At 47.7% G+C, this 108,674-nt stretch overlaps 5 protein-coding genes across 14 annotated transcripts in view; 3 read left to right on the top strand and 2 right to left on the bottom strand.

The window, feature by feature from the left end:
* The window catches only part of runx2b (RUNX family transcription factor 2b), a 36,573-nt gene extending 9,093 nt beyond the window's left edge, over positions 1-27,480 (top strand). Inside the window, exons 2-8 of one of the 6 annotated variants that reach the window (XM_068576790.1) lie at positions 9,277-9,569; positions 10,798-10,954; positions 12,966-13,070; positions 21,718-21,885; positions 24,171-24,332; positions 26,963-27,349; positions 27,389-27,480. In XM_068576790.1, the coding sequence (XP_068432891.1) occupies positions 9,277-9,569; positions 10,798-10,954; positions 12,966-13,070; positions 21,718-21,885; positions 24,171-24,332; positions 26,963-27,349; positions 27,389-27,480 (1,364 nt within the window). Of the gene's footprint in view, positions 1-9,260; positions 9,570-10,797; positions 10,955-12,965; positions 13,071-21,717; positions 21,886-24,170; positions 24,333-26,962 lie in introns of those variants that run through there. The other 5 variants (XM_068576789.1, XM_068576791.1, XM_068576792.1 and 2 more) reach the window with 5 other exon arrangements.
* Positions 27,481-37,707: 10,227 nt separating this feature from the next.
* clic5b (chloride intracellular channel 5b) lies at positions 37,708-50,850 on the bottom strand. Of its 3 annotated transcripts, none has more exons than XM_068576852.1 (7): positions 50,815-50,850; positions 47,100-47,345; positions 41,087-41,196; positions 40,257-40,382; positions 39,501-39,607; positions 38,906-39,087; positions 37,708-37,872 (listed from the first exon to the last, which is right to left on the bottom strand). In XM_068576852.1, the coding sequence occupies exons 1-7, from the start codon at positions 50,848-50,850 to the stop codon at positions 37,708-37,710; spliced, it is 972 nt and encodes a 323-aa protein (XP_068432953.1). The 3 variants fall into 3 exon arrangements, with proteins under 3 accessions (XP_068432953.1, XP_068432956.1, XP_068432955.1); XM_068576855.1 differs by lacking the exons at positions 47,100-47,345; positions 50,815-50,850 and adding exons at positions 43,995-44,026; positions 44,742-44,757; XM_068576854.1 differs by lacking the exons at positions 47,100-47,345; positions 50,815-50,850 and adding an exon at positions 43,995-44,045.
* enpp5 (ectonucleotide pyrophosphatase/phosphodiesterase 5) lies at positions 48,909-56,117 on the bottom strand. Its single transcript, XM_068576851.1, has 4 exons — positions 55,904-56,117; positions 53,003-53,923; positions 52,718-52,894; positions 48,909-51,480 (listed from the first exon to the last, which is right to left on the bottom strand). Exons 2-4 carry the CDS (start codon positions 53,898-53,900, stop codon positions 51,029-51,031), a joined length of 1,527 nt encoding a protein of 508 aa, XP_068432952.1. The 5' UTR covers positions 53,901-53,923; positions 55,904-56,117; the 3' UTR covers positions 48,909-51,028.
* Positions 56,118-60,104: 3,987 nt separating this feature from the next.
* On the top strand, positions 60,105-67,118 carry hmgn3 (high mobility group nucleosomal binding domain 3). Of its 3 annotated transcripts, XM_068577660.1 has the most exons (7): positions 60,105-60,292; positions 63,070-63,123; positions 63,399-63,428; positions 64,727-64,792; positions 64,976-65,077; positions 65,643-65,721; positions 66,264-67,118. In XM_068577660.1, the coding sequence occupies exons 1-7, from the start codon at positions 60,278-60,280 to the stop codon at positions 66,269-66,271; spliced, it is 354 nt and encodes a 117-aa protein (XP_068433761.1). In that variant the 5' UTR covers positions 60,105-60,277; the 3' UTR covers positions 66,272-67,118. The 3 variants fall into 3 exon arrangements, with proteins under 3 accessions (XP_068433761.1, XP_068433765.1, XP_068433764.1); XM_068577664.1 differs by lacking the exon at positions 63,399-63,428; XM_068577663.1 differs by lacking the exon at positions 65,643-65,721.
* A 3,237-nt stretch (positions 67,119-70,355) lies between these two features.
* On the top strand, positions 70,356-95,716 carry phip (pleckstrin homology domain interacting protein). The gene is made up of 40 exons (XM_068576683.1): positions 70,356-70,754; positions 70,891-70,949; positions 71,037-71,066; positions 71,224-71,283; positions 74,342-74,492; positions 74,623-74,721; positions 74,831-74,991; positions 77,640-77,861; positions 78,863-78,963; positions 79,239-79,309; positions 80,812-80,912; positions 81,039-81,079; positions 81,665-81,763; positions 82,492-82,648; positions 83,697-83,831; positions 84,685-84,813; positions 84,931-85,156; positions 85,248-85,376; positions 85,817-86,000; positions 86,090-86,192; positions 86,272-86,412; positions 86,534-86,631; positions 86,745-86,955; positions 87,276-87,380; positions 87,787-87,894; positions 88,881-89,005; positions 90,032-90,114; positions 90,267-90,378; positions 90,464-90,525; positions 90,630-90,785; positions 91,246-91,366; positions 91,442-91,567; positions 91,726-91,801; positions 91,980-92,039; positions 92,166-92,321; positions 92,597-92,749; positions 92,852-93,069; positions 93,157-93,401; positions 93,695-93,841; positions 93,937-95,716. Exons 1-40 carry the CDS (start codon positions 70,715-70,717, stop codon positions 94,779-94,781), a joined length of 5,646 nt encoding a protein of 1,881 aa, XP_068432784.1. The 5' UTR covers positions 70,356-70,714; the 3' UTR covers positions 94,782-95,716.
* Positions 95,717-108,674: the final 12,958 nt, after the last annotated feature.

The raw sequence follows: 108,674 nt of genomic DNA, 5'->3' as shown, positions 1-108,674 counted from the left end.
AATATGTATATTTGTTTTCCTTTTCTGGGCACTATCATAAACCAATATTCCAGTACCACATATATGAACTTATTATCTATGTTCCCAAAGGTTTTCTGTGTATTTTACCTTTTTAGAGTATTGAAATAGGCCGTGTGCTTGAGGAGATAACAGGAGTTCAGTACGAGTGTGTCAACCATTCGGATTTTTGGAAAGAAAGCAGGGCTTCATGCCATGAGGTTAATCGTCTGTAAATGAGTTCTGCAACTACCGGGGACGGCGTTCTGTCTCTCCACACACACACACACACACACACACACACACACACACACACACACACACACACACACACACACACACACACACACACACACATCAGAGTGATCTACGGTGCCATAAAATCCAGTTAAAACATGTTAAAGATGATCAGCGCTCGTTAAATTACGCCCCGCCGGCCGTAAATCATCGCGCCGCCGGAGCGGGCGGCGTTCATCCCGAGCGGACGGTTTAACTGTCAGGCGGAGGCCGAGCGGCGTCCCAGCGGCCGCCGGTGCCAAAGAAGAGCTTCTTTTCTTTCCTTTCTGTCCTTTCTTTTATGCGCGTGACGCTCAAATCCTCCGCTCCGCTGCGACGCGACACCGCGCAGCGGATTGCGTTTGAAGGACGCCGTCTATGCGCGTTTTTTTTTCGGGACGCGAAGCCGCCGCCGAAGGCCCCGCCGTCCTGGAATAACCGGCATCTTCTGAGGTCAAGGGTCACAGAATCACACAATAGCCGTTTATCTTGTGCGGTATCGTGTGTTGACCCCTCCCCCTCACAACATTTTGTTTCCTTTCATTGAACCCGTTTTCCCCGAAGACGACTGGAACTGATTTGGTTTTTTTCGAGGTCTGAAAGTGAACTCCATCCACCCTTCCTTTCCTTCCCTCTCCTTCCCTTTCCTTCCCTCCTCCCCTCTCTACGCCCCCACCTCGGTGTGAGTCACTCCTGACCAGTGGCTTAATGGGCTCAGCGTAATTACAGGCTGCGCTTTCTTCTCGGCATCTCTGCGTGTGCTGCATCAGCGGTGACACTCTGCGCTTCATCCGTTAACTCCTTCAGAGCATCAGACGCCACCAGCGAGGCCTCTGAGGAGATGTCCACGGGGGCACCGGGCCTTTTTTCTTCTTCTTCTTCTTCTTCCTCTCTCTCGCTCCCTGGGGGCCGCTTCCTATACGTCTCAACGGTTTTGGGAATCCGAGCCGGTATGTATGGATGTTCACATACGGCTCCGGGTCGCAGAGTTCATGCTCAGCGGGGTTTTTTTGGAGCGGCTCCCGAGCTGGACGGTGATCAGGAAGAGATCGGCACAGAAGAAGAAGAAGAAGAAGAAGAAGAAGAAGAAAATAGTGAGCCGCGGCTGCCCAGCGCCGCTTTCATTTCCTGTTTATCTGATTGGCTGTCGTGTCAGCAGCGCTTGACATGCTGACTGACAGTCCTGACATTGATTAACCCCGCCCCCCCCAACACACCACCCTCCAAAAAGAAGAAGCAAAGCCAGGACTTTGGCTTTTTTTTCTCGCTTTGGCCTCACTGACCGTTCCAAGCAAAACAGATTGTATATTTAACACATTTAAAAACGCTCCGGGACAAGAAAATGCACACGGTACATTTGAAGGCGTGGGCTCACGCCGTCTATGTTTATGTCTGTGGGCAATTGAGCGTCTATTGCAGACCCCCCCGCCCCTTCCTCCTCCTCTTCCTCCTCCTCTTCCATCTGGCATCGCCTTTTATCGATTTGCACCCATTGCAATATATATATATATATATATATATATATATATATATATATATATATATATATATATATATATATATATATATATATATATAGCCTTTACAGTCTGTACACATGACATCCCTGTCCCAGGACCGCACATCGGATCAGGAAAAAACAAATAAAGATAGTTAAAAAAAACCTTTCACAGGGATCAAAAAGGGAAGAAGCTGAGGGATGGACAGCAGCAGCAGATGTCATGTGACAAGGATGAAATAAACCTGACGGAGTCACAGCGCATGAAACTATTCACATGAGTAGTGTACGCATGGCTCACGACCCAAATAGCCGCAATCCACGTCGGCATTCACACATCCTTACCTCCTTGTCTCCTTCCCCTCCCTCCTTGTCTCTTCCTGCTCGCCGGTAGCCGCGGTGGGAACCGGGCGCTAGCCGACGGGCCGCTCTGCGACGGCGAGTCTCGGCCTCGCCGGTCACTCTATCTCTCTCGCCGGGGCGTCCTCGCCTCTCATAAATCATCCTCAGTCGCGCTAAACCCGGACAGGAAAAGGGGGGACGGGTGGGGGGGGGGGCTGAGAGAAATCTGCCCCCTCTTTTTCTTTTATTTTATAAATCTGGTATTAGTTTTCCCTCGCATAATGAACACGGGGGCTAAACGGTCCTGGATACATGAGAACAGCATGTCTCGCAGATGTACTATAAATATTTTGATACTAGCCGGCTAGTTTGCAGGAGGGGAAGTAGACTAGTGAAATACACAGAGGAAAGACGGGAGGGGGAAAAAAAGAAGTGTAAAGTGGAATGTTGGCCCGGCCCCGAGTGTCTGTATTGTCTTTAGCACCTACAGAGGGTCTCGCTCCAAGAAAAACGCTCTTTACAGGGTTCCTGTTCCCCCGGCCTCGCGGCCCGGTACCACTCATGGATACGCTGCGTTTCCTCCAAGCCTCCGAGGACGAGGGATGGAGGGATGGAGGGAGGAGAGAGGAGGGAGGAGGAGGGAGGAGGAGGGCGGGGTCATGGTTTGATTAATAGCGATCAGACCTGATGGAGTGATAGATGCTGTGAGGAGGAGGAGGAGGAGGAGGAGGAGGAGGAGGAGGAGGAGGAGGAGGAGGAGGAGTGAGAAACCCGGACCGGGGTCAGCGAGTGAATTAAAAGCTAACGGCTAATATTAGCGTCCGCGAGTGACACGGCGGCCAAATGTGCCTGATCACTTAGCGGATATTTTGTTGCCGCCATGTAAAGACAAACTGTAACACACACACACACACACACACACACACACACACACACACACACACACACACTCGCAGGCATAAGTGGAAAAACTGAAATCCTTTTTTTTTGGTGTCATATTTCTGGCCTCGGCCCCGGGCGCTGTCACTCCGCCCCCCCCCCCCCCCCATCCTCACACACACACACACACACACACACACACACACACTTGCGTTTGTGTGTAGCGCTGTGACAGCAGGTGACATCTAAAGGGTTAACCAGAGCCCCTCGGAGGCTCAGATCTCTCACTGGGACTCTTTAATGGCCGCCCTTCGTCACATATTACTCGCTTTATTTTCTCCTCTCCGTCTTCCAGCCCGCAGAAGTTCCTTTTTTTGGTTCCTATTTTTAAGTACAAGTGATCTCAATTAGGGACCTCCATGAAGGCGGCAGGCGGCAGACAGTCAGTGCAATAAGAGCAGAGAGGAAATTGTCTTCATACCCCTCCCTCCCTCCTTCCCTACCTCCTTTTCCCTCCCTCCTTCCTCCACCCTCTTGCCACAAGCAGGGAGCAGCCGAGTCTCCATCTCTTTCCTCTCTGCCGTGTTTCAGGACCGGAGAGGAATATCAGACCAACTCTTTTCTGGATCTTCACAACACAAAAGTCGTGTCCACACACACACACAGTTACACACACACACACACGCTCACGTCCTCGTCCCAACGGTTCACGGTGATGTCACGGGCTCGGTGACAAACAGCCATTAAGGGCTCAGAGCTCCTGATCCTGGAGGATCAGCGCGTGAATGTGAGTCGCTGAGGTCGAGCAGGATGAGGTCACGAGAGAGAGAGAGAGAGAGAGAGAGAGAGAGAGAGAGAGAGAGAGAGAGAGAGAGAGAGAGAGAGAGAGAGCAAAAGCTTCGGCCCGAACGTCCTCGTCATCCTCCTCCTCCTCCCCCCTCTCGACGGCTCGCCCCGGCTTCACTAATCGACCGCTCGTGTTGGCCGCCGACCAGCCCGAGTCCGGCTAAGTGGGCGACTAAGCTTTGTGGCTCTCTCTCTCTCTCTCTCTCTCTCTCTCTCTCTCTCTCTCGCTCTCTCTCTCTCGCTCTCTCTCTCGGGTTGACGGGCTAATAGACGGGAGGAATCGTTGGCCGCCCCGCGTGCCGCCGAGCCCGGTGGGCTCGCTGATTGGTTCGCTGGCAGGCAGGCCCGGCTGCTCTGGCGCAGAGGCCGCCGCCGCCGCCGCCAAACATGGAAACATCCCCGTTTAGGAGCCCGGGTCCTCGTCACTGCCCTCCTCCTCCTCCTCCTCCTCCTCCTCCTCCTCCTCTTCCTCCAGAACGCTATAATTAAGTGTCTTGAAAAATGCAGCGCTGTGAAATGGAGCCTTTATCCACGAACGTCTTAAGTGGCTGTACTTTTCCTCCTGAGCGATGAGAGTATTATGCGCCGGTGAAGAAGAGGAGGAGTAGGACGGCGGAGGAAGAGCGGCGTTCAGTCAAAACTCAAAAAGTGCACAAACCCACGACGACTGATCCACTTTCTTTCTTTTTTTTTAAGCTCTCTTTTGTCCTCCTTTTCCAAATGAGGTGCAGGTCAGACGGGCCTCTGAGTGTGTGTTTGTTTGTGTGAGGGATGTGAAGATGTTACAGAGGACACCACTAAAGATGGCGTGTGTGTGTGTGTGTGTGTGTGTGTGTGTGTGTGCGTCCATGTTAGCGGTTTACGAGGCCTCTGTCGTTCCAAAGTGGGCTCCAGAACAGAAACTTCTCGTCTGCACGCTCGATATCTCGACAGGGAAAAATCAAGCCAGAGAGAGAGAGAACGTGTGTGTGTGTGTGTGTGTCTCTGTGTGTGTGTGTGTGTGTCTCTGTGTGTGTGTGTGTGTGTCAGTGTGTGTGTGTGTGTGTGTGTGTCTGTGTGTGTGGGTCAGCTGAGTTTGATTTTTATTGGAAACAAATCATTGAAACTGAGCGGCAGAAACACAATATTACCATAAATCACGAAAAAAAATGGAATGAAAAGAGAGAAAGCGCTCGTCCTGCTCCCTGCTCGTCCTGCTCGTCCTGCTCGCGGCGCTGTGGTTCGTCGCTGCTCGCGACTTCTCCTACTGTGCAACGAGCCGGTGTAACACAGTAGATGAATAACACCAGAGAGCCGAGAGAGAGAGAGAGAGAGAGAGAGAGAGAGAGAGAGAGACGAGCCAGCTGTGCAGCAGGCGAGCGGGCGAGCGAGCAGCCGCGTTGAATGAGCGGCTTTACGCTTGATTCATGACTGCACCGAGTTACGCTGGCTAACGCTAAAAAGGAAAAGTGCAACTATTTTAATCAGGAGCTTAACTTCTGGACGTGAGGGTTTTTTTTGTGTTCTTCCTCGTATCCTGACACGTTGACGCCTTCCTCCTCCCCTCGCTTCAAACGACAGATCCCCACACACACACACACTAAAAAAAGAGGTGGCCTCCGCACGCCTCCTGAATGACAGCGAAGGCCTCGTCCCGCATCCTGTCGGGAGCTGCAAGACAGATGCTGGACGTGCGGCGGAGACGCAAAGCGGAGTCAGATGGGAAGCAACGGCTCTTTGATGAGCCGAGCTCGTCGGGGGCTTAAAGTCACGACTGGAGGAGGAGGAGGAGGAGGAGGAGGAGGAGATGGAGGCCTCTCCCTGCTCGATGTCTCTGACGGGACAATAACAAGGGGTGCGGGAAGAAAAAATCACCAAATTTAAGACCCAAAATTGAGCTGGCCTGGAAAGAGAGTGAGGAAATGTGACATTCGACTATTAGGGAGAAATAAAAACACAAAAAGATTGAACTCCAGTTTCAGTTCAAATAAACGTTCAAACACATCTGCATTATTTATAATTACGGCTGATTAAACTGAAGGCATGAGTTTGACTCGTAGGGGTTGTTTTTCTTTCTTTCCCCCCTCCCTCCCTCCTCGACATTTCCTAAATTCAATTCCACGACAACGTTCAGGATGTTTTCCACATTACGCCAAACGCATTCAGCGGTGAAAAGAAACGATATTATCGCAGCCGAAACTCAACCCTGTCGGAAACAAACGGGCTCCACGGTTTCGGCGAGCTCGTGTTTATCGCTCCGACAGATTTAATTACCGCCGTTCACGTTCATCCACCCATGAATAGTTAGCCGACGGTTCATAATGTCGGACAATGTGAACCATATTTCTGGTGTTTGGGGCACGCGGAGGGGAAGTGTAACTCAATCACTCGCTTTTTTCTTCTTCTTCTTTTTCTCTTGCACATGACGAGGTGCCAGATGCATGTCAATGCTTTCAGACTTTATATATATCCCTCCCACATCCTCACACACACACACACACACACACACGGTCGCTAACAGACATGTGTGCATGTGCACAACCGCGTACATACATTCTTATGAAACACAAGAAGTCAAGTTATTTCAAGTTGCTCGCAGTCCTTCGGGCTCTTTCTTTCTTTTTTCTTTCTCTCAACACAGAAAGACTTATTATGAGAACTTTGTCCAAAGTTAACGGCGTAAAAACAAACTGACGGGACGCAAATAACCTGACAGCTGTGCCTTTTCTTCATCAAAGGCCTTTGTCTTAAAGAGTCTCTGCGTTATATATTAAAAAAAAAAAGCCTGTGTGGGAAGCGACGGAAGGAAAGGAACACAGAGTGGCAAACACACACGCCGCTGTGTGATGTGGCACTCGGGGAAAAGAGGAAAAAAAAGAGAGAGACTGATGGGCGATCACGGCCGAGTGTGTGTGTGTGTGTGTGTGTGTGTGTGTGTGTGTGTGTGTGTGGGCTGAGATACGGAGCCTCGCGGAGGGTAATGATGCCCTCTACAGTACGCGTGGAAGGCCTCCACAGCAGCATCCGCACGTTGCAGCCGTGCAGCGACATTAAATGTTATTTTTAAATATTTCTTACCGTACAAATGGAACGTTGTAATTACGTGTGGTTGTCAAGGTGCCGTTTGTGTTTTTGTTTTATTTAAATTAAACAAAACACGTGGAGGGGTGGGGGTTGTGTTCGGCCTCAGTTTGCAAGTTAAATATTTTTGCATTATTCATTTTTTTGCAGCGCTGGAATAAAAGCAGCAATAACACGCGGGGAAAGTCTTCACTTGAAAATGTAATATTATTTAACAAAAATACTTTACTTTACTCATGAGGCAGTAAAAATGTGTATTTGAGGGTTATACTAAATATATACGTGAAGTATTTGAGTTTGTACTCACTTATTGTACGTCTCTTTGGATAAAAGCTTCAGCTAAATGAAATGTAAGTATTTTTCATGATGTATTCTGTTGAGGAGCCGCTCAATAAATCAACCTGCCGGGTGCTTTAATTCAAAGCAATGCGTTAATTTTTTATAAATATGTAAAAAATGTGTTTTAAAATACCATATTTTTTACTTAAATGTAGTGGAAGTTACACACCATGGGTACAAGTACCTCAAATTAAGAGTACTTTGCACCACTGTCATTTTGAAATAAGCCGTAGTGCCGGATACTTCACGTGTCATTGTAAATATCAGTTTGTGGAGTCAAACCGGACTCTCTCTCTCTCTCTCTCTCTCTCTCTCTCTCTCTCTCTCTCTCTCTCTCTCTCTCTCTCTCCAGTAGCCGAGCACGTGTCTGGATGAACTACACGTTGTGAGTGCGTGTAGCGGAATACCTGCACACACCTGCACACCAGCTCTGCCACTGAAACTCTACTCCCTGACTCACCTCTCTCCGGTGACTCACTCGCTCCTCTCTCTCTCTCTCTCTCTCTCTCTCTCTCTCTCTCTCTCTCTCTCTCCCTCCCTCCATCCCTCCTCCCTCCCTCTCTCCTCTACCTTACGGAGTGTAACTGTCCTCTCCCCCGGTGCTCTCACCTCTCTGAAAGAAAAAACGCACCTTCCGCGCGCGCCGCACGTCGCCGGGACTTTTTTTTAAAATTATTTTTTAGTGGCAACACTGTAGCAACTTGTTGCGCCGACGACCGATTCCAAACCCCCCAAAAAATGAGCGTCCTCGGAGTTCGGAGCGGTAACATGTGGGTATGTACAGCGAGATGTGTGTGTGTGTGTGTGTGTGTGTGTGTGTGTGTGTGTGTGTGTGTGTGTGTGGAGGGGAGGGGGGGGGCACTGTTTATCAGAGAGTAACGACAGAGCAAGATACATAAAGTCGTGAAGCGGCGTCTTCGCGCGGCGTTTCATCAGGTAGAGAGAGAGAGAGAGAGAGAGAGAGAGAGAGAGAGAGAGAGAGAGAGAGAGAGAGAGAGAGAGAGAGAGGCTGCTCTGAGACCTGTCCGGTTGGCTCGTGTTGAAGGCGTGATAGATCACGGCGGAGGGGATGGATCGGACTCCAGACACCACGTGTTGGAGTCGCATCAGCGTAATAATTGCTGCGCGCGGCGAGCTATATAAACCACAAAGAGCGCGAGCCCGGGAAACCCCGGCCCCCCCAAAAAAAGACCAAAAAAAAACGCTAAACCACATTTCACGGCTTCAGAAAACGGGATTCTCTACTTTCCGCCAACCTTCATCACACCGGCGATGATTCTCAGTTGTTGTTGTTGTTTTTAAATTATTTTTTTGTTTTAAAAAACCTGTCGAGCGACTTTAACCTGGAAAGAAAGTGCACAATTTGCGGGCTGCGCGGGGGTTTAAATTGCTCTTTTGAGTATTGTTAAAGCGTATTCCTTTGACTTTGAACGCTTGTGTGTGTGTGCGTGTGCGTGTGCGTGTCCTCGAGTGTGTGTTTGTGTGTACATCGCCTGCGGGCGCCTCAAAGATCCTTTCAGTTTGGCACAAAGACTTCAATGACGCACCTGGAGCAGCGCTTTGACTTTGCACTAAAGGAAGACAGACAAAAACTTTTTTTAACATCTGGGTCCACCGTTTCATTGTTGTGTTTTGTTGTGTTTTTTTTCCTGCGTGGGTGTAATCGTTTAGCTCCATTACGCACTCGGACATTTATTTGATGTTATTTATATCCTCACACGAGCGTTGTGGCGCATGGACGCGTCCCCTCCACAAGTTTGAAAGAAGAAGAAAAAAATAGCGGCGCTTGTCATTTTTTTTAAAAACATCATCACGTTTTCAAGTGTTTCTCTTTGTCCGGAAAAGTATATTATATTTTGTTGAGTGGAGAGGCTTTTTTTCTCACATTTTTCCGTTGGCACGCGCGCTAAAGTTCCGCGAGCGAGCGGCAGAAGGAAAGGAAAGGAAAGGAAAGGAAAAAAGAAAGAAGGAGAGGAGCTGTAGAGAGTCCCCCCGGCGGGTGTCTCTAATCCACGCTGTTGTGATGCGCATTCCCGTAGATCCCAGCGCCAGTCGGAGGTTCAGTCCGCCGTCCAACAGCCTCCACCAGCCGGTCCCGGGCAAGATGAACGACGTGAGCTCCCCCGCCGCCGCCGCCGCCGCCGCCGCCGCCGCCGGGCAGCCGGACGCGGCGGCCGCGGTGCCGAGGCTGCGGCCCCACGAGAACCGCAGCATGGCCGAGATCATCGCCGACCACCCGGCGGAGCTGGTCCGCACCGACAGCCCCAACTTCCTCTGCTCGGTGCTGCCCTCCCACTGGCGGTGCAACAAGACGCTGCCGGTCGCCTTCAAGGTGAGCCCCGCGGCCCCGTGACGGGCTCCCTGCGCTTTAAGCCCCGCACACACGTTTTAAAATACCTTTAAAGCAACAACATCTGTGATACTGCTACCCATCATTTAGTGGTTTTATTCATCTGTTTGCATCGGTTAAGCATGAGCCGTTTGATTGTCTGGAATATATTTTTCTCAAACTAAAAATATGTATTTAAATAAAATGAATTACTAAATACTCAAGCATGAAGGAAACTTGGTGTTTAAAGGGCTTTAAATAAAATAGAAGGAAAGGAATCACATGTTTATATTGTTTTCTCTTTTCATTCTGTAAACAAACAACACATATGTATTTTAATGTATTAATAATCAGTAAACCGTAATCATAGCTCGCTTAATAAACATGCTCCACATTTAATTATTACACAGTCAAAGCTTTGTTTCCATAGTGGCTAATTATATGTACTAATTATACAATACAAGCCTGGTCTAATTTTTTGGGCAAATATAAAAAATATTTATTAAAAAAAGAAAAAGGTGTTATACTAATATTGCTATAACCACATCAAGGTCTGTTATAACCGTCATTAATAAATATACTAAATGACTCATCGGTCTTCACATGTTGTTGAACTTTCAACACACACAGAGAAGATTTATTCATTTTAATTTTATTTTGAAGCTCTGACAATTTATTTTCTCCCAAAAAAATGTGCTTCAGGAAAAGGCCCAATTAATGACTTGACAGATATAATTCACAGGATCAAAAGACGCATCACGGTGGGGAAAAAGTTGCAGCCGTTGCCTCTGGATCCAAATCAAATGTGACACGTCGTTTTAAATATACATACGCGATATTTAAACTGCTTTTATTGCGGCGTCTCTGTAATTACTCGCTCTGCTCCGCTGGGGCCTTTTATCTGCATCCAAAGAGTCTGAAAGATAACACGAGGCCTCCACGCCGCCAAATCCCAAGCCTTTTTCTTTTTTTTTTAAACGAGGCAGAATTAAATCCAATTCGTCAACGCGATACGACAGAAGACGGAGAGGTGTAGAAAAAGTCTGTCGCCCTGTGAGTTACCGGACTCAGTTTTGATTTCACTTTTAAACCGGAGCAAATATATAATTTTTTATTTTTTCCCTGGCATCAGCTTCCTGGTTTCTCTTTCAGCACAAACAAAGGAAGAGAATAAAATCTGAGTCGCTGAATTTCTGACCTTTGACCTTTCTCCCTCCCCCCTCCCCTACAGGTTGTCGCCCTGGGTGACATCACCGACGGCACCGTCGTCACCGTCATGGCGGGCAACGACGAGAACTACTCGGCCGAGCTGCGGAATGCCTCGGGCGTGATGAAGAACCAGGTGGCGCGCTTCAACGACCTCCGCTTCGTGGGCCGCAGTGGCAGAGGTGAGCGGCACACTGCGACGAGAGGGGGGGGCGTTAGCATTAGCGTTAGCGTTAGCTCCAGCGGTCACATAAACCCCCCCGACCGTGTCGAACCACACGACGATCTCTAACACTTCCGGGCCTCAAATCCCATCGCCCCGACGTCGCGTATCGCTTTGAGAGGGCGAGTGGTCGCCCTGACACCGCGATGTCGACGGTTCGATTCCCCACTGTTTGCATGTCGACCCCTTAGTTGCATGCATATCTGCCACACTATGACAATAGCCGAAGTTTCTTCTTTAAAACAGGGCTTTAAAAAAACATCTTTTAACTCGGGTGAGACAGAAAATCTTCTGTTTCCCGCTTTGGAGCTCCGTCCTTTCAGTTTAAGAAGCAAAACATAAGACGTGTGTTCAGATTCGGCTGCGTGAAAACATCGTCCGTCCCATTTATTCTGTTATTTCCTCCTCCTGTCCTCGTTCACCTGGCGTGACCCGGGGCTCTTGAACGCGTTGGGTGGCGCCGCAGCCCTCACAGCTGATCCCTCTGCACACACCCCTCAGGCAGAGGCGCACTCTTTTCATGTCCAATGGCGTCCCTCGAACAATTAGCGATCGCGAGCAATATTTACTGTCTCGCCAAATCGTCTGATCGGCGCCGGGGACGCGACGTCTCGCCCTCTCCAAACCTCGCCCCCCTTCCCTCCTCTTCCTCCTTTAGAGACTCGTCTTTTTTCCGCGGCGGCGACACGAGCCGTCGGCCTCTCCATTTCCTCCCCCTCGCTGCGAGCTGTCAATCAATCAAGGTGGAAGGAGGCGGAGCCGGGTCGAGAGAGGTCAGAGGGGTGGCGGAGGAGGGGGGAGGGGGGGTGACCGAGTGCAGAAAGCGGAGTAGGCTGAAGGGAACCTCGCGTGTCCGACCCAGCAGATGTGACACCGAGAATCTAGTCACAGGAAGTGACATCGGATCCGACGGGGGGCGGATCGGACTACGAGGCGTCTGAAATGAACACCGCCGCCAACTGATGAGGATGTCAGATAGCTAAAAGTCGCGAGAGCTAACGGAGCGACAGTGGGGGTAAAGGGTGGAGGAGGGGGGGTGGGGTCACGTTAAGAGAGTCACCCGATACCCGTGATGTCATCGTTAAGAGTTAATAGTCATAGTGCCTTTGACGTGTTGAGGCCTCAGGTTAGATCACAGGTAAACAAGATGACGATACAAGCAGAGCGGCGTTTCTCTCTCTCTCACTCCCCCCCCGCGTGCACGGTGCACGTCGTCGGCCCAGGTATGTGGAACACCTGTTGCGTGTGCGCGGCGCTAATCTGCTAATCCGCCCGGCGACATCTCATCACCGCTTTTGAAAAAAAAAAGGCATTATTACAAGGGAGCTGCTGTACGGGTTAAAGGGGGGGGGAGATGCAGGAGACCGGACAGCTGCTCCCTCCAATGAGCGGCTGCAACAACCCCCCCCCCCCCCCAACGCACACACACTTCCTGTTTCCTGTAGTCATGGCTACGTGATGCGTCTGCATACCTCAGACGTGAGCGGCGCTGCTGACTCGGCTGTTGTTGCCCCTCTGATTCATAACCGTTCCTCAAGTGTGCACATGGGAGCGCACGCACATGCACACACTCCCCCCCCACACACACACACACACACGCACACACACACACACACACACACCCCCTTGAGGCAGCAACTGCTGGGGATTATTATCGGGAAAGGAAGTGACTATTAAAATGCCTCTCGCCCACTCACACTGCGTTAGACAGAGAGAGAGAGAGAGTCGGGATAACAAGATGCTACATGGCTCCTCCAGTCGAGCCCCGCCAAAATAAAAGCCTCCCCCCCACCAAATAAATAGACCCTCCCGAATAACCGATGTTGTCCGTCGATAAAATAAAGCTTCCTTAAAGGCGCCGTTACGTGATCACCACCCCACTTGTGACTTAGGGATGGCTCGGCGATGAATGCGGGTCCTTTGTGTGCGCGCATGTGCGTGTCATTTGATGTTGTTTGATGTCACCGCAGGCAAGAGCTTCACGCTGACAATCACCGTATTCAGCAACCCGCCGCAAGTGGCCACTTACCACCGAGCCATAAAGGTCACCGTGGACGGACCGCGTGAGCCCAGGAGTGAGTACAAAGGCACGCACATACAAATACAGTATGGGAATATGTTTACACACACACACACACACACACACAGACACAACATACTTTCATTTGCCTGTAAACTGGTCCAGTGATTCAGTTTTGTACTTTTTCACGAGAAGCAGTGAATCCCACATTTCCAGTTCAATCACTCGCTCTCTGCTGCTACGTCGTCCCGTTGGCTCTCTTTCCGGAGCCAACGGGACGGCGTTTGACCGGGAACTGTTTCCCCCAAAACGACGAGCGCCGCCGCCGAAACTTTAATCGGTGGACTGCCCCTTTAAGTGAGCTGTGGGTGTGGCCGCACTGAGCCAATGGCAAGGGGGAACATTCCCGGCTAAAAGCGGCGACGGTATAAAAAAAAAAGTTAATTAACAGACTAAAAAAAAAGAAGTTTTTACTGGAAAAGGTTGCGATGGGGTTTAATTAGCAATCAGCAGACGTTTAATTAAGTCGACGTCTCAGAAAGGAGCCTCGAACGTGACGCTTTGAGAGGAATAAAAAGAGAGGCAGCGTATCCCCGAGCGGGTACGCTGGGTAGCAGAACGCTAGCATCAGCTCCTTTTAATGGGCCATATAAAAACAACTGAGGAGGGGGGAAAAGAAAGAAAAAACTTTACTATAGCCGTCAGTGCCAACTGGTCTGGCATGCAGCTGTTTCCCTCCCAGAACCCTCCTCCCTATTCATAAAAAAAAGAAAGGAAAAAAAACATATTCTCATCTCATGGCGTCTCCAACGAACAATATCGCAAACAAACCCGCCGCTCGGCCCCCGTCGTCGCACCAGAGACACCGAGGAGCCGGCAGACGGGGTGGGATTAAGCCTCGCCGCCGGGAGGAAAGAAATAGCCTCGAACGCCCCGACGTCCAGCCCCCTCGAAAACAAAGGGCCGCATGCTCCTGGTGGAGCGCCGCCACGCCCACTTCCTACCCCTCCGTCCCACTCCTCGCCATCTCGTTTGATCGCAAGCATTTCCTGCGCATCTGTTGTCCCCCGTCAGACGACTTTCAAACAAGTAGTCGGTGGCGAGCAGATGGGAGTGGGAGTCAGAGTTTATTTAAGGGAGGAGGTGGGGGGGGGAGGAAAAGTCTAGAAAGCCTCGCCGGTCATATTGGGAAGAGAAACCGGCTCAGACGGCGGCGGCGGCGGTATCGCCGGTGAGAGGAAGGAAGCTTTGGCAGTTTAAAAAAGAGACTTTACACTTTTTTTTCCAGGGCCGATGTTCTTCCCTTTCTACTTGCGGTTGTAACACTCTGCACCCTTTTTTTTTTCTCTTTCCAGTCTCAGGACGGTAATTTAAGCAATAAAGAGTATGTCATCACACGTAACCCCTGAACTTCTTTACTTTGCTGTTAAGTGGTCAGGATTGCAGCGGTGTAATTTACCCAGAAACTACAGCCAGGACACGTCTCCCTCTCAGGGGTCATTAAGCCGAGGTCGGAGGGTGGCAAAACACACATGTGCCCCCTTCAAACCGCACCGCCCCTCCTCCGGTGGTGCTTTTCAGCACTGAGAGAGCGAGCTACCCGGCTGAGGAGCGCCGGCTGTCCCCACGGCTGCAGATTTCTATCAGTGAACGCTTCATTGACACACGCGGACCCCCCCCCCGCTTTTGTCGGCCATTACAGCTCTATTTTGTGTTAAATGATTGGGTCATTAGGGGCCCTCGCAGGGAGGGGAAGGGTGGTTGGGGGCCCGACGTGGACACACACTGGCACTCTGTGGTCCGTCCCCGTGTGTTGTTTCTCGGGGAGAATATCCGGCAACGACGCTTGATTTTCAACCGCGTAGCTCGTCTCGAAATAGCTAAATGTCGGGGTCCGTCCTCGCTGTTGTCGGCAGTTTTTCTCCGATGTGTGTGTCCTACGCGGACACACACTGGCACTCTGCGGTCCGGCCCCGTGTGTTGTTTCTCGTGGAGAAAGCTGACAACAACGCTAGATTTTCAACCGCGCAGCTCGTCTCGAAATAGCTAAATGTCGGGGTCGGTTCTCGCTGTTGTCTGCAGTTTTTTTTTTCTTCTTCGAACGGCTCGTCTGGTCGCCGGTGTCTCCTTCGGGGAAGGACATTTTGTGTTTGATGAGCCTCATGGCAGCCATATGAGCCTTTTCTCTGAAGTTCCTCGTCTCATATCAGTGGGCGGATAAAGTAGGACCACCCACGAAATGAAAAAACGGGGCTCACACCTCCCGAGCCGTGGCGCTGAGCTCCGGCTAATTAATTGCGCGGTCAGAGTGGCGAATATCAGCGAGAGGGCCTAGCTTAAAAGATCTGTGGTCGGATTTGGTTACTGTGTGTGTGTGTGTGTGTGTGTACATTAAGTGGTTAGTCAAGTCCTTTTGGCCACTGTTATTAGCGGGAGGCTAACTCGGTTTCTGCGGCTCGCATTGTGCTTAATCGCTTGACGGCTCCTGGGTACCCTGTGGTTTGCCACTGCACCGACAACTCAGCGAGTGTGTGCACACGCATGTGTCTCCGCGTACGTGTGTGTGTGTGTGTGTTCGTTCAAACGTACTGTACAGGCATATACAGGCGTGTCTGTTTGCACATGTAAATATGAGTGCAAATGCGTGTATAACTGTCCCCTGGCGCCTGCATTTGCATGCGTGGACCCACATGACACACTCTGCAGCGAGGGAGCGCGTGTGTGGGTGTGTGTTTGTGTGCGCGAGTGTGTTTCTGCGTGTCATTAGTCTTGTGTAGCCGCTGCGCTGATTCGGGGCAGAGCTAATAGGCCTCATTAAATGTCATTTTGAGCTAATAGACAGGGAGTGGTTGTTTTAAACCAATATGCTTTTATAGGTGCTGCTGTCTCCCGTTCAGCTGCTGCTCCTGACGGGGGCTGCGGTCGGCCGAGACAAACTTCCTCGGTGAAAATAACACAATATACTCGGCTTTCTGTCCAAACCCGACTGTTCCCATTACACTTAATTGATGACAGACAAACATGGGAGGTGACAAAACACATACGGCGTCACAAGGACTGTGTCTCGCTGCGGCATATTGCAGCAGTTACTGTGTGTGACTGAGAGCTAGCGCTGTGTGTGTGTGTGTGTGTGTGTGTGTGTGTGTCAGCGGTGGAGGTTGGCGGTCAGGCCCGTCTCTGGTGGGTCCAGGGGAGGAGGGAGGGGGGGGTTTGGGGCTTGGGGACAGGGTCGTGTTTTGGTTCGACTTTGGTCAGGGTGTTAACAAGTCATTGGTTACTTAAAGGCCTGCAGACAATATTAGCGGTTCAGGAGACCCGTCGTGCCAAGCCGAGCTCTTCCCACGACTCACAACACACACACATATGCTACACAATACTTCTGTATGTATTCACAATGCTAGCATTAATAATAATGGAACCTAAGATAAGATAATACTCGAATAAATATAAAGAAAGCAACAATTAAAGAATGTAAAATGAAGTTGAACTTCCATTTACTGACATTTTGGGTCAAGAGTGTTGCCTTTTTTTTACGGCCAGGTGTTATTGACGCGTACATCTGGATGTCATCTGCATAAAACGGCATCTTAATATTGCGCTCGTGACTAATTTCCCTCCCCCCGAAAGGAACCCCGCAAACGGAAAACAAAAGTGGGCCTCAGATTGAGCCTTGTGGCACACCGCAAGTGAGACGGGGGCAGCGGAGGACGACGCACGGGTTCACTGTGTAAAATTAAAAGTAAAGCGCCCGTACTTACCCGCGCAAGCTCACACACACACACACACACACACACACACACACACACACACACACACACACACACACCTTTGCGACCTCATGGGAGCGGCGTGGAGCCGACGCCCCGTTAAAACTCAGCACCTTGAGTTGCTGCCGGGCTGAAAACAGTATGAGTAAGTGAGTGCGTTTCATTAACACGTCTGTCATGACGACACCACGAGGCCTCCGAAACGATGTCATCACACACACACACACACATTATACACAGATACACACACACACATGCCGTGACTTGCGCTCATAGGGTGTTATTACCTGCTGAAAAGGCCTGGGCTTTGTTTCTGACAACAGCCGTTTATGCTCCGTGCTAAATGCTAAGATCCTCTTCACAACATGCTAATTGCACAGTGCCGCCGCGCCATTTCGATTATGTCAGCCTCTTTTTGGAATTATGCGCAGGAATATGCAGGCCTGTGTGTGTGTTTCTGGATTATCGTGCCTTGTCGGCGGCGGCCTCGAGCGGCCCGTGTGTGTGTGTGTGTTTTTTTTTACAGCATCCCGGCACTTAAAGAGGATTTTTCTTTTTTTTTAGGAGACTCAAATGCTCTTTTTCTCCCTCACAGACAGTTACACGCCCACAACTATCTGCTGCTGCCTTTACTCGAAACAGCTTTTAACAATGGGAGCCGGACAAATAAAACTCACCCAAAAACATCAGGAGGAAAAGGAATGAAAAGAGGGAGGGAGGGAGGGAGAGAGAGAGAGAGAGAGAAAAAGAGACTGCAGGCTTTTCCAGAGGCAGTCAGTCAGTTGAATGTCTTATGAAGTTCCTTGAAGAGGTGCCAAGGCCTTTACAACGCGAAACACAAAATCATTCAGTGGGAGGGAGAGACAGAGAGGGAGAGAGAGAGAGAGAGAGAGAGAGAGAGAGAGGGAGGCAGAAAGAGAATAATAAAAAGAGATAATGATTATGAAAGAGGGTCTGGAGTTGGTTGGCCACCGAGCTGCAGTGAAAAAAAAAAAATCTCGGAGGGATTTGAATCAAAGCACTTTAATGTGAGCAGAGAGGTGCAGAGGCCAAAACTGTGTGTGTGTGTGTGTGTGTGTGTGTGTGTGTGTGTGTGTGTGTGTGTGTGTGTGTGTGTGTGTGTGTTATACTTTGTACAATATCGCACAAGTGTGTCTATAAAGTCTTTTTGTGTTCAATAAATGTTTCGCCTTTGGGAATTGTTGCGTGGGGCTGTGTGTGTGTGTGTATGTGTGTGTGTGTGTGTGTGTGTGTGTGTGTGCCCTTCCCTTGCCTGGCTTGCTTCCTCCAGGCTGGAACGCATGGACCACACAGACGGCTGGCAGCGCTCCACGACAGCCTGGCTCCCTCCTTTTTTCTCTCCGTCTCCTTCTCTCCTTCGCTCGCTGCCTCGTCTCCTTTTTCACTTCTTCCTCTTTCTTTTTTTTCCATTTTGTATTTGTGTTGTCTCTCTCTCTCCCTCATCTCCTCCCTCTCCCTTTATATACCTAAGACCCCCCCATGGTTGTTTCTGACCGCACACAAACACAACATGGCCACTGGGAGAGCTCCAAATATATATATATATATATATTTAAAAAAAAAAGTGAATTATGGAGCCAGTGTATTCATTCATCGGCTTTACTGGCGAGATGACTGACACACACACACACACACACACACACACAGACTGGCTGATTCAACCCAGGCTCCATGAGCGTTGGGTTTTTTTTTTCTCTTCTGAATCTGCCCCAAAGATACATTCATCCGAGCTCACCCAGTGATCATAAACCAGCCCGAGGGGCTCGGAGGGCATGACGCGACACCAAACATTTTATAAATTATCCCATTTATCCGGAATTTGGGGGCGAAAGAATGTGCAAAGGGACGTTTCCAGCAGCGATAGCTGAAACTTTAATGGATGAACTGACGTGTAACCAACAAATGGAGCAAAAATCAACCTTTTTTTCTGCTTTTTTTTAGCCCTACGCAGCACATTGGCACCCTTGTCATGAAAAAAAAAACCTCCCTCCCTCGCTGAAAGAAAGTGAGGTATTTAAAGGAACACTTTCAGCCGGCTCACTATTCGACAAAGATCCCTCAGATCCAATCTAAAGCCTCCATTAATTACACAGGACTTACAGTCTGTTTGCCTACTTGCTCTCGCTAACTGCTATCGGATCAGCGGGGGCGAGTTGGATCCAGACTCATGCGTCTCAGCTGGAACAACACTATCCCGGGATCAGCGTGCGCCCGTGTGTTATCTCGTCTTTATTGTGCGTCCACGAGGACGCATGTGCACGATGCATGTGTGCAAACTGTGCGCGATCGCATGCGCAGACGTGTGTTTGCATACGTCCGTTCTTGCATATGTGCGTCCGGCCGTGTGTGTGTGTGTGTGTGTGTGTGGAAGCTGCTCACATCTGGTCTGAATCTGTCCGTGTTTCCGGCCGCTGGCTGGGCAGGGATGTGGCAGGCGCTATCGAAAAAAAAAAAAAAAAATCTCCGCTGTTTTCGCAGGGATGATGGGAATCTCAGGGACTTTCCCCCCACGGCGGTGAAATCACCCGCCTTTTTTCTCCCCCCCCCCCGCTCCTTTAAATACCCCCGGCTCCCTCGCTCCTCCGCCCTGCTAGGGTTCCGATAAAACAGCTGAGACGTCTTGTGTTTGGCAACAGTCGACGTCTAAAAGGTGCAATTAGCTCGCCGGGAAGAAAAAAAAACTGTATTTACTGTCAAGGCACGGCTAAACTAATGGACTTGAGGTCGCTCTTGTTTGGAGTGTAAATTGGACCTTAATGTGGTTGAAGGAGGGGGGGAGGTGCTGCGAGAACTAAACACGTTGGTAAACTGGGTCGCATCCATACGTCCAGAGCCGACAAGAGCCCTCAGACGTGTCTTTACCTCCTTAAATATCGTTTATCTGTCCCTCGTTCTGTTATCTTCCTCACAGATGTGGAAGCCCTAAACCTCCTCTAACTGTTCCACCAGCGCTCTGCGCTCGGCCCGCCGTCCCCCGGCTGGTTTCGGGTCCATCCAGTGCTCTTAATTTACTGGTCATCGGGGTCTCTTCCTCTCCCTCCCTCCCTCTCTCCCTCCCTCTGTCTCCCCTCATCTCCCTCGGCCTCCCATTGCTATTTATTCCCATCACTAGGAGACGGCGGCCGCGCACAAAGCCCGCTCTGTGTCCCGAGGCTTTTTTAGAATAGAAACTTTTTTTTGGGTCCGTTGAAAATGGAAACGCTGCGATTGACTGGGCACAGCGAGCCGAGAGAGAGAGAGAGAGAGAGAGAGAGAGAGAGAGAGAGAGAGGCACAAATGATCCGCAGGAACGATGTTATTAATGAAATGTGGCCGTGAGTTATGTTGCAAAGCGGAAACCCTCCGATTGGAGCGTCGGAGGAGGCGACCGCGTGAAGACGAGGAGATGACGAAGGTTGTTTTATTTTCGAACCCGGACGCCGGCGCTCCGGTCACGTCAGCCGTCGTAAAAAAAAAGAGTCCGGTGACTGTCGCCGGATGCCAAAATAATAATGGAGTCAGATGGTTTTATGAATGCTTTTTTCTGTGGCTCACAGCGGAGACACGACGCACACGATGAGGTGCTCACACAAATAATATACCTGTTTGTGTTTTGAGTCGGCTCTTATTTGATGCTGAAAGTGAAACAACAGACAGAGAGACACAGAGAGAGAGAGAGAGAGAGAGAGAGAGAGAGAGAGAGAGATCGGTCTGTTTGAGGGCGCGGCCATGATTCAATCATATGAATTCCTCATTGTTCAATCTTCAATCTGCGTCAACCTTCGTCTTCACGCGGCAACTGATCTGATCGTGAAGCTCTGACGTCCACGAATAAAATGCTCTTAAGTGTTTCATTAAAAAGTGCACGTTCATGCGCAGACTATTTAAATCATTGAATTAGCAGAAGACGTGGACCTATATCTCCGGACAGAGTGTGTTTGCCGTGTCGCGCAGCCAGAGGAACCCAGAGGAACCCAGAGGAACCCAGAGGAACCCAGAGGAACCCAGGGGAGGTGTGTGTTCGCGCCCATGTTGGACGATGAAGTCGACAAAGGAACCGCTGAACTCCCTGCGCTCTTCCATCTCTTCTGAACATCTTCACTCGGTCCTGGCTCGGTGTCGTGCCGGGCCTTTGTTCCCCGGTTCTGGCGGCGGCGGCGGTCGGAAGCGGCAGGTTGGGCCGGATTCTGATGTCGAGCTCGTTGTTTTCTGCAGCTGGAGCTCGGCCAACCACGTCAGGAGTTCCTCCTCCTCTTGTTTGATGTTTGCTTTCCCGCCTTTGCAGGACAGTTAGTGCGAGACCAGACACACGCACTGACACGGACCTGACAGGGATGTAAAGGAAAGAAAGAAGGACTGCATGTGTGTGTGTGTGTGCGTGTGTGTGTGTGCAGGCCTCCACCTTAGCTAAACTCCAGTCCGCGCCTCCTCCCCCACGAGGCAGGTTTCGCTGTATTTCACTCTCCCGGCATGCTCCATGTGCAGCTTTGGCACCACCTGGAGAGCTTTTTTGACGCCGGGGACACAAAAGGCTTCACAGGTGTTGGCAGGTGAAAAAGTGAGTTATGTTTTTGGCATACGTCGCCACACCTGCGGGGATAATTGTGCCCGATGGCGTGAGAGCGCGGGAGGGCCCTCGGGTTGGAAAACAAAAGCAAATATGCGACTTCTCACACTCTCGGCGTCGCCGCCTGGTGCGTGGACGTGAACACAGATAATTGCCCCGAGCCTTTTGTTCACGAGCAGGATCCAGCGTCCCATTAGCCAGATTAAAAAAAAACAAACGCTTCATCTTCTCGGTTGTTTACCGAGCGGGCTGAGTCCCTGACTCACACCACGGGAAATAACTGACGGAGTTCAAGTTTAGGATCGCACCTTGGTGAATATTTACATATATTTATATATTTAATATCCCGTGTTTTTGTATGTCCGCAGGACATCGTCAGAAACTTGAGGACCCTCCCAAAGCGGGTCTCTTCTCAGACCGCCTTAGTGAGCTCGAGAGGATGAGGGTGAGGGTGGCCATCCCCGCTCAGGGGCCCCGGCCGGCGCTCAACACGGGGCCCAACTCCTTCAACCCGCAGGGACAGACGCAGATCACAGGTGAGCCGCCGCCTCCTTCACCTGGGGGGCAGAAGAGACTATTGTTAGAACCCGTAACAGCCGGCCTGAGGTGTCACAGAGCAGGGTCTTGACCTTTAACCTTCATGTGAGGTGTCACAGAGCAGGGTCTTGACCTTTAACCTCCATGTGAGGTGTCACAGAGCAGGGTCTTGACCTTTAACCATGTGAGGTGTCACAGAGCAGGGTCTTGACCTTTAACCCCCATGTGAGGTGTCACAGAGCAGGGTCTTGACCTTTAACCCCCATGTGAGGTGTCACAGAGCAGGGTCTTGACCTTTACCCTTCATGTGAGGTGTCACAGAGCAGGGTCTTGACCTTTAACCTCCATGTGAGGTGTCACAGAGCAGGGTCTTGACCTTTAACCATGTGAGGTGTCACAGAGCAGGGTCTTGACCTTTAACCCCCATGTGAGGTGTCACAGAGCAGGGTCTTGACCTTTAACCCCCATGTGAGGTGTCACAGAGCAGGGTCTTGACCTTTAACCCCCATGTGAGGTGTCACAGAGCAGGGTCTTGACCTTTAACCCTTCATGTGAGGTGTCACAGAGCAGGGTCTTGACCTTTAACCTTCATGTGAGGTGTCACAGAGCAGGGTCTTGACCTTTAACCCCCATGTGAGGTGTCACAGAGCAGGGTCTTGACCTTTAACCCCTTTCCCCCCTAATGAGAATAACTTCTTGATCAGGCGTCGACCGTGTTGTTAAAATAAGATTTAAATGCTTTAAAAAAATCAAATAAATGAGTATAACTTGCATCAGGTGTGTATTTTAAGTTGTGTGTCATCTCTCAGAGGTGTCATACTCGTTAAATATGATACCAAATAACTAAAAACTAAAGCTAGGACATCATAACATGAATCATCTTTGTCTCTTAAAGTGTTTCGATGCGTCATTTGTGTTATTTACGCGTCGTGAAGAGGAAGGAACACACACTGCGTCGCTCTGAGCAGCAACTTTATTATTTTCAAACGTAATTATTGACTCGCCATTTTTAGCTCAGACTGCTGGTGTCTGGATTCTCACGAGATCAGTATGTGTGTGTGTGTGTGTGTGTGTGTGTGTGTGGCGTCACAGAGAAACCACAAGGCTTTTTTCGAGGCTTTTTTTTGCTTTTTTGTTGTTGTTTTTTTGCTCTTTGCAACTGTTTGACTTGAAAGCACAGCTTCTGAGTTTTTTATACATTTTGTTCGACGAAGACATTCGTCGGTTACCCCCTCACCGCGTGAATTTACATTTTTTTAGGAGTTTGCCAGGAAGTGTCCGCCTTGACGGCACACATTTTGAGTTTGTTGTTCTGCGATTATCCAAAAAAAACGATTAAAAAATCCCGTCGTCTTTCTTTCGGTCGAGGGAACCATCATTTTCTAAAATATAACGTCGCACTTTGCACCGGAACCGCCAACAAAATCCAAATCCAGCGTCGAAAGCATCCACAAGGTTCTGCACAGCGCCCCCTGGAGGGCATCGGGGGGCGTGGCTACTTCCTGATGGCGGACACGCCTCCTGGAGGCTCGAGGCCCTCTCATGGTTTTTAAATCGATGCCGTTGAAGAAGCAGGAAGTGGACGTTCATGTGTTTACATGGATGACTTTCTCTATGGGGTCAACCACTTATGCATCAGTACTTTTCTGTAACTTTTTAACTGTTTATTCATCATTTTTATCTAGTTTTGTGTGCTACTTTTGTCTTTTTTCCAAGCGTTCAAGACTCACAACTAACCCAACATTATTATATTTATATTGAATTAACTCAACAAAGACTTCCACTGATTTAGAGACGATTTCATCACGACACATGAGAGTAAAACTCGCCATATGTACCGGAAGACCTTCACATCCTCCACGTAGTCGTGTTGCAACACACACACACACACACAGATAGTAGTGTGTCTGCGGGCGTGTTTACTTCCTGGTCGTGTGCCAGCGAGGCTTTCTGTGCCTCAGCTGCTGTCGCTCCATGTTTTATTAAAGGCAAACAGGAAGGTCTTCTCTCGGAAGGTAAACAAGAGATGTTGCTGAACTGAAGCTTCACCTCTCAAAAAAAAAAACCCTCCAGAGGAACAAGAGGCACCAATAATGTCCACAGTTGTTGTGTTTGTTGTCGTCAATTTGGTCCCCAAACAAAAAAGAAATCCAGCATTTTGAACCAGCTGATGAGGAACCGCTAACATCTTTCATTTCCTGTGGGTTTTTTCTCTCTCTCTCCTTGTTCCTCTCCTCCTCTTCCTCCTCCTCCTCCTCCTTCTTCCTCTCCTTCTCCCCATCAGACCCTCGGCAGTCCCAGTCCTCTCCTCCCTGGTCGTACGAGCAGACGTACCCGTCCTACCTGAGTCCCATGGCGTCCCCCTCGGTGCACTCCACCGCCCCGCTCTCCTCCAGCCGGGGCACCGGCCTGCCCGCCATCAGCGACGTGCCGCGACGACTGACAGGTAGAGAAGGAGCGCCGCGACCACGCCGAACGGGTTGGGAGGGGGAGGGGCGAGAGGGGGAGGGGCGAGAGGAGCCGGGGGGGGGGGGGGGGGGATGCACACGAGCTCACAGTCCAAACAAAACGACAAAAAAAACTTTTCCTGGTGTTAGTCAGAGTCTGAGTGTTTCTCCAGAGATGGATGTGACAGTGGAGGAGTGTGTGTGTGTGTGTGTGTGTGTGTGGGGGGGGGGGGGGGGGGGGGTATTGTTTCCCTTTTTGCCCCCCCCCCCTCCTCAAAGCCTTTGATCCCAGAGGGCCGTGGGGTAATAACAGGCCCGGGGATAATAACAGGCTCGTGGCGGTATGAATAAAGTGTCTTTATGGCAATACTCTTCCCTCACAGGTGCATTCTGGGTAATTGCCTCGGCCTCAGTTGGTTTCTGCTGCGAGCCGCCGGACGGGTTTCTCCCCGTACACCTGTTTGACTCTCTGCCATGTTCCTCTTCTTTCTCTCTGTTCTCATGAGAGAGAGAGAGTGTGTGTGTGTGTGTGTGTGTGTGTGTGCGTGTGTGTGTGTGTGTGTGTGTGTGTGTGTGTGTGTTTGTGTGTGTGTACATTACAGGTTTCATATCCAGCTGCCTTGTCAGCTTTGATTAGTTTTCTCTTTTTTCCTTCCAGCTTTCATCTCGCGAGCGTCAAGGCTTTGTTCTCACGTGCGCGTGCACGTGCACATTGACCTCCCCCCCCCCCCCCCACACCCCCCTCTTGCACACCTCCAGCGCTTAACGCCCCCTAAGTGATGTGACTAAGACTCTCAGATCTCTGGAGATCATGTTGACACCTCTCAGCCTCTGTAACAGGATCCAGCTCACGACGTACCGACGAGCAGAAGCCGATATGGACGCCCCCCGACACACACACACACACACACACACACACACACACACACACACACACACACACACATTTCGCGCATCCCAGTTGCTAAGAAAGCGTCTGCGAAAGTTAACGCACCTAATTTCGGAAGTGATCCTTAAAACAAAAACAACAAAAAAAAAGAACAACCCTTCCACATATTTGGCCGCCGCTCCGCTCTGGTTCCATTTAAACTAATAAAAAGTTTCGATCTGGCTCCTCATCACAGGGACCGCCAGAAGAAGAAAATAGGTCCAAATGTTAAAAGCAGGAGTTTTATTGAACAGCGCCGGTCATGTCTGAGATCACGCGGCGGAGAGACAATCACCTCCTATTGCTGTTAGCATCAAACGGCTCTCTGGGAAAAGAAGAGAGGAAGTTTAAAAAAAAAAAAGGGCCCTAATTGGCAGCATATGCTATCCGGCGCTATACAGCTAGCGCAACCCGGCTACACGAGTACATAAACACCCCTCCCCTCCCTCCCCCCCTGTCCTCTCACAGCAGACATGGTGACACAGAAGACGCCTGGTGATTTATGATAAGAGCGCCATGGCTGGACGGGGGGGAGGGAGGGAGGGAAGGAGAGAGGGAAGGAGGGGAGGAGGGAGGACCTCCTATTCTCCTTAAACTCTGAGCCCGGCGCGAAGCTCGCCACAGCCAGTTAGTGGTTTTTCGGGTATTTTTTAAGGGATGAAGCGAAGAGAGGAACGAAGGGTGAGATGGAGCAGCTCCCTCTCTCTCTCTCTCTCTCTCTCTCCCCCTCTTTTCCTCCTTCCCTCCCTCCCTCCCTCGCTGGAGCCGATGGGAGGCGAGGAGAGGAGCCACATCAGAGCTCAGCGCTGCCTCATTATGGATCTCATGGAAACTGTTTCTGCTCAAAGTGTTTCCACATGTGCAGCTCCTGATTCATCCCAACTGCTTTTTTTTGTTTTATGTGCATACAGTATTCACACACACACACACACACACACACATACACAGACACACATTTGCATGCATAAACAGTTACACAGACACACATGCGCCAACACACACACACAGGAACATAAATATGCAGAGGCGTAAACATATTAAGGCGCTTTGCTCCTCTGATGTGTTTGTGAACTTTATCAAAACTTGTGTGTTGACAGGGGGGAGAACACACACACACACACACACACACACACACACACACACACGGTGAAGTTGATGAATTTCACAATATTTGTACATGAATGCTTTTCCCCCCCACAAACTCCCATTAGCCGCATTCAGCCAATACACATATTTGGCTGAAATATTTGATGGCGCATAATTAAGTTTCCTTCTGTTTCACCCCTCGAGGGACTTATTTGTTCAATTCAATTACTCGACGAGACCGAAGCACTAAATAGTTTAAGACTCCAAAGCCACATTTCTTTGTTAAAAACTAACAAACTGGTGGAGGAAGAAGTCTTCCTGCTTTGCGTGAAAGTCCTTCCTTCCTGCTGCCGTCAGGCTGCACAACAAGATGAGCTCACAATAGACTAAATATAATACATTTAAGTACTTTTATGCACTTTTTTGTTCCAGTTTGTATATTTAATATTGCTTCTTTACTGTTTTTACTTGATTTTTATGTTCACTATGTGTCTTGTGTGTGCTTTAATCCTGCACTTACCCCACTGCCAACCGCACTAATAAAGCATTATCTTATCTGATCTGATGACATCAGTCCTAAACAATGTCTTCCTGCCCCCCCCCCCCTCCCTCCAGGTTCCTCCGACCTGAGCCCGTTCCCCGGTCAGTTCGAGCGTCAGTTCCCGGGCCTGCCGCCGCTCGCGGAGACCCGCTTCACCAGCCCCCGGATGCACTACCCGGGCACCTTCACCTACACGCCGCCCGTCACCTCCGCCATGTCGCTGGGCAGCGCCCACTACCACACCTACCTTCCGCCGCCGTACCCGGGCTCCACCCAGAGCCAGAGCGGGCCCTTCCAGACCAGCAGCACGCCCTATCTCTACTACGGCGCCTCGTCCGGCTCGTACCAGTTTAGCATGGTCCCCGGCGGCGACCGCTCGCCCTCCCGGATGATCCCGCCTTGCACTAGCGCCTCCACGGGCACCTCCCTGGTGAACCCCAACCTGCCCAGCCAGACGGAGGGTGGTGGCGGAGGAGGAGGAGGAGGAGGAGGAGGAGGAGGGGTGGACGGCGACGGGAGCCACAGCAACTCCCCGACCGTCCTCAACCCCGGCGGCGGCCGCATGGACGAAGCCGTCTGGAGGCCGTATTGAAGGAGAAACCCAACGAGTGGTCGGAGACGGGAAGTCAGCTGATGTCGTGGTTTGAAAGCACAAAACCTTCTTTTTTTTCTTGAAAAAGGGGATTTTTGAGCTATCTCTGCTTTTTACATGGAAATTAAGGTTGAGATTTTTTTTTTTTTGAACAGACTCGTATGGACTCGTCTTCCTGGAATGTGTTTTCACCCGAAAGCGCCACAAAGGGAGTCGTTCTCACAGCAATAATGAGAGAGACATTTATTTTATTTTCAAGTGGATGAGACTCTATTTCCGTTTTATTATAATCCACAAGCTAAGGGATGCTTCAATCAATATTTGTAAAAAGAGAAAAGAAAAAAAAACTGCCTCTTTTGTATAGTGTTTGTATTTCAATAAGGCTTTTTTTTGCAGAGCATGTTTTTGTACTACGACAATATCAAGATGCAAGTTAGGCACTGAGTAGCAAGTGATGAGCGTAACACTTATGTTGCCCTTCAGTGGGATGGACAGTCAGTTTGCTTTAAAACAATTAATTTAACTTGTACATTGTGGGTGAAACGTTGATGTAGATTTGAGGCGTTTTTTGTTTTTTTTCTTCTTAGTTTTAACTTATAAAGCCATAAATTATGTATTGTATTTGAAACTTCAGTCAAAAGAAGTGTAATCTGAAATGTTTGATGCATATATGACTTAAGTTAAAATGTTTTTTTTTTGATTGGTAATTTAAGAGAGTGAGAGGTTTAATTTCATATTTTTTTTGTAGTACCCAAAGATTTAAAATCGTTTCGAATATGAAATGTAATTTTCCAAAGAGTATTGCAGCATGTTTCTTCTGGTGTAACACACATTTGGCCTGGAATCAAACCTGCATTGGTACTTATTGAGCAATAACTGTCATCAGGGTCCTGGCAGCAAAGTGAAACAGAGCTTTAATAGGAGAAAGAAATATTATTATTATTATTTGGGGAAATTCTGCTGGATTTCTTTGGTTCGTCACACAGATACATGATGTATTTTATTCTCTAAATAAGGTGCATTCATACACCAACATGACGCGTAGCCCAAAGATGAATCTGCCATGCTCACAGTCGGACTTTCAGCTCCTCTCATTTCACGGTACATGAACTCCTCAGGACTCGACGCCCTCAGATCACCTCTTTTATTTTTCTGTCTTTCTTCCACGTCCAATATTTCTGAATCGAAAGATTATCGGGGAAAACGCGCCAATATCACGTGCAAAGAGACGGCTTTGTAAAAGTTCGTCTCGGTGTGTGTGTGACACACACACACACACGCACGGGTTCTTTCTTTCGTTTTGTGTCTCCGCTTCGTTTCCCTTCGTTCGGCCTCTGAGGCCGCGGAGGAAACTCATCACAGCTCAGAGACGAGAGCGACTGACTTTCCTCCTGACAATTATTTATTTCCCGCCTTTTTTCTTTTTGTATTATATTCGTTTGCTTTTTTGTCGACAGGGTTTTCCTAACAGGTCAGCATCCTCCACACGAACCAGTACGACAATCAAAACACGCAAAAAAAACTGCACCCGTGTGAAAAGGAGGTCTGATATTTAACACTTTTAAATTACTACGTGTTCTTTTTTTTGAAGAGTTGAAGTTAAAAGTGCAGAAAACAAGGTGATTGGATGCAGCTGCTGGCAGCAAACCGGGTACCAAAAAAAAAAAAAAATGGGAGACTTGTGTATGTTTGTTTCATGAAGCACTTATTTCTTGTTATATTTCTAGCAGCACTTGCGGCAGGCTGCCAGCAGGGCCCGAGGGTTTGGTACCTCGGTGCAGATATAACGCCACTGGAGTCACACACACACACACACACACACTTACACACACACACTCGCACTCAGAATGGATAACACTTGGCCAAACAAGCCATTTCTTTTTGTTTTTTCTTACATTGGGAGTTGAATCTGATCTCACAAGGCAGTTGGTATTTGTTTAAAGAAAAGAAAGATGAAGAAAGATTATTTTTTTCATACAGGATGATATTCAGTGCATGAAGGTAACACAAGAACCCAATTTTTGGAAAAGCTGAGAAAAACACGGCCGTGTCCGAGGATCAGACTTCAAGACTTTTTAGTTTTTTCCTTGAAGGTTTGCTCGCGGTGCCTCTGGTCCGGTCTCCAAGACGATGTTCTGAACTCGTGTCGCTCTACATTTTCCCCCAAACGGCTTCAAAACACAAACAAGAAGTTTAAAAAAAAAAAAAAAAAAATTGATTTTTTTTTCTGTTACAGTGTGACATATGGAAGAAAAAATGTCCGTATGTCACAGTGCAACGTAAGAAAGCATCAAACTTTTTTTTTTTTTTTTTTGTGATTTTTATATTTTTTTCTTCTTCCTCCCTTTTACAAATGTCTATGCAGATCTGTTGGAATTTATTTAATCTGCTTTTTTTTTTCCTCCTCAAAAGTTTGAACAGGAAATGGTCTTTTGAAAACTGTTTACACATGAACGCAGCACTGACATCCCAGTTTGTCCTCATCTGCTTTTGTTTGTGTGTGTGTGTTTTTTCTTCTTTTTCAGTAAACAAAAGGTTCATCCCTTCCTTTTTCTTTCCTTTCGGTTAAATGTCGCGTACAAAGCTTGTATTATTTAATGATCAACATGTATGATATCCAGGAAGCGTAGCTTTCCCCGCTCTTATGTAAAGTTTACTCCTCGTGTCTTTTGTTGTGCTTCTTCTCTCATGAACTGTCAGGAAACTAAAGGAGACTCCGTTTCATAAAGATCATCTTTTCTTTTCTTTTCTTTTTTTTAAAGGGACAAACAGACCTGACAACAGTGAGTGAAATTGGCATTGTGATTGTACATTTTGTTTATTTTAAGAATAAAATAGGAATTTTGTAACTTAATTCTTCTTCTCCAGCTTCCTCTTTTCCCACTGAAACGTGTCTTTGTTGTACAGGAACCTACAGTGAGATAAAACTGCTTTATTATTCCTTTTTTTTTAGCCAAATCTTAAAATTGTCCGATACGGTGTGACGAGTATAAAGAAAAGCTAAATACATCAGGCAAAAAACTATTTAAAACGAATAAAAATACTTTGTTTTTGTCCTCCAGTGCGACACAATCACCTGATTTTGAATCGGGCAAATCCATGGCCGACTTTATTTATTCATATTCATAGTTTTTTACTTTTTAAACTTGGAGAAGAGCTTTCATTTAACGTTTCTCGAGCTCATCAGCCATATTTTCTGGATATCTGGATCAGCTTCCCCGTTTAGATAGAAATGGCGACGACTGAGCGCACGACTCTGAATCCTCCAGGACGGTTTTAAAGAGCACACATCGCGACAAAACATTTGTGTATCTGGAGCTCCTACCAAGCCACAAAAAAAAAAAATGAAATAAAACCCAGTTAGCTTTTTTTTGTGGGCTCAGAAAACATGTGACTCAACAAGCCAATCAGATGTGGATCTGAGTAGCTCCTCCCACTAATTGAGAAGTACATTTCGCAAAGGTGCACCACGACCTTTGATCGGAGCTAATTAGAGACACAGACACCAAAACAGCATTTCAGACAGACAATACAAAACAAATAAAGCATTATGAACATGTTTCTCTCATAGAAACCTGAAATACACGCACATGAAGTGCAGAGTGAGCGTGAAGCGTCTCCTTTAACCTTCTCTGTAACAAATGTGATGCGCTGAAGCTCGTTTAGTGTCATCATCTCTGATGAGCCGCTCCGTCTGCACCAACATTGTCTTTGGACGTTGGGGCCGAGGCGGTGCCGGGGCCCCGAAAACCGGGCCGGCGGGGGCCCTCGGCACGCTCAGCCAGACGACGACGACTACTGCCGCCGCCGCCGCCGCCGCCGCCGCCGCCGCCGCCGCCGCCATGGCTTCATTTCAAAGGTACGCTGGGAAAGCAGAGACACGGAGACGGGAACAGACGCGGGGAAGCTGTTTTACATTATTCCAAGACATAATAGAGCCAATCGAAGTGTGGACGCTGAAATAGAGACGAGGGAAAGAGAGCTGCACCGTCCCGACGTATGCGTGCGTGCGTGTGTGTGTGTTTTCTTTATTTATTTATTTTTTTTGTATAAGTTTCAGATCGGGAACGTTCTCAGGATTTCCCTGCATATGAATTGCGTGGAGAGAGAAGAAACGCTGCGGCACGGTCTCGGGTTCACATTCGCAGCATTCCCCGCCATGTCTAGCAATTATAATAATGAACCCGGGAGGAGCGACGGGGACCCAGACACCCGGAGAAATTAGCATAATGTCCCAGCCGAGACGCAGGAAGACGGCTTTTCTGCCCCCTCCCTCCCTGAAATGGGCCAGTTGCATCTTTAATAGCAGCTTGCATGTAGCACTCTCTTGTATGTTACGCAATCAACAGAGAAGAACACAAGCAGGAGACAGACCCACTTCAATCTGACGACACACACACACACACAGCTGATAGCTCGTACACAAACTGTTTACTTGACCTTCTACAAAGGTTTCAGAGGAACAGCTCAGGCGGGAAGTGATCCTCAAGGGTCCTGTATAGCACTCACAGGACTGTATATCTCTGCCCATGTTTCCGTCTCCACTAACAGGGCTGCGTGTGTGTGTGTGTGTGTGTGTGTGTGTGTGTGTGTCTGCAGGAATCCCTGCATCTTGATTTCTCATCTAGGCCTCCAGATAAACTCCGGGGCGAGGAACTCTCCCGCTTGGACTGATGAATCAGCGTGAGGCGCTGACCTCCACCAACCCTTTTTTTCTTAATCTGATGATGTCATCTGATCGGAAAACCGGTGGCCACGAGCCACCCGAGTGTCTCGGAGTAGGGAGCGTCCCGCTGGAGCTCAGACCGATGGCCGCCATGAAACACACAGAATTGATCTTAATTTGATGGGATCGTAATTGAGCTCCACCCTCCTCCAGCTTCAGGAGGACTTAAGACTCAGTCAACAATAACTGTGTACTTTGGCGCACTCTAGTGGTTTACGTTTCTTCTTCTTTTTTTTTTTATTTTTATTTAACCTTAGGGACCAGGGGGAGGAGCCCACACACTGTGTGTTCGACCGTACGGCGCTCCACACAGCCGAAGCCGGCCTGGATTTGGCCAAACTCGGTCCAGCACCTCACGTTTCAGCTGAACGTCAGATGGAAAAGAGCCTCGCCTCACTTGTCCCTCACGTAATAAAAGAAGTGATCAATCGGCGGCGTCTTGCGTCCATGGCGGCGTCCCAAAACCCCTCGCAGACATGGCGTCCATTCACCGCCAGATTAAAGCGTGTCTTTCGTGCCTTTTTTTTTTTTAGCTTTTGGAAACATTTTGATTCCACGAAAGTTGATTATTTGCTGAGTGAAAGAGGAAAGTGCAACCCGTGAAACATTTTTTTTAAAAAAGCCAACATTTAAATAATCTCTGCCAGCTCAGATTATGTCTTCTGATACGCGGCCACGGCGCCCGAAAAGAAATACGATTTAAAATAAAAAAGGAATTACTGTGAAAACGCGAGTGTCAGGACCATGGACAGCGACCAAACACGCCGAACAAAAGGCCTCTTTGTCCGAGGCCTCCGCTTCATGTCAGTGTTTCAAATTATACACCATCTCAACTGTCAAAAAAAAAAAAAATGGCAGCACGACCGAGTGTACAGAACATAAGACAGGATAAAAAATAAAAAAAACCTCCGCTTGGTGCCAAAAACAGGCCTTTTTTCCATATAGGTTCTTCCGCCAGGCAATAAAATGTCAAAAATGTTCGGGCAGGGGTCCGATCTTTCACTGAAAGTCAAGCGTGAAGGAGCGCTGTGTGTTCTTCCTGTCACATGAAGGGCTCGTTCAAATTTAATCGGGCGAGTGTTAATTGAGAGCTAATGGGCTGGTAATTCAGAGTTCACCGACACACTCGACCCCGCTGACGCTTAGAGCATCGTTGGGTTAAGCCCCGCACCGCCGTCGCCATCATGCCAGGCTGAAGACTGTCAGGAGGGGAGGGGATGCCCGACATCGCGTCTGGTTCTGCTTTAGACATCCCCTCCCCCCCACCCGTCCCTCCCTCCCTCGTCTCCAAGGATCATAACTCGTGTTAGAGGCAGGTTTTATGGTTTATGACTGGAAAATAAAATGCCGCGTGTATCCTGCAGGCGAAGCGGTGATTTACAACCACGAATGATAAACTGAGAGCGGGGCCCCGCAGGATGTGCGAGCGCTGCTGCCGAAGGATCCAGACGCGTCCGACATGTGGACGCGAGTCGCGGTCGTATGAGCCGAGTGCGGTCGCCGCGCTGCGGTTGTTGTACGTTGGAACGCGGCTGAAAGGTTCTGGCTCACTTAAAGGTACCAATACCTGACATCATCATCTCACATAATTAGCACGGTGTCCACATCCTTCTCCAGTGGCCATGGGTTATTTCATGTGGTCCAACAACTTGGAACCGAAAACCCCCGAACCAGTAAATCTAACCAACAGCGTAAATACCCCCGAGGCTCCGCCGTCTGCAGACAGCGTTACTCTTTTTTTAAAAATTTTAACTGCTCCTCTCCACGCGAAAATAAAAAGCCAATCAGGATGTGTTTAATGTCGTCTTCTGCCTGATTATTTCAAGTGCGCAGAAGGAGAAGAAAAAAAAGCGTTCGCGGGCCACGCCGCGGGGACAGGCCCGCCCCGCCGCCGCTGATCTGAGACAGGGTTCCCCGGCGTTCGCCAAGAACTCTTTCTCTTCCTCTCTCTCTCTCTCTCTGGTGAGGTCGTCAAGTCTTACGCCCAAACCGCAGGCGCGCGCCGGGCAGATCAATAATCCACATCGAGCCCCACCACAAGTCACTCAAGCCTCCAAAAGGGCAGGCGAGCGGAGCCGGGTTGTGGGCGGGGGAGGAAGGGCCCGCCGAGAACCCGATACTCTCTCGGATGCTCTCCGTCTCCGAGCGGGAAGAAGACACGAGGACTTGTCTTCTGCGCTTTGGAACGCCATCTCCTGTTTTGACATGCTTCCTGGCGTCGGCGGCCGCGCGCTGATCAGACGCTTCCCCTCTCGGGGGCCCCGTCACCTTCTTCGGGGAGGTCGACGCCGATGTTACGTGTCAGCCGTTAGCTAGCAGCTTTAGCTAGCAGCGTTGGCGAGCAGCTTTACCAGACGCTACTTTTAAAAACGCAGCCGCTTTAAAAAAAGCCTTGGCAAAAACGAGCCTGCGTGCGCAACCGGGTGACGCTGATGAGCTGTGCCATGCGCTTAAAAGTTGAGAATATTTTCACTTTCATGCGCGCCTAAAAAGCGCAAAAATAAAGTGACGCGCTGTATTTAAAAGGCGCGCATGGAAGGTGCACCAAAGGAAAACAATGGTTTTGCTAGCGACGCATTTTTGAGAGTTGCATCTAGTGTGATCGGCCCCTTAGGCAGCAGCGTTAGCTAGCAGCGTAAGCTAGCAGTGGGAGTGAGCAGCATTAGCTATCAGCGGGCGTTAGCTAGCAGCGGGCGGGAGCTAACGATTGGACGACATAGCAAAATTAAGTTGAGTCACCGCTCCGGTTATCTGTGCCTCTCGTTTGCTAACTTTACATTCAGTTGAATCGTCGTTTTATCGCTTTGTACGACGCAATAAAAAATTTAAAAATACAACATCAATTTTGAGAGTTATAGCTGATGAGAAAGTTGTGACATTTTTGTGCACGTCATATAAATTGAGCGACGTCGTAAGTCGTTTTTACGGCCACCATCTTTGTTTCTATGATGAAAAAGAAGGGAAACGTGCAAAAAAAAATCATCATATTTTGTCATCCAGATGATTAGAAGACTCTTTGAAGCGAATCAGATAATACTAGCGACGCTACGTGTTGCTAAACAACTTTCAGACGCATTCATTCAGAAAAAAAAGACGGCTAGCGAACATATAGCGGTGACACAGGAGGGGCACAAACCCTTCTTAAACAGGATGTTGCATCTTCTGTCCTCTCTCTCGCCCCCTGCAGGTAACGGACAGAACTGCGTTCACGACAGGCAGACGGGTTGGAAGCAAAAGCCAAACTCCACCTCGCGTCCGTCTCCCGGGTGCAGTTCGCAGTGTTTCTTTAACTACGGTTCTGGCCCTTAATTGGATCACAGGTCTGCTTCTGGTGGGTCCTCCCGCCGCCAAACGCACGACCAGTTTGTTTTAATCACCTCTGGGTCTCAGAAAGCGAGGCTCAATTTAGATAATTTATGCCCGAGCGCGCGCAAAAAAAAAAAAAGAAAAAAGCCAGGTTTACAAAAAAACCTGGCTATAAAAGTGTGCCGTGTGTGTGTCGGCCGTATGTGTGTCGGCCGTGTGTGTGTCGGCCGTGCTACGGCGGCCAAAGCCAAGGCCACGCAGCGACTGGTAGCTCCACTGGGAGTGTAACAGCAGATTAATGTGGCGTGCCAGGCCCCCGCGACCAGACGTGTTTGACGTTAATGCCCCGACTGTATATTATCCAGCTCGCGGCCATGCTGGATGTGAGCGATGGGATCCAAGGACAGGGATGTTTAGGTACTAATTACCAAACGGCGAGGCACAAGTCTCGCTCCATATTTCCTTACTCCTGTGGAAACACTAGGCAGGCTCCATTTATTTTGCTTTCGACTGTTGTTCCTGGCAGGGCCGCGTCTCGGTAAACACCGCTTCGCCCACCATTGTAAATCCGACAGGCGCAGATCTTTCAAGTTAGAGACTCCTTTGAGGGGGGAAAAAAAAAAAAAAAATGGAGACGGATCGGATGGCGGCGCTCGGGTTTTCCGTCTTAATGAGAGAGTGGAGAAGAGGGATGGCGTTTGATCCCTGGCATTGGAAGCCTCTATTTAAGCCTGTCAACGGTCATCACTCTCTCTCTCTCTCTTCCTCTATCCTTCCTTCTCTCCAGCATGGATGGAGAAGCAGACCTGCACCACTGGATTTGATCAACTCAGTCAGGACACACTTTATTAACCCCTTTTCCAGCTCCGCTATCGCCCCTCCTCTCTCTTCATGGCGGCCTTGCAAGAACTACCTGATTGATCACCGAGCTGGAAACGCTGTAAAAAATAAAAAAAAAGAAGAAGAAGAAAAAAGGCAGAAGCAGATCTTGTGAAAATATTATTTTATTTGTGGAGCTTCGCAATGAGCAAGGGCTCTCAGTCATCATGCTCCGATTTCACATCGTATGTTTTGTCCAAAACCACACAAGGGTTTTTTTTTGTTTTTTTTCTTTCTTCGAGGAAGTCTCGCTGCGAGTTCGCAGCCCCGACGCCGGGCCAAAGACGATAAGCCCCACGGACAAATTTCCATCCGCCGCGGCGCGGACAAACGGGACTTTTTGGGGGCGCTTTAAGGATGTCGATGTCGGATGAAACGTCTCCGCGATGAAGGGCGAAGCTCCTGACCGTCGTCGACCCGGCAAACTGGAAGACGCTGTTCATCGCAGCGGCACTAATGGATCTATATAATCAGGCCTGATTGGGGCCGCTGAATAAATACTCTCTCCGCTCATAATATCATGAGTAACTTTAGACAAAATCAATACCCGCGCTGAACACTAATAGCTAGAGGCAGAAGAAATGTCTCCGCTCTGGCTGCAATACTTTCTTTTTTCCTTTCTTTTTAAAACATATTTTATCAGTCCATCAGTGACATTGGCAGGGATTTTTAGATTTTTCCAAATAAAGGCACATTAGTTGAGGTTTTCTTTTTTCATGTGTGGAAAAAAAAAAGAGGCTCTGAAATATTACAATTTTAAAAACAGATTCATGCACGCAAGCGAATCAGAAACAAGCTGTCAGTATTTATAAATCATCAAAGCGTTTCAACTTCACCTATTTAAAAAAAAAAACAATCTTTCCTTTAAATCTTTGGGGAAGCAGGAGAGAATTTCGAGATTGGAAAACAACAAATGCGAACGACATCCGACAGTCGTGATGCTAAAAAAAAAAAAAGAAAATCGTCGGAATCGCAACGAGCACAATCAGCGAAAAACAATCAGCGGCGATAATTAAATCGCTCGGTGGATTGAGGCGTCTCCCCCGGGAGTCAAGACTAGACTTCTACGGGTGTCGGGAAAAAATAAATAAAGAGAACGACCCTGACAACAAGCAGCTCGCGCAAACGTTTCGCTAATTACGTTAGCCGTAAAGACCCGAAAACGTCTGACACGACCCCACCCCCAAAAAATCCATTCCATGTTCCTGAAAACGGCATAAAAGAAGACTCAGAAGGTACAGTCACATGTGTGTGTGTATATTTGTTGCGTAGCCGTGTCGCTAGTTTATCTTCGATGCTCGGCGCGGCGCGGCGAGCTACTTGGCCAGCCTCCTCGCCACGTCCTTGTAGGCGGTCTCGATCTCGCCGTCGGCGGCGCAGGTGTTGGTGAACTCGTCGCGCGTGTAGGCGTTCTTCAGATACCGCCACACGCCCGACATGTCGGAGGGGATGTCGTAGTTGCGGTACTTCTTAGCGACGACCTGCGAGAGAGGAGGGACAAACAGGGACAAACTGGAATGTCAGGGTTTTTTTCTTGTCAGACGATTAAAATCCTTCAGTTTTATAACCAGATTGTGTGCAATGCTGAATGGCGAGTAAATTTAAACCCACTTTCAACACCCTAACAATTTTTATGGTGCTGATAATGCTCAAGAAAGAGAAGCCGGTGGGAGCTTTAGGTAGTTAGCATGCAACCATTAGCACCAAACACAAAGTGCAGCTAGCTGATGGGAATGATGGGAATAGTTGAGCAGGTGTCTGGTTGTAAACCTGCAGGTGGCGCTGAAGCAGGGGTGTCAAACATATGGCCCGTGGGCCGGATCCGGCCCCCGCCAGGGGTCCTGTTAAAATGCCTTTTTTTTAAAAAAAATTATTTAGTTTTTTTACATTTAAATTTTTTTTTTTTAGTTTACATTTATTTATGTTTTTAGTTTAAATTTTAACAATTTTTTTTAAAAACTTTTTAAAACTTTTTTTTTTAGTTGAAATATATTTATGTTTTAATATTTTAACAAAAAGGAAAAAAAATTTTTTTTAGTTTAAATATATTTCTGTTTTGAAATTTTAACTAAAAATTTTTTTTTTAAATTTTTTCATTAATTACAAAAAATAAAAAATTTCAGGCATGCTAACCACTGAGCCACGGTGACAATTGATAGGAGCGCTGATATTACTATTTGTTACTGCTCAACTGGCCACATTCATTCGTGGTGTTGATGATATTTATAATAACTTAATATATAACTTTTGGCCTCTTAACTAAAATGAGTTTGACTCCCCTGCGCTAGAGGTATAGAGGGATCACCCTTCAATAGATATTTCAACAATTCACTTCCTGGATGGCTAAAGAAACTGGAAGCTGGTGAATTATTATAATTATTATATGTATACTGTGGTACTATTTAGTTTTTGCTTTATTCTAACTATCAAGTATTAGGAATGCCGTGTTTGAATTTGTTGCTTTCAAATAGCCTCAAACATAATCACTTTTGTAAGATAATCTGCCGTCTCTACCTTGACGATGTGCAGTTTGGGCAGCAGGTTGCAGTCAGCGAGGGTGAGCTCGCCTCCGTCCAGGAAGCTCCGGTTGGAGCCCTTCTCCTCCTCCATGCTGTCGGCGTCGATCTCATCCGGCAAGGTGCTGTTCAGGTAGTCGTCCAGCTTCCTCAAGGCCTTGGTCAAGCCTTTCTCCAGGACTGAGCACACAAGTCACACACATCAAACATGTACATGTATATATGCGGGTGTACATGTGTATGTGCGTATATGCAATATGTATGTATACCCTTGTGTATTTACTTTATTTGTATGATTATGTGCATGTATATCTTTATGTACATGTATTGTGCACATCTTTTCGTTATATACATATGTAGAAAATCAATAAAAAGGTGATCACAAAAAAAAGCACAATACTGCTGCAAGGTGAAAGTGTCTCACTAGGTGGCAGCACAGCAAAATAAAGCAAGTCTCAAACACTGGACTCTGCTACTACCTAGTGGAGGAACTTAATAACAGCTGTCATACATATATATATGTGTGTATATATTCCTTTTTTTCTGTTGCGTGTGACTATGTGAGTGTGAATGGCACAAAACGAGCGGCCCACCGGCGTTGCCCTCTGGTTTGGTGTTCTTGATGTAGGCTGAGAACTTGGCGAAGATGTCGTTTCCAGCTGTGTTCGACTCCCTCTGCTTGGCGGCTAGTTTGGGATACCTGAGCAGACGGAGAGAGGGGGGGTGATGGGGGGGGGGGGGGGGCAGTGTCAGAGACGCAGGCAGACCCAAACCATCTGGATGGCATTAACACCTGGACTCAGACTATAAGCATGTTACACACTCACACCGAGTTGGCCGGCCGCCCCTCAAGCGCTCTCACACTCGGCTCCATTTATAATGCAAGAAACTTTACAGGCAGTAAAAGAAAGATTAAGTTGATCTGACGTTTTTCTCAGGCAACTTACTGGCTCGGATTTTTTTTTTTCTCTTTTTACTTTTCTTCATGGGAATGAAAATACCGTACATAAATAACTCTGGATTTAAAAAAAAAAAACTGACATACAATAACTGCAACACAGTAAATCGTATACAGTTACAAGTGTGTGTGCCTAAGACACACGCACACACACATACACACACTCATTCACAATAGATTTACAGCGGCCATAAACAACAAACAGCCGTATCATTTGACGCTTTGCCGCGGCAAACGCGGCGCAAATCTCGCTTTTATTGACCGTAAAGCGTTTCCTGTCCTTTCAACGGTGTCGCTGAGGTGAAATAAAAGCAGCGTGTGTGCAGGTCGGCGATACCGTTAAAAGAAAAAGAAAAAGCTATGTGCTGTTAAAACCTTCCGGCTGAATTACTTTGGAGGACAGAGCGTTTCCTCCAGGAACTCCTCGATCTTGTTGATGTCGGTCTTCACTTCTCCGTCGAAGGTCAGGAAAGGAGGGTGTGTCCCCGGGGCCAGGTTGTGCAGATCTGCCGGCTTCCTGCAGAGAGAGACACGGAGGTAGAAGAAGAAAGGGATTTTGGGTATTGGGGTGTTGGGGGTTGTTGAGTATGGGGGTTATGGGTTTGTGGGTTTGGTTTAGGTGTGTTGGGTTTGAGGGTGTTGGGTTGGGGGGTGTTGGGTTTGGGGGTGTTGGGTGGTGTCGGGTTTGGGAGTGTTAGGTTTAGGGTGTTGGGTTGGCGGTGTTGGGTTTGGGGTTGTTGGGTTTGGGGGTGTTTGTTTTTGGGGTGTTGGGTTTGGCGGTGTTGGGTTGGGGGTGTTGGGTTTGGAGGTGTTTGGTTTGGGAGTGTTGGGTATGGGGGTGTTGGGTTTGGGAGTGTTGGGTTTAGGGTGTTGGGTTGGGGGTGTTGGGTGGTGTTGGGTTTGGGAGTGTTGGATTTGGGGTGTTGGGTTTGGGAGTGTTGGGTTTGGGGATGTTGGATTGGGAGTGTTGGGTATGGGGGTGTTGGGTTCGGAGGTGTTTGGTTTGGGGGTGTTGGGTTTGGGGTGTTGGATTTGGGAGGTGTTGGGTTGGGGGTTGTTTGGTTTAGGGGTGTTGGGTTTGGGGTTGTTGGGTTTGGGGGTGTTTGTTTTTGGGGTGTTGGGTTTGGCGGTGTTGGGTTGGGAGGTGTTGGGTTGGGGGGTATTAGATTTGGGGGTGTTGGGTTAGGGGGTGTCTCCAATGCGTCTCTGAACCCTGCTGACCTTTTGAGGTCCACGGTGGTGACGTTGAAGACCACTCCTTTGAGCCAGAGGATCATGAAGAGGCGCTGAGAGAAGGGACAGTTGCCGATGCTTTCCCCGTCGTTGCCGGCCTGCAAGGAGAAAACACAGAAGAAGAAAACACGTCAGACGAGTCACGCAGAGTGGAAACACGGACAAAGAGCTGAGTCGGCACATTTCGGACATTGGAGCTGCGTTGATTTTGGTGACTAATCGGTTGGAAAAATAAACTATCTAAAGGTGCCGGGCTCTAAAATGTGCTTTGTATCGTAGAAAATATATTCTCTTTGGTTTTAGGGGTGTTGGCCGGACAAAACAAGACATCTGATCACAAGGAAATTAATGTAATCTGGAAACTTCCCCCAACTTTCAAGGCTCAAGGTTGACAACCTTGCTGCTAGCTATTAAATACACATTGCACTTAGCTGACTGTTATCTTTCCTCTCTTATTTGACCAGTAAGGTCGTTCCTGGAAAACACGACGCAAACACACATCAACACGTCACCCTGACGCCGGTTGTTTCACGTGCACGATGTGGCGGGTAGACAGATGTAGTACTTGAGATCTGTCTTGGTTTCGGATCACTTATTGAAGGTCTCGGACTTCAACCCGGTAATCTCAAGTATCATGTGGGACTCTCACCGGTCTAGCCCTAATCTAGGTCTTGCCTCGGTCTCTACCCGCCCTAATCTAGGTCTTGCCTCGGTCTCCACCTGCCCTAATCTAGGTCTTGCCTTGGTCTCTACCCGCCCTAATCTAGGTCTTGCCTCGGTCTCTACCTGCCCTAATCTAGGTCTTGCCTCGGTCTCTACCTGCCCTAATCTAGGTCTTGACTTGGTCTCACCCTGTCTTGGTCTAGGTCCTGACTCTGTCTCACCCTGTCCTAATCTAGGTCTTGCCTTGGTCTCTACCTGCCCTAATTTAGGTCTTGACTCGGTCTCACCCTGCTCTACATGTGCAGACATGCAGCAGGGCGGCAGCCTGACACCTGACCCACATGAACCAGCTGAATTATACATAGTGGTTCCATCAGCTGGTTCACTGGCCGGCGGGTCACAACCTGCAGGGTCAGACCTTGAGGCCCTGCAGGCACCGTGGGGTCCACAACACGCTGCATAAATAAGTGCAATGACCTCAAGGTCAAACGGAGACCTTCGTTTAATACCATCAATGATTCGTAAACTAAACATTTGCCACTTATGTACGTGCAGAGCTGTAAATTCCATATTTGAGATGGTAAAATAACACAAATGCCAATAAATGATTGACTCGGTTGCAGCGCCAAGCGATGCAAGACAAACAACAGGGAACGACCGCTCCTCGCAAACACCAGAAAAGCACAGCCGTCGGCCTAAAAGTAGCTGAGCCGACTGTATGTGCAGCGGCCATTGATGCGCCGCCGGGCAGCCGAGCGCACGGGACGCTCCCGCCCGTGCATTGTTACGGCTCGGCCCACCGGTAACACAATACACGGGCCGCTGATAATGGCCAATCAACATCTAGAACACGGGGGACAAAAGCTGACACACACACACACACACACACACACACACACACACACAACACTGGGTCTGTGGGCAACCTGTGCACTGTACATGTATACTTCACTGGACCTGGGTTAGGGTGCTAGAGCATCTTGTCTTTTCTCAGGTGCTTTATGAAAGCTATTGATTAAAGTAGCATGCTTTAAACAGGATGGCACTGCAGAAATATGAGTGTTTTTACGGTATTTCGATATTTTACTTCCTCAAGGTTTTGGAGACTGAAAAGAGACAAAGTAGAATGAGGAAAGGTCAACATGGTGGCAGCAGAGGACGAGGTACACCCCGGCTATTGGTCACGATCCCATGATGCAACCAATCCTCCCTCATTGGATAACCCAGATATCTTGTGTCGTGATGTGTTGGTACAGTGAAAGTTTACATTGAAGGTAATTTAAGGAGGTGCAGCCATGTCGGACAGCTCTCTGCAGCATGAGGTCTGTGCATCAGACTCTGGAGGCCAGCACACCTCACACATAGAGCCGAGCACGAGTCAATATCAGTCTAATACAATGTTAGAAGGATGCAAATAAAGTTCTGTATGTGCAAAACAACAACTAATATCAGGCACTAATAAACAGCTTATTGTTACTGCAATTAACCTGTTTTGCACTGAATATCTTTTCAAGGTGATAACAACAACGTGCAGACGTGTGTGAGCCGTTGTACCCACAGTTTGAGAAGAGTGGCGACTTTTCATTGTTGCCTAAATGCAAAAACAACCCAACCTACGGCGTTTTAGGAGCGCGGTGAAACAACATCGTTAACGGCAAAGCGAGCCGAGTGCCGGTCGGCTTCCGGTTACCCGGCCGACCGCGTTCCCGGGAGGAGGATCGGCGGAGAGCGGCCTCCGACGCCAGCTACATAATTGGGTCAGTGCATCCAGGCGGCAAGCTCCTCCACCTGCTTCCCTTCCTCCTCCTCCTCCTCCTCCTCCTCTTCGTCCTCCTCACCTGCCTCAGGTATAGTTTTCACATCTGTGCCTCTAACATTTCCCACCGGGCCTCAAGTGCATCTTGTTGTGGAGGATTACACAACTCTGTCAGCAGATAATCTGGAGCGTCTTTTGATTAAACAATTAAACATCGGGGATACTTGAATACACAATATTTGATTGTGAGTCGTGCGCTTGCCTTGTTTTTCAAAGGTCTGATTGCCTTTTAATGTGCGAGCAGCTTCAGTATCACTGTCACAACAGCGCCGGGTCAACATGGAGCAGTGTGCCGCTGTAACTCTACCTCCACTATTGAGTTACACCAGCTTTTCCACCACACGCTGCGCTGCTCGTGGACTATCTCTCCATCTATATCTGAAACTTCCCGTAGCCACCGGTGAGTCTCCGTCTTACCTTCACAAACAGCTCGATATCCGGCTCTCTGTCTTGACTGTTTGTGGACATGGCGTCCTGCTTTCGGCTCTCTCCTTGAGCCTTTTTTATTGTATTTGAACTACTGTCCCTTTGCTTATCATTGATAAGGTCTACATTCTCCAGAAAAATAGATAGAGGGAGGGAAAAAAAACAAGATATCTTCTGTGAGATTATCTCCGCTGTGGATCCCGTGTGAAGACGTGCTCGTTTCCTGTCGACCCTGATTGGATGACCTCCACCCTTTTTTTGGGAGGGAGGGAGGGGGGGGGGGGGGGGGTCCGGCGAGGGTCGTCTTCCTGGTCGGTGTGTCCGGGTCCAGGTGGCAGGTGGAGCCCCGCGCTCTGATTTAGAGACACAGATGGAGAGCAGAGCGACTGCTCACTGACACACAGTGGAGAACAGGTGTCAGTCTATAGCACCGGGGGGGCGGAGCCCCATCCCTCTCTTCCCACCGCTGCAACCAAACTCCCCTCTAACACACACACACACACACACACACACACACACACACACACACACACACACACGTCCGTCTCGTCTCTCCTGACCTGGTCGCCTTTCTCATTTACCTTTAGCATCTTCAGCTTCTTTGACCTTCTTCTATCTCAAACTAATAAAATATAACATTTTCACTTCCTTCATATTAAATGTGTGTTTACCGGCAGGTTGTATTTGAGCAGCAGCAGCATGACACCCGGAGAGGATTCCTCTGTGAATTATTGACGCCAGTCTTTGGTTTTAAGGCCAGACTTGGTGTCCGTTTTTTTACGCCAAAAAAAAGGGTCAAAGTAGAGCAACAAAGATAAATAAAGCTAAAGTCTTCATGGGTGTTTACGAGAGATTTACCCAGAAACAAAATCTCTCATCATCTGCACATTTGAAAGAATAGAAAGAGAGAGAGAGAGAGGGTTTGTCTTTTATTCTATTTATAGAGCAGCCCCCTCTCCTGGCTGATGTGCCGACATGCAGCACAAACCCATCACTGAGCCGCGAGGAGGAGTTCATTATCAGTTTGTGTTGGGTACTTTCTAAATGTGTCACTTGAAGAGGTCTTAATCAAAGTGAATGCACAGCTGCAGCTAGCATCCAATTAGCTTAGCTTAGCATAATGACAGTGGAAAAAGCTAACAGCTAACCTGGCACTGTCCAAAGGCCAAGAAAAAAGTGTGGCACATACTTTTTTTGGTCCCATGTTTCTGAACTCTACACACAGACACGAAGCAAACCTTTGATTTGTTTTAACAGAAAGAAAAAAAAATAATTTAAACATCAAATGAACGGTGAGACATTGCTGTCGGTTTGATGTGAAGGTCGCTCACCCTCATATTAATGACTATCAATGGGTTAATTATTGAGCTTTTCGAGTTGCTTTTGGAGCATTTTTTGTTAACAGCGCTAGCAGTTTCCCCCTGTTACCAGTGTTTGTGCTAAGCTAACACGGCTGTACACTCACCATACAGATACGACAGCGATAGCAACTCAAGCGTGTGAACCAAAATGTCTAAAACCGTGACGATCATGAAACCACAAACTTTTAAGAAAGCTTTTTTGTGTCCTTTTGTGAGACAAAAGGAAGCTCAATCACTGACTGGTCGGGCTAATCATTCACCTGAACATCAAACAGTAACTAGCGAGTTGTATTTCTCCAGAGCCGAGGTGGAGGGGAGTGTTTGAACGCTCACTTTGTCTTAATAGCGACGGCGAACCCCCAGGAACACGATGAAACTTTAAATGGCCGCTCCAGCGTCTTCCAGGGTGGCGTTATCTCGAGTGGAGCCGTTATCGCACCGTATCAGAATATTACAAAGATTAAGAAACGCTCATAAGTAGCGATAGCCTCCTCTTTTTAGCATCGACAGACCCCTCCCTGTTTTTATAGCGCAGTTCGGTTGGGGTTTATGGCGACTGCCGGAGATTAAACTGTTGGGAAATGCGCCAACGGGTTAGCCAGGGTGGAGGTTGGGGAAGGGTTGTCACCTCCTCGGTGAACTATGGTCCGTTTTATCGTAATCGTCATGTAATGACATCCAGATAGCACACCCTCTAATGTCCAAGAACGCCACCGATTTGTTTCTCGAGGTCGTTTTCCTCTTACGAGGCCTCTCGTCCAGCTCCTTTGTTAAGCCCCGCCCACTGACCCTCCATCTTTTGTTGCCCAATCAGCAAGGTGACCCCTGCTGGGTGCTGATAGGAGCCCACAGCTCCCAGACCGGCTCTATCAGAGAGCCAGCGAAAGCACACAGTGGGATTTGCGCAGACTTGGAGTTCACCTCCTGGTTTCTGTACAGTAAAGGAGTTAATTATTACAGCAGGTTGCTGCCCGCGGGTTAAAGTCACCGACAAAGCTTCTGACACAACAGATCACTGCTTCTGATATCTCTCACTGAAAAAACATACAATATACTTATATTTAATACTAGAATTATTGTTTCCCTACATGTGTTTCTCATAAAAACGTTTGATTTAATAACCTCTAAAGTCAGTTCGGGTTGCTGCATATGATGTCACCCATACGTCATTCATTGGTTTGTAGAGACCTGTCAATCACCTTGTAGCCCCGCCCCTAAAGCATCCCCTGCTTTGTGGTCTGTTTGACTCTAACAGACCATAATGTACTGAATAAACATCACGCTGTATAGAAGAAGACTTGTAACTAGAGATTGAGACATAAACTCATGTTTACAATGTTTACATCAAGAGAGAAGTAGAGTCACTTATATAGACTTCTATACAACCAGAGGAGTCCCCCCCCTGGTGGTCAGGAGAAAGAATGCAGCTTCAACACATGAAGCATAGACTTCTATACAACCAGAGGAGTCAATTCTGATTTATTATTATAGGCCAAGATAAAACTTTATTGATCACAAGCAGCACGAAGTAATTAAAAGGATCTCCACCTCGTACACAGTGATGATCCATTACTTTTACTTTTGGGACCATAGCACTAAATAATCCATCAGGAGCCGTTCAAGAGGATAAAACATTATAGATTCACGCCCGTGGAGCTTTTTGGACAAATAGGACACATAGAGCTGAGTTCATCAGGTGGGGAAACTAACTTCCTGCATGCGCGTGCTGTCTTACCTTGACGAACAGGGAGATCTCCGGCTGCTCCGCGGCCTCCGGCTCCGCGCTGCTCTCCTCCAGCGTGACGCTCTCCAGAGTCTTCAGGCTGTAGTCGACGGACTCCTCCTCGCTGCTTTCCTTCTCATCCTCCTCCTCTTCCTCCCGCAGCCTCGGCTGGATCGGCGGGTCGTCGCACGGGTCTCCTGCCGCGGAGGACGCAGAGGAGGAAGACGAGGAGGAGCGCCTGGACCCACCGCGCGCATCCTCCACCTCGAAGCTCACCTCGGACACTTCCTCTGCTTTAACCTCTTCCACTACTTTAACCGCTTCCTCTACTTTAACCACTACTTCAACCACTTCCTCTACTTTAACCACTACTTCAACCACTTCCTCTGCTTTAACCGCTTCCTCTGCTTTAACCACTTCCTCTACTTTAACCACTTCCTCTGCTTTAACCACTTCCTCTGCTTTGGCCTCCTCGTCGCTGGATGAGGAGGAAGAGGAACCGCTCCATTTGCCCCGCTCCCGGTCCCGGTCCCCGTCCCCGGTGTCCATGTAGTCCGGCGGCGCGCTGCGCGCTCCCTCCGCCGCGCGGTGCACCTGCACCTCGCTGTACAGCGGCTCCTTCACCTCACCGGAGAGCTCGTGCTCGTTCGCGGGCGCGCGGTCGGGGCTGCCCGCTGCATCGCGTCCCTCAACCACCGCGTCGTAGATGTTGTCCATGTTGTTGTTGTTGTTGTTGTTGTTGTTGTTGTTGTTGTTGTTGTTGTTGTTGTTGTTTTTTGGGGCTTTGAGGAAGTTTTTTCTTCTTCTTCTGGCGGACCTGGAGGCTTGAACGTGCTGAGGTGCTCCTGCCTCTCCCCTCTCTCTCTCTCTCTCTCTCTCTCTCTCTCTCTCTCCCTCTCTCTCTCTCTCTCTCTCTCTCTCTCTCTATCTCTCTCTCTCTCTCCCTCTCTCTCTCTCTCTCTCTCTCTCTCTGGGCAAATTCCAGCGATAACTATCACGGTGACCTTTGACCTCTGCGAGTTAACGAGTGATTCATGGACTAGCTGAGGCCTTCAAGGGCACATTGGCAGTGAAGACACCTCCAATAAACACCTCCTGAGTACAAGGGACACCTTTAGATATGTTTTACTCTTATTCTACTCCAAATTGTCACAATTTATAATTGATTCAATTCAGTAAGTACTTTTATACACTTTTTTATTCCATCTGCATATTTAATATGGCTACATATTTAATATGGTCTTTATTACTGATTATTTATATTACTTGATGTTTTATTGTGTCTCTTTTGAGCACTGCTGCTGTAATCCTGTAATCTCTGCTGGATTAATAAAGGTTTATTTTTTATCTTATACTTCCAGCTACCAGAAGTTTCTTAATGAATGTGTAATTAATCACAGAAAGATTTTAAAGGACTAGTTCACTTTAGTGGAAAAGAGACGAGATTGATTCAACTTAAATTGAACCAAATTTTAAATGTTAATTTTTCTAAATGGACTTCACGTAAATCAATAGAGGGTCAGAATATAGTTAAAGGTTATTTTGTATTCTTGCTGATGGGAGGATGGTGGCATGCATTGTTTTATATTTTTACGACAAGTTTAGATTGAATTTATATATATATGCCGTTTATTAATTTATAAATACCCATTTAATAAGTGATTAGTTTAACAGACGACTGCTATATTCAGCTTTATGTTAAAAGTCCACTTCTCATGTAATCCTTTTCTCAAACTGAGGAAAGACATGAAAACATAAACGGTCACTAGGAAAATGTGTGACACACAAACACGCAGACACAAACATTAAAACACACACTGCTCAGTTTCACACAGGTCTTTATTTGCATCAACATGGCAAAGATAGTTAATTTGTATATCATTTTAATTTGAAAGTTAATAATCAACTGAGATGAACCAGATCTAACATTTTGCTCCTTTGTAACATTTCAAATGAATTATTTAAATATACTCTGGTTACATTTAAATCAACAAGTCGGGGAATAAGAAAGAAAATTCCACATAAATACTTTCAATTTCTGGATTTAAATGTTGTAAACAGTCGATATCACAGTGATTTCTGTCTTTTTTTGGGGGGGGGGCACAAGTTTTAATCAACGCATCTAAACGCACAAAAGCAGAAGAAAAAAAATCTATTTCTGAACAAAATATTAGAAGAATTGATTTGCAGATGTGGATTCAAATTAACTTTCTATTAATATACTGATTCAAAAAAAGCTCTTTGGCAAGAGGCACCTCATGTTATACTTTTCATAATTTCAAATAGCAACTACACAAACAAGAAGTGCAAGTTAAACACGACCTCGTCCGCTCGCCGCCCCGTCACGTCGACCCCGTAGTGCAAATCACGCCGGAAAAATATCCTCCTGGACCGAGTTCAACGACTTGAAAACCCTTGAAATTCGTGACGAAATACTGAGCGACGAGCAATTGCACTTCACATTTCACTAACGATGACGTATGAACAGGAGGAGGAGGGTCGAGCACAGACTTGACACACAAACGATTGCACATTTAGAGCACGGCTCAGTCAGGTTAAAAAAAAAGGCAAATGGCGACCCGCGACTGAAAGGGCAAAGGTCGTGACGCGACTAACGGGACTAAACCTACGCCTGTGAGCGGCTGCCCGGCAAACTGAAGGAGTCTCTAGTGGGACACCAGCTTCCATGGAACATTCAAATGTAACACACAGACATACACAACCACACACACACAGACACACACCAGTCGACCGCCTGACACTTCATTTAAAATACTTTTTTTCCCGATTAATCACAGCATTTTTATATATATATTTCAAAGTGATTTCTAATTCAGTGCTCGGACCACAAGTAGAAGAAAGAAACATATAAATTTACACATTTTAAAAATCAGAGAAGGCCCCGTTCCTTCGTTCCCTTTATGACACGCAAATCTGGATTTTAAAAAAGCCAAATAAACGTAAACTACCGCTTCATTCTGCCGGGAGAGCAAAAGGTGTCGATATGCTTCACACAGTGTTTGCTTCATAGCGTCTGTGAGGCACTTTGTATACGTCCCTTTTGGAAAAGTGCTATTTTTAAATTAATGTTCATTCCCCCTCTCCCGACTCGACAATAATTTCCCCAAAAAAACGAACACAAGTCGCGTTCCTCTGTAACGCCACCGAGGAAAGACCCTCAATCACTTTCGGCGGTCATAAAACTCACAAAAGAAGAAAAAACGGGAGCAAATACAACTTCTACAGATCTCTTATCGCGCTATTTTTGCCAATCATTGATGATCCGTATTGGCAGCTACAGATCCCTTTGTTGTTTCGTTCTAGCAGCATTTTTTAACGACTCTGAAGTCAGAGAGCAGAGCCTGAACGCACCGCAACGCACCGGGACGTACCCTTCGTTCATTGGCGACATCACCGGCTCTCCTTCTGTCGATTAAAAAAAACACAAACTGGTTGTTTACGATGCGCATAAGGGGAGATCTGCATCTTTCACCTTCAGACGGACGAGTTTGTCTCGAGCACACAGACGCCTCCATTTTATTCAAGTCCCAGCTTCTCGACCAACAAGAAATCACAGGCCTACACATCCTAACGCTTACTGATAAAGTGACTATGACACCGACGAGATGATATTAGGTAAAATTAAGGTACAATCAAAGCAAAGCCACTATAAAGCCCATGTAAAAGTGTTTTTTATATCTTGATGAAGCCTGAACCAGAAGCAAACCCCAGACATTTCCCCCCACAAATGCCAGAAGCACATCTTCACACTGGATCGCCTTCATCTCCAGCAGCACATTTAGTCGTGTAAGGGCTGCGTTTGGGGCGAGTGCTTCTGGACAGAGTGGACTACCTTGGGGGAGCGATACCTCCTTTTCTTCTTCTTCTTCTTCTTCTTTTACGTCTTCCATCGGTTCCCCTCTCTTTCCCTCTCTCTCCGCCTACAGGTGCAGGTCCTCCTGCAGCAAGGGCTGCGACATCTCCCTGCTCCTGTGCTTCAGCGAGGGCAGCTGCTTGAGGGTCACCTGCTTGATGTAGACCACCAGGAAGCCCAGCACCATCACCACGCCCAGCAAGGAGCCCACGACGGGCGCGTAGGAGTGGACGTTGCCCCGGGGCGGGACGTCGAGCCTGGGCGCGGCGGCGCTGCTGCTGTCTCCGGGAGGCGCGCCGGGCGTGGACGACGGCGGCGGCTCCTGGGACAGCATGTCCTGCACGGCGGAGAGGGAGCCGTTGTTGGGCAGCGGGTCGACGGACAGGATGTGGCACATGAGGGGGTAGAGGTCAACGGAGCGCATGGAGGCCTTGACGTAGTTCTGCCGAAAGGCCGGCCCACGGGCCACGAACACGGGCTGCATGGAGCGCAAGGAGTTGTCGAAGCCGTGGTTCCCAACTGGAGAGAGAAGAGGCAAGAAACCGTTGAAATGTTTTGATGATTATTATTGCGTTGCATAATTTATAGATTTCCAGTTTCCACATCCACCAATCGAAAGCCGGCGGCAGAATCTCGCTCCGTCGCCCTCTGAGATGATTTATTGTGTTAAAGCTGCATTCTCTCTCCTGACCACCAGGGGGCGACTCCTCTGCTTGTATAGAAGTCTATGCTTCATGTGTTAAAGCTGCATTCTCTCTCCTGACCACCAGGGGGCGGCTCCTCTGCTTGTATAGAAGTCTATGCTTCATGTGTTAAAGCTGCATTCTCTCTCCTGACCACCAGGGGGCGACTCCTCTGCTTGTATAGAAGTCTATGCTTCATGTGGTAAAGCTGCATTCTCTCTAATGACCACTAGGGGGCGGCTCCTCTGGTTGTATAGAAGTCTATGCTTCATATGTTAAAGCGTCATTCTCTCTCCTGACCACCAGGGGGCGACTCCTCTGGTTATATAGAAGTCTCCCTGCTCCTGTGCATTCTCTCTCCTGACCAGCAAAAATTGCTTTTGCAAATGTTTTACGAGGAAGGAAATGCATTCAACATGTTGACTGGACCTCAAAAAGATACTGCATAACGTTCTGCGGTCTTCAAATAGACAATAAACGGGGGAGAAAGTGATTATTCGCAGGGCGCACCTGAAACGGTGCAACCAGGAAGTGCCGGTCCAGTAAACAAACACCGATAACAATCATTAATGAGTGAGCGTTCATGCACACCGGGTCCTATGCACCAGTATACTAAAGTGTCTTCACTGTAAAGCACTGGAGCAGCGGACGGCAACCGCTAATAGTCTCATTATCCATATTATTGATCTCTCATGAATCAAACTGCTACACAGCGGAAACTGTTCTTGTTGACAGGTGGTCTTTACTCAGCTGCAGACTCCGCCCATCATTTCACTAATTAACAAGCCTTCAGCGAGAGAGAGAAAGAGAGAGAGAGAGCAGGAACACGAGATGGCGGCGAAAAAACTCAAAAAGACAGTTTGAGATCTCTAATCTGAAGAGGACAAAAACAGCACTCGGTGACGGCTGAAGACAAACTTGCTACCGTTTCAAAGTGAAAACTCTCTTTGTTAATCACCGCTTGTGGACTACATGAGCTCCTGGGAAGCTATTAATAGAGCAAACTGCATCTGCTGTTTGAAACAACACACACACACACACACACAACAAAAGAAAACCCTATAACCACGCACGCATGAAGGGCCCGGTCCTGTTCTGCATGATGGTCCAGCCCTCCTTGGACTCGATGATGATGGGCATGATCCGGACGTTGTGCTGATAGTGGAAGCGCTCGGGGATGTCCTCCTTCTTGTACACTTCCATGTTCGGGTTGGCGTCCACCAGCTTGCCGAAGACCTCGTCCAGCTTCCCTGCGAGACGGAGCAGAAGATAAACCGCACGGCGCGTTAGCTAGCGAGACCGGAGACGGCGGATTTCGTAGAAGACGTAGAGACTTTGGTTTTAAAAAAGCGGCATACCTTCTTTGGGCAGTATCCCCACCACCGGGCTCTTGCCCACCCAGGTGTACAGGTCCCTGCTCACGTACACGTCCAGCTCGATGATCTTTTCCCGGGACAGCTGCGCCATGCCGTGGTCGCTGGTCACCACCAGGTTCACCTCCTCGTACAGCCCCGCCTTCTTCAGCTCGTCGATGAGGAAGCCGAGCTTCTCGTCGATGTTGGCGATGACCCGGTCCATGAGGTTGCTCTGAGGCCCGAACAGGTGTCCGCTCTCGTCCGGCTCCTCCCAGTACAGGACTCCGAAATCCACCGCCGCCGCCTGCCCCTCCTCCTCGGGGGCGGAGAACCACTCGACGATGCGCTCCACCCTGGCTTCGAAGGACACCGAGGCGTTGTACGGGAGGTACCGATCGGGCAACGCGCCGTGGATCTTCACGTCGGACCCCGGCCACATGGCGCCGGCGCTCCGCCCTCCGGCTTTCTGGACGGTCACCCAGAGGGGCTCCGCCTCCTCCCACCACAGGGACTCGTACACGCTGTCCGTCTCCATGGAGAAGGAGCGGTTGGTGGCGGGGTCGTACATCTCGTTGGCCACGATGCCGTGCGTCTCGGCGTACAGCCCCGTCACCAGGCTGTAGTGGTTGGGGAAGGTCTTGGTGATGTACACGTTCTCCACGTGGCTCACCGTCACGCCGCCGTCCATGAGGCTGTGGAAGTTGGGCGTCGGGACCCGGTCGACGTAGTCCCAGCGGAAGCCGTCGAAGGACAGGAGCAGCAGCTTGGGTCGGTCCCGCTCGCCGGGGACGCTGCCGCTGCTCCCGCGTTGGCTCAAGCGGCGGAGGGAGACCAGAGGCAGCGCCAGGGCCCACAGGAGGACCAGAGGGCCGCAGCCTCCTCGCAGCAAGCGGCCCAGCATCGTGCGGCGTGTGGCGGGGAAACCTGCAAGCACAGGGAGGCGGAGTTAACGAGTATATGGACACACTAGGAGGCAACCGTCTCTCTACTAACCACCAGGGGGCGAGTCCTCTGGTTGTATAGAAGTCTATGCTTCATGTGTTAAAGCTGCATTCTCTCCACTGACCACCAGGGGGCGACTCCTCTGGTTGTATAGAAGTCTATGCTTCATGTGTTAAAGCTGCATTCTCTCTCCTGACCACCAGGGGGCGACTCCTCTGGTTGTATAGAAGTCTATGCTTCATGTGTTAAAGCTGCATTCTGTCTCCTGACCACCAGGGGGCGACTCTTCTGGTTGTATAGAAGTCTATGCTTCATGTGTTAAAGCTGCATTCTCTCTCCTGACCACCAGGGGGCGACTCTTCTGGTTGTATAGAAGTCTATGCTTCATGTGTTAAAGCTGCATTCTGTCTCCTGACCACCAGGGGGCGACTCCTCTGGTTGTATAGAAGTCTATGCTCCATGTGTTAAAGCTGCATTCTCTCTCCTGACCACCAGGGGGCGACTCCTCTGGTTGTACAGAAGTCTATATAAATGACTACTTCTCTCTTGATGTATTCCCTCAGTAAACATTGTAAACATGAGTTTATGTCTCAATCTCTAGTTTCAAGTCTTCTTCTATACAGCATGATGTTCATTTAGTAAATTATGGTCATTTAGGGTCAAACAGACCATAAAGCAGGTGACGCTTTAGGGGCGGGGCTTACTGTGACAGACAGGTCGAGTGAGGTCACGATGACTCTGTTCACTTCCTATGCACACAGTCTGGGACACACCGGCTCACACTACTGGACAATCAGGTTTTGGGGCCCTTTGACGAGAAAATCAGGTTTTGGGGCCCTTTGTTCTAGTTAAGGGAAAATCATGAAACGCATCAATTGATTATTTCCTTGATAAATCGTTCGTATATCAAACTTGACATCTCCAAACGTCGCCTTTTATCTGACCCACAGCCCGAAAACACTGAGACTTTCGCCGTCATGTGATTACAAAGAAAATACGCCACGTCGTCTCCGGACCTCGACCGACTCATTGATTCTTCAATCAGCAGGACTTCTGACTTTGTGAGGACAGATTAGAGGGAATCTGTGTCGCAACCCCCACCTCCACATTAAAACCTATAGTTTTTAAATGAGATGCAACATTCAGGGGCCCACATACCTTTTGGTAATTTCGTGTACTTCCTCGTCAACGTCCCCTCGCTGTGCCAAACAGAGAAGTCTTTGCAATGTTGATTAAAACATTAAGCCATTAATGCCTTCTCAAATCAAGTTATATTCTTCTAGAAATAATAGATTAGTTGCTCAGTAGAACAGTCATGTACACTAATTTATAATAAATGACATATTTAGTGACAATAAATGAAAAGAATTTGGCTTGTTCCAGCTACTCAAATATAACAAAAACAAACTAGCAGCTGCATTGTATTTCACATTTGAATATCTTTGAGGTTTGAGCTGCACGAAACTATTTAAAGAGGACACACTGGGAACATTTCAGGGGTTTAATTATTCATCACTTCCTCAGAAGACTAATGGACTCAGTGAAAACCAGTTTGACCCTTTAGTGTCTGAAGTTAGTCGAGACAATTCAGAGCAACAGCTCTTTTTTTTTAAAATAAAGCTCCATCCGGATATATAACATGCATATTGCTGTCGTGTTGCTTTTACACAGCGCGGTGAATAGGCACGCTCAGGTGGAGCAGTGACGTCATTGAGCCTGTTGACAAGACGAGGACAAACCAGGACTGCAATGCATCTTCCAGGGGCCACGGCCCCGCGGACGTCTTGCCCGACTGCCCCCCTGCTGAGAGCGCGAGCTAACGGCTACAAACACGCAGCTGCGCGTGCAACAGGAAGGAGACGGGCGCGCGCGCAGCGGCGGCGGCGACACTTTAAAATACATAGCATAACTCATTAAATACATGTATATATATAAATATATATGCGCTGTCAACGAGCTTACCTTGTTATCCGATCGTGCACAGACTCGCCTCCCCGCTGCAAGGCTGCACACCGAGATAAACAGCCGGAAGGAAGTCCCGCCTCTTAAGCTGGCTGTGTTTTTTTGTTTTTTTACGTGTGTGTGTGTGTGCGTTGCATTTATTTACAGATAATAAAGCGAGCCAGGTCATTTGAAGACAATGGAAAGAGAAATGTCTCCCGCATGTGCACGCTGCTGTTCATGATGCATCTTCCTCCTCCTCCTCCTCCAAAATATATATATATATATAATTAACTGCGAATGTACCGGTATCGATGACGTAATGCACAGGGGCAGGGAGGAGGGATCCGGTGTTATAAATAGACATCTTGGTGTCATTCAGGTTGCATAAAGCATTGTTACGCTTTAAGGTTGAACTATAATATGAATGCAGTGGAATATGGAAAAAATTAAAAAAAATTAAAAAAAAGTGAACGGCTTTATGTTGAAATGTGTAAAAGCAAATAATAAAATAAAATGCACTCATGCATAATTCTCCAGACTGAAAATAGTCACCTTCAGAGACATGTGTTGCCCTCTACCTTCCGGTCAGGAAACATTAATGTTGCTGAAAGTGCGTTGCAGCTGTTTTCCTGCAACGGGCGATGCCGACCGCGTCCACCAGGTGGCGGTCACGTGCTGCCGAAGAGCTCAGAAATAAAGATGGCGTCTCCATTATTATGATTGTTTCTGACCTGCTGAGGAGCTCCTCTGTGTCTGTGCTGAGATGCTCAGAGCTCCATTGCACTATTTTTTTTTTTAAATCGCTTTTAATTTTCTATTAAATGCAATTAAACACAGTGTCCCTTCTTTTCTTCATGATTTTGATCTTGGTGATTATGATTGACAGCTCCTGGAGTAGTAGATAAATGTTTCCAAGGTCAAGAATTAACTTAAAAACTCCAAATGTTTTTATTTATTGTATTTTATTTTTGTAAATCAGAGTTTCAAGTGTGCTCTGTTATGATATTTGGGTTCATAGGTTTTATTTCTAAAGCTCATATCGATGCAGAATAATAATAAGAGTGTTCTCTAGTTTGAGTTATAACAACGTCTTCTTAAACTCTTTTCAGTTGGCCGATCAAAAGGGCATTTACGTTCAAGTAAACATTGATTGATCCAACATTGATTGAAATCCAGAGTGACACCTCAGGGCTTAAAGCGAGGACCCGGCTCATTGTTTACTCTGTAAGAAATCTGTTAGCCGGCAATAATTTAGACGTTTTTCAGGCATTTGGCCAATATTGAGTGAAATGTGTGACATCACTGCAACAAACAACAAGCGTGCTGTTGTGTTTATGAGTGAAGAATGATTCAGGACACTCTGTTTTTAGCAATTTTATTTCAATGAAAGAACAAAACAAAACAAATTGAACAGCTAACTTCCCATTTACGTTTATTCTCACAAAGGTTGTTTCTTAAAGGAACAGTGTAAAGCAATTCAGGGGATGTACTGGCAGAAATAAAACAATACAGTTTTATTTAGTGGACTTTAACCTGAAAATAAGAAGCGGTCTGTGTTAGATAGATAGATAATTACTTTATTGATCCCCAAAGGGAAATTCAAGGTCCAAGTAGCTTGACACATCACACAACGTAATATATACATACACACACTATTACAAAAGATTTACAACAGATTGTCCAAGAGAAAAATTACAAAAAAACAAGAAAAAATTAAGTGTGTTCGTCACCTTAGAAAGAGCATTTATATATCTACAAACTTCCTGTTCCTACGGTAGCCCAGAAAGGACAAACCACCGGCTCTAGAGGCGCCTTTTGCATTTTTACGCTTTGCCGTTGGACAACATAGTTCCTCCACACATTTGGCAGAGGAAACGTCAACCTCACCTTCCCTCTGCCGCCTCAGTTCCAGCGTTCCTACATTCATTGTTTTTGTGAAAGCTTTATGTGTGAAGAAAATCAAACACAATGTTCAAGCTGTCATTGAGCCGCTGTGCATGGTTTTTTGTTTTTTTTTGGTGCTTAAAAACATTTAAGAACTCTCTGCACACGCTTTTCAAGACTCAACGTTTTAAATAGGAATATATATATACATATATATATATATATATATATATATATATATATATATATATATATATATATATATATATATATATATATATATATATATATATCAGAAGAAAAAGGACAACTGATGGGTAGAAGAGCAAATGTACAAACAGATCAGGTAACGTGAGAATAAAGAAGAGTGAATAAAACATTTAAACCGACATTCTGGGGACCGTTTCTCTTCAGTGTGGATTCCCTTTTGTGTCTTTCTTTTATGTATGCATGTGTCGTACATGTTCCTCATTGTGTGTGTGTGTGTGTGTGTGTGTGTGTGTGTGTGTGTGCGTGTGTGTGTGTGTCCTCCATTTAGCTGACAGTGTGGATCTGTGAGGGAACAGCGGCCATCGAGCTACCTGCTCCTGTGTTCTGGGTTGACTTCTAACATGAAGGCTTTTTGTTTGTTTGGGCAGGAAAGCTCTGTCTATTGTGAGGTTTGTGTGTGTGTGTGTGTGCGTGTGTGTGTGTGTGTCTATTGTGATGCTACACAAGAATGTCGAGGCTGCTATTGTAGATTTCTTTGTAGAATGTTTTGTGGCCTTCTGTGTTTAAAACGAGGCAGGAGACAATGTTTTATAGACGAGGTTCTTATGCCTTTTAGATAGAAAACAACGGCGTGATGAAAAGAAATGAAGTCAATTCATTGATTAGTGAATCGACAGAAAAAGTATCTGCAACTGTATAGAGGACTGATTGAGACATAATTGTTCAAATTAAACATGCAAAACATTCCTTGGCTTCTTAACAGTGAAGTATTCATTCGTTACATACATGTTAAACTGCTCCATTGGCTGGACGAGTGATTTAAAGGGACAGTTCACATTAAATCCCCCAAATGCACATTTTCCCACTCACCTGTCGTGCTGTGTATTAACGTGTTTGATGGATTGTTTTGGTGTGAGTCGCCCGGCGTTGGGAAACTGGATGGGACTCAACTTGTAGGGCTCAAAGCACCGAAAAAGAATCAGAAAAACTCAACACTGGTTAGCTTAGCGTAGCAACAGTTGTGCCGTCTGCATGTATCTGCATGTGTATGTACATTTTGGACGATATCTGGCCCTTTAAGGGGCTCAAGGGTTTTATGATTTCGTCTCGTAACTTTAAGTTACTCCTCTGGTTGTATAGAAGTCTATGCTTCATGTGTTAAAGCTGCATTCTCTCTCCTGACCTCCAGAGGGCGACTCCTCTGGTTGTATAGAAGTCTATGCTTCATGTGTTAAAGCTGCATTCTCTCTCCTGACCTCCAGAGGGCGACTCCTCTGGTTGTATAGAAGTCTATGCTTCATGTGTTAAAGCTGCATTCTCTCTCCTGACCTCCAGAGGGCGACTCCTCTGGTTGTATAGAAGTCTGCTTCTTGACACAATTTAAGAAAATGTTTATTTGTTTATTTATGTGTTATTTACTTGTTATGAGTTCCAGACACAGTATAAACTCTGTGTCATGTCTCAGTCTAAGAGCTTTGACTCTTTTATGGTGTGTTTTCGAATTATTTGGTGCATTTCTTTCTGACTTTGCAGGATAATTCTAGTCTGAGTGGAGCGATCAACACAAATAATTCAAATGTACAGTTAAGCCTTCCACATATGTAAAGTACACCCATAATGAAGTAAATTACCCAGCAGCCCATGCAATAATGCATTTATATCCGTATTTAAAGTCATGTTTTACTGTATGACAATGCCCCCTGCAGGGTCATGATGCTGTGTGTTGTGCAGAATGAGGTGCATGTTGTGTCTCCGCTTCTTTGCAGCACTGGAAACCAAACAAGACACAAAAGCTCGCCAGATGTTCTGGAGCTCCTCTGTGGCCCACATTGAGCCATTGTGCCGGTTCTTTCTGCTCCTTTGTGTTTTATTTACTGCATTCTCTCTCTCGCTCTCGCGCGTCCTCATCCTACATTACCCAGATCCACCTAGACTCGACCCCCCGCCTCCCCCCTCTCCTCTCAGCCAGCCGCCGCTCTGGTGGCATCTAGAGCGCTCAGCCAATCACAGGCGACCATCGGAAACCCCTTTGGCCAATGGGCGCGAGCCTCTTATTTACATGGAGACGGGTCGAGCCAATCAGGAGTCAGCGCAGGAGCGGAGTTGGACTCCTCTGGCCAATGGCAGGCTGGAGGTCGGCCCGGAGAGTTTTGGGGAGTGCATATAATCAACATATTATCGAAGGTGCCGAGATATTGATCCCGTATTCCAAAGGTACTTCAGATTTGCCTCTTCTGGACCTTCCGGTTTGACCCTCGACTCGTCGCGCGCTCCCTGGAGAATAAAATCACGCGTAAAATGCCGAAGAGAAAGGTGAGTGTCGCCCGCGCCATTCCAGCTCACTTCACTGTAGTTCTTTTTTTTCATTTATTTATTTATTTTCCCTCTTTTTTTCTTCTCTCTCTCTCTTCTCCTGCTTTTTGCGCGTGAGGGTGATTGCGCTGCGCGGTTTCTGTCCGTGGCGCCGCCGTCGAGGAGCGCGCAGGTGAGGTGGATGCCAAAGTTTTGGAGAACGCGCATTTCCGCCCCGCTGCCTCTGTTTTCTCTTTTTCCTCCGAGGGAGGATTTTATATTTCACAAGTGCGAGATATCTTATTGCAACATACATGTTTCTCTTCTTTTTTTTTACGCTCTCAAACGTCTCCCCTCCCTCCCTTCCTCCCCCTCCGCTCCAACCCCCCCAGCGTCCAATTTCAATGGCCGTTCCCGTGCTCGTTCTCTCTTCCTTGTCCGCCGCGCGCAATGTCACGACGGACCCGCGGCCGGATGGATGGATGCGTAAAAATGTCGCTGCGCGGCGCAAAGATTGTGCATAAACATGTCATGTAAGAGTTATAAAAACAAACAAACACACGCATCCCTTCCTCTTCCTCCTCCTCTTCCTCCTCCATGGCTCAGGCTGGTGATGAATGTCAAAAGCGCACGAGCCGACGGGGACACGAACCCCCCTAAAATGCACATGGAGAGAAAGGGAGGAGAAAGAAAGGGGATCAGGGACAATCGCCGCGGCGTTAAAAGAGGCCGTGACATCATCCACAGCAGCGCTGCTCGACGAGCTGCAGCTTTGTGGACGTTGGAAATAGTCTTTTCTGCCATTTAAAAACATGCTATTGTCTGCGCAGGACAGAGGGTGAGGGGCTGAGGGGGTGATGAGGGGGTGAGGGGGTGATGAGGGGGTGAGGGGGCCTCCAGGGGCGCGCATGCAAATGATGCGATGACTGCCAACCTGCAGGGCTCAACCAACCTTCTTTATTTTGTAGTGTGACATGGTGGAGAGGGGGGTGAGGGGGGTGAGGGGGGGGGGGGCTCACCTGCCTGCAGCCTCCTGACTGTCCACCTGACGGTCTGAATGTCGGCTGCCAGCGTGTGTTCTCCTCCTCCAGGTCCATGTTTACACTCTGGGGTCTCGCCATGTGAGCCGGATGAACCCGTTAAAGTGTTCCTCTCCACAGAGAGATAACACATCATCACATCATCACATCATCACATCGTGACATCATCACATTATCACATCATGACATCATCACATCGTCACATCGTCACCACGCAGAGAGCCTCAGATGATGTTGCGGTCGGGACGAATACGCAAGACGGCCCAAAGTTTGGATTCAAATTCAGGTTTAATTTGGTGAAACAACGGTTTGTTTCTCGTATTTGAAGAAGGAAACAATAAGTTGGATACTGAATGACAATTTAATAGGCGACATTAATACTTCATATTGTGCAAAAAAGTCCTTAAAGGATGAATAATTTGTTCCAATTGGCTGCCACGTGTGAGGAAATCAAAAAACTTTGTCACTAAGTTTTCCGTTTCCTTATTTTTTAAAATTATTCCGTCCTTTTTTTTTCTTCGATTAATCAACATTCCATAAAATTTTCAGCGAAAAATGAAAAATAATTCCCAAAGCTGAAATTGATGTCTTCAAGTTTCTTCTTCAAAAACCCACATTTTCAATACTTTCATTAAAAGACGAAGAACTAAGAAGAAGATCGCCACAGCCGGTCATTTCTGGGTAATTTCGCCAAATTTATGAATTATTAAAATAGTTGCACATCTTTTTCTGTTGCCGCTCCCCAGCAGCTGCTGCATGTTCATGACGTCAGTGGGATTTCTGTTCAAGAAGTAAGGCCTTTCTTAATAGATGTCAGTTTGTAACCTTTTGACCTTTTCTCTCTCTGCTCAACGAGCTGCAATATTGTGCTTCAATAACTCCTCTTCGTGATTTAAGACGTCAAATGTATCGACGGTGACAGGTGAAAACAACCAGAAAACTAAATTCACTTTAACTTTAGAGTCACAGCCGTTTGAAACCTGACGTCACCGCGTGTGACGACCTCTCGTGACCTCTTGTGACCTCTGCGGCCTCGTGAGGCCTTTACAACCGTAACCCAGAGGCCGAGGCGTTCAGAGGCCGCAGGATGTTTCTCTGGGTTTATGAACAGCGAAGAGGTTTCTGAGCAGCGACCACGAGAAACCAAGAGGAGCCCAACAGGCCGGCTCGCTCTCGTGAGATCGACTGGAAAGATTGTTGATGTGGTGTTTGCTGTCAGATCTGCGAGCCAAACAGCTCTCTGGCGCCAGGCGCTTCCCATCATGCACTGGGTCACGCAGACAGTGGAGGGCTACTGCGGCCGGCTCGCTCTCGTGAGATTATCGTAAATAGATAGATTACCATTTTTAATGTAGATCTTTTTGACCTTTTGGTCATTTTAAAAGTAGCTAGAAAAGTCTGGGCTCCTCCGCCCCAAAACTCTAAACGTAGAAACCTCCAAATGTCAAAAGTTGTTGACTCAAGTTGTTTTTTGGTGGTCTTAGCGTCCGTGTCGACTTCTGGGACTCGAGTGGGCGTCACATACTTCCATCACAACGCTCTTAAGTCCTCATGAACCCCACCGTGTGTTTGAGTAATGAATCCATTCTGATTCCTGACTACACACCACACTGCTGGCACTCAAAGCAATCTACAGCTTCCCGTCTTTCAGATGATGTTCACCAACATCCACGTGGACTGTTGACCCGCTAACGCCCCGATAAAGACCCCCAAACCGCTCTGCGTGGTCCTCTATTAACCTTGTTGTGTTCCCTTCAGTCTCCAGAGGTCCCCGAGGGCAAGGAGACCTCCTCCAAAGTCACAAAGCAAGAGGTAAACGTTCATCAACAAGTGTGTGTGTGTGTGTGTGTGTGTGTGTGTGCAGTGTTTGTGTGTGGGCGTGCTGTGTATTTTTTTTGTGCTGCGAAAGTGTGTGTGTGAGTGCGAGAATAACCGCATGACCGGTTAATAATTAGGACACTTGTAGCAGTCACCAAGCTCTGAAGAGCCGCCTGCAAAGGTACAACTGATATCTGTCTCTCTCTGTCGCTGTCTCTCTCTCTCTCTCCCTCTCTGTCTCTCTCATTCATCATCCCTCGCTCCGGTAGACCCCCAGAAGGTCAGAGAGATTGTCAGCGGTAAGTGTCGTTCCCCCCCTTCCTGTCCTCACCTCTCTCCTTCTCTTGTGGGACGGGACGGTGTCGTAGCATCGAGGCTCAGAGCAAAAAAAAAACAAAGCGTCCTCACCGAGGTTTATGGATCACATCCGGTTGTTTTTTTTAATACAAAAACTCCATAAACGTGCTCCCTGAGGACGGCGTCTGGCTCGGTACGCTCGTCTCTTTTCTCTGTCGTCCTCGTCTTCTCCGTCTGGTCTGTTGGCGTTCCGGCTGCATGACTCGACGCTAACGTCGAAGGTTCAAATCCCACACTGAAGTAAATTTAAAAAGACTTTAGTAAGTTACATTTGCATTCAAATTGCTCAAATTGTTCCCCCAAATCCTGGTATGGATCATAACTATAATGTTGTTATCCGGCTAATGCAGGATGCTATCTTCTACGTTAGCATGCAGCTCCGCCTTCAAGCCCGTGTGTTTCTATCTGTGTTGTACTTTGCATGTTGAACCCGTCTGTTCTGAGTCTTTGCATGTGCACATTGACGCCGCGGTTTGACATTTTTGGGAAATACGCTCACTCTGCAGATAGCACCTAGTTAGCTTAGCATTACAGGAGGAGGCTGCTAGTTACGTATCATTATTATGTCTCTCTGTTTTTTGGATCTACGCAACGTGTAAAACCGACAAATTGCTGTTTTACACTATATGCTAAGCTAAGCTAACCTTCCCTGCAGACATGAGAGTGTAAGAAGATGAAAATGTTTATTTCCCAAATGATCAAACTTCTCCTGTCAGCGTTTGACTATCCAAACATGCAAACTGTGATTATTTGTATTTATTTTGCATGTTTCCTGATATTTCCATGTCTTTGATCGCCTTCGGCGGCCATCTTATCTCATGAGCTAGCATGTTTTATACAGGCTGCTATGCATGTAGCATGTAGCTTGTGTTTTCCCCACATCGCTACATCGCGGGGTATTTCCTAAATGAAATTGTAAATGTTAAACCCGGCTTCCCCCTCGGCGTCAGACGTATCCGTGTCTCTTGTTTCAGAGATTTCTCAAGAAAAACTGAGTTATTCTGAGAAGGAATCACATGATTTAATCGAGTCACAGCAGAGTTACTGTAGCTCGTAGCTTCAGGGGAACATGGCGGCCTGGAGGGTTCTCCCTCTGAGTGGTCAGATGTTTACAACTACTCAGAAACACAGTACAAGTACTTCACTGCTGCTGTGAATAATACAGATAATAGACGGATAATATTCCTCCAATAACTTCACACTGTTCAGTCGTCCTCACTGACTTCTGCTCAATTTGCAGAAACCTGCTGCTGCCGCTGCTGCTCCACCCAAACCTGAGACCAAGCCCAAGAAGGCCATCGTCAAGGTACACACAAAGTTAAATTGTTAAAATATATTCTGATCGTCTTTGAAGTCCTGCAAGGATGATGATATATGTACCCTTCTTCTTCTTCTTCTTCTTCTTCTTCTTCTTCTTCTTCTTCTTCTTCTTCTTCTTCTTCTTCTTCTTCTTCTCCTCCTCCTCTTCTTCCTCGTCCTCCTCCTGCAGAAGGTAGCAGACGATAAGGTGCCGGCGAAGGCAAAGAAAAGCGCCGCTAAGGGCAAGAAGGACGACGGCCCCGCCCACAACGGAGAGACCAAGACCAATGAGGTACGAGGAGGGAAAATTGAAAATAAGAAGAAAAAAAAAAAAAGTCAGTCACAGACAGACGAGAAAATAACTTTTATTCCCTTCATTTGTGTAAACACACGACATACACACCGATAATCCTTCACCGCACAACCTCCCTGCTTCCTATCACTAACGCACACGCACACACACACACACACACACACACACACACACACAGATCTACGTGTCTCGTCCGTCTGTCAGTGTGTCCTCCAGCAGAAGCTCGACTCCCTCCTTGATGTCCGTGAGAGGGCAGAGCGAGACGGTCAGAGTTAAGGGTACGATCGAGTGCTTCTAACCCGGCTGCAGAGTGCGTGTTTCAACACTAACGTTAACGCAAAAACATTAACGCAAAAACATTTACGACAACGGTGTGCTGTGGCGTGTTTTAAAAGACAAAGAGGCGACGGCGTGATGTCGCCGTGTGCGGTGGTGGAGTGGGCCAAGGCAAACGATTTCTTTTTTCTGGAGCGGTTTGTGAGACGTGACGTGTGACGTGTGACGTGTGACATGTGACATGTGACATGTGATTGGCTGTTCGTAGACGTCCGGCTCCACCGGCGGTCAGTTCAGAGGAGAGAAAGAGATGATTCCTGCCGCTACTAGAGGAGTTACGAGTTTCAGTGAGTAGCTTTCCAGAGCAAATGAAGTACAACAAATAAATATATATATCATAATATATATCATAATCTCACAATAATACACATAAGTCGATGAGGAAACGTTCATTCGGCCAATCAGCTTGAAGCCGGACCGATCGTCAAATTATGGTGAGTGAAAGTTCTGGATTTATTCACTGAGATTCCCAATAAGATGGAGGTGTCACAATATTAAAAAACAAAACATATTTGAAACCTTCAAGTTGCTTTTCAAGATCTTCGGATCTCGCCGTGAAAAAAAAAAGGTCGTTGTCGGAACTACTTCCCGCCGGGGAAATAGTCCCGACGGCTGTGAAAAGAGCGTTATAAAAACCGAAATCAAGTGGACTCATGTTTCCGGTCTTTATGCTAAGCTATGCTAACCACCTCCTGGCTCACCTTTCCAAAAAAACTACAACAAGCCAAGCAAAAGCTGCTGTCCACCTTTTAGGGCTCTTTCACAACCCATCTGTGGCGAGACAGACGGGTGAAATGTGTCACTAACTTCCACTCTTCTTTCCTTCCAGGTAACTGAGGCGGCGGAGGAGGAGGCGGCGGCAGCGGAGGAGGAGGAGGAGGAGAAGGCGTAAAGACCCGGGGCGCGTCCACCTCCACCCATCCCCCCACCCTCCACCCCGTCTGACACCGTGGCAGCGAAGCATCTTTTTTTACTGACGATTTTTGTACCATGCCAAATTTTTTTTAGACTTGTGATAGTAGAGACGGACAACCAGCAGCCCCCCCCCCCCCATCCCATACGTACACGCCCTTCTTTCACCCGCACTATGCTTTTTTTCTTCTTTATTTTTCGCTCTACCCCTCCCTCTCCTCCCTCCATTCTGCATCGCGATTCCCACGCCTCTTGGAAAACAGAAAAAGTCGGAAAAGGGACGTTTTCATCGGCCGCGGATGTTCCTCATCTCGCCTGCAGGGGGCGGTGAACAACGACTGTTACGATCTCTCTAAACCAGCTCGGCCGATATTTGTCGTCCCTACAAAGGATCATTTTCCATCACTGGCACTCGTGAAAACCATCAAAGTCGCCATCGAAGAACATCTGCAGCTTTCTTTCCTTTTTTAAAACAACGGTAGTTTTTAGAATCACCGCCTCTGTGTTTTCACATCGCTCCTTTTTGTATGTGCGTGCTGGAGCGAGTGTGTTTGTGGGTCCCAGTGTTCGACTCCTTCCCCGCACTTTTATTTCTCCTTTTTTTCCTTCCCCGCTCCCCTCCTGACCGCCTTGTCCCGCAGCAGAGTGACATAGCAATAATGAGTGGTGCTTCTGTTCTAGACGCCTCTACTGGCTTTGGACCCTCTGGGCTTCTCTTGAGTTTCATCCTGTTGGGAGAATATTTTGAAAATAAAAGAAAAAGTTGATGTCACATGACGGGTTTTTTGGTGTGTTTTTTTTCTCCCGCGTGTCTCCTCTCTTATCGGTGTGTAAAACCACCGCGTGCAGAACGCCGATGCCAACCGGTTGCTGCCGCTATTTGTCACCTCGACGCTTATTTCCTTCGGGCAACAGGTGTAGCATCAGCTATTCAGCGACGTGTCGGAGAGCTCCTTTTTCACTGTGTTCGTGTTCAGAATGAGTTTTTAAACCAACACAAAGCCGGCACTGTGTGTCCTGTATATCTTTGTGTGTGTGTGTGTGCGTGTGTGTGTGTGTGAGGTCGCCAGGGGCACGTGGCTGTGTTAAATACAACTGCTGTGTCAGGAAGTGAAAGGTCAGCATTTTGCCGAGATAGCGGTGGGACCGATGAGGCCGAGCGTTCCTCTTCATTTCGGGGAAAAACTTGTCACACACTCTCACGGACCAACGATGTGGACCGTTTGTTCTACTCAAGCACGAGGAGCGAGGAAGTCTGAATGCCACGGACACTGAGAGGCCGATTTAAAACAAATAAAAACGCTCAGAAGCCCCTGGGGTCAACAATATGAAGCTTAATCGAACGGACGGCAGCAGCAGGAATGTGTTGCAACCGCTGAATACGTACAAATGTCAATTTTTGACTGGTTTGTTTTCCGGATGATCTGACCTTTTGACCCCAACCTGCTGAATCCAGAGCGAAGCTGGACCCTCAACGAACATGAACACGTGATAATTAAACCGTTTAGACCACGCAAATGTCCATTAGAAAAAGTTTTTCCATTTGAAAAAAAATGCCATAACTCACGATGCGAACTGATCGGCCTCCTGGATTAATTAGTTCGTTGCCGTCCTAAAAAAACTTCTGGAAGTGATTATGTAAAAGGGTTTGGTCGAGAATAATTAAACTCACGGTTTCAAAATTTAAAAATGCACTAGTTGTTTGTGGAAGTCACAGAACCACGGTGTCCATCACAGACTATTTACAGGCCACAGTTCGTCACCTTTGACTCCTCCGTTGCCCCCCTTGTGCACTAACTCCTGCTGCGAGATGAGGTCGCCTCCTTGTGGCCGCGTCGGCCGGCACAACCCCAACACTGCAGAGGGGGTCAGGGACCCGGCAGGGCTTCAAACCAATCCCTTCACTATCCCGGTACGGCGTTGGTTTTATTTGCCCACGAGTGCTGAGCAAAGCCAACGAAAAAACTATGGCGTTCGCACGCGGCGGTTCACACGTGACACTGCTTCTCTTTGGCACTGCGGATAGATGCACTCCACATTTCGTTGTCGCAGTGATTGTACTGTGTGCATTGACAATACCGTTGAATCTGAATCTGATACGACGATGCAACACAGCGTTGTGGTCCAGACCGTCTGAACCCAGACCACGTCATGACCAAGACCAGATTGTCTTAAACCAGAGACTTCAGAAATTTAAGGCCAAGAACCAGTGAGAGTCCCACACACTTCAGATAAAATGTAGAACTTTCCAAACCAGAAGCAGTCCTCAAAGACATTCTAATAAAAACATATGATGTATATATATATATAGAAACATATGATATCCATGCAGTTAGGGCCCTGAAAAAAGGTCCTGAGTTCTCTCAGTTTTAGGTCAAAACCTACAAAAAGGGGTCTCGATACCAAGACCCTCTCCAGTCCCACACAGCACCGCCATATTTATAATATGTATATGTCACATATTCATTTGATTATTAACGCCTCATTAGGAAAACTGATTCAACTGATTCTATTTTAAAACTTATAATTATAGTTTTCAGTAATTAACAAGAGGCCGAGATTTAGTCAGTCATCTGTCCAAGTTTTCACAAACCCGTCTGTTCCCTGTTGTCTCTGCCGGAGGTTTTTAAGTCAGAAAAGCTCATAATAAATACAAGAGTGGTTGCTATACTCGCGTTATATATACGCTTTTATTTATAACGCCATCGGATCAAACCTAGTGCTAGGAACTCATTATTTACACAGATTACACCATACAGGCACTTTGTACGCTGGGTTTTATTATACTGGAATGATATAATAATAGGGATGTAAATGTGTGAATGAAGACCTTTTTTAACACAGTCTCTGGTTCCTCTTGGGTTGCGTAAATATCTCCGGGTGGATTCGAGGTCGCGGACTCTCTGGATCGCTGTAACGAAACACAACGTTGACCCGACGAAGGGAAGTGACTTGTTGTTTGCGGTTTGATAAAAGTGGGCTCTGGGATCTTTATCAACAGAATGCAGAAAGACTGTGGTATAATTAGAGAAGAGTGGTCGTTAACGCCGTGTGCTCTCATCGATGTCTTACTTCAAATAACAGAAAGTACAAAGTTCAAAAGGTCAGGGAGAGATTGGGAGCTTGCGTTCTTTCCATTTTCGGGGCCAACTGCGGCAAAACACACATTTATATACATTGAATAAATGTATAAAACACACCCTTTACGTTAATAATAGCTTATGATTTACTGTAGGAAACAAGTGTTGTTCTCTTTCACAACTTTCTAGTGAACCAGAGGAAGTATGACCGTGGTGCATTTCCATTTCCTTGTTAATGTTACTTGATTATCTATCTTGCGTAAATGTCTCAGTGGCATTAAAATTCCTGTAACTCATGAGGTTTCATTTATTAAGCTGCATTCCCCTGCTTTTTTCTTCTTCTTCAACCCTTCCCCCATTTTACTGCCTGGCTGTATTTGTTAGAGAAATGGACGACTTCCCCACCAAACGGCTCGCAGAGAGAGAGAGAGAGAGAGGGGGGGGGAGAAGGAGGGAGAGAGAGTGGGTGTGTTAGCCGGACATCTTGTTACACAACAACGACATAATAATCACAAGCGAAGTCGACAACAACACACACAGAATAAGACAGCTGGGTGTGTTATTTAATATTAAAAAAAACGATCTGAAACGGTCAGGTCGGCTGTAAATCCCCTTCAAACACGGCCGCCATGTTCTACATCCGCAGCTGCAAATACATGGAGGAAGAAAAAAAATAGGACAGGACTTGCGTTGTGTTAATCCGCCACACATTCTAAACTACGGATGTATATGCCTGTAGTTACACCAAAAAATAAAAAAATAAAAAAGTGATAAATGTTGTTTAGCAACGAGGTAACGGCCATTCTGCAGCAATGTGTCCTCTCCTACAGCAGGCTGCCATTTCTACCTCCCCTCTACATGCGCGGAGACGAGACACACCACATGTATACCTCCGCGGAAGGGAGGGAAAGGAGGGGGGGGATTTCAAACAAACATGCCTCCACAAGCGACCAACCGCCGCTGAAATTCACCCCCCTTAAACGGGCAGTCAGCACCGTGTTACCCAGGCTGCTGTAGTTTTTTATTTTACTTAAGAAACACGCTTGTTTTTCAGGGGAGATATAGCGTAAAGGAGGGTAAAAGAAGAAGGAGAAGAAGAAAAAAAAGAAACGGCCGCGCACACCAGCGCACTAGCTTCGCGGAGCGATACACGACGCAGCCGGGACTCTGTGCGGAGCGGAGCTGAATGGAGGCAGCCTCTTCCTGGTGGATAAACAGTGACAGCTACAGGGCAGCCACTTAGACCCGCCACACAGGCTCTGCCGCTGCCCTGGCAAACAACACCAAAATGGCTTCAGACAGTACACTCCTCGCGCAGTTGACTTCTGGTGAGTAAAGGAGATCGGAAAAAATATGTCATGGTTGTTGTAACAATCCCCCACCTCCTCCTCCTCCTCCCCCCCACCTCCTCGGTGCCCTCTTCTAACGCAGCTCCTCTTCTCTTCCCCCCTCCAACCGCACCAGAACTCTACTTCCTAATAGCCCGATTTCTAGAAGCCGGACCGTGTCAGAAAGCAGCCGAGGTTGGTGTTTTTTACCTTTCGGGATGGTTCGCAATGTGTCCGAAATTGTCACGGGGTGTAATCTTGCTATTTTTATCCCGATTTCAGACCCTGATAAGGGAGGTGGAGGAGAAGGAGGTAAGCGAAGGAGAGATGCTTCTCTCCCGCACTGCACTTCGAAAGCGATGGTTCTTTTTTTTAAACATCTGATTTAGCTATTTTCATACTGTTTTTCCCCACATTTACAAATCGCTTAATCACAGTAGACATATTTCCCTCTTTTCCCCGACCTCAGCTGCTCCCCATACGGCTGGACTGGACCGGGCAGGAGCACCCCGGGACCTACCAGGACCTGGTAAGGCAGCTGTATAACTGAGGGAAAAGTTTGTGGAGAGCGAAATAAAAAATTGAATTTCCCGCAATTTTTAAAAAAATCAGGTGGTAAAGAAATACCCCCCTCAGTAACCCCCCCCCCAAAAAACTTGGCTGCAAGTTTCTTTTGGAGGGGGGGTGCACCAAAAGAGTGGTTGGGGGGGTTTGGTGCCATGCATGTCAGAAAAGGGTTTTAATAGTCGCTGAAAGGGGTGTGTGTGTGAGTGTGTGTGTGTGTGAAATGTTGGTACGTCATGAGTGTTGTGGTGTAGGAGCGCCAGGATCCGGAGGAGGGACTCCCTGCACCACGAGCCGGACTGGAGATGGAGGCTCTCCAGTCCTGCAAAGAGCCCAGAAACCTGGTGTGCATGTTAGTGGGGTGCAGGCGGATGTAAACAGTTTATATTAGAGGAGGTTAAACAAGAAGTGCCCATTTGAGGATGAGGCTCGGAGTCATTTTGGAGAGCAGTTCGCGCGTCGTTGTGTATGTGTGTGTGTGTGTGTGTGTGTATGTTTTTGGGGGGTGTTATGGAAGACGGAGACATCAGTGTGTGTGTGGAGCTCGTGTCCTTCAGTGGCCGCGCTAATTGTGCATGTAAACAAACGGGTTGAATGCGCCGTTTACGCATGGGGGCGTGGAGAGAATGCATCATCCATACATACCCCCCCCCCCCCACTACACACACACACACGCACACAAATACACGCTCACTCACACACACACCCACATACACGTTGTCTCCATTTCATCTGATTGAAGTCTTATTTTAAGCTTAATATAGATATAGTAAGGGACCTATTTTAATCATCCGCATGCATGTTTGTGTCCTCGCTCGCGCACTCGGACACCCCGAGGCGAGGTCGCGTGCAGTGGAGATTCAGTAGGACGTATTGATATTAATATTAATATTGTTATTATTATGTTTTAACACGTTTAAAGATTGGCTGCCGGTGTTCTTCGGCCTGCGTCGTCTCTCTCTCTCTCTCTCTTCCTGCTTCTCTCGCTCGGTTTCTCCTCCCTTTCCCAGCCTGCCTCGCGTCCATTGTGCATAATTTTCTGCCATTAGAAAAAAAAATAATACTAATACTGCGGTTGGCTTTTAATTATTAGGACAAATATGACCGCGTGTTTTGGAGGCAGGGGCGCTGGTTGGCGGTGTGTTCCGCGGGGAGAGCTTGATGTCTGGGCCGCTACGGGAAGAGAGAGGGGTCAACGTGGACTTCAATGATATTGTGTTGTCATTAACGTTATTAATTATGGGTAATTAATTAAGGCGGATTAATTAGGTTTATCTTTTTTTTAAATTTGCATATGGATTTCATCAGGAACATGACGTCAACAAAGATGTGGCCTTTAAAAAAAACATCTAATCAGAACAGCAGTCTCATGTTATCGTTATTATCGTCATTTTTTAATAATTACATTTTTACTATGTAATTATTACATTGTTTAATTTTTTTTCTCCAATTGTTAGAGCTGCATGGACATATATTGACGGGAATACTCATCTTGGAATGAAATTTATTGGTTTTATTTATTGAAATGTGAGGTGCACATGGGGGGAGTCCTGCCTATAGGGGGCCACGTGCTGCTAGGGGGAGGAGAGGGTTGTGACGTAGGAGGGGAGGAGGGGGGCAACCATTACCCTTAAGAAGCCAGTAGAAATGGAGCAAATTAGTGTGTGTGTGTGTGTGTGTGTGTGTGTGTGTGTGTGTGTGTGTGTGTGTGTGTGTGTGTGTGTGTGTGTGTGTGTGTGTGTGTGTGCACCTGAGAGGGGCTCGCTTTGCTGATATGTGCTCGGAAACACTGATCACGTCTCTGAACCAGCAGCAGTGTTGAAAGCAATTAAGGGGTCATTAAGTGTGTGTGTGTGCGTGCATGTGTGTGTGTGTCACAGAGAATAAGTGTTACTGTCAGTGTTCAGATAAAGGAATGGAAGGTATAAAATAATTATGTGTGTGTGTGGAGTAATTGTTTAATTTCAGGCTTGTTTGACCCCGTTTGGCTATTTAAATGAGACGTGTGCGTGCGTGTGCGTGTGCGTGCGTGTGTGTGTGTGTGTGTGTGAAACTAAAAGCTGATTACCGCACGTCTGATTTTATTTTATTTTTCAAACGAATGCATTTAAAGTCTCCCCGCGTCCTGAAAAATCCTAACGCAGTGCTGCATGTTGCGTGTTTTAGCTCACAGTGTGTGTGTGTGTGTGTGTGTGTGTGTGTGTGTGTGTGTGTGTTCAGGCGTATCGGCCGTGCAGGAGTGTGTGAGACACACTTTGTTCGTAACAATGTGTGTGTGTGTGTCCCTCTCCTCTCTCTCTTTACTGGATTCATTTAAAAAAACAACAACAACCTTTTAACTGAATTTCAGCATCAATTTATTTGCAGGTGCCATTTGCGTGAGAGATATTTAATAATTAATAATTAATCATCGTGGGCTCGCCGTCTATTTGAAACAAGAGTGAATGTCACGCAGTTAAAAAATAAATAAAAAAGGGTCATTTTGTTTATTTCGTCCCCGTTCGCTGCACTCTGTTTATTTCTGTTCAAAAGCAGAACGTAATTCATTTAATTATTATAATTATTTTTCTTAAAAGGCCACTTTTTTTTTTACCAACAGGCATTCAGGGAAGTGACCTTGTCCTTCTCCTTATTTGGCTGAAAAGAGTTTTGTGTGTGTGTGTGTGTGTGTGTGTGTGTGTGTGTGTGTGTGTGTGTGTGTGTGTGTGTGTGTGTGTGTGTGCATGCGCGTTAAGAGTTTGAAACTAATAGAAACCGAAGTCAGAGGAGGAATCTGCTCGTTCCTAATTATTCCCATTTGTATTTTACAGCTGGTTTTGTTTTTTGGGTTTTTAATAGAATGAAACTGCACATGTTTGTTTTTATGTATTAATATTTGTTTTGCATTTAATGACGTAGAACCACGTTTTCTTCTGGCTGCAAAAGAAAATGTACAAATGGCACAGACTTGATGTTTGTCAAATAAAGTGAGCTAAGCACGTGTGTGTGTATGTGTGTGTGTCTCTCTGTGTGTGTGTGTTTAGGTGAAGCTCCACCGGCACATCAGTCCGGACCACCTGCTGCAGGTGTGCTCCAGAGTGTGCCCCCTGCTGGAGACGGAGGTGCCCGCCAGCGTCCCGGGACTCAGCAGCCTGCTGGGGGCCGGCCGGCAGAACCTCCTGCGCACCAGCAAGAGTGAGCGCGCACACACACACACACACACACACACACACACACACACACACACACACACACACACACAAGCAGCAGTCTCTCTCTCTCTCTGCATGCAATCTGTGTGACGTGTGCGTCCCGTGTCCTGCAGGCTGTAAGCATGTCGTGTGGAAGGGCTCGGCGTTGGCCGCGCTGCACTGCGGACGCCCGCCGGAGCCGCCGGTCATCTACGGGAGCCCGCCGAGCATCGGTAACGACGGGATTTTAAAAAGCGAGCGGGTCGGTCATTGGTTTGGTTTCACTTCTTGCGTAACGTCTCCCCTCCTCCCCCTCCCCCCCTCCTCCCGTCCCCCTCCCAGTGGAGACGAGCTTCGGCCGCCGGCTCAACGGCTCGTACCGCCTCCGGCAGCTGGTGCCCACCGTGGTGTACCTGCACATGAAGATGCACAAGAGGATCCTGGGACACCTGTCGTCCGTCTACTGCGTCACCTTCGACCGGACGGGACGCCGCATCTTCACGGTGAGCCCGGCGGCCTGTGTGTGTGTGTGTGTGGTATTTCTGTGTGTGTGTGTGTGTGTGTTGTTGTGGTTGACCGCTCGCGGTCCAAGCGGTCTCTCCGTGAGTCGGCTGCTTGTGTGTCTGACGGTCTGGTGTTTTCCTCGTTGTAGCCGTTGTGCTCGGAGGTAATTACTGTTTATCTCTTCCTTTCCGTGTGTGTGTGTGTGTGTGTGTGTGTGTGTGTGTGTGTGTGTGTGTGTGTGTGTGTGTGTGTGAGATTGTGTGCATGTTCACTGACTCGCAGCTGGAGCCGAAATGGGCTCGCGCCGTCTTTATTGTGATGCATATTTATGATAGTTTTTAAGAAAGTGTGTGTGTGTGTGGGGGGGGGTTCCCCCAGGCCGTTGACCTTTGACCTTTGACCTCTCTGTGTACACACACACGCACTGCTTCCTCGTGTTTGTCGACGCCAGAAACCGAGATCAACGTAACGTCGGTTTAACGTCGGCGTGGATCCTGGAGTCTTCAGGCCGCCGGCTGCTTTTCACCGTCTTCAGCTTTCACTTTTTAAATCTCTAAAAATGGCTGCTGAGGGGGGGAGGGGAGGGAGAGGTGGGAGTGTGAGGGGGAGGGGGGAAGAGGAGGGAGCGAGGAGGGGAAGGAGAGGGAGGGGGGGAGATAGATTGACTCCTTCTGTCTGTTATCTCTCTTTCAGTTCTTACTCCCTTTTCTCTCTCTCTCTCCCTTTTCTCTCCCACGTCTCTTATCCTGCGCTGCCCCTCCTTTGTTCCTCTCTCTCCCTCCCTCTCTCCCTCTCTCCTTCCCTCCCTCCTTCCCTCCCTTCTTCTTCTTCTTCTTCTTCTTGCTATTTCTCATCATAACTGGAGAAAATGTTTCCTCTGAGGCGCTGGCTAAGTGCCAGAATTAAAATTCGTTCTTGGTCTCCCTCACTTTCCTCCTTTTTCCTCCCTCCCTTTCTCTCTCTCTCTCTCTCTCTCTCTCTCTCTCGCGCTGTCTCCTTTCATCGCAAGATCATTTTTATTTATATATTTTCTTATTTTCGTGTCTCTTCAGGTTTCTTTTTTTTCACTCTCACTTTGCTGCAGAGGAAGACGGATTGATTGATTCTGCTTGTTTTTCTTCTTCATTTCTTTTGGGGGTTATTGAGCCTAAACATTCACTGTGATCACTCTGGGATCGACACACACACACACACACACACACACACACACACACACACACACACACCGGGTTTACTCAAACAATCGATCGGCAAACGGCATTGACCCGTGTGACAAACACAGCTGTAGAAGGGGCTGCATCATCATCATCATCATCATCATCAACTTCATACGGAGAAGTTTTGTTGCGCCCCAGTCTCCGGCTTCTCGCCCCCCAAAACACTGCACACACACACACACACACACACACACGGTCATCTGGGGCGTCCTGCCAAAGACGCGATTCGTCCTTGAGCTTTTTACTCCACATAAAATAACCAGTCAGACTCGGTGATGAAGCGACTGATTATGTGATTTATTCAAAGGAGGTGTGTGTGTGTGTGTGTGTGTGTGTGTGTGTGTGTGTGTGTGTGTGTGTGTGTGTGTGTGTGTGTGTGTGTGTGTGTGTGTCGGGGGAGGCGGAGGGGGGGGGCTCATCTCACATTTTCCTTCCAAAAAAATCCACAGCAACATCTTTAACCCGTTGAAAACTGTGGAACCAATTTTGCCTCCAGACCTCCTTCTCCTCTGTGTTTGAATCGTAGTAGGAACCCCAAATTAATTCCAATACTTGTTTTTATTGTATGTATTTGTTCAGCATGATATGAGCCAGATTCCCCAAAAAAGCCTCCTGGAGCGTCAATAAGACACCTTTTTGTAAAGATTAGGACCTAAAGAATCAGAATCTGCAACAAAAATCACAATCAAACAAAGTCTTGTCCTGTTAGGAAGGAGTTTCAGTCAAGAAACTGTGTCGTTGGGTTAAAAAATGTAAAAATATGACGTATTTTAAGCAGAAAGCCTGTCTGAATGGGGCATGCTGAGACTTAAAATTGACGTGGGAGGATTTTCACACACGTTTTCCAAAAGGAAAAAAAATACTTTTTTTGGGGGGAGGGATCGCGGTCAAGGCCCAGATGGGTTCTGGCACTGTGTTGCATCACGAACCCTTTCACCCCCCCCCACACACACACACACACACACACACACACACCCCTCTGACGAGCTGGATCCCAGCCACGCTGCTCTCACGTCCTGATGAAGGGTCTCCATCGTGTTTCTTCAGTCCAGACTAAAAGCACATTTGTTCTGCGCTCGACTTAATGGATTATTCATCATTATGAACCGTTATTTATTATTTTGGAAGACATTACTTTTGTGTTCCTCTCTTAGCTCGCAAAAGATTTTAATTGAATACTCGTGATGGATATTATGCTCAGAGGGTTTTCCTCATAGGAGCCAACGATCGTCTACTTTGGTTCAGTTCCCATCGGGCCGGAGACTTCTTCTTCTTCTTCTTCTTCTTCTTCTTCTTCTTCTTCAGATGTATTTTTAAAGTCTTTCAGCGTTTGACATGTTTAATGTGTCTCACTATGAGCAGTGGCAGACGCTCATGTGTTGTCTCCTCTTCCTCCTCCTCCTCCTCTTCCTCCTCCTCCTCCTCCTCAGGGCTCAGACGACTGCCTGGTGAAGATCTGGGGGACGGACCACGGCCGGCTGCTGGCCACGCTGCGCGGCCACGCCGCCGAGATCTCCGACATGGCCGTGAGCTACGAGAACACCATGATCGCCGCCGGCTCGTGTGACAAGACCATCAGAGTCTGGTGCCTGCAGACCTGCGCGCCGCTCGCCGTGCTGGAGGGGCACGCCGCCTCCATCACCTCGCTGCAGGTGGGGGGCCTGTGTGTGTGTCTGTTTTGTGTCTCTGTGTCTGTGTGTGCGTCTGTTTTGTGTCTCTGTGCCTGTGTGTTTGTGTCTGTTTTGTGTTAATGTGTGTATGAGTGTCTGTCTGTTTTGTGTTAATGTGTGTGTATCTGTTTTGTGTTAGTGTGTGTGTGTGTCTGTTTTGTGTCTCTGTGTCTGTTTTGTGTCTCTGTGCCTGTGTGTTTGTGTCTGTTTTGTGTTAATGTGTGTGTGTGTCTGTTTTGTGTCTCCGTGTCTGTTTTGTGTCTCTGTGCCTGTATGTTTGTGTCTGTTTTGTGTTATTGTGTGTGTGTGTGTGTGTGTGTGTGTGTGTGTGTGTCTGTTTTGTGTCTATGTGCCTGTTTTGTGTCTGTGTGTCTGTTTTGTGTCTCTGTGTATGTGTGTGTTTGTCTGTCTGTTTTGTCTCTGTGTGTGTCTGTTTTGTGTTTGTGTGTGTGTGTGTGTGTGTGTCTGTTTTGTGTTTGAATGTGCGTGTCTGTTTTGTGTCTGTGTGTGTGTGTGTGTTTACACGTGTGTGTGTATCTGTCTGTGTGTGTGTGTCTGTGTGTGTTTGTGTGTCTGTGGGTGTGTGTCTCTGTGTGTCTGTGTGTGTGTGTGTGTGTGTTTACACATGTGTGTGTGTATCTGTCTGTGGGTGTGTGTCTGTGTGTGTGTGTGTGTGTGTGTGTGGGTAAAGTACGGCATATAAAGTAGCTCATATCCAAAATGTAATAAAAGTCATGAACAGACTCGTATTAATATTTTATGACGTAATAAAGAAGCAGGCTGTCGTTACATGTTCATGTTTGTGTATTTAATGTTTGTTTATTTAATGTTTGTGTATTTATGTGTTTTTAACTTCGTAGTCTGGATGTCTTCTTAAGCTCCTGCCGTGTCATTTAAATATATAAATATATTAGTAACAGTCAGCCGTCGTGTGAGCAGCGTCTTCACTTCTTCTTCTTCTTCTTCTTCTTCTTCTTCTGTAGTTTTCTCCTCTCTGCTGCGGCTCAAAGCGCTTCCTGTCCTCTACCGGGGCGGACGGCATCATCTGCTTCTGGCAGTGGGACGCACGCACACTCAAGTTCTGGTGAGACACACACACAGACACACACAGACACACACAGACACACAGACACACACTCCTTCATGCTGCTAACATGCCACATGGTGACAATAATAGTTCTTCAGAACCTCCTTGAAGACTCTGTAGACGGGTTTGATTTGTCGGTTTAAAACAAACAACAAACAAACAAACATGGCTGCCGTCAACTTTCACGAGTTTGTGTCACTTTATCGCGGCGTCTAACCCGTGCTCCTCCTCTTCCTCTTCCTCTTCCTCCTCCTCCTCCTCCCTGTGTCCAGCCAGAGGCCCAGCAAGTTCACCGAGCGGCCCAGACCCGGCGTCCAGATGATCTGCTCCTCCTTCAGCGCCGGTGAGAACAGCGCACTTTAAATAAAATAAAATAATATAATAATATTTTTTTAATACTTGATATATTATTTAGTTATGTCTACAAACAACAAAAAATACGACACTCAAGAAGTTCAGAAAGAATACAATAAACTCCCCATGCGTGTGGCCAAGACGAGCCACAAGGAAAGAAAACACACAAATCTGTTCTATTGTGTGTTTATATTTTACACATTTTACACATTTTACACTCTCTGTTTACATTTAATTGAATTTCCTTAATACACACTGCACCGTTCTTTGTATTATATTGTGTGTGTACATATATAAATATACAAATATATTTTTATTTTGTATATATCTATCATCCCTGTTTTTATGTATTTTATTTTATTTTGTGTTTAGTTTATTCTCTCTCTCTCTCTCTCTCTCTCTCTCTCTCTCTCTCTCTCTCTCTCTCTCTCTCTAATAATCAGGTAAATGAGTAAAAAATAAATAAATATAATAGAAAACCAAAACCATCAAAACAACCATGATGCAACACTTTGTGCGTCAGTCGAACAAACTCCAACATACAGACTCACATGCCGGTTTCTTTCTGTTAACACACATGTTGTGCGTCCTGTCATGAGCTGTGAGCGCTTCCTCTCAGCAGGAAGCTCAGCCTCTCCGTCTCCTGGATGTCTTTCATTATTTCGGTCCAGGTTTCCGTCAGTTTTCTGTCAGTTTGTCACCAGTTTGCAGGTGATAGCTTTTTTTCTGCTGCTGCTGTGAGCGCAAGTTTATTTTTAAATGTTCACACTTTGGGAAAAGATGAACCGCTTTCACACCGACACGCAAGAAACGTGTTGGTTCCACCACAGATTGAGACGCGTGTACTGTACCTGTGTATATATCTATATGTATGTATGTATGTATGTATGTATGTATGTATGTATGTATGTATGCATGCATATGTATGTATGTATGCATGCATATGTATGTATGTGTATGTATGTATATGTGTATGCGTGTGTATGTATATGTATGTGTGTGTATATATATAGATATGTATATGTGTGTATGTATATATGTGTACATGTATGTGCGTGGGCCACGGGTAGGTGTGTATGTGTAGGTATGTGTATGTGTATGTATGTATATATGTATATGTATATGTTTGTATATATGTATATGTATGTATGTGTGTGTATATGTATGTATGTGTGTATATATGCATATGTAGATATGTATGTATGTGTGTATGTATATGTGTGCGGATATGTGTATATATATATGTATGTATCCATTCCGCTTGCTTGCATGTATGTGTATATATATGTTTATACTTATTTCTTACTTATGTATACATCTGTTACCCGCTGTTCCTGTTATTATTTATTTTATTTTATCATCTGTGTGTTTAACTTAGTTTACGGCATTGGGATGCTGCTAGTATGACAAAAAACTGAAAGGACAAAAGTACCTTTCATTCATTTCATTCATTCATTATATGTGTGTGTGTGTGTGTGTGTGTGTGTGTAGGGGGCATGTTCCTGGCCACAGGCAGCACGGATCACATCATCAGGGTGTACTACTTCGGGTCCGGCCAGCCGGAGAAGATCTCTGAGCTGGAGTCCCACACAGTGAGTCCACGTCCATCTTTTGCTTCTAGCTTCACTCGTTCAACGTTTGTCCTTTCACTTGATTTTGAACAATTATTGACTTGAAGAACTCGCTGGACTTCACGCCTTCCTCTTTTCTCACCTCAGGACAAAGTCGACAGCATCCAGTTCTCACATTGCAGTGACAGGTCGGTGTGTGTGTGTGTGTGTGTGAGCTACATAATAATAAGGGAAGTTCATGTCTGTGTGTGCAGCGCTGCTTGTTTGTATGAAACCTTTCGGGTGTTGTGAGGCGACTTGGTGGTGTCAGCAGAAACGACTCCTTTACCTGCGATCTGATACTCGCTCTAATACGCATCCCTTTACACACACACATACACATACACACACACACACACGTTCACATATCATGCACTTTCTGAGTGTGTCTGTGTTAGCAGAAAAACAAGCTCAGCTATAGTTCCCCTGGGTTTCTGTAATCTCAGCAGTGAGGGAGACTGTCTATGCAAAAAGGAGAAGGTGTGTGCATGTGTGTCTGTGTCTGTGTGTGTGTGTGTGTGTGTGTGTGTGTGTGTGTGTGTGTGTGTGGGAGGGGGATACATACAATTAGTGTATCATGCTGTGAGATGAAAGCGTTCCTTTTATTGCAGAAAGCTGAAATAGAATCAAGTGTTATATTTACAGTTTAGCTGCTGCATTAATGTGTGCTGACAAATCTGTGTGTGTGTGTGTGTGTGTGTGTGTGTGTGTGTGTGTGTGTGTGTGTGTTGTAGGTTTGTAAGCGGCAGCAGGGACGGGACAGCACGGATCTGGCAGCTGCAGCCTCAGGGCTGGAGGAGCATTCTGCTGGACATGCAGACCAAACTACCCGGGTATGTGTGTGTGTGTCTGTGTGTTTGTGTGTGTTTTTCTGTGTGTGTGTGTGTGTCTGTCAAAGTCTACCCGGGTATGTGTGTGTGTGTCTGTGTGTTTGTGTGTGTTTTTCTGTGTGTGTGTGTGTGTGTGTCTGTCAAAGTCTGGCTTTTGCCACCAGGGCCGCTGTGCTCAGTGGTGGGTTGGGAGGATCCTGCGGCGACGTCGATCTAAATTTGACAAAAATCAATCATGTCGGATTACAAAAGTCCTCGACCTGTTGTGAGTGTGTGTGAGTGTTTGTGTGTTTTTGTGTGTGTGTGCGTGTGTGTGTGTGTGTGTGTGCGACAATATGTGTTGTTAAACCAAAATAAACGTTGGATCAGTTCAAAGACACCTGATGCCTTTTTGTGCCGGCGGGAAAATGCGTTTTATTTTCATTCTGAGCGTCTTCAGCACAAATAGTTCAGCACTCTCTCACCCTCTCACCCTCTCACCCTCTCACTCTCTCATCCTCTCACCCTCTCCCTCTCTCATCCTCTCACTCTCTCATCCTCTCACTCTCTCATCCTCTCACCCTCCCTCTCATCCTCTCACTCAACACCCTCTCACTCTCTCACCCTCTCACTCTCTCACCCTCTCACCCTCTCCCTCTCTCATCCTCTCCCCCTCTCATCCTCTCACCCTCTCACCCTCTCATCCTCTCATCCTCTCACCCTCTCATCCTCTCACCCTCTCACCCCTGCAGGAAGTACAACCCTCCTCCGCTGGAAGACAAGGTGACCAAGCTGAAGGTTACCATGGTAGCGTGGGATCGCCATGACGGCACGGTGATCACGGCGGCCAACAACCTGACGCTGAAGGTGTGGAACTCCACCACGGGGAACCTGGTGCACGTCCTCATGGTACGCACTTCCTCCTGCTGATATTTCATTCATCTCTTCTTTTCTTTGTTTATATTTTTGGGATATTTTTATTCATGTGTGTGTATATATCTTTTATTTAGTATATTATTTGATTTACTTATTTGTGTTGTGTATTTCTATTTTTTTTATTCACTTATTTTTTATATATTTATCTTTTATTTATTAATTAAATAATATATAATGTATTAACAATTATTATTTATTTTGTTTCTTTATTATTTTCTTTGTATATTTTTATTTAATTTTCTTATTTTACTATACATATATATTTTATTAATTAATGTATTCATGTATTTATTTGCTCTTAATTTATTTATTTTCTTTGCATATTTTTTTGTATATTTGTATTTAAGTTTTTTATTTTACTATATATATATTTATTTATATATTTTATGAATTAATTTATGTTTATATTTTTTACTATTATTTTTTAAATAATTATTCTTGTATTACATTTCTTTTTTTTGTATATATTTTTTTATTTTAGAATTTATTATAAATCGTACAATTAATAATGAATCCTGTGTTGCATTGAGACGTATGATCGTTCACCCTGAACTCATCATAACCTTCATCAGTGCAGAGTCTGACTGTTTGCTCGTGATGCCTTCAAGGCCACGGGACATTAAAAAAAGAAAAGTAGTACATGTAAAGACATTAATAACTAAATATTCTGATTTAAGTACTTACCCTTGAACACACGCGCAGCGCCGGTACAAAGTCTGCATCATTTATTAAACAAACAATCTGACACTTTTCCTGCGGAGGCGATATGTTTCGGGGACGAGGACTCAAAAACATATCCACTCAGACTCCAGGATGACCTGATGCAGAGCGTGAGGGGGTCAAAGGTCACCGTGGCCTCACAAGACACACTTTTTTGGGCCACAGTTTAATTCTAACTATGAAGATTTCACACAAACAAACATGATTGAACAGCAAAGTGGGGACATTGTTGATTAAGCATTTCCTTGGAGTGTCTTACTTGAGCTGGTTCATGTTTTCATTTTGTTTTCCTCGTCCTCAGGGTCACGAGGACGAGGTCTTCGTCCTGGAGCCGCACCCCTTCGACCCCAGAATCCTGTTCTCAGCGGGGCATGATGGGAACTGCATCGTGTGGGACCTCGCCAGAGGAGTCAAGATCCGCTCCTACTTCAACATGGTGAGCCTCTCGCGTGAAACTCATTTCTGATGTCGCCAATCTGCCCCGAAAAAACCAGCCGGATTAGCACGAGTCGCGCTTATTCCCCACGACGCGTTCTCTCTCTTTCCTTTTCTGTGTGTCACGTTTTGTCTCCACCTCTATGAATGTTGGTTAAAGAGCAGGAAGGAAACCAGAGAACTCGGTCACACAGAGACGTCTGTGAAAAGATGGCCGACCTCCTGACTTCCTGACCCCTTGACCCTCTGACCTCCTGACCCTTTTCCCTACGTTGCACGTTAGCTAACATCAGCAACCATTAGCCACAGACCAAGCGACGCGGTCGGCAACTTCTCATCTTATTACTTCCGTCATCGACGGCTGCTTCCACACGCGACATCGCGCGTGTAGCGCTTTGTCGTGAACGCGCTCGGCTCGTCCTGACGTTGCCGGATCGCCGCCGGACGCCGCTTCTGACCTCCGAACGACACCTTTGCTGAATACGCTCAAGTCTTTTTGTCGACACACAGGGGACAAAAGAGTTTTCCTCTTGTGACTGAATGGAGCTTTTGTGAGAAGAAGAAAGCAGCAACAGACGCAACTGAAGGCAACAATCATCCCATCAGTTGTGTTTCAGCTGGACGTCGTCGCTCTTGTTGCTGTTTTTTTATTTTATTTTTTGTCGCTCAGCTCCATACACGTGTTTTAAGCCTTTGATCTCGTGTACCAGACTGTTCCTGAGTGGATTGCGTGGACGACGTACAGCTGCTCGGGGCTGCTTGGTATTCCCCTCGGTGGTGTAACTCTGTGATTTACAGTGTGCCCCCCCCCTCCTCTCTCCACCTTCTCCCTCCTCCTCCCTCTGTGTGAATAGATCGAGGGCCAAGGGCACGGAGCGCTGTTCGACTGCAAGTGCAGTCCAGATGGGCAACATTTCGCCGCCACCGACTCCCACGGACACCTGCTCATCTTTGGCTTCGGCTCCAGCAGCAAGTACGACAAGGTAACGCAGCGAGAGGGAGGGAGGATGGGGGGTCACCTTCGATGTCCACGCGCATCCCAGCGTAACGGATGTCATCGGTAATAACGGGGAACAAAAACGCCGCCCTCGCCCTTTCAGATCGCCGACCAGATGTTCTTCCACACCGACTACCGGCCGCTGATCCGAGACGCCAACAACTACGTGCTGGACGAGCAGACGCAGCAGGCGCCGCACCTGATGCCGCCGCCCTTCCTGGTGGACGTGGACGGGAACCCCCACCCGCCGAGGTACCAGCGGCTGGTGCCCGGCCGCGAGGGCTGCAGGGGCGAGCAGCTCATCCCGCAGATGGGGGTCACGTCCTCAGGTACGGGGGGGAAAGAGGAAGGGAGGGGCGGCGGGTCCCGACTCTTTTTTTTGATCTTTTATAATGTTTTAAGTCTCTCTCTCTCCCTCAGGCCTGAACCAGGTGGTGAGCGAGCAGGCCGTGGACGGGTCCAGTCCTCTGGACACGATGATCCAGCGGCTGCAGCAGGAGCAGGACCAGAGGCTCGGATCCGACTCCTTTGCTTCCAGGTCCAGCCGAGGTACGACGGGCCGGATGTTAGCTTTCTGCTCTCTGCTACTTAAAATACTAATAAAGTATCTATCTATCTATCTATCTATCTATCTATCTATCTATCTATCTACTTACATACATACCTATCTTACTACCTACCTACTTACCTTTCTTCCTATCTTCCTACCTACTTACCTTCCTACTTACCTTTCTTCCTATCTTCCTACCTACCTACGTATCTATCTATCTGCCTACAAAGTATTTACAGGTGAAACATTTCGAAGGCGACAAATACAAATATGATTTTAATACAATACATAATTCATTTTAAATAAAGCTCTTTAATTCTTTATTAAATCTCCAGTCGTCCAACTCGAGGGTCCGTCCCCCTTTTTAAAGCGTCTCTATCGTCCTCTCCTCTTGTCTCCTCTCCTCTTGTCTCCTCTCCTCTCCTCTCCTCTCCTTCAGGGTCGGTGGGTTCGCCCACGGAGGTTCACTCGCCGCCCAACGTGGGTCTGCGGCGCAGCGGGCAGATCGAGGGCGTCCGCCAGATGCACAGCAACGCCCCGCTCAGCCAGATGGCCACCGAGGGAGACCTGGTGGCCTGGAGCCGCCGGGTGCTGGTGCCCGAGCTGGAGGACGCCTCCGTCATGTAAAACACAAAAACATCCGGATTGCACCTTTGTTTTGTGTGGATGTGATGGGCGTTAACGCATAGCGTGTGTGTGTGTGTGTGTGTAGGAGGCAGATACGCTGGCGTGAGGCTAAAGGGGAGGAGGAGATCAACATTTATCAGTCAGAAAGGAGGCGCCGCACCATCCACTCCCTCCCGAAGGAGAGCAGGGTGAGCGGCAGCGACGTAACACACGTGTGTGTCTTCTTCTGCGCTCCAGCTTCTTGTCTGACGGAGGTCTCCTCTGCAGGGTCACCCGCCGGCCGAGGCGGTCGACGAGGGGAGGAGGAGCCTGGGTAACCACGGCTACCACACGCGCGCCGCCATGGAGGAGACGAGCCGCCAGAGCGCCGAGGCCGCCGATGACGACGAAGACGCCTCGGAGGCAGACGTGAGTCTCACTGTGTGTTCAGAGGTCGTGTCTTATTAATGAAGGTGGGCGTGTCTTATTGAAGGTAGGCGTGTCTTATTAAAGATGGACATGAATCATACAGAGTGTTGTGTGTTCCCAGGGAGACGTGGAGGTTCGTCAGATCAACGGGCACTCCTCGTCTGAGGAGAAGGAGGAGGAGCAAAAGGAGCCCTGGCCGGACGACCACAGCAGTTCGAGGTAACTTCCAGGACATCCAGGACACACACACACACACACGCACACACACACACACACACACACACACACAAACACGAGCGTGACGCGTCCGCGTGCGTTCTTGCTTCCCTTAGCGACTACTCCAGCGACTACTCGGACTGGACGGCGGACGCGGGGATCAACCTCGAGCCGCCCAAGAAGAGCGTGCGAGTGAAGAAGAAGAGCAGCGGCTCGGAGGAAGACGGGGAGAAGAAGAGGCGGGACGGGAAGAAGGAGAGGAAGAAGGACAAGGCGGACAAAGACGAGGCGGTACCAAAGAAGAAGAAGCCAAAGGAGAAGAGGAAGGTGGGTCTTTTTAGTCTCGGCGCTCGCGGCTTCATTCAGGCGTGAAGTCATTACCCATCAGCCATTTCCACAAATGAGTATCCAGACGACGAAAATGCAGCATTCAATTCAATCATCTGCTTTCACAATGGATTTCAGGTCAGATTTTCTGATTCCAGCTTCTAAAATGTGGCTATCAGACGCCATGTTTGGCTTTTTGGGAACACTGAACCCTCATTTTCTGATAGTTTACAGAGCAAATAACAACAAATATGTATTTTAAAGACATACGCATCGTGCTAAGGGTCTGCCTGCTGAATATGTATTTCCTGGCGTGTCAGGAGTTTCAGGAGCAGGGCCTGACGCTGGAGGAGTGGCTTCCCTCCGCCTGGATCACGGACACGGTCCCCCGGAGGTGCCCTTACATCCCCCAGATGGGAGACGAGGTACGAGCAGCCACAAACACCGGCTGCAGTTTTTTACATAGCAACAAGCCCCCGGGTCTGCAGCAGAGCGAGCGGCCCCCGTGAGGCTGCGGCGGCCATTACACACACACACACACACACACACACACACACACACACACACACACACACACACACACACACACACACACACACACACACACACACACACACACACACACACACACACACACACACACATACAGGAGACGAGGGGACACGCTGACATTGCCATCCTCGGCAGCTTAAAATGCACAAGTTTCCTTCTTTTTCATGCCAGAAAAACTACACATAATGCACCAGAAGGAATATATAGGAAACTCTGCGTTATGTGGTATTTAAAGAATTAATAATATGTGTGTTTGTGTTTGTGTGTGTGTGTGTGCAGCTCTACTACTTCCGACAGGGCCATGAAGCCTACGTGGAGATGGCCAAACAAAAGAAGATATACAGCATCAACCCCAAGAAGCAGCCCTGGCACAAGATGGAGCTCCGGGTGAGCAGCAGTTTGACGAGGATCCTTTCAAGAGGATGCACGCGCTTTAGATCCCTTTTAGGTCTCTTTACACCTCTTTTAGGTCTCTTTAGGTCTCTTTCAGGTCTCTTTAGATCCCTTTAAGATCTATTTAGGTCTCTTTAGATCTGTTTTAGGTCTCTTTACATCTCTTTCAGGTCTCTTTAGATTCCTTAAGATCTATTTAGGTGTCTTTAGATCTCTTTAGGTCTCTTTTAGGTCTCTTTAGATCCCTTTAAGATATCTTTAGATCTCTTTTAGGTGTCTTTACATCCCTTTAAGATCTATTTAGGTCTCTTTAGATCTATTTAGGTCTCTTTAGATCTCTGTAGGTCTCTTTTAGATCTCTTTAGGTCTCTTTTAGGTCTCTTTTGGTCTCTTTAGATATCTTTAAGATCTCTTCAATACCTCTTTTAGATCCCACCCGTCTGAAGGCTTGCGTTGTGTCTTGCTGAGCACAAAAAAACGTAATAGAAATCCTCGTAGAGCCGTGAAACGTTACTCAATAGTCTTCTTCGTGGCGTTTCTCTCTTGGTGACGTTCACGAGGGTAAAAAGCATCAGAGCAGCAACGACGGCACGACGGCACTCGGGTATTGAAGACGTCGCGGTTTTGAGGAATTGCGAAATAGTTGTGCAGCTGCGGTGATGCAATCTTTCACTGTTGTTTCACTTTTACAATTTAACACACACACACACACACACACACACACACGCACACACACACACACAACCCTCCCAGTGGTACGTCTTCTTTCCCGCCAGGCACCTGTCTGGTTTCACTTTCATGTGAACTTAAAACCCTTTTTTCCATCCTAAAAATATAAAAATACACCTCCAGTGAAAAGAAGTACAAAGTTCCTTCACACACACACATATACACACACAAACACACACACACAACCCTGTGTGTCTTCAGTAAGTGGCGTCGCTTGTCCGTGACGTGTTCCTCTCTGTCTCGCGGCTCAGGAGCAGGAGCTGATGAAGATCGTGGGCATCAAGTACGAGGTGGGCCTGCCCACGCTGTGCTGCCTGAAGCTGTCCTTCCTAGACCCCGACACCGGCAAGCTCACCGGAGGATCCTTCTCCATGAAGTAAGCTCCTTTTCCTTTATTTTCCTTCATACCGCGCAGCACGGATCAGTAAACGCTACGCGGAGGTGAAGGCGGGCCGAGGAAACCTCTCTCGGTTCCTTGAAGAGGTCCCGCGGCTCTTCTGTTCAGCCTGAACGCAGCTTTTCTGTCCTTGATTAAATCTCCTCGTCTCACAAAGACAATGGCGATTACACATTTTATTTGGTGATCAGGCGGCGCGATGGGATAAAGGCTGTCGGGGGAACGCTAAAGTGCCTCTTCCTCTAATGAGACGTGTTTTATCTACTTCACACTGGTTGGGATGGCGGCTCCGCTACTTCTGGAGCTGCTTCGTTGCTCTTGCGCTAGCTTGTGTACGATAGCTGGCGTACGATAGCTTGCGTACGATAGCTTGCGTACCTTAACTTGTGTACGGTAGCTTGCGTATGATAGCTTGCGTACGGGAGCTTGCTTAACTGAACTTGCGTACGGTCGCTTGAGTACGAGAGCTTGCGTATGATAGTTTGCGTACCTTAACTTGTGTACGATAGCTGGCGTACGATAGCTTGCGTACGGGAGCTTGCTTAACTGAACTTGCGTACGGTCGCTTGAGTACGAGAGCTTGCGTATGATAGCTTGCATACCTTAACTTGCGTACCTTAGCTTGCGTTCAGTAGCTTGCGTACGCTAACTTGCGTACCTTAGCTTGCGTACCTTAGCTTGCGTACGATGGCTTGCGTCCGATAACTTGCGTACCTTAACTTGCGTACCTTAACTTGCGTAAAGTAGCTTGCGTACAGTAGCTTGCGTACGCTAGCTTGCGTACGCTAACTTGCGTACAGTAGCTTGCGTACGGTCGCTTGCGTACCTTAACTTGCGTTCAGGAGCTTGCGTACAGTAACTTGCGTACGCTAACTTGCGTACCTTAACTTGCGTACCTTAACTTGCGTACCTTAACTTGCGTACAGTAGCTTGCGTACAGTAGCTTGCGTACGTTAACTTGTGTACGCTAACTTGTGTACTTTTTTTAATTTTTACTCCACACAGATACCACGACATGCCTGATGTCATCGACTTCCTGGTGCTGCGTCAGCAGTTTGACAACGCCAGGAAGAGGCAGTGGAGCATCGGTCAGAGCATTTCTCTCTTTCCTCTTTCCCCGGTCACTGAATGAAGTCACCTGTTCTTCTCTTGGAAAGCTCCAAGCAGGGTTCTTACGGTCATGAAACCCAATGGTCAGAATGTGTATGAACCGTGTGTGTGTGTGTGTGTGTGTGTGTAGGCGACAGGTTTCGGTCGGTGATCGACGACGCCTGGTGGTTTGGGACCATCGAGAGCCAGGAGCCCTTCCAGCCTCAGTACCCCGACAGCCTGTTTCAGTGCTACAACGTCTGGTAGGAGCACAGCTAAAGCGAGGGCACGATGCTTCAATGCGATGACGATGATGATGATGATGATTCATTTCTGTTTCCCATCTAGCTGGGACAACGGAGACACGGAGAAGATGAGTCCTTGGGACATGGAGCCCATCCCGGACGACGGTACGTCTCTAACACACACACACGAGCCGCGAATCAACAAATTCACACCGTAATCGTCGGCCATTTTTTAAAATTTTCCCTGTCTCTCTCTTTCCCCCTCGCAGCCACGTTCCCCGACGAGCTGGGCACGAGCGTCCCGCTGGTGGAGGAGGAGCAGAAGGAGCTGCTGTACGTCCCGCTGGACGGGGAGTGGGGCTGCCGCACGCGAGCCGAGGAGTGCGAGCGCATCATCAAAGCCATCGACCAGCTGTGCACGCTCGGTACGACGCCGTCCAGCATCATCCTACCTCTCCTGAGCGCATGACCCCTCGCGAGCCGCGCACACGTCGGCCAATTGTCGAGGGCGCTTTGCTCGGATTCCTGCTCCGTGATGTCGCGTCATGTTCGGGAACCCTTTGAGTCACTGCGATCCTCCCAGTGGAGGAAAGCCGGCGCGAGGGCTCCCTCTGGTGGCCGTCTGTGAGGACAACAGCCAGCGCGCTCACCCTGCTGGATGACCAGTTTACTCTGTTTACATGCATTTAAATCTAGTGAAGAATATTTAAAACACGCTGGAAAAATCTGGGAATGTGTGATGTAAGCACAGCTGTTACTTCACACATGCAGATGCTTTTTAAGTATTTTATTTGGGGGCTAATAGACAAGATATCCATGGTAAGTGTGTTTTTGAAATGCTGGCCCTGTAAATAATCTTCTTCTTCTTCTTCTTCTTTCCCTCAGATGTGGCGGCGCCGTTCGCCTTCCCCGTGGACCTGGACGCTTACCCCACGTACTGCACGCTGGTGTCCTACGGCACGGACCTCAGCACCATGCGCGAAAGGCTGGTGAACCGCTTCTACAGGTGGGTTGGAAATCCAGAGTGTGTGTGTGTGTGTTGTGAATAGACTTCGACACACACTCTTGTCGTTCTTTCCAGGCGGCTGTCCTCTCTGATGTGGGAGGTCCGGTACGTGGAGCACAACGCTCAGGCGTTCAACGAGCCCGGAGCGTTCATCGTCACCACCGCCAAGTTCGTCTCTGACCTCATGCTGCAGTTCATCAAGTGAGTCCTGCCGCCGCACGTCAACCTGATGTTGTTCCTACATGTAGCACTCGAAGAAAAACTGGTTGATAAACATTATCAAGAGCTTCTTCATCAGAATTTTAAAGCGTCTGACATCGAGGACTTTCTGCTCTCCTCTTCTTCTCTTTCTCTTTCAGAGACCAGAACATGACGGACATCATGCCGCTCTACAAAACCATGAAGAAGGCCACCTTCTCTGACTCCGAAGACGAGGTAAGTGTTTGCACGTTTTACGTGTCGCTTTTTCTCACCAAGCCCAAAATATTGTTTAACAAAATTCTATTCATTAAAAAAAAGCTCACTTTAGCTTTTTCAATTGTCTTTTTTCCTAACTACCCACCTACTTTACCACCTACCTACCTACCTACCTTCCTACTACCTATCTATCTAGGATGATGAGGAGGAGGATGAAGATACTAATACTCCTGGAACATCCACGCGAAACCACAAGGTACCAAACTTCCCTTTTTTTCCCGGCGTCTAAAGAGCAGGAATCTGTTTTTAGCATCAGACAGCGCGCCAATTTTTAATTTTTTTTTTAATTTACCCGCCATTTTATGTATTTCTTCCCCTGCAGAGTCGGCGGCCCACGCGGCGGCAGCAGCAGCGGACGCGCCCCCCGTCGTACGACCCCCACGCCTGGCGGGGGCGCTGCAAGGAGCTGCTGGATCTCATCTTCCAGTGCGAGGACTCGGAGCCCTTCAGGGAACCCGTGGACCTGCAGGAATACCCGGTACGCTTGAATCCTGCCGTAACGGTTCGATCGCTCGACAAGAGAGGCATTTAGAGGCACTGTCTGCATCCGGCACCTTAAGTGAAGACTGGACGTGTGAATGGATGTGAGGGAGGAACCATGTGCAACAGACTCCAGGTTTCAGAGGGATTTGAGTTCTCTTGTTGGAGGAATTCTTTCTTCTCTCTTCAGTGAAAACCCAAATCTCCTCTCCGCAATCTTGTTCTCCTTCTTTTGAAAAGCGTTAATTGAAATGTACTCCCCCCCTCTCACAGGACTACCTGCAGATAGTCGACTCGCCAATGGACTTCAGCACCGTCCTCAACACGCTCAAAGAGGGGAAGTACCAATCTCCCATCGAGCTCTGCAAAGACGTCCGGCTCATTTTCAGCAACTCCAAAGCTTACACGCCCAGTAAGAAGTCCCGGGTGAGACACACACACATGCACACACACATGCACACACACATTCGCAGAGAGTCTGTAAAACCCAGGGTGCACTGCGGTCTCATGAAATGCAACGCCCTCCAGATCTACAGCATGAGTCTTCGGCTCTCGGCTCTGTTCGAGGAGCACGTCAGCTCCATCCTGGCCGACTACAAGGCCATCCACGGCCTGACGGAGAAGAAGCTGACCCGGCAGGGCACGGACCGGCAGCAGACGCGGCACGCGACGGACCGGCAGACGCGGCACGCCATGAAGAGGCGGAGGAGGCGGAGCGAATCCCCGGCGAGCAGCACGGCGTCCAGGTGGGTGGACGCGACCGTACTTAACGAGGGCGGGAGGTCACTCGTTGCAGAGCGTCGGGTGTTCATCTGCAGGTATTCCCCTTTTAGTCCGGAGAGAAAGAGACGCGTGTCGTCCAGGGTGACCGGGAAGAAGGAGGCGTCGCCCCCGCCGCCGCCGCCGCCTTCGCGACCCTCCTCCCTGAGGCAGAGCGTCCCCGTCAAGCAGCCGACCCAGCTGGTCAACGGGAAGGCCGACGCGCCGACCGCGGGGCGCACCCGGAGCGCGGCGCGGCACTCCACCCACTCGCCGCCCTCCTCGTCCTCTTCCCACAATGCATCTGGCGGCGCAACGGGTGAGATCACCGCTCACACTCGGGAGTAATAATGTAATAATAATGTTGGATTGTATGCCAAATAGGAATAATCTACGTATAATCTGTCCGGAAGTAACAAAATCTGCTCAATCTGCTCAATATATTACAATATTGTAACCCTAGTTCTATGAGCATCCCTGTTTGCTATAATGCAAGCCCTCACCAGCGGATAGCAGGCAGAATGCTCATAGAACTAGGGTTACGATACTGTAACCTCCCTCCCATATGTCCGATATCTCCTTTCCTTCAATAACTTTTCTTTGCGTCTTCAGAGTCTACTCGCTCGCTGAGGGCTCACAACTCCGTGTCGGCGTCATCGGCAGCGGCTCCTGAGAGGGCGTCGGCCTCGCCGGGCGCCGACGGCGGCAGCGGAGGAAGCACCCGGAGGAAACTCAGGACGCCCGTACGACTCACACCGGGTGAGGAGGCGGCGGCGCCAAGAAGAGGAAGATATTCAAAGTGAAGCCGCTTGCTATTTCAATCTTCATATTTGTCTTTCTTTTCTTCCTTCTAGGCTCTCCTGCCAGCCCTCCGTCTCAGAGCACGGTCCACCTGAATGGCCACAGTAGTCACGTGACGCTGGGCGTGGGGAGGCGGGGCCGCAAATCCAAAGCGGAGCAGGCGGCGGCGGCGGCGCCCGCGAGTCCTCCAGAGGTCCCGGCTCCGGGGAGCCCGTCCAGACCCCGCGGCCGCCCCGCCGGCAAGAAGCGAGGCCGGAAGAGCAAGCAGGAGCAGCAGGAGCAGCAGGAGCAGCAGGAGCAGCAGGAGGAGGAGACGAGGAGGAGCGGCCGCCGCCGCCGCCCCAGCCGCCACCGCCGCCGTCGCCGTCGAAGCTCCACCCCCGACGACGACGAGATTGACCAATCGACGGGCGACGAGGGCGGGGCGTCGTCTGCGCAGGAGGCGCAGGAGGCGCAAGAGGCGCAGGAGGCGGCGTCGGCGCCGTTGGACTCGACGCCCAGGCGGCGCGGGCGTCCCCGGGCGGCGAGGACGGACGAAGCCACGCCGCCGCCCTCCGCGGAGTCGCCGGAGCCCTCACTGCTGAGGAGGAGGAGCAGCAGGAGAGCCGCCGAGGAGGCCGCGGCGACGCCCCCGACGCGACCCAATCGGAGGGAGTCTCCAGAGGAGGAGGAGGAGGAGGAGGAAGGGGAGGAAGGGGGGGAGGATATGGGGGAGGCGGGCGGGTCGATGCGCACGCGCAACCAGGGCCGGCGCTCCGCCTGGTACGTGGAGGAGGACTCGGAGGAGGAGCAGAGGCAGCTGCTGTTCGAGGACTCGTCGATCACGTTCGGCACCTCCTCCAAGGGGCGTGTCCGCAAGCTGACGGAGAAGGCCAAAGCCAACCTCATAGGCTGGTAAAAGGAGGCGCGCCGGGGGGCGGTGCCGGGCGGAGGGGGGGGAGGCCCCTCCTCCTGCTCGGCCTTCTGGCGTTCCTCCACCCTCCCCCCTCCCTCCCTCACTCCACGACAAAACGCATGCTCAACCGTCCCGACCCTTCCCGACATTATTGGTCCATGTTGGACCCTCCCTCCCCCCCCCCCACGCTCTACGCCCCGCCCGCTCTCCCCGGCTCCCCCTGCTGGTGACTCGCTCTCTCTGCCGCCGTTGGACTGAAAAGAAAATAGAAAAAAGTTTTTTAGTACTTGAATACAATCCAGGAGGAGAGCTGGATGTGTCTTATCTCACTCTTAATATTTTTGAGGACTCCCCCCCGCCGCCCCTCCCCCGAGTGTCTCTAGGTCTGTGACGCCACTTCCTCCCCCCCCTCACCCCCACCCCCCTCGTCATTGATCCCTCTCTTTTTACTTTATACGCCCCATCCCTCACTTCCCCTTCTGGGTTTTCTAAGATTTGTACGTGATGATCGGCTCTCTGTTTTGGAAGTGACCCGAGCGTGTCTGCGCTAAAATACCAAATGGTGTACCTTTTGTTGGTACTGGTGATCTGTAGGTTTTGTTTACTGTTGTGTGTGTGTGTGTGTCTGTGTGTGTGTGTGTGTGTGTGTGTGTGTGTGCTCTTTTTTGCATGTTTATTAGAAAGAAAAACATCTTTTTTTTTCATTCTAAAAGCTGTTTTTACTGTGAGGAGAAAAAGGATGTGTGTGTGTGTGTGTGTGTGTGTGTGTGTGTGTGTGTGTGTGTGTGTCTGTCTCGATAGATCATGTTCAAATGCGTCCTCAACATTAGCAACACCTTGTGCCTTTATGTCTGTGTGTGTGTGTGTGTGTGTGTGTCTCGGCGTGCTCGGCCTCTACCCTGCAAAGTACATGTGCCTGTGTGTGTGTGTGTGTGTGTGTGTGTGTGTGTGTGTGTGTGTGTGTATACAAGTAAGTTGTGCAAGTTCGTAAGTGAAGGAGCGTGTGTGTGTGTGTGTGTGTTTTTACAACACAACGGAGTGTGTCGTTCACTTTCAGCGTGCAAACAGTGGCATACGGTTTGATCGTTTGTGAAACCTCTCAAAGAAATGTATTTATAGCGGCTAAAAAAAAACAAAAGAGAAAAAAAAGAGAAGTCTTTACCGTCGTTGTGAAACATTATTCACGTCCGTATATTATCTATAACCAACCTGTCAGCAGTTTGTACCGGAGACACGGACCGGGAGGGGGCGGAGCCTGAGGGGGAGGAGCCTGCAGTGGGAGTAGGAGGAGCCTGCGAGGGAGGGGGAGGAGCCTGCCTGTGTTTGAAAATATACTGTGTTCACTATGAAAATGGACTTTTAAAAAAAATAATGTTTTATGTTTTTATGGTGACCACACACACACACACACACACACACACACACACACACACAGCTACACACACACACAATTGTGTCTCTCGCCGTGTTCGAGCACTTTCTCATGCCTGGATGAGAGAGAGAGAGAGAGAGAGAGAAGGAAAAAGAGAGGGAGGGAGAGAGAGAGAGAGAGAGAGAGAGAGAGAGAGAGAGAGAGAGAGAGAGAGAAGGAAAAAGGGAGAGAGGGAGAGAGAGAGAGAGAGAGAGAGAGAGAGAGAGAGAGAGAGAGAGAGAGAGAGAGAGAGAGAGAGAGAGAGAGAGAGAGAGAGAGAGAGAGAGAGATCTCTTCTCTGTCTGATCGTGTGCCTTTGCTTCTCTGGCATATTGAATCCTCACTTTCTACATTGGGGGCCTTTAAATTTGTCTCCACTTTTAATTTAACTTTAATTATTTTTTTTATTTTATTTTTTTTAATTTTTTTTTTTTTAAATTTAAATCTAATTTTTAAATTTTTTTAAATTTTTTTAAATTTTTTTTAATTTTTTAATTTGAACTTCCTGGTTTCTGCTCGTCTCCGGGTTCTTTGAGGACCAGATGGGTCTTTTATAATGAAAGAGAGAAAAGACAATCATGGCATCGTATGTCTCTCTCTCTCTCTCTCTCTCTCTCTCTCTCTCTCTCTCTCTCTCTCTCTCTCTCTCTCTCTCTCTTATGTTCCTCAAACACGACGTATAGACTCATTCAAGAACAATCCCTCCCCCTTTACTCTCTTCCCCCCCCTCCCACATGGGTGTCATAAGCAGGACGAGCACCCGCCCCCTCAGCTGTGATGTCACACATCATATTTACAACATGTGTATCCGTGTCAGACTGAATCCGCCGCTCGTGTCGTTGGTTCCATCTTTTCATGAATGTTTTTCTTTTCACATCACTGAACGTTTTCATTTCTGTCCTGATGGATTTGTCGACGCCAAATTCTGTTTTTTGGGCACTGAAGTTTATTTTTATTTTTGTTGTTGGAACACGGCTTTTTGAATGTTGCTATCTTTGTGTGCGTCTCCGTTTGTGCGGCCGATACAAAATATCCATCTTTTTTTTTTGGTGTGTGTGTTTTTTTTTCCACTCGCTTCACAACAGATTTGTTAATATTGTGAATATGAAGAGTTTTATTCCAGACTGAGAACACGGACCCTTCCTCCTGCAGCTGGCAAAGAGAACACATGTTGTTTTGTATGGACGACGGGAAGCTAACGGCTAACGGTCGGCTAACGCTCTTCACCCGCAGAGCGATGCGTTGTGGGTAAAAAAAAGACAAACTCTTCGTGGGCACATAAAATATCTTTTTCTTCTTCAAGTAATCATATTCACGTATATATGCATGGTTTATCACGAGCAGTTTTAGACCCAGCCTTCTCAAACCTGAGCTCAAACAAACTGTTTACACGAGCCAACGTCAAAACAACAACAACAACAACACAGATTTGGCAAATGTTGAATCCTGTTATTAATATTGCGCAACCTCTAATCATTTCAAAAGGGGCCTTAAACGTTTTGAAGCAAGGATCGGTGGATATTCACGCGTCTCCCTCCGCCCAGATGTTTGGATCATAACTTGGGGGTTGAGCTTCTTTTTTTGTTGTTGAATCACTCACTTTTACCCGCACTGCATTCTGGGAGCTCATGTACACACACATTTACCACAGGGGAGGGGGGGGGGGGTCTGCGAGTGTGTGAGTCGTGCTGTTCGTGGCCTCTGACATGAAAGTGTTTGTCAGAGGTTAAAGGTCACTGTGTGTGTGTGAGAGAGAGAGTGTGTGTGTGTGTGTGTGTGTGTGTGTGTGTGTGAGAAGTGGCTGCATGTGAGCCGTCAGGACGCGTGTTTTTTTTGGGACGTTTTGAGGAAGAGGAGGAAGGAAAAGGACGTCTGTTTCACGTGAACTGATCGGAGTAAAAAAAGGATGTCTTTGTTAGTTTGGATACTTTTTTATATATAAAAGGAATTAATGCAAAAAAGAAGCATAAAGCTAGAATGTATGTGTAGGGGAGTACTGCTGTCCTGTTAGTTCATACCAATATTTTAAGTAAATAAACAGTTGTGTTTCCATAACCACTTGATCGTGTCATTTGAATTCCTCACGGTGTGTAGTGTGTGTGTGCGTCACGGAGGCCGTGTGGCCGTACATTTCATTTATTTAACCACGATAACACAAAAGGCATGTTGTGTTTTAGCTGATGACATCATACAATATGACAGCTTATCTGATGAGTGTTTGTCACATGATGCTGTGGCAATAAACTAATAAATGCATCACATTTAAAGAATATGGTGAAGTTCACGGAGCTAAAGAACATCTACTAGCGCCTCAAAACTGGATAACTCAGGATATGAGGTTGAAAATAGTCATATTACTCAAACTAAAGTATGTTGAGTCAAAAAAGTCATATTGAAAAATATTATTAGTCATAATTATGTTATTAGTCAATAAGTCATAACATGGTTCGCCTAATACATTTTAGAAATGTGGAAAAAGTCATAAAAAAACAAAAGTATAATGTGGGAAATAGAAGATTTATGGAATATGATGTCGAAAAAGTACAAAATAACCAAAAATCTAGTTTGTCACAAAAAGTCCTAAGAAAGTTGTAGAATAGTTTGTCACAAAGGTCAAATAATAGAATAATAAGTAAAAAAATGTCAGAAATGTTCACAAAAATAAGGTCACAAAAATAAAATATGTTGAAAAGAGGTATAGACAAAATGAAAGACTAAATGTAAAAAAAGGTCATAATAATAAATTAGAGAATAATAAGTAAAAAAGGTCATAAAAATCTGACTAATATGTAAAAAAAAAAAAAAAAAAAGTCAAAAATCATTGAATGTGTTAAAGATATAAAAATCATGGATTAAATGTAAAAAAAAAAAAAAAGGTCATAGAAAAAAGTGAAGGAAAAGTCCTGACATGGTATGCAGCCATGAAGCATTATTACAGGAAAGTATTTCACCAAGAAAGTCTTACAAATATCAAAGTGTAGTTTGTACAAAAAATACCTCAAAACCTTCTGAGCATAGCGCGTCGACAAATTGTCAAAAAAGTCATTGAAAAGTATTTGTATGTTTTACCAAAGAAAGTAAAAATATGAGAAAAAAAATCAGTTTTCACAGAGGGCGCTGTTCCACCATCTCACCACCAGATGGCGACGCGTGCACGCTGCTGAGAGCGTGCACGGTGCTGAGAGCGTGCACGGAACTGAGCGCCTCAGCGTCTGCTGCTGTTCACCCAACAGCCCTTTAAAGGGGTTTATACGACGTTTATAGATGTATGAAGGGTTGTTTTTACATTTCATCTTGATTATTTTGATCGATTATCAATCTTTACGATTGCCGAGTTTGTTTTAAAACACACCAACAGGCTGCAGGTTTCTCTCCTGCTCTCTTTCTTTTATTCTGTTCTTCACAGTCTCTCACGGTGTGACCCCTCCCCCTCCCCCTCTGTGCACCGTGGGGTGATGGTGATGGTGACTGTAGTGCCCATGAGCCACGCAGCGCCCAGCGAGGCGTGGCGCAACGCCGTCTGACACGCGGCATCCCCTTCCCGCAGTCGCGCTCGCCGCGAGGGGTCAAAGGTCGGCCGTGTTGTGGCCCGAGATCCCCTCGCCGTGTCCACACGGCGTCAGCTGGTCAACAGACGGCTGGAGCAGAGGTCAACGTACGCAAACCCAGCGCTAAAGTGCTAACGGGTCACATGGAAAAAGTACACGCAGAAAGTACTTTGAAATGACGTAATTGAAATGATGCCCTTTAAGTGATGTCTTCCTCTCAAAAGCTCAGGACTGGAAGGATGTAAGAAACCACAAGGAGCAAGGACAGGACACTTCTCACACTCACAACATTTAAAATACAAATAAAACGAACACATGACTCACTGACACAACATTTTAGAACCAGAAACATGCAAATTTTGCAATTCCCGCCAATCAAACAAGGAGGTAAGAGCTAGAAACGTGGCGTCGAGGTGCATCCACCCTGCAGTGCCGACTAAAAATAAAGATTTTCTTGATTTCTATGGAATATTTTACATAATATTTTGAGGATATAATAATTGACATGAGAACACGTGGTGTTGTGATTGTATCGGATCTTTTGAACAAACTTGCTCGTATATTTATGAGCGATATATATTTGCACATGAAAAAAAGAACAACACGCAGTCGGCTCACGGATTCCCTGAAAGCCGCCGACCTCGTGTTTTTAAAAACATTGCAACGTGCATCATCTTTGAGACCATCTTGTTCTTTTTGGACGTCTGGCTGCTGGAGGTAATGAGCCGTCTTGTTGCAGTGAAGCACCTGAACTCTACGAGAGTGAAGATGTGCAGGTGCTGCTTCTCCTGACTCCAGCAGCACTGACTGGAAGAAGAAGAAGAAAGAAAAGGTGAGGGAGACTCACAGCATTGGTTCTGCTGCCTTCGGTGGTTATCGGGGAGCTAGAAGGGAGCTAGAAGGGAGCTAGCGAGTAGCTAGCAGCACCGCTAGCAGCACCGCTAGCAGCAGCACTGGCAGGCTACAGCTACCGTCGGTAGCAGCGGCTTGTAACCCGGCTTTTACGGTACGTTATGATGCAGCAAATCTATTCTTTCCCCTCCTGAAGTGAACTAATTTACAGAAGAAAAACATCAGTGAAGTCTGAAAGTAGCAGCGCGCCACAAACAGCTCTCTGCAGTAGTTTCTCACGCGCCCGCTAGCGGCTCATCCATCATTAGAGAGGTTTGATCGTTGCTCCAAAATGCGGCTGTCTCGCTGCCAGAACAGCGACCAGAGAGAGAGAGAGAGAGAGAGAGAGAAAAAGAGAGAGAGAGAGAGAGAGAGAGAGAGAGAGAGAGAGAGAGAGAGAGAGAGAGAGAGAGAGAGGAGGCCGGTCCGCTTGTTTCCAGCGAAGCGGCGACAGCCAGTGACAAAGATCCGTGTTCCTGCAGCTGCAGCCGGTCTGCAGGCAGCGTGGCTCATGGGCACGCGCTCACTCCACCGGGTCTCATTAGCATCGCGGCGGCGTGGCCCGACGGCGACTGGCAACCCCCCCCCCACTTTAGATATCCGACATATGTCACACACAAACACACAGTTTGTTTGTTTGTTATTCCGAATGAAGCCCCAAAGGGCGACTTGCACGCCAGCGCCCCCTCTGGCCGCTCAAACCTTTGTCGTGTTTTCTATCAACACAAGAGATGAATAATAACACGTCAGCATGTCAGGATGTCACACCACATTCGTCGTCAACACCAACACAAATCTACACAAATCCCCACAGGAGTTGATTTCTGAAAAGAAGGAGAAAGGGACAACCGATGAAGGTATTATTCTTTGAGGACGGAGCTGGAAGGATTTGACTCTTGCGATGACGAGGACGACGGCAATAAAAGAGATGCATTCGTCCCTTTTTCCTTTTCCTCAGTAATCTTCTGGGGATTCAGATCCAGGAGTCTGAGGCGTGACGACCTGTAAGATCTCTCCAGAAGGAACTCGGACGATTGGTGCGGAGACTTTGCATCGGACATTCAGACTCGTAGTCATCACAGAACTTGAAATGGACGAATGCTGATGCTCCAGATGCTGCTGGCAGATGTGTGATGTCCACCAGTGAAGCTCCAAGAATAGAGAAATCACCAGCATGTTCTCGTTCTGTCAAAACCTCTTTGGGCCTGCAAGTAAAGACCTTCAGTCGCAGTGAAGATACTGACCATTCGACACCCAGCGGGCTTTTCTTGTTTTTTTAAAGCGCACCAACATTTTGTATTGTTTGTGCTGTGTTGTTCGTTTTGAGGTGTACCGTCGGGTGTGTTTTTTTTTGGTGGATTTTCCACTTGTCTTTTTGTGGACGAAGAGAGACGCGGCCGGATGAGGAAATGCAGTTTCAGCATCGACATGCTTTTTGTGCTGGAGCCACACGGAGAGACGAGGAAACAAAGGTGCAGGTTGGAAACGGCTGTGGGCGTGCATGAAGTTATGAATTCATGAGACGCGAGAGAAGACAACCATCTTTTCACTGAGCAAACACACACACACACACACACACAGAAGCAGTGCAATGTTACCCTCTTAACTCAAAGCAAATAAGATATCGCTAAAACTTTGTTTGAGGCGCACTGGGAGGAGGAAAGCGCTGCTCGGTGATATAACCGAAATGACTCCTGCAGATGATTTCTATTGAATGAAAGATGCATCACCAGATATTACACCGAGCACCGCTTCAGACTCGTTGGATGAAATAACAAACGGGTTTTCAAAAGCAGCGTCCTCTTGATCGGGACAAAGCTTTACGACGACAAAAATACTCCTTTTTTTTTTTTTTTTTTGGAGAAACGCTGCATGTCGGCCAGAAGCGGAGAGTCCTGGCTCCACCTGGCTCGATGCCGAGCAGAGAGTCTATGTTTATATACCTGCCATGATCACCTGAGCGCTCCACACATCCTCCAGATCAACGCAGCTCATGGAGGCAGCTGCAGCGCGCTGGAAGCACATGGCCGCCGCGTTGAAGTCGAGCTGCCGTCTTTGCTCGGCAGACGCGGTAAAGAGGTCGGTGTGCGTTTGCAGAACATGTGGCGTCCGTGCAGCTCGTCCACCTGTCGGCGATGTACCTGCTCTGAGGGTGTCAGTGCACCTGGTGGTGCAGCTGATGATGGCGTTGATGAGGTTTGGGCTTGAAATCAGGGGAATTGCACACGTAGCGTGGACAACAACACATGGTGATGTGAAGAGGGAAACTGTCCCATCTGCTCACGGACAACATGAACGCTGCTAACTTACTGACGAGGGAACAAAATAGAAAGTAAAGCTCTGTAAATACATCAGGAACTCAGAAAACTTTGTATAAAACTGGAGATTTATTTTATTTATTAGATTTCTTTTTCTATTCTCCCTCTTGAGTAGTTGTTTTATACTTTTCCTCGACCTTACTCAGTAGTTTTGTCTCTTAAATGTCAAGTTATCTTTCATCAAAGATCATCTATTGACGAAGACATCGACACATCGTCAAAAGCTGTGAACCTTTTGTTGAGATCATCTCGTCTCGTGTGAACTTAAAGAACAGATTAGATTCTTGACCACACATTTCTAGAAGGTTCAATATCTTACACACACAAACACACACACACACACACACACACACACACACACACACACTAACCCTCACGCGTGTCCAGAGGGTTGCTGGTTTCGTCTTCATGGTGATCGTCTGCTGGGTGTCAGAGCAGCTCGCTGAGCGCTGACCTTTACTGGCACGAAGCCCAGTGACATCACCGCTGTGTCTGCAGAGAGAGAGAGAGAGAGAGAGAGAGAGAGAGAGAGAGAGAGCGAGAGAGAGAGAGAGAGAGAGATGTTTTCTGGTCCCTGGACTCATTTTTTCTCCATGTTTCTACAGTCCTTGGTCCTCTTCACGCTCGTGGACGGCGCTGCAGGCGTCTTTCTGATCTCCAGCGTCGTTGGCGGAGGAACCGCGGCTTCGCTGCAGGGTTGTTTGCCGGGTCGAGGCGAGTTGTCGAGCCCGGAGGCGGCGCTGCAACCCCAAGGACCGCTAGATCCAGGATCTGGTTTCCTCCGAGGCTTTCGTATCATTTTTCAGTTTAACCTTAAGAATAATTTAGATGGCATTTATTCAGCCACGTCGCAGTCAACTCAAGCCAAACCAGGAGGAGATAGAGGAGGTAAGAGAGGTAGGAGGTAGGAGGTAGGAGGTAGGAGAGGAACAGCGTCTGCTGGCTGGAGGGAAGTCTCGGAGCGCAGGCGGCCCCAGCGGCGCAGGAAGCCTCGTATTGATCCTGATCCTCACAGGATGTAACAACAACACAGGAAAAGGAGTTGAAATTCAGTTCAATCACCCACAACGCTGCCAATCAATGGCCTTTAATCCGAGGTGAGCAGCCTCAATGAATAGTGGGAATGGATCTCTTCTTCAGCGTGGAGGGAACGTGTGTGTGTGTGTGTGTCTGTATGTGTGTGTACTAGCAGCAGTGTGTTTGGAGGGTATTATGATATTCGTCACACTGCTGCAAAAATTCTCTTTGCAGTATGAGGAGTAATAGCTGAAAATCCTCCGTGTGCATATATTACACCCCCCCACCACAAAACAAGCTTCTGCATGTGCAGGTTATGATGTCATATTATTATAATAGGTTATAATATCATATCATAGCTCAATGCAAGAAGTGCATCCCGTCCTCTTTGTGTGTCTCTTACTGTCACACTCAACATTGACTCGACCAACGGAGAAAGAAAACATCTCACTGGAGACCGAATTTTTTAAAAAAAAAGAAAAGGGGGCGAATGAAAAAGGTCACGAGAGACGAAGACGAGGAGCCGAAAGGTTGACGAAGAAATTATACATGCGCTTCATGGAATCTAAAAAAGGATGTCTATATATATATATTGCTCAATGTATTTACACCAAAACTGTGCTGGATTAATAGTGAAAGGTACATTTCAGGAGCAAAAGAAAGAGCTATTATATTATATATATATATAAATAAAATAGGTTGGCTTTCTATTGGCTAACCTACAATGAATTCATTGTAAACTTCACTACAGAACACTCTAGTGCCCACACCGTGCATGCAGTGTTATCCTGCATGTAAACCAGCAGCAACCACACTATTGACCTTGCAGAAGGGTTGAACATGCGCAGGCAGGAAGTTCATCCAGCGCTCCCTGCAGCCGGAGGATGAATGGAGGTGGAGAGGGAACGAAGGAATATCATCACTTTGTCTGTAATTACAGCCGGCCGGCTTCGCACGGAGCCGCTGACCTCCACTGATGAGCACATCTAATGGTCTGCAATCCTGCCGGTGACAGGCTGCCATCCCACGTGCTACCTTTTTGTTATACACACACACACACTCACACACACACACTGCGGTACGCACAATGCTTCAGAGGAGGCTGCAGATATTCAAACTGATTGTTTTAATCAGCCGAAGGCTCGTTTTTTAAAAAAAACAAAACATTATGCGAATCCTTGTTTCGACTTTGCATAATTTCATTCCGTGGCGGTAGATTGAAGCCGCTCTCTCCCGCGCTTGTCAACGTTTATTAGGATCACTTTTTTTTTTTATAGGTGTTTGAGAACCTGGCATCGGTCCAGCGGGGAAACGGGAGGAAAATGCAGCCGTCCATCAAAACCGCGGCGCGATGAATACGAAATCCTACAATCTGCTAGCTAGCGGTGGTGCGCCGGCTAACGGCCAGATTGCCAGGTTACAAGCCGCTCCTAGCTTCGGTGTCTGTCCCCGCTGCAGCAAGCTAGCACCGCTGCTGCTAGCTCCCCCGCTGCAGCTAGCTCCCCCGCTGCAGCTAGCTAGCGCCGCTGCTGCTTGCTCCCCGCTGCAGCAAGCTACTGCTGCTGCTGCTAGCTACCCTGCTGCTAGCTCCCCGCTAGCTGCTGCTACTGCCCGCGTCGGGCGTCGAGCCGGGGCTGGTCCCGCTGCCTTCGGTTGTTGTCGGGGAGCTAGCAGGGAGCTAGCGGGGAGCTAGCTGGGACACTCACAGAAGGTAGTAGCAGCTTGTAACACGACTTTTACGGTATTTAAAATATCTCAGTGGAGTGACACAAAAAATCGGGCCACATATATTTTGCACAACGGCGACTATATTCTGTATGATATATATATATATATACATATATATATATATATATATATATATATATATATATATATATATATATATGCATCAGATATATTCTCTGTGAAGTCTTTTTTCAGTGTGTTTCCAAAAAAACGCCGGATGTGCAGAAGAAGCTGTAGAATAATGAATCAAAAGAACACGTTTGATGTTAGCACATAAGGGGGCGGGCTCTGTGGTATTTTTAGTGCGATGTTGGCTGCACAACATGTAACTAGTGGATGTGCTGTGTGTGTGTGTGTGTGTGTGTGTGTGTTATTGTGGCTTCACAGTGACACCCTCGCTCCAATTAGAGAATGCAGATGAGTCACAGTACGCCGTGTACGACCGACTCTCCTGACATGATTGTGACATTAATAATGTCATAACCGCGGCGTCGGAAGTCTGCATTATCACATCGGTGCTGCTGTCACAACACTGAACTAAATGGCTAAATTCCACCGGACTAATTCACTGTTTCACTACCTGAGCAACGCGTGGCTTCAGTAGATCTGGTCTCATGGATCTGGGCTCTACCTGCTGGTCTCCAGGGTCCAGACGGCGTCTCTGGTCCTGCTGCATCGGGTTTTTAATCATCGTGAATCTCACGATGCTAAAGTGAGATAGAACTCTTCTAACACATTTCATTAAGATGCAAATCTGCAAAAAAAAATTTTTTAAAAGATATTTTGATCGTAACTATGAACTTCCAGCATGATATGAGCCAGATTTTCTCAAAAAAGCCTCCTGGAGCGTCAATAAGACACCTTTATGGAAAGATTAGGACCTAAAGAATCAGAATCTGCAACAAAAATCACAATAAAACAAAGTCTTGGCCTGTTAGGAAGGAGTTTAGGTCAAAAACTGTGTCGTTTGGTTAAAAAAATGGAAAAATAAAAAGTTATTTCATGCCAAAAGATTGTCTGAATGGGGCATGCTGGGACTTAAAATGGGAGCGGGGGGATTTTCGCAGGGTTTCCAAAAGTTTAAAGACAGTACAATTCTCCTTTAAGTAAAAGAGAGTGCCATCTTCCGAAAATAATACCCAAAAACTTTACATTCACACAAGAATAAATGCAGTAAGTTATTCCCATATTTGATGGCGTCAGTCCTTTCACATTGAGAATAGTCCGTCTCTTAAATATCAAACTGCGAGACTTTAAATCCCGTTTCTTCGCCCTGTAACATGACATGAACAGAAACATGTAAACTCTGCACTGGGTTTACTGGGCTCTCTTTGTTTCCACCGCGTTGCATCACTGGTGCAGCTGAAGAGGCTCCAGACGGAGAGATCTTCAAATCCTGAATGTCGTGAAATGAAAAACGCAAAAACACAGCAACCAGTGGTCACTTCCTCCACTCGACCCCTCGGCTCTAATTGAATATGAATAATGAGTTATTTATTCAATGCCGGACCGGGTGAGATGTATATGTGCGAGGGGCAAAGCTCAATAATCACAGATCTGGAAGCGCTGGTGCAGCTTTTCACCGGCGCTCAAATCCAATTAGAGGTTTTTCCAGCGCTGTCATTCTCCGCCAGAGGCGATTGCACACAATTACTGTTTAATGGGATTCTTACATGAAAAATGAGTATAAAGAAAGACAATGAAGTGTGACACATACATGACAGCCAAAGAGCAAACTGTGGCTTCATTAGGATCTGACTACCTCGTCTGAGTGGTGCGGGGAAAGAAAATAATCACCCGGTTTCAAGGGAACGTCGTCTTTGTTCACTGTTAAACGCAATAACCCCGCACGCCGAACACGCCGCTCTCGCGTCATTCCAACCTGGAATGATCGGTACGAAACTGAGACGTGAAGGAGAGATTTTAGCTTTTTAACTTATGTTTCGGTCTTTTTCAAGAGTCAATTTTACATCATGTCAGGACTGTTTTTCTCTCCCACAATCCAATGCAACTTGGCTTAATTGGACTCTAAATTGGCCTGTAGGTGAAATTCTGACCCTTTTGCTTTTTTGTACTTTTACTACCAGATAAATACTCTTGATACTTAACCGCTTTGTCGCTCAAGTGACCATATACGGTCACTTCCGCACCCTGGACATACGACGTCTTTCCCGCAGCTCAGTAAACCCTCAGAAACACATGGTCTTCACCCAGCCAATCAGCAGAGATCACCCTACGTCACACCACCCGCCTTTTGTGGAATTCGACCAATAAGAAGAGAGCTGGGGCGCAGTAACACAACACAGTACATAAATCATCAGATACTTTAAGACTTTTACTCACTTTTAGGTTACTTTCACTTTCACTTGAGTCATTTTGCAGTAAGGTATCTTTACTTTTACTCAAGTATGGCTTCTGGGTACTTTATACACCTCTGCACCCGGCTAATCCCCCCCAAAAAACCTACAATATTGATTCAATAGGCGAAGGGAGATCCTGGCAGAATGTGGTTGCTTCATATAGCTCCATAACGTCGATATTCTATTTTCTATGTTTAATATTCTCTATTACTTTATTTCAGTTTCCAGCGTTTCCCTCCATTATATCAGCATATACGAGGATCAGCATCTCTTTTCATACGCTGTGAATAACCTCGCTCGGATGGTGAAAGGCTGCGAGTGTACTTCTGTGTCTCACAGGATCTGAATGCGGTTTGCAGGCCGTCCTCGCCTGAGGCCATATTTGTTTCATACGGCAAAGCGAATAAAAAGAGTCGCGAGTTACATAACCGGCAGAGAAGCAGCGGGCGACGGAGCGCTGACTCAGCGCCTCTTCTTCTGTTTAACCACACAACCGTTTGACGGGGGAGCCGGGTTAATCTGCGCCTCCTCCACAGGGCGGAGAGGCGGCGAGGCCAGACGATGCCTTTTTAACGCGTTGATGTAGAAATCACGCGGGCATCGCTCGATCGGACGCAGTGAAG

The sequence above is a fragment of the Clinocottus analis genome, unplaced genomic scaffold, assembly GCF_023055335.1.
Source record: "Clinocottus analis isolate CAN_PGR_092001 unplaced genomic scaffold, fCliAna1.0.p SCAF_15, whole genome shotgun sequence".
NCBI classification, from domain to species: Eukaryota; Metazoa; Chordata; class Actinopteri; order Perciformes; family Cottidae; genus Clinocottus; species Clinocottus analis.
This window is presented reverse-complemented; position numbering and strand designations above follow the sequence as displayed.

Excerpts from the sequence above, each read along its gene's own strand:
- clic5b (XM_068576852.1), bottom strand. The coding sequence starts at position 50,850 with ATGTGCTTCTGGCATTTGTGGGGGGAAATGTCTGGG. Across the intron at positions 39,088-39,500 it reads CAAACCAGAGGGCAACGCCG|TCCTGGAGAAAGGCTTGACC; the intron begins GTGGGCCGCTCG and ends TTGTGTGCTCAG. Across the intron at positions 37,873-38,905 it reads CCAAACTGCACATCGTCAAG|GTCGTCGCTAAGAAGTACCG; the intron begins GTAGAGACGGCA and ends CCTCTCTCGCAG.
- enpp5 (XM_068576851.1), bottom strand. The coding sequence starts at position 53,900 with ATGCTGGGCCGCTTGCTGCGAGGAGGCTGCGGCCCTCTGGTCCTCCTG. Across the intron at positions 52,895-53,002 it reads GGGGATACTGCCCAAAGAAG|GGAAGCTGGACGAGGTCTTC; the intron begins GTATGCCGCTTT and ends TCCGTCTCGCAG. Across the intron at positions 51,481-52,717 it reads CAGGACCGGGCCCTTCATGC|TTGGGAACCACGGCTTCGAC; the intron begins GTGCGTGGTTAT and ends TTCTCTCTCCAG.
- hmgn3 (XM_068577660.1), top strand. Across the intron at positions 63,429-64,726 it reads GGTCAGAGAGATTGTCAGCG|AAACCTGCTGCTGCCGCTGC; the intron begins GTAAGTGTCGTT and ends CTCAATTTGCAG. Across the intron at positions 64,793-64,975 it reads CCAAGAAGGCCATCGTCAAG|AAGGTAGCAGACGATAAGGT; the intron begins GTACACACAAAG and ends CTCCTCCTGCAG.
- phip (XM_068576683.1), top strand. The coding sequence starts at position 70,715 with ATGGCTTCAGACAGTACACTCCTCGCGCAGTTGACTTCTG. Across the intron at positions 87,381-87,786 it reads TCCCCCAGATGGGAGACGAG|CTCTACTACTTCCGACAGGG; the intron begins GTACGAGCAGCC and ends GTGTGTGTGCAG. Across the intron at positions 90,115-90,266 it reads GAAGAGGCAGTGGAGCATCG|GCGACAGGTTTCGGTCGGTG; the intron begins GTCAGAGCATTT and ends GTGTGTGTGTAG.